This window comes from Ruditapes philippinarum, unplaced genomic scaffold, assembly GCF_026571515.1.
Source record: "Ruditapes philippinarum isolate M1 unplaced genomic scaffold, ASM2657151v2 ctg2657_1_1_1_1, whole genome shotgun sequence".
Classification (NCBI taxonomy): Eukaryota; Metazoa; Mollusca; class Bivalvia; order Venerida; family Veneridae; genus Ruditapes; species Ruditapes philippinarum.
The window spans coordinates 234,747-344,826 of NW_026853342.1; the positions used below are offsets into that span (position 1 = coordinate 234,747).

Genomic DNA, 110,080 nt, shown 5'->3' on the forward strand with positions numbered 1-110,080 from the left:
TTAGTCACGTGGCACAAAGTAATTTCTTCAAATATCTTTCGGAATTCATTTGTAATATTCAATTAATAAAAAAGAGTGGGTCAGTATTTTTATATTTTAGACACAGTTATATATTTTATCCGTTACAATTTCTAATGTTAACATGTCAATATTTAAAAATTTTGAGGATAAAATATATAAATCTTACAAACAACTCTGAAAATTAAATTCAGTGTCAAAACTAGGCGCGAAAAAGGTCCTTTTCACTTTACACAAAGTAGGGTGATACTTTCCCTATAGCATTAGGAAATTAAATTGTATCGATATTCTAAATTGTGAAGCGATATTGTATCGATTTGTTGAATATCGATGATATATCAATGCCGATATAAAGTATTGGGCAACTTTAGATAGCCACCACACCTAATGTTGCTCGACTAAGCTGAACCAACAAGTAATAGAAAGGGAACATTATGTTCCGGAAAGTTTTATTCTGATTTTAGGACAATCACGTGTGTTGAATAACAGAGATATTTCCTGTTATATTTTTTTTTTACGAGAAATTACCATTAGGTTATGAATTCAAAACAATGTTTTTACTGTTGTTTTTTTTTTAACTTTTTACATTTTTTTTTCATCAATTATAGCTTGACACACTTTACTTGCAAGACTAATGAAGATGACTATATGAAATTAAGTAATGCTTTCTTGAGAATTATGCATAGCCAATCATTGAGTTTTGACCAAACTTCACAGTGATTTGATCGGCTACGCAAAGGGAGACCACTGCATCGGAATTTGAATTTTGACCGATACTGATTTGTGTTCCTTTGCAAACATCGAGAATTCTTGTTCAACTCCAATATTCAAAACTGCTGAAGTAAACATGAAAATTATTACGTCTTGTTTTCGTTACGTTTGGAAAAAAAAAACAACAGAAAAGAAAAGTAAGTAGTTTATCATTATTTTATATTAAGAAAACAATGAAAAATGTTCTCTGAGTAAGGAATGTCTAATTATCAACCTTAACAAGAAAAACAAGGCAGGCGTTCATTGAACGCAAACAAATCTGTTTCAGACGTATGAGACATTGTGGCGAGTATATATAGTATCACATACCGAACTCAAAGAAAGTTTTTATTAAGAAAACAATGAAAGTGTTCTCTGAGTAAGGAATGTCTAATTATCAACCTTAACAAGAAAAACAAGGCAGGCGTTCATTGAACGCAAACAAATCTGTTTCAGACGTATTAGACATTGTGGCGAGTATATATAGTATCACATACCGAACTCAAAGAAAGTTTTAAGCAAAAAAGAATCTTTTTTTTATTGACGCCCTAAAGTATGACTACAAAATTAAGCGCGCCTTATGACGCAAATGACGTCGCAACCAAATATATGCATTGCCACGCCATTTTAACGGAGTCGCCCAAAAGCGGCACGAGTATGTGATAAAGCTATAAATTACTCACTGACAGAAGTCAATAGAAAAATGTCCAATTCCATCTGCAGCGTACACAAGTTTTGCTACAGAATTCTGTGACTCGTGCTGGATAGTCCTACAACAGAGAGATTTGGTGGAACAGACATTTTCTCATCGTTTCGAATGACCGTATTTCAGGGGTCAATGGCCGTGACCTTGGGTTTTGCATGAGGAGAAAAATCCTTGATACGCTAACGTCGACTGCATTGTTGAGTATATCTAATATATAGATACGCTTTATATGGTGTTACTTATGTCGTAAATTGTGCGTAAATATTAATGGCATATTAAGCCTCAGTTTCATATGTGATTTGGGAACAGTCAAACTCTTGGCCCCGAGGTGGAGGGGATAGTGTTTTGAACTGTTGCCCAAGCCCCTAGACCGAGGGCAACAGTTCAAAACACTTACCTCGACACCGAGGGACAAGTGTTTGACTGTTCCCAAATCACGTATGAAATAACTGTTTTATTACTTGAACAACAATAGTTTTGCACATATGTTAATAATCAAACTTAATACTTTAACTATGTCACGTCACGTCTGGTTTATGATCAAGATCGATGGACGCTTCAAGTGGAAATCCTCTATGCCGTCAATGACATCAGAGCACGCGAGGGAACCGTCGAAACTATTGACCGGTAGTAGTGAAGGGGGGCACTATGGCACAAAACTTATGGCACAAAAACTTATGGCACAAATGTGGGAACATTATGGCACAAATGTTGGAAACTTATGGCACAAATGTTGGAAACTTATGGCACAAATGTGGGAACATTATGGCACAGTTTTTATAGACCTGGGCAACGTACGGTCTTTAATAAATGGATAGGGTGTACTTAAACCCCCTTGACTACTACATAGATAACAACAATGTTGTGTGTACACATTCTTTATTGAACAAAACATTTTTTTATTGAACAAACATTTTTTTAATAAACAAACATTTTTAACAAGATGAACAACATATTAACACAACATTCTTCAGAAATAACAGTCACAGTGAATCATCATTGGATTATAAATCATACACTAGCATCAAACATTGTAAGCACTTAGGCTATTTAAAATAGCTTCCTTTCGCATCGGCACACAGTAACATGACATGCGATTGCAAATCGAGGTTTAGTAATTTGGTCTAGCTATTCATCGATACTCGCTGCCAATACACTTCGCCTTATATTGAACCAATATCACAGACTCTGTTGCTCAATTAATGATCTGTATAAATATATTCAGGTATTCATATGAAAACAGTCCTAATACGATTACACTAGAACTTCTGTATTGAGATTCCCTTTTCTTAAAGCCAAAAGTAATCTAAAAAGCGAATAGTTACGTTAACCCACTTTTCCGTGACATTTACACCTATTTTCCACTTTTTGATTAAATTTTTGGACTTTGATTTGGTTAAAGTATAAAGGATTCTGGCATTTTTCTTTTTTCCCAGGGAAAATGGTTTAAATATGTTCTTGTTTTCAAAAAAAGGTGGTAATCCGTACGAATCAAAAAGGTGGTTAAATCGCTCTTATTTTTCTTTTAAAAAAGAAAAAGAAGCATCACCAATGGTTCTCCCAGGGGCTTGATTTGGCTGTTTTTATGATTTGTGTTGACCCAATGTAAAGCTTCTTTGATGTGTTTTTTTGTTTGGCTCTGGGAAGGTTGATCCTCTGGGGCATACCACCTCCATGGGGAAAGGGGGCGTTCGTAATCGAAAATTGGATTTATTCGGAGGAATTGTATTTGCTAATTCAATTCAGTTTGTCCAATTTTTTCCCAGCGAGTTTCCCAACTTTTTTTCTTTCCATGGCCAACTGATTCCAAAAAGGGGCTGATTCAGGGTTTCTGTTGCGGATAATTGTTGTTGATTTTGTTTCCTTATATTTTCCCTTCAGTCCACTGTAAGAAATTTAGTATCCGTGAGGATAGGAAACCGGGTTTGGGGGGACAATCTGAACCCGTGTGGATTGAGATTAAAAAAAAAAACAGTCCTATTTCACCTTTTTTCAATTAAATTTCCAGATTGATTTTCCCAGTGGGGCGTTTTCTTATGTAACCAATTTCCAATCCATAAGTTGTCGCCTTGAAGGCCGCGCATATGTTTGTAGAATAAGCTAGCCTCGATGCCTTAGCAGTTTCAGACTAGTGGCACATGATCCACACTGACTACATCCAGTACATTGAACTGCCATCTCGATTACTTATGCTAAAGTCCTGTGTTCTCGTACTAAACTATCTCACATAGATTATACCATACTAGATTATTTTATCTCAGTATTCTAAACGACTATCATCTATCTCCCCGCTAATGTACTCATATGAATAAGAATATGTTCCATGTCTTCAATAATCTGTGATGATTTCTCGGATGGTGTTGATTTCGATTTGATTATCGAATTCTGCATACACAATCACGTTGATGGGTACACCAAGACCTTCTGAGAACTGAAGGTCGATTCTCATGTTTCCTGTTTTTATAGGGTGTAGTTGACCTTCCTCGCTTCCTTGATCGGCGGTGAGATCAAATCCCCATAACGTGTATCCTGCCTTGTACTGTCCCAAACTCATTCCGAAACTTCGATTCATGCCCATGGAGCCTGTGGCCTGGTATAGTGACATGTAGGATCTAGCCACCTCGCCATCGGTGAAATTCGGTGTGAATGCTTTGTTATGCGTGGTTTTGCCATCAATGCTGACTTCTAACTTGGATAGGTTAAAGTGTTTGAAATCAAATGGATTACTGGCAGCATTTCCCTTGATGTCTGAATTTCTCACCATCCCGAGAATGATGCGTTTTGGGAGTTGTCCGAGAAACAAGTGATCATCAATTTTAGATCTTTGTCCGGCAGGGATGGTAAATGTTTTCACGACAGCACGTCTAATTGGAATTTTCATGTTGTACTGTGCAATGGCTTGATTCAAGTTGTTGGCCACCACGGGAAGCAGGTCCACTGTTCTCACATTGAATCCTACCTGCTGTATCACCACTTTACCTTCAGCAGTGCCCACAAGACAAAAGTTGTTGGACGTCCTGTTGAGTTTGAGCCTGAGTTCAATACCATTAGGAAGATATTTTTCTTGCAGGAACAAATCTAAATGTAATCGTCCGATGAGTTCACAAGATGCACTCCCTCGAATGCGCAATCGTCGACGTTTCCAACCGTCATTAGCCCCTCCGGTTGTGTTGTCTTGCATGTGTGTCGCTGTATCTTTGTCCCAGAGTTCAAATGCCTTGAGTTGTGTATCTTGACAGTCTTTACTGTAGGACAGTAGATTTTCAATATAAGCCCGATAGGGGTACAAATCTGAATCGCTGGAAACGAGTTTGTTGTTCAGGTACAAGTCTATGCTGCTGAACATACTGTGGAAAAAGTTATTGACCACAGACACTTCTGCATCATTACCCAAATTTGCACCATCCGCAGCTGCGACTACTTTGAACTTCACGTATAAGTAAGACTGATTGAGATCTGTCCATTTCTCTGTCTGTGGTGGAATGATGAATTCAATTGGTGCTGAATTATTCAATGCTGAGATAGGATAATGTTCTGTCCATTGTGCATCTTGCATGGCTGTCATGGTGGGTGGCACAGAAGTAACATCAAGCTCTGTTTTACTACACTCGCAAGATCCGTGTTGCATCATCGTTGTTCTAGTCAAATATATCGATTGGTCTTGAAGACGTCTTGAGAAGTTTACTTCGTATAATTCCTTGAAGTGGATTGCTCCGACGACGCTTGGTTGTGAAATGAGGTGTTTTCTTGTGCGTCGGTTTATTTATACGTTTTGTTGCTCGACGAGGTCTTCTTCCACCTCTGACACGATTGATGAGTGATCTGCCCAATTGCAATGCTGCTGCTTTTCCAATGCTTTTGATTGCTTGTATGCCACGAGTCTTCAACACCTGTTTCGGACTTTTGCCTTTTAAAAGTACATCGGTGATAGCGCCTGTGCCTTGTCTAACTCCTTCATTTTTTATGGCTCTCATCGTTGAACTGACAAGAGGTGCTAGAAGAGGTGTAGTAGATTTGATGGCCGAGTGAAACAAAGACCCTAGACCATGACCATATTGTCGGGGAACGCCTCTATACACGGGATACATGATCAATGTGTTTTCTTTTCTAAAATGCAACTTGACCATAGACTTGCCTTCTACAAAATGAACGACTTCGCCTGTGTCACCCCTTATATTGATTTCAATTTCATCAAAATTGGATTTGGAGATGGGGATGTAATGCAAATTTAAAAATTCTTCATGAGTATGATTTGAATCTTTTCGAGTCGATTCAAAAGGTACCACTCGAAGTATGGGTGCCTCAATGTTTCCGAGGAACGTAAAATCGGCCAGATCGGAATAAATGAATAAATGATTGGTGCCTACATTTAAATCGACACCATAAGGAAAGGGATTTTTGTCGGTGGGGTAAATATCACCCATCATCATACTCACACCTCCTAATTTCATGAGTAATTTCGGATGAAAGTGTAACCCCATCTCAGTATGAGTGCTGTTAAACTTGACACGTTTCTTGGGTGTGGAATAACCAATATGAAAAGTCATTTCATTGTCATGTAAAAGTTTCCCTACAGCTTTTTGAATGGCTTCATCAATTTCGGTGATGAGGTGTTCTGGGGAAGAATACACCCCTGGTGGAATACAGCACGCATAACTGTATTGATCGTTTATCTTCCGACACTGATGTGAAAATTTATTCATTTTCTTGCCTAAATTTAAATCGGTGGTGACAATTTTGAATTTCGATTCTTCTTCAGACACATTTACAATTTGAGAGGGGATAATAAGTTCTACCAAAGCCATCTCCCATTGACCTTTTTCGATATGGATAGGTTTAGCTAATTTCGTTCTAAATTGACTTTGGGTGTTGTTCTTAAAAATGTTGAGTGAGCTGTCACTTAACACGGTGATGTAAAACGAATTCATGGTTTAGGCTCACCCACTGCTTGTGACAATACACCTGGTTTGATAAATTTCAAAGTAGGTGTGGGTAAAATGTAACCGAGCGTGCTGCTCAAAAGAATTAACCAGATGGGGTCTTTTGATTCTAAACAGAGCTGAACAATAGACACGGCTAACACGAAGTAAATGGCAATGATCTGTGACACGTACGTCAATCTGTTTTTCGGTTCTAGAGATTTCGAAATGATGGAGCTGCTTCTGTTGCTCACCTGTACGCTGACCGAATCTAACTGTGGCATCTTTTGTGTAGTGTCTTCCATTTTATAGGAGATGACTGGCCGGAATCCAACTGTCAAATTTACTCGGATAACCTTCCCAGTGTACTTTAATTTCTCTGATCTTTTTTCCGCCTACGTTTCTTGTGCGTCGTGCAAGAACTGATTGAATTTCATAAATCTCAGTGTCTTTTATAGCCTGGATTTCAGGTAGGTAGAAAGATCCCTCAATCGCTTCACCTCCTAAATCTTCCAGCTTGACCGTAGGTGGAGATGAATGACGAATGGATGTCACTTTAAACAATTCTGTTGTCCAATTGGGGAGATATCCTTTATCAAATGTTTTCTTAGTTTTGTTGATGCGAACTAAATCGCCCACTTGAACAGGGAGTGATTTTACTTTGTTTTTCGATCCATACAAATGGCGTGCCACTTCAGGTTCTGTATCGGGTGTCACTGAAGCCGGTGTTCTTTGAATACTGCGATGAAAGCTGTGATTGTAGGCATGGACCATATCCTGAAGCACATCGATGTAACATCTTGTTTTTTCATGTGTGAAATATTTCCACATGCGACTTTTCAAACTTCTTTGAAATCGTTCAACAATGCTGGCTTTGGTCTCTGGATTTTCCGTAGTGAAAAAATGAATCTTTTTCTTCTTTAAGAATTGTTGAAACTCTTTATTTTTAAATTCAGAGCCTTTATCAGTTTGCAGTGATTTCGGTGATCGTCCACTTTTCAGAATAGTTTGAAACGCTTTGATGAGTGTGTTTCCTGTCTTGTTGAAAATCGGTATCACCCAAGCATATTTGGAGAAAACATCAATGACACAAAGCAAATAACGATATTGATCATTGTCTTTCATCAGTTTTTGTAGGTCTGCTAAATCGGCCTGCCACTGGATATCAATACCTCCCACACGTGTTTGACGTCTTTGAAATTTTCGTCGAATCGGTTTGTGCAAGGTGTAGGTCTTCTGTTTCTGAAGCCATGCTTTGATCTGTTCCAATGATACCTTTGGATAATACTGTTTTGCTGCGACTTGCAATTTACGAATGCCTGCATATCCGGCAGGATGGCTTGGATCATAGTAAATGTCAGCAAGAAGCGTATCCAGGGTATGCTTCCCCTTTGCTTTATGTTGTACAGTCATATCAATAAGGTTCCCAAGAGGTGATGTGAGATCCGGATGCTTTTGGTTCGTGTTTTATAGGTTTGACTGCTCGAGGTGAAGGTGTTGCAGGAAAGCTGTAACTCGCTTCAAAGAATTTATCTCCATCTTCATCTTCTACATAATCATCGTCTGAGAGTTGTCTCTGCATCCAAGACCAACGTTGTTTATTTCCAATGTATTCTTGTGGTACATTCATGTCTCTCAGACCACTTGAGAAGTATTCCCATCCTCGGGGGCTTGAACCTTTTCGATGGCGTAAGACATCATTCACTAAATCAATAATGTTTGAACCGTCAATAGGTTTGCCTTGCACTTCCAACCGTCCCTGCTCATTCCATGACATATCGGGATGTTCCTCTAACATTTGAAGAAGAAGTTTAGCTTTACGTCTCATGGTGGTGGGGACGCTGTCCACTATACGATCAAACAATGGTTTTCTGACCACAGGATCTGTACCAGCACCTGCACCAGGATCTGCACTAGGATCTGCACCAGGATCTGCACCAGCACCCACTTTTGTAGGTTTAGGTCGGAGCGCTTTTTTATGTGCCATTTGAAATTGTTGCAATTTTTGTCCATAGAGTTGTGCTTTTTCACTTTCTGACACATGGTCTTCTTTCAGCACAGCATTCATGTCTTGATGTAAATGTGAAGCCTGGGTCACCTGTGGATTTGGTGGTAATCTTGGACGTTGTTGCTGTTCTGATTTCCATCTGTTCATTTCTTCCAACAGTTGATACGGAACAATGGCCATTTTCTTCATATTTTATCGACGAGTTTTCCTACGGTATCTGCTATCATAGGCGCCAACGTTAATGCCAAGATGGGTAAAAATCCACCTTTTTGATTCAAGATCTTTCTTTTCTTGTGAAGAGGTACTCGTCTGTCTGCCAAGAGGCGTAGATGTTGACGGTTCGGTTGCAACTTGCGCTTTTGAGTGTCTGACAACGGTACGTTTCCTTTTAAAACATTGTGACAGCATTCCGACACACAATGAATGACTTCAGGTGGTGCATGTTTAATCATCGATTTCCGAAACTTGGGAGTAGCTTGACTTATCGCCATGATTGTAGCACCATGTTTATGAATCAGAGGCTTCTTGTTCTTTCTCGTCTTTCTGTTTGCTGCCATGATGTCTTGTTTTCAAATGAAGCTCTCTTCAGTCTGTTGTCTCTTTTTATATGCTCAGTTCAGTGGAGAAAATCTGGACATCAGTTGAATGGGGGTCCTCGGAGAACTGTGTCTAAGAGGTGGTGTGTTCAAGACGGGTGTGCTTAACATGGAGCTGGATGGACGAGATCGATGCGACGAAGGTGTAGTGAATCCCGATATCACACTCAAAGGTGACAGATTAATAGATCGTGGTGGTGAAGTTTGATCCAACACCTGGCTCACATCGTGTAAATGTGTTAAGGGACTCGAACTTTTGCTCCTGCTTGGCTTTCGTCTTTTTGTCACAAATCGATCATCAATGTTTCTGAATACTGTCTTCTTTTTCTTGGGTGTTCTCTTAGGTGTTCTCTTTTTCTTAGGTGTTCTCTTTTTCTTAGGTGTTCTCTTTTTCTTGGGTGTCCTCTTTTTCTTGGGAGCTTGACGTCGACTTGTTGATGGTGCTGCTCTTGCTGTTCTGGCTGTAGTGCTAGTGCGAGGTGAATCAAACTTTCGTTTGATCTTTTCTCCGTCCCAGCGTAGTAGATTTCGAATCATAACGCCTCCCAAAAAGCCGCTTCCACCGGGTTTTAATATGATTTTTCTTTTTGCTTCAGCCGTCAGATTGGAATCAGCTAACTGTTCAATGGCCTGCTTGTTCTTGTCTATGAATTTCATGGACTGTTTGGGCAACTTGATTTTCTTCTGTAGAATCAGCTTTGCAGCCAATGTAAACCATTTGACCATCTCTCTTAATCCTGCAGAAAGCACCAGGTTTCTGTGCTGTATGTTGTTTGTTCTGCTAAATTGTTCTAATGCCCGAATGAGCACCGGAGGTGTCCATAATTCGTGATTGACGCTCATGACTGCACCTTGGCAAATGAATGCAAACTGTATTCACTCTTCCTTTTTATAATCGTGTGTATACAATCGGACCTCGATCTTGCTCTGTCACCCAGTGATGAAAAATATCTGACCGTAATCGATACATATCCTGCGTCTTTGGATGAAAATCAATGAGTAAATAGCCATGAGGTTTCGATGTTGCATCTTGATAGGCCGCTAATAAATGTGGTAACTGTATTTGATTTGCGAGTGTCTTGATCTGTCCTTTATCTCTTGTATTTTGAAATAAAATCATGTAATGAGCATTCAGACTAATTGTTCGACTGTCTTTAGATTGCTGAAACAAGTTTTGAGTGATATAAATCACACTTGCATTACGATGATGTCCTTTTCGTGTGAACCATAATTTGATTTTTTCTTCATCTTTATCGCCTAACATGTCGTCAAAGATGACCAAATGTCGATCGGCTGTGTCTGTTACGATATCATCATCGTCGTCTGGAATGCCATCTATGAATTTGATGAAAGATTCTTGACTCTCTTGAATCATAGCATACACGAGTTGCCATTCTTTATAGCACCAAATGATACGTTGTGGTACAAGTTGAAATAAATTCTCTTTATATTCGATTAATCGTTTGACAAATTGTGTTTTCCTGAACCGCTTGATCCAGAAATGAAAATATTGCAAGGATGTTGAAAAAGTAAACTGGATTCCATACTGATCAATGACTCAATGAAAACAAAACAACACATGCATTCTTCTTTATACTTTTATTTTTTTTCAATCTACCATCCTTTACGTTCTGCATGGCGATTACAAAACAAAGTTAACATGTTAACATCTAACTGTTCATTAACATCAGGCAAAAAATTTAGACAATAACAAACATCATATGGTCTTTTACTATGTTCACACCACTCAATACATAGATCAGAATGATACTTAGTCATATAATTTCTCAACATATACAGAAAAGTGCTTCCAACAGGTATAGACAAGTCCCAATACTTCAACTTTGTCATCACGCCTGGAATAGATTTCCACTTCACCACCCGCATTCCATGTAAGTCTAGAAAGTCTGCTAAGGCGGTTTCAATGTCCATCTTTTGATGTATCACACGCAGAGGTAAATTGTCATACAGCCTGCAGTAAGGATCATCAAACTGATGTACTTGTGAAAAGTCAATGTCTAATCCCATTCTGTTGCGAATGTAATTCATCATAAGATAAGCCCATAAATCATTATCGAAGCCAAGATGTACTTTACTGTAATGAGCTTCGTCTACCGTAACGCTATGAGTTGATGTGCTCATCTTGATGGTTGAGTAAAGAATGATGACGAGTCTCACATCGCTTCCTATTTATAACTTGACTCAAAAATTGTACAACTTCAGGTTGATTCACGACTCGTGTTTGCCAATCGCTATAATGCCAATACGTCCAATGATCGCACATATATCGGGCTGCTATTTGAAATTCATGAAACATGTCTGCTTTTTGCAACTGAGTCTCTATGAAAGCGGGTGTGATGCTTTCAGTGTAAGGCGTGATCATGTGAAAAGCAAGAATTAAAGCTTTTCTACAGATAGGACTGTCCAAAACACGTGTGCTTCCTTCCATGTTTCTGACTTATGAATGTAGATAGCCATATGGAACCGTTTTAAATGTATCTACGACCAATCGTTTGGTGTAAACTGATCGAAATGTTTTCGTTTGTGGACCACTGGTGACTTTTCTGTCTCTATGTCTTTGAATGCGAGATGGATAATGAATCACGCTTGAATAATTATCTCTGTCTTTCACACAGTCTACCATCGTGTCGAAATTGACTTTTTGAGTTGTATCGTAGTCCAATGTGATACCTTTCACTTTACATTTTGTATACCTCTTGCCTTCTACAATATATTCATAGCCGTAATTCTTAGGTCCCAATGCGACGTATTTCACAATTTTACCTTCCGGTACTTCATCTGTCCATTTACCTAGGCGGCTATTGATGATAGGAATGTTATATTGATCAGGGTCGTACACATACATGCAGCTGTCTGTATCAAAGTAAAGCACCCGTTGACCTAGCTGTTCCAACTGTGCATAGAGTTCAAGTCTGGCATAGGCCGTAACAAAGGAGGCCACCACCACATTAGCCGATGAATGAGGTTGTGCTTGATCTGACTGATCTGAATAGTTTATCAAGATAAATTCATCATGGTCAAACATGTCCACATAATTCACGGTGATATGAGGATTCGTGACGATGTCATAAAATCCCGACACTGAGTTGACATATTCCGTTTTCGCTAATACATTGTTTTGTGCATTTTTACCCCATAGACAGTTCAGCATGGTTTTTGCAAATGCTCGTTTCCCCACATTCTTTTCAATATGTTCCAGCTCTATGCCTTCGGCCTCAAAATACTCGTCTTTAAACGTTTGCTGGTCCTCTGCGGTTTTCACCCAGGGTGGATACCCGCTGGCCTCTTGTTTCATTTTCAGGTACTTGTTAATGTAATTAGTGTACACTTGATCACTCCAATGCTCCCAGTGCCAAATATGATAAATGTCCATGATCTGATACCCTCTATCAAGCGCCTTTGCTAATTCGATGGACGTCCATGTTCCGACCAAGGCTCGATCCTCTATATCATGGTGGCAGAACGTACATTCTTTCTCAGCACATGTCCGACATAGTGTGAATACCATTTTCTTGTTACAATGTAAAGGTAGAATTGGCATCCATAAATCTTGCGGGGGTAGCACTTTACATTTAATGAGTCCTTTGTAAGTGTGTATCTGCTCGTTATTTATGTCTTCCTGGCTCAGAATGACAGGATGTCCCAAAGGATAGGCTTTGTATTTACATACATACGGATACAGTGAGCAAATGTCGGCATATTTGATCTCTTGCTGTGTACTTTCATCTACTTCATAATATAGTTGTACTGCATTTGTTCTCCCTCCGAATAGAGCCTCACGAGGTTCAATAGGCTCTAAATGTGGATAAAATTGATCTATGAGACTCTTATACTGCGGATCTTGCTTACAACGTGCATCGAAATCACACTCCCAAATGTACTTGATGGCCATCCCATAGCGTTTTAATGCATCAAAGCGCTGAAATGTCTTTCTGTACAATGAGCCCATACTTTCCATTGAAAACGGGTTGATTAAGTCTCGATTGGGATAGCATTTCAAACATCCATGGTACCAGCATCCGAGCATCTCGTAAATAACGTTGCTTTCTTCACAGAAGCCGTCTACATAGTGCTGTCCTATACGCTTTTCACCACCATTCAAAGCATGCTGTATGTGTATACCGTCTGTAACTGCCTCGCCTTGTATCCATCGCACACCTTTGATTGAATATTTGACTTTATTGGGGTACCCCGCATCTGATATGATGGCTAAACTTTGTTCAGGCATAGAGTTCTTTCTCCAAGCTTTATTGCATGCTTGTGCCAAGGTACATGCTTCTATGAATGGATCAATGTCATCACTGACCAGTAACTGGTATCGAAACTCGCCACACCCTCTTCTTAAGATATCTACGTCCGACTTGCAGTACGTCTCCATCGCTTGTTGAAAATCGAACATGACTTTGTTGTCGACTTTCTCATTATACCAGGCTAGAAACTTGTCTCTCGATTCGGGTTTCATACTTCCAGGTTTATAGTACTCTAGTGGCAAATAAGGACCCTTGTAAGTCTGGAACTCGTGCGTATTGGCCCAAAACGGAAACCATCCTTTTGCCATTTCAGTCAAACCAAATGTTTTTGGAAAGGCGGCTAGCGGCATGGTGATAAAACTCATAGAGTCAATGAGTCGTACTTGATGTGCTTCCAGCATGATGATTTTACTACCGTTCATGATCAGTTTCGGCTTGACTGTACCGTGTGTCACTAAATACCTCAATATAAATTGTGCATCATATCCTTGAGCATTATGAGCAATCGCTGTAGCGCCTTGGTGTATCGGTTTACAAAAGTCTTGTAAGGTTTGATCCCCACGAAAAATGACCTCTCGTTGCCCCGGCACTTGATCACATTGTATTCATGGTTCAGTGACTGCTTCTCTAATGCATTCATGACAAGCCCTCTGTGCCACACAGAAATTAGGAATATGTTCACCACTGTCAAATCGGCATTCAAAATCGTAAAAGATGAAAGGCACCTCTGGTTGCTTCTCTTTTTCTGGAGATTCATACTTTGGAATGTAGCACTCATGATCAGCATTCACCACTTGTTTACAGTAGTAACACTTTTTAGTCCCTGGACACAGATGCGATTTTCTTGTGCCTACGACCATTTGATTGCATTGTTTACACACCCATACCGATTGACATATATTCTTCTTATGTTTACCTTTTACTTGTTTATGTTTCTGAAAGCATTCATCACTAGTGAAAAACCGTAAACAATCCATACACTGTCTGTTTCGTACAAATTTACATTTCGTCGTAGAATAACACTGGCATAAATGTTTACATTGATGCTGTTCTTTACATTTGTAGGCTATATCACAATAATGACAATAATAGCATCGGCCTAAGAATCCCGTGATAGACTTTATCGTATCAAAATGTTCTTGATGAAAATAAATGTAAATGGCTGTACTGTGCTCTGTCATCTGCGGCGGTGTAAATAACATCTCGCAATTTGCGTGCTGTGCTCGTATTTTAATCACGTATTCTGGATACAGTATAGCTTGTATCTGCTGATATTCCTCGATCCCACATGGTTGATCGTATCGTATGCCAGCTTGATCCAATAAAGCTTTAGCTTCTGCCTCTTGTAACGGTCTGTCCGATTGTCGTATGATATGCCATTTTTTCTTCCATTCAGCGGTATCTTTTTTCTGAGCGTGGCATATGCCTACTACAATAGCACGTGCTAAACACATACAGTCTTTTGAATTTTTGATTTGAATGATACTTCTTTTCACTTTAGTCATATTATCAATACTTATATGTGATCCGAAATGCATATTACGTCGTCCGGATCCTTCAGGCATAGAAATATGTGTTATTTCAGCATGCATTTCTCCATCATGAACGTTAAAGCTGTCGTTACTCTGCATAACACGTTCAATTTCGTTGAGCAGCGTTTCCCCTGTCACGTGATTCACATCATCAAACGGAATATGAATCCCGAATTGTAAATCGGGATGTGAAATCGATATCCGTACTTTGTCTCGAGCTTTAGCACGGCACTGTTTTTTCATCTCCTCCACTAAGCTGTTGAATAAATCATGCGTAAATTCAAACGGCCGATCATAGCTGTCAAATGTCACATCATATACTTTACTTTGTGTCTTGAATTTTCTCGATTTTCTTTGCATTCTTTCTTTCATATGATAAAATTGACTGACTGGCCTCTCACCTCCATGTTGATTTTCATGATGTTCATCGCACTGATATTCCTCGCTATTATTTTTCTTTTCTTTTTTCTTTTCTTTTTTTCTTCTCAATAATCTTTTTTTACTTAGTGATAAACGATATTTTTTCATAGCCTGTGCCGTATCATCATCACTGCTCGAGTCACTTGACGAATCGCTTGATGAATCCGAGTAAGGAACAAGTCTTTTAGACATCTTGAGATACTGTGTTATAATAATTTCATACAGAGCGAGCCGCTCAGTTTTATACCTGCGAAATGAGCCGTGCCTCGGACGTCTATAAAAAGAGCGCACTCCGCTCCTCAGTATCAGTATTTGCTCTGACACAGCTCTTGACAGAACAACAACCATGGCTAACACAGAAAAAGATGTATTGTTACAAAATATGAAGACACATATACGTGCATTGAATACACTCATAGGGACATATGATAAACAATCGGGGCAGTGCTACCATTGTCATCAAGACGGACATTTTACGAGAAATTGTCCGCAGAAGAATAAAGATGTGAAAAAAGATGTGAATACAGGGGTGAAAAAAACATGCTATCGTTGCAAACAGCCTGGACATTTTGTGAGTGAGTGTCCGAAACCACGAAAACCGATCGATCCAGAATATTTGAAAACGGTGACCTGCTTCAATTGTCACGAAAAAGGGCATTATTCTCCTGATTGCCCTAATCGTAGCAAGAAAGACGATACTTCACCACCTAGCTTATTTGATGAAAACACAGTCAAGTATTACGGACCCACAGAAAAACAACAACAGTATTTTGGTTATGGCAGCACGATGAACATGGCACCACCACCACCACCGCCATCAACACCAGTAGCACAGTATTCATCGGATGACACCAAGCCAGCTCAGAAGCCAGCCACAGAGTCAGAATTATTAGAATATGAGGAATTCGCTCGTAAACATGGACATGGTGCCTTTGTATATTTTGATAAAATACATAAACGTCCAAAATCACCACTTCCGAAAGGACCAATCACACTTGGGACCTTACCACCCCAGCCATCAACACCGGTAGCACAGTCGGATAACACAGAACCAGCTCAGAAGCCACCCACAAAGCCAGAATTTGTCTATGACGAACCTCGATATGGTGACTTTGCATATATTGAAAATAGAGATAAACATCTCTCACTTCCGAAAACACCACCGCTAAAATGGACTGCTTTGGGGCGTGAATTTACCAAACCGACCTTCGATAACCAAAACGGTATCACACTTGCTACCTCAACCCCCGCAGGTAGTACCGAGCCGTGTACTACAACACCACCACCACCAACCAAGAAGGCGATACTGGAAGAATCAGACTATGAGCCATTACGCAAAAAATTAAGAAAGTCTGTGAAAAAACTGTTTTAAAAAAATGTGAACAATAATAATAAAAGAAGTGAACTAAAGTTTAAAAAAAAGTTGTGTTAAAAAAATATTTGTCAAGTTTTTAATTGTAAAAAAAACAATATTGTCAAGTTTATAAAAAAAGTTTAAAACATTGTTTATAAAAGTTTATAAAAGTTTATAAATAAAAAAAATGTTTATGTTTTTTTCATGTTGAAATAAAATGTTTATATAAATGTTGAAAATAAAAAATGTTAAAATGTTTTTATTACAATAAAAAGAACGATGTTTAAAAAAGTTAAAACGCATTGTTTTTTATTTACCGATATTGAAAGTTTACATTGACCTTTTTTAATACACACAGTTCCTAGAAATTTAAACGCGAGATGTGTAGTGTGTAGACTGATCAGTATATACATGTAGTAAACACAGGTTAAAAAATGGATAATGGAATATCTATTGGAATAATTTTTTGTAAGGTTAGATTTATGTTTGACAATATTTTTAAGGCATTTCTTTTCGAAAATAGTTGGATGGGCCCTGAAAAGGGCCGTTTGTTTTCAACCTAATAAAACTCGGATAAATCCGGGTATAGGTTGATCAGTTTCACCTTCCAAGGTTGAGAAGGCTTCAACTGTGAAGCCGTAACAATATTGTTAGGCTTCAACTGTGAAGCCGTAACAATGTTGTTAGGCTTCACAGCTCTTCTAGGCCAGTCCACCCCACGCCTGGCGAAGAACTCCTTGAGGGCCGTCTCCCTCTGTCTCTTTTCATTTACTCTGTAGACCCACTCAGGAGTCGAATCTCTCTTGAAGAAGAATTTCTTCATGGCACGGAATATCTTTCTCAAACCCATGGTTCTAGAGAAATGAGAAATGCATTTTCTCACTTGCCCCTTTTATAAGCATTTTCGGATTGACCTACATTCACATACATATTCACTTATTCTCACGCGAATTGTGAAATTGATGTCGCTGCACACTCTGAACATATTCGATTCAGAAAAACTTGCTATTTGATAGCTAACGTTCAAAAAGTTATATACTGGTCGGAGAGATAACTCCGACGCATAGATAACCCCAACACTTGAGAAATGAAATTTTTATAACTTTGTTTTTTAACAAAAAAAGCACATGGTCACCTAGTAGTATAGGAGCAGGGCAGAATGTGATGATTTTTTGTAAGTTGGTAAACTTTTTAATATTTTTCAATTAACCGAAACTTTTCGTTGGCAAAAACTGCTTCAAAACGTTCTTTTTACTAAATTACAATGAGGTAGTTAGAAATGTATTGACCACAGGCCACTGACTTGTGAAATATTTTTGAAAACTTGTTTTTACATCAACAAAAAATAGATAAAACATATAAGATGTAAAAATAAATTAATGATGCTGATTTTCCTATCATTTTTTACTTAAAAATTTAAGTGTCGACTTTATCTACTGTTGAGGGGTAAAAAGACCATGTTTTATATACCGCATTCAAGACCTTATAGAAGTACCAATTCTCATTTTCATACATAATTTTGTAGTGTAATGTAAAGTCTTTGAACTGAACTTTATTTAGGTGGTTCAATATTTAAAATATACAGGAAGATAATTAAGATATTACAAAAAGTATGTGATTTAGTGTTGGAGTTATCTCTCCAACCAGTAAGGGAATTTTTTTATCCATAGACTTCATTGATAACACATTCGATACCAAAATTTTATGAGGGAAGCTATTGGAAATGTAATGTTCGAGACTGTCGCCATTTTGGATTATTCGTGTTTGAGCTAGTGTAACCCCAAAAACCTATACAATTTCGGCAAAAAATTAATTTGTGCAGGAGTATGTATGTCTCCTTATCTGTTTTCGAAGCTTGACCCACTTGAAAAGACTGATCTTTGTCATATGTAGAATGTTTTAGAACTGTCGCCAAAATTTACTGACATCGGTTATGTACACGACTTGTAAATTAAGTGCCGCACATAACTGAAAATAACTTAGTAATCTAAGTCGTTTATATGTTTATTTACAATTAAATACTTATGGTACTATAGCCAGACTTATCTTTCTTATGATAAATTCTAAGAATTAACCGAGATTCTATTACTTTGACAGCCTGTGCCAGATGATGACTTAAGCATGTAATGTTCGCTACTTAAAAATTAGTACGTTCTATGCACTATTTCCAAATTAAGGAATTTTTAATAAATGATTTACATTTGGAGGGATATATAAATCTGAAAGAATTGTGCCCACGAATCTTTTAATATATTTATATACACATATGTCTGTAATGTACGCGACTGTAATGTCCAATACAATAAAAATGTAACGTGGCTTTAGTATACTTAATTTTCAATTAACCAGGACTTAAACTAGTCATTTTTGTGTTATACTTAATCATAGTTGCAGCATAAATGTATACATCCTTTGTATTTTTACAGTTATAGTCAAATTTTCTTAATTTTGTATAGGTAAGGCTTTAGAATCTAGTAACTGAATATCATATTCTAGTAACTACAAAAACAAAGATGTAATACGTTTAATATTTATTTTCTTCTAAAGCCAGAATCTTTATGCAAGGTTTTCTTACTGAAATTGTTAAGATATAGATTATAAGTGATATGCCTTTCATAATAGGTATTGTAATGTTCACTACATTTCGTATCGAACATTACTGAAATATTCTGATGGCAATCTATACATTTGTTAATGTTTTCAGCGATTTTGCTTTTGTTTTGAGAAAATATTCCATAATTATATATTGTTTAGATAAAGTAAATAGGTTTTTGTAATTTAAATGCGTAAATACATATGAGGCAATATTGTTGATTATCATCTAAATCTGTTTCAAACCCCAATAACGTTTCACCGCGTTAGTAAAAAAAACTAATATTATAAACATACATATAATAACTGAAAATATTACCAGATACTATTAACATAGTTGCTGACATGTTTAAAATATATCATCTACAATATTATACACATGATAGCGTCTACAACATATAACAATGATGTATCAAACATTACAATATTAGTATCGAACATTACACGCAGATCTTGAAAATTTCCTTCATCACTACAGTCAAGTATGGTGAAATCTGTATTAGAAATAAGTAGCAATTGCACTTATAAGTGTAGAAGAGGAAAAGACAATGTTGGCTCTTTGTAATTGAAATATTTTAAACTACGTAGGAAGCACATAATAATTAACAATTAAAATACATTTTATCTCAATATTGGCTACTAAGATGCCCTTTTTGAAATGTTCTGTTCAAATCTTAAAATTTGATGTAGCCTTAATAATATCAAAGGCATGAATTGTAATATATGTATTGTTATTCTGTACGCTGCATATATGCCCACGATATCAGTAAATATGTTTTATGACATTGATATTAATATAAGGACAGGTATATCACTTCTTTTGTATGCCGGATACATAGTTATACTCGTAATTTAATTCGTTTGTACAATATTATTTACCCATGCTATTAACTCAAGCTTAAATGAACACACTTAATAAAATTAAGTTTAAACTTAAAAAATGATTGTTTAATAAAATGATAATAATGATAACAACTATTACTATTACCCACAACAAATATTTTTACTGGATTACGTAATGTCCGAGACAATTGATGTTCTGTCAAAAAGACTCTACCACAAAATTTTAGTCATGTATTTTGTTTGCAAAGTTTTTTTTCGTCACGTTATCATTATTGAAGTAAGGTTTAAACAAAACATAAGAACAAATAAATGGAATCATACAATTGAAATCAATCATCAAAAATTCCGCATTTTAAATAAACGTACTTTTGTAGAATTGCTTTTTATTGCGTTAACTTTGCAAGCTCAAGAAAAAAATATTTCAAGCGTTTCATAGTGAAATATTTTGTTATTTTATACATGCAATGAATACATGGCAAAAATAAAGTTCTCTGAAGTGGATATGTTTAATATTTCTTATGAAATTCGGAATGTTTTAATTAATAAACTGGTAGTAGCGTACATTACAATAGGATAAATTTTACAACTAGGGTTGCTTCTTTCAGAGAGTAGTACTCGCAAAGTATTTGGTTGATGTTCAAAAAATTTCACAATTGTCTCATTTAAGGGTTCTACTTTTCGAAATTTTCGAAATTAGGCCCTATTAAGAAGATCGATTTTTTCGACTTTTGATCTGTCAATTTCACAATTCTTATGAGAATCAGTGATTACAGTTAATTTTATAAAATATTTAAAAAATGATTTGATTGGATTAAAAAATTTCTACAAAAAATCGGATTGACCTACATTCAAAATGTAGAAAAGTAAATATCACATCTAAAATATAAAAATCGGATTGACCTACATGCAAAATGTAAAAAATTAAATATGCAATCTGATTGGATAAAACTTACAGCAACTATTTTCAATACATCAAATTATTTTTTTGTTATAATTATAAAATTTTTTATACTAAACAAATTTTTAATATGAATCTATACTCAGTATACTATATGAAAAACGGGGGCTCTATATATTGACTCTAGTTTTATAAATTAATACAAGGGGCTTAGACTATAGATCATGACTTTGTGTGACAATATATTGAGGTATTTCTTTTCGACACTATTTGGGTGGCCCTGAAAAGGGCCGTTTTATGGCAAATGCCATTTACTGGCACTCACGCTCAGGGTGAGTGCCCCTGCAGGCAGGGCAGTACTGGAGCTTGGCCCACTTCTTTTTGCTTGGGCCAAGCTCCAGGTGGAATGCCGGTTCATCATCTGATGACCAGTCCTCCCCGTCTATAATGATGACATCGTCATCATCATTGACTGACTGACGGGGAGTCTGGACCTCCCGCTCCGGAGTCACCTCCATCCGTCTCCTCTCCTCTTCATCTCTTCTTCTTTGTCCCTCCTCCATTCTTCTCTCTATCTCCTGCCTCTGGATTCTCTCCACCTCCTGCTGCAGTTCAAGGACTGCCCTGCCCAGCCTACTATAAAGGGTCATGACCCTATCCAGCCTTGCCTCTAATTCATACGACATAGTGTTGGAAGTTTCTTTCACGTTCAGAAAAGTGAATGATGAACATAGACCGAAATCTGGCCTATTTATATGTTTCCTGCCGGATTGACCTACTTACCATAATGCTCACATCTAAATTGACAATATTATAACTCATCAACCAATCAAATTTAAGATTGTATTTTTTCTTTTGAAATTATGTGTCAGTAATATTTTTTCATAAAAAAAATGAATCTATAAAATATCAATAAATAAATATCATATAAAATTATTGTTTTATTAAAACTTATATATTGTTTTATTAAAACCTGTAGATCAAAATAGTGTTTATCACACTTATATATAGTAGACATATTCAAATATTGTTTATTATATAGCATCATATTAAAAAAATATTGTAAACATGTTAATTCATCAATACACTATATAACCCAGTTTAAAAAAGTGTACCGAGGTCACGTCGATACTACATTGTTTATAAACAATACCCCGATCTGTGTATTTTTTACACACAGGTTAAAATTAAATATAGCGAATTTTCGCTTTCTATAAAATGTAAAACATTATTTTATTTTTACATGGTCAATATCTACGATATCTGCATACATCATGTGTAATTTTAATATTCATATATAAAAAAACAAATTAGAATAATCGCAGGGTTAAATGAGAAACACTGTTAAACTCACAGTCTAAGAGGGTTATTTTTAAAGTTTACATTATTATACGGATAGAAAAAATCAATATCTATACATGTATGTGTTGGGCTGAATGGTATAAATAAGAAAATCATAGATTGAACCATATTAGTATTCATTTTCATATCATTATATCAAGTTTTTCATGTTCAAAGAAACACAAATAACGTTCAGTTTTGTGCCACGTTCAGAAAAGTTCAGATTAACGTAACGTTCGCTGATTGGTCAATTATTTACAGGAACGTTGTCGCAGAGGTCAATCCGGTTCACTCGTTCAGTTCACGTAAATACAGACCTTCGTTTTTATTTGACACATTCCTCCTTAGCTTCAGCATGGAAGATTTTACAGATATCTTAACAGAGGCGGCGAATTCGGCGCAAATTGTTCAAGCAGACGTGATATGTGATCCTAATTATATGGGCACACCGATTTAAGGTTCATATCAAACAGCAGACTATCAACAACATCAAGCGCAGACACCGAGAAATCAGTACCAACGCCCACAACAGCAGTACCAGCAGCAGCAGCAGCAGCAGCAGCAACAGCAACAACAACAACAACAGCAGCAGCAGCAGCAGCAACAGCAATTCAACAAAACCAGGGGTGAGATGGTGAAACTATTTCAACAATTGATTCAAGAAATGCGGTCAATGAACACCAATATGACCAATTTAGAAAATGCACTGCGTGAACGGACAGTCCCGCTGAAATTCAAGACAGATACCGTTGTCGTTCCCGTGGAATTCAAATACGGGGAAAACAGTCACCGTTCAGCGACTGATGACTCCAGTAAATCATCGGATAAAAGAAAAACTGATGTTGGTCTTGGTCTTGGATCTCATTCAAAGATGATGAAAAAGAAGTAAGCCGGTGGTGTTTTTCTCCCCTTATAATATTAAAAAACGGCCCTTTTAAGGGCCACCCTATTTTCATCCAGAAAGAAAATATCTTATCAATATTGTCATACAAATATCAAAGTCATTATATATATATAAGTCCCCTTAATTTCATATATAATTATATGTAAGTCCCTTAATTTCATATATAATTATATGTAAGTCCCTTATTTTCATATATAATTATATACAGTAAAAAATGTTCATAATTCACTGACATTAAACATTCACGTTCTATCATAGCTCTCGTTTGATTGGTCCATAACACCATGTCTTCTTTGTCATAATTGGTTATCATAATTTTTGATATCATGGTTAATGTAAAATGAGGTCAATCCGGTCCCGTGCCTATATAAAGAGCGGACTACCATCAATGTTCATCATTTGTCAACATGGCACACACCTTACCACACACCATAGGCAACATGAAGATGGTTGAAGAAAAGATTGCGGAGATTAAAGCTGTTGAATTCAAAAGTCTACAACTGTATGCTGAAGTTCATACACTAGTGGAACAAGAGATGGAAAGATTGATGTACCGTTGTAGAAATACAGAGACCATGCAACAAAATGCTCAGTCCTATAGAGAGAAGTCCGAAAGAGAGCTGAGAGAGGAAAGAAAAAAACAGAATGAAAGACAAAACAAAAGAAGAAGAAGGCAACAGCTACGATTCATGCCCTACTATGGGATTGTTATCCCTTTAGGGCATCATCAGCAACAACGGCAAACTGAACAGACCAGTACTGAACGGGCCAGTACTGAACAGACCAGTGCTGAACCACATAGTGCTGAACCACATAGTACTGAGCCACATAGTACTGAGCCACATAGTACTGAGCAGCAAACCAGTGAGCACACTGAACAACAGTGAATGTTTTATAGCCAGTGAAGTTAAAAAACAATAAAATATAAAAAAAAAAAAAAATAAAATAAAAAAAAAAAAAAAAAAGGTTCTTTTTAGAACCAACACAATTCTTCCCGAAAGAATATATCTTTCATATATTGTCAACCCTTTAAGTTTATATATACTGTATTGAAAGTACAACTCATGTATACACGATTCCTGGAATTTAAATTTGTTTACTTGGAAGTGTAGTACACACGATCAATATATACATGACAGGACAGGTTAAAATAGGGCTATTTTTAGAACACTATACTCGCATTATACGGTAAACCTGTAAGAGAGTTTAAGTACACCCTATCCATTTATTAAAGACCCATACGTGCCGTACGTTGCCCAGGTCTATAAAACTGTGCCATAATGTTCCCACATTTGTGCCATAAGTTTCCAACATTTGTGCCATAATGTTCCCACATTTGTGCCATAAGTTTTTGTGCCATAAGTTTTGTGCCATAGTGCCCCCCTTCACTACTACCGGTCAACAGTTCGCGAACGTGGACGTTTTCATAATTTCAGAAAACAGTAAAACCACCTAATTAAATGTATATAAGGTATCAGGTAATAAAAAAAAATAATAGCCAGTGAATGCGCAAAGGCAAACAAAATGTTAATACATGTATCAGTTTTTATTCATCCTAGCCGATAATTCTCTTGCCCGTTCAACGGCTGCCCTAAATTTATCTTCTGCATTCATATTCTGCCGCTTCAAAAGATTACTGTTATCCTGATTGAGTTCTATTGCAATTTTTGCTCCCAACCTTTGCTGTTGTCTGAATTTTCCCAAAGGCGACGAACCTTTTGTTGCGTTGAATTGATACAGTATCACTATTTCCTCGTTGGTCAGAATTCCAGACGGAGTAACAACTCGCGCAAACTCTTCTATTGGCATGATCGGAAATCGTATCTCAAACAATGCTTCTCCAAGTTGATCACGAATATTTTGTCCAGTTTTAGACTTGCTATTGACCTCACAATTGTGTTCCGCCCATCTCATTGCTGCTTTGAATACATACATTTCATCGCAAGCTAATTCGTCCCTTTTAAGAACATTTAACAAGGTTGATTGTGAAAATTCTAAAACGCCTAGCGAACAAAGAACACTTGTTGCGTTTTTCATAATGAATGCAAGACATTTATCCTGCAAAGTTTTCATCTGATAAATGGTAGCCTGCTCGTTTATTTGACATACATTATTTACGTCTACGTTATTTTCAAGAAAGTCGGAGCATAGCTTTTCAAGACCCGGTAGTTGGTATTTTTTCGCTGCATACAAGCATGGTAAAACATTATTGCCGTCAAGCTGTGGATCGTCCGAGTAGACAAACCTGAAATACAATATACTTATTAAACAATCGGAACGTCCTCGGCTATTACCTATAATAACCTCGGAAACAATACGAATTGAAAGTAGTTCTACCACATGGTTTCAGATGTAAACAAAAACAGAGTTTGCAATGTAAAACGAATGTTTATATTTGACATCCAACGGGAAAATGATGTTTCGGTACAATTAGGATTGAAAATATTTCTTACAACTCTTTTTTAATTTAAAATGCCCAGTGATTACAATATTAATCAAATCTGACCCTTATGTTAACAAGTTCGCATTTTGTATTTTGTACTTGCGGTTTCTACAACCATAGTTATAAATTGATAAATAATGTATTGTATGAATTCACTTATTTTAGGTGGACATTTACTTGATATGTTGGAAATAAACTTGTCAACAACTCCCAGCATTAAATCATTATTTGTTTACATGTTTAGTTTAGTAGGTTAGACCGAAATATCGCATTCATGTTCGAGGTCCTTATCCGAAGACTGACGAAATTGGCCGAAAAGTTGCGATTGCTAATTTAGGTCCCATTATGCCCCAAAAATGACTTTATTTTTATTTCTCAAAAGCTTTTACTTTTGATATACTCGTACCTTTATATTTTTCCAAAAGTTTCTAATTGGCCAATCACCAGAACTTTCATTTTCATCTGTTGTTCTTTGGCATTTAGTATAGTGGTTTAGAATTAAGTATGGAAGTGAAAATACCACTTTGCTTTACATTTTGTTACTTTTACAAATTTTTGACAAATTATTTCACATTAAAATACTACTTTGTTTTGTTTAACGACAAATTACTTCACATGAAGCGCTTCTTTCTTCAAGAAACAAGCATCTAACATGCTCTAAAACATTATTTAAACATTATAAAATTCATGTTTGCTTTTTCTAAAGTAAACATTTATTCATTTTAAAGCATAATGTGTCTTATAGATACCTCTAATGACAAATGGAAAAACTATTCAAAATGAAATAGATTCTTTTTTGTGCCTGAAATAAAGTGATATATATATGTAGCGTTATACCTTAATTGTAATGTTATGTTTAAAACCAATGACTATGATTTTCATTCATGTCAATTTTCATGAAAATTTTAGAACTGTACTTAAACGTTAAATATTGTGAGGTGAACAAATAAAGTAATTTACATATTGCAATCGGCACTTACAATCCACGAAAAATAATAATCAAAGGGCTGCAAGCTCTGTGGTATTTTAAGATTTATGCAATATAAATCGTACTGTATATCTGTATGTATTTTTCTGTATAAGTTTATTTTTATATACTATAATTCATCTTACAGGGCAGATGAGATGCAGCCACTGCGTTTAGATTTTTTACTATAACTGTTTGAATTTGATACATACGGAATGTAGTTGCCCCGACTGGGATTTGAACCGCATACCTTTCACACCCTAAACGAGCGCGTTACCCCTGCACCACGGGGAAGTAATACGAAGAAAGCCTGATTAAATCATATAATTCTAAATTTAGAATTTCCATTTCGGGTTTGTGATCTTTATTAATTTCAAGGTATTTTTTTCATGATAAACATGTTGTTTAACACTGATGTAAATAATTTATCGAAAATCTTCTCGCCAAAATAGTCTGACATGTATATATTCCACTATACTCGACAGTCAGATTTATTTGTGCGCTACGCTCTGAAGTATTCGGTAATCGAAATCGCTAAAAATAGCATTTTCATTGATTAAAATGATATTCATCCGCGTAATTTGTGATTGTGCATTTATTGACAATTCTATAAGCCAACGCTAATTTTAAACTTTGAATGCGTTGTAATTTGTTGGATACTTGTCACAAAATCAAAATATTTCTTTCTTTTACATCGCTAGTTTTAAGCTGTTTTAAGAACTACTTGTTGTATAAGGTTTGTCGTGAAATTTTGTGCCATAGATTTAATGTCAGCACTGTATTTCCTGATCTGCTAAATCAGTCTTAAACCGCACATAACATGGACAATATAACTTGGATCTTGAATAATTTTATCTTTCTTAAACGTTTAGTGCATTTTTCTCAATATAAATTAATAGATTTTTTAAAATAGTTTTGTTCATCTGGAGGCGTGCAGCTTTAAAACATTTTGCAGATCCATGTTATATTATTATAATACAGTCCAAATTCCAAACACCAGATGAGTTCATATTTTGTCGTCTATGATTTCAACAGTTTTTTTTTACCTTAAAACAGTCTTCATTACGTCAGGTTCGACATCTTCAATTAACACCGTTTCACCTCCTTCTGCAAGTGGACCATAAAACATGGCTTCAAAAACTTCACTGCGCATGCTCAGTACAAATTTATGAACCGGAAGTTTCACATCCTTATTGGTGCTGAAGGTAAAACTGATGTCAGAAAGATGTTCTGCGAGGCAAAGGTAGGATAAACTTTGTGCAGCCGACCTTGTGTCCCTCCAGTTACCTTCGGTTGACCTATAAAATGATAGTAATTGATACAATCGAATCTCACAGTCAATGCAAAACCCTTAGATCCAATATAATTATGCCAAATAAAACTTCTGAGTTTTCTGTAGTTGTGCAAATGTAGGTTCGAATATCTTTTTTCTAAGACAGGCTACTTTATACAGAATTTTGCCTCTTTATCCTTGGATAAATAAAGCCAAAAGCATACCATTTTACAAATTGAAAGACGTATATCACAAAATTTAAGGTAAATAAATGAAAATGAAAATGTATTTAAAGGTAAAATATTTTGAAATGAACAAAGAAAGTACTGGACACATTATAATCGGCACTTTAAATCCACATAAATTACCAAAAAGAGGTCAAAATATGCATAAATAGCCCCTAATGCGTTAGTAACGCAGTCGAAATATGGTGATAAATACTACAAAATACAAAATTAATTGCACATAAGATATAAATTATCACTTGAATCTTTAATTTGTTTACTTTTCTCAAAGTTTTATCATGCTTTTTCCAAGTTTAATTTTCTTGAACTATTTTGGGTCATTTTGAGGCATGCAGCTTTAATATCTGCAGATTCCCAAATAGTTAGGAACGACGTAAGTAGTATCAGTGAGTAGTTAACCCCGTCTCTTCAGATCTAGGTCAACCTTATATATTCTATATAAATCCGCCATCTTGGATTGTGGAGTCAATTTTTTAGTTATATAATCTTCAATGTAAGTGATGTCACGGTGTATTTGAAGATTAATCGCGCGGAACACAATCTACAAGATAACAATACGAGAGTTAACTTAAGTGGTATTGTTTTATTATCTGTAGAAATTATGATAAATTGTACAATTATTAATCGTTAGGGCCAGTAGATCTATGTTGAGTTTTCTATTGAGGTCAGTAAGTAAACCATGATCTTAAACTTAGGACAATTCGGTTTACACAGGACATACATTTTTCACTTTCGTAGAAATAATAACTTGTGTCTTGAATGGAGTTTTATTAACGCCTTTTTTCAGTAACAGGAAAAAAAAAACAATATTATTTTTAATATTTATTGAATTCAAATTATATACACATGACATTACATTCAACATTGCTGTCTTCTAAAGTGCAAATACATATTATCATGAATACAAAAGCAATTATAAAACAATGCAATAACTACCACACAGAGTTTGTTGACATAATCAAACATTTGTTGTGTAGTTTTAAAATCCGTACGGATATGATACATAATTTTCTCTGAGGACACGTTTATCAAACACTAACTTGTAATCTTTTCTTTCTGCTACTGTGAGCAGCTGAGCACTGTTTCTGTCCCTCGTAATTTTATGGGCATTAACTACCGATACTGAACCATCAGGACGCTGTGTCACAAAGCGTTCAAGAACGCCAAAGTTCACATTCAACATGTTTTTGTAGTTGAGAGTTATACCTCTTATTTTACAGTGGGTACAATTTCCATCTTTATCTGGGTTTTGTAACTGGTATCCATAATTTTTAGGCCCACCTGTCACAAATTTTTAAATGCGATTATTGACAACTTCGTTTGTCAAATCCCCTAGATAATCCCCTAGTGGTAGTTTTGTATCTTCCGACTTCGAAGTAAAAACTACGGAGTCTGTATCTTCATACAATGCCCTAGGACCCAAGTTTTCCAGATAGGAATAAAGTTTTAAGCGTGCCTGACTTGTGGTGTATGCCGCGATAACTACATTGGTTTTAGTGTTGGTTTCTACAAAGTTTTCCTTGTATTTCCAGCGCATCTCTACAGCATCTTCAGACACAAAATTGACCGAAGTGACCTCTTCACAATCCGACGTCAATTTGTCAAAGTATATAGCAGGATCGTTAACAATGTCCACCTGCTGCATGTTGGAGCGTTGACCAAATTTGCCCCAGAAAGAGTTTAGCATCAATTTGGCTAAAGCCTTTAGGCCAGGATTCTTATTTATTTTATGGTATTCTAGACGGATGCCTTCTTTTTGTTCATAAAGGTCAATATAGTGGTGTCTGTCTTTTTCAGTCTTGTACCAGTCAGGCCATCCACTTGCTTCCTGTTTAATTTTCAGGAAAGTGTTGACATATTCTGTAAACAGACCCCCTTTCCTAGTTATTGGATCATACATGGAAATTTTATTAAAATGCCAAATTTCATACACCTTCAGCACCTGGTACCCCATACTGACAGCCTTTTTAACTTCATCTACGACCCAAGTTCCTACAAAAGTTCTGTCCTCATCCACATGCTGACAAACCTCTTGTTGTTGAGACATAGCACACGTATTACAGAGGTGAAACAACAATTTACCATTCATCTTGCTCGGTAAAACGGGATTAAATAGTTGTCTTGGAGGGAGAACCTTGCATTTGATGAGACCCTCATAGTTTTCCAATGAACTGAAATTTTCTGTTATGATTTCTGGATGACGTAATGGGATTTTACCTGTTTTGTTGACCCATGGATAAAGAGAAGTCACATCGTAGTAATCAATGTCTTCATTGACTGAGGCCTCTTTGTACAAAGTATAGGCTTCTGTTCTTCCTCCATAAAAAGCGTCACGCGGTTCAAGAGGTGTCACCATGTCAAGGTTTTCAATAAAACGTCTCATGTCAGGGTCTTCTTTACAATCTTGGTCAAAGTCTGACTCCCAAATGGATTTGTAAATATAACCGTGATCTTCTATATACTTCTTCTTTTCCAGAGTTTTATCATACAAGTCACCCATGGTCATTTGACTTACAGGATTTAGTGTTGAGCGAGCATACTTTGAGGGATTAACATGCCAAAAATCGCCATGAAATTCTAGCACAACTTTTTGACCAGTGCCTGTTTCGTAATAACCGTCTACTAAATACGGACCAATATCCTTTTCTCCCCTATTTTTTGCATGCTGTATTTTATGACCTTGAAGGTGTGACAGGTACTTTATCCATTGTAAGGCTTTGACGGATTGTCGGTGTTTGGGGTTGTAACCATGATTTGGGATCAGTGCAATTGTTTCTGATTGAAGAAAATTAGTCCTAAATACTAGATTACATGCCGATGCAATGGTGATCGATTTTTCATAGGGGACAATGCCTGTCATGTACATAAAGTCCTCTTGGAACTTTAAGCAACATCGTCTCAAAATATCAACATCAGATCTGCAGTAAGCTAGTAACTCCTGTTGAAAGTCAAACTTATGTTTGTGGTCGTTGTACCATGTCAGGAATTTTTTTCTATCACCCGGTTTCATACCGTCAGGTGTATAGTAACTCATGTCGGGCAGTCCGTCTAAGATAACATTTTGGTTTTCTTTCCTATTATACAAATGTGGGAAGTAACCTTTCTTCAATTCTTCAAACCCAAACAGGGCGGGCAATTTCGCTAAGGCCATTGGTAAAAAGTTAATGGAATCGATCACATCGTAACCTTGAAAGTTATGACAAAGCACAGTGACCTGATAGTTCTCCTCAGAAAACAGCCATTGGCAAAAGTCATCTAAGGTATTCTCGCCCCGAAACACATGCTCTCGTTGCCCACAGCTCATACAAAACTCATCTGTATCCAAACAAGTTGTGCACACTTTCTGGACAACGCATAAATTCGGTTTATGTTCATAGCTACCGCAACTGGACTTTAAACAATGAACACATTTTCCATAAATATCTGGCGAAAAGCCATTGTCACATTGAACCAGATCGTCCTGTCTGCATTCAAAATCAAAGAATAGAAATGTTTTGGCATTCTCTATTTCATTAATTACTTCCTCTTCTATTGACATATCCTCTTGATCTTTGCACTCTCCATGCATCATGTAACACTGATGTCCTTCTGGATAGAAGCCTTGACACGTGTTACAATACATTTGTCCAAATCGGTGATTTTTATCGATCTTTCTGTTGACGGTTTTGTCACACCCATTACATCTGTAAATAGACTTGCACGTGGAGTTTCCTCTCGTCGTGACAACCATATGCAAATCAAAACATTCCTGGCCATGGAAAAATCGACTGCATTTGTCACAATGTAACCAGTTTGCTTTGACTTCATCGTGAATTTTCCTACAAGCGTAGCACACATTGTTACATTTATGATCTTCCTTGTGGTCGTATCCTTTATGACATTTTGTACAATAATAAACTCTTGACAGAAATGCTGGCATGCTGGTAATCACATCAAAATGGTTGCCGTGGTAATAAAAATAAATCTTATTTTCTACCTCCGGGCCCTTGTAGACAATCCCATTGAAGTGTTCCTGTGATATCACATGAATCTGATAATTCTGGAGGACTGTTTGAAATTGCTTCACTTCCTCCAAACCACATTTTCCAATGGGAACACATGCTTTTTCGTGCAGATCGCGAGCCATTGTTTCTTGCAACGAGTTGCCAGTTCGAATACTATTCCATTTCTCGTGTCTATCTAATCGAGCCTTTGCGGTGACGATGGCCCTGGCACAACAAAGATTGTCATCATTTTGAATCCTAAGGACACATTTTTTGTCCTGCAGAAATTTCTCCGTGTTTACAAAGTGACACCTTTTCCGACCACCTCCGTTTGGCATGTCCACTAGTGTGACTACAAAGATCAGAGATTCATCAATGACAAAGTCCTCATGAGATTGTAGGACCCGCTCGATTTCGGCCATGAATCGATCCACTGTGAGTTCATGTATCGTCATGAAGCGAAACACAATCGGTAGTCAAGTGACGGACTTTGGACAGTGAGTCGTACCAGGTCTTTTGATTTTGAACCTTTAGTAAGCTCCATAAGTATGGCTGTAAATAGTCTTTTTAAAGTGGACAACACATTATCTGCTACCTCTATGTCTGTGAATGTCACTTGATAGCTGGTAGACATTGTTCTAAATTTTGCGATACGTTGCTCCCTAAGTTTACTAATGGAATAAAACTGCCCAAGGTCATCTCCTTTTCTCACTCTTTTAGTAGGAACGGTATTGCTGTCTTCCTCCCTTGGCCTTTTCTGACCTGCTCCAACCTGATGTTTGTCAAACATATGTCGCTGAAGTGCGTCACGGCGGCTGAAAGCTCGTCCACAATGCTGGCAATGGACAGAGCATTGATTGTTGTGTTTCTCTACATGCCGATCCAAATTTGTCTTTCGTGTGAATAAAGCTCCACAGATGTGACAACGAAAACTTCTTAAATGGTTCATCGTTCTCTGATGTTGGAGAAGTTCACTTTTCTTCGTGGCAACATAGTCACACTCTGGGCATTTAAAAGCCATGTCTTGTGTTTGGTTGTAGTCCTATAGATGGAATAGAAATATTAACATATCAATACATGAAGTCCCTTCACACATTATTCATTATGAAACTTATTCCAACGTTTATGTTTTTGACTTAATCAGAAATATATAATGATAGAAAGATTTTTAAAAAAATAACCAGGCGAGACTAAGAAAAGTCAGGCGAGACTAAGAAAAGCCAGGCGAGACTAAGGTTACATGAAAAATATGTCAATGAAATCTCACCTTATGTCTTTGTCTATGCTTACAAGTCTATACTGTACGTCCAAACACAAGCAATTTCAATCTAAAAATGAAAGAATTGTGTGAGTGCAGATCCATATATAATCATTATTTCACGCATGCGCATTCAGTTTTGGTTAAATGGATTTGATTTGTTGAGAACATTAGAAGTCTCTTTTTTTCCATGCTTTTTTATAGCACGAGAAAGATCCATATCATCATTTTGAAGTTAGACATCAAAGGAACAACATGTATTCTGTAAGCTGCCCAGAGTGTAAAACAGGTTTTTTCAAGACCAGATGCTATGTTGAGACATAAACGTTACAGACATGATAGTAAGATTGTATATCCTGAAACCATTGATGCGTATCCACCACCACCACCAAAGTGCGATGAAGCGTATCCGCCACCACCACCACCACCAAAGTGCGATGAAGCGTATCCACCACCACCACCACCACCACCACCAAAGAGCGGTGAAGCGTATCCACCACCACCACCACAGGGAGTACCAGCACCACCAAAGTATTCGAGTACGACAGTCTTACAGCATCCATTTACCATGATGATTTCGGGTCCAACAGGTATGTTTTTTTTTTCCTTATTTGATATATAGTGGTATCAGCAGGTATGAAAACATGTAAATTCTATCATGTATATTTCATGAGTATACTTAAACCCTATATCGTTATTGTTATTTACAGGCTGTGGAAAAACAACATTTGTTAAAGATTTGTTACTCAAGCACAACACTAGAATTCAGCCCACAGTTCAAAGAATAGTATGGTTATACAGAAGATGGCAGCCAATGTACAGTGTAATTCAAAGATGTGTATGGCCTACTGTGGAATGTATTCAAGGCATACCAACAGATTTAGATAGCGATGAGTTCTTCAATCCCAGGGTCAAGAACATGGTGGTATTAGATGACTTATTCTCAGCTTCAGGGAAAGATCAGCGCATTACCGACTTGTTTACTGAGGGATCTCATCATAGGTCTCTATCTGTGATTTCTATCAACCAGAACTTATTTGGCAATAAAGATCCAACTCAAAGAAGGAACTGTCATTATTTAGTCCTGTTTAATAACCCTGTGGATCTGCAAGCAATGATGACACTGGCTCGTCAGATGTACCCTGGCAATACCGAAAAATTCCTGAAAGCCTTCTCAAAAGCTACTAGGACCCCCTATGGATATTTGTTGGTAGACTTGAAACCATTTACGTCGGAATATGACAGATTAAGATATGCCATAGATTGGCCAGACACGAAGATTTCAACCAATCAGACTCCAGATTCCTGGGAAGGCTCTATAAAAGACCATAACAATAGAAGCGCTGATCATTTGTCAGTCGGAGTTCAAACCATCAACATCGACGAAATTTTAGAGGAAGAAAAAACTATGGGAGATAAATCGCAAGCTTGTGATGATTGTGGACTGTTATTTGATACAGATCATGACGTTCAAAGACACGTGAAACGTGGGTGGTGTCCAGAAAACAATGAACCTCCATCTAAGAAACAGAAAGTAGAGGACGTGAATGTAATGGACGAAAATGTAGAAGATAACGATGGCTATAGACATATTTGGAATCTTGCTGAAAACTATAGCAATGACAGGTTCAACAAGCTATACGACCAATACATTAACAATGGAGAAAACGAAGATGATGCAACGGAAATGGCAGAGGAACGTACACATCTATACAAAGAGAAAAACTTCTTTGAAAGATACCAATCGTTACTGGAATTGTACTGGTTTCCTTTGATGACCAATGCTACCCATCGTGGCCTAATCGAGCAAATAAATGACTTGCGCAGTAAAGAACACAGTTTGACATCAGCTGTTAAAAGAGTCCTGAAGAAAAACAAAAACGTTTTTGAGGACTTATTTGAGACGGAAGAATCTGATGACGAAAGCGAAGAAGATTCAGATGATGAGGACTCGGAATAAAAACACCTGTTAAAGAAAGAACCAAGCATTTGATATTTGAACATTAAACTGTAAAGACATGGCTCCTTGGGAGAACTATTTAAAGAAAATATATTTAGATCCATCACATCCTGCAAGTTTGGCAGCGCCCCAGAAACTGTATAAAGCGGTGAAGGATGAAGGCAAATATAACATAGGTATGCACAGAATCAGGCAGGTTTCTACACAATCAAGAAGCATACAGTTTACATAAACCAGTGAGAAGACGCTTTCAGAGGAACCACGTTGTCAGTGCGGGAAAAGATGATTTGTGGATGGCAGACTTGATAGACATGGTGAACTTTGCTAAATGGAACAACGGTTTCAAATACATTTTGTTGGTGATAGCTAGACACCTTCTCCAAATATGTATGGCTGAGACCACTCAAACAGAAAACCGGACAAGATGTTACTGAAGCTTTCAAACGCATCATGGTTGAATCTGGCCGGAGACCTCAACGATTAATAACTGATAAAGGTATTCAAGATTTATTTAAATATATGTTCGTGATTGTAAATTAGCCTTTTACTTTTTATCATTTAAACATTTAAAATGACAACAAAAATAACTCTGTAGTGTTTTCTTCGTTCAATTGTATGACTGTATTTTCACATTTTTTTTTCAGGTCAGGAGTTTAGAGCCAAGAAGGTACAAAAACTAATGAACAAATATGACGTAATATATTCCCCCACACAAAATGAAACAAAAGCGAGTACCTCTGAACGGTAAGGCTTATAATTTTTTTTTTTCATAATTTGAAACACTTTTTTATTCTTCCTGTTGACTGTGTTTGAATAACTATGTACATACAATATATTGTCAACAACAGATTTACAATCCTTACTTTTATTTGAAAAGAAAAAAATCTTTGTACAACTTAATCATGTCCGACTGAAAATTAAATATTTATAGTTTCTGTTGTTTATTTTTTTCTGTAGGGCCATTCAAACATTAAAAACGAGGATAATGCGCTACTTGACCTACAAGAAAAGTTACTCGAATTACCTATTCTTGATGACATTGTGGAAAGTTATAACCAAACGTTCCACAGAACAATTGGAATGAAACCCATGGATGTGAAGGAGAACAACCAGGAGGAAGTACGGTTATCTACGTACTTTACACAACACAAAAACGAAGGAAAAGTGCCCATTAAACTGAGACCTTTCAAATTTAAGATTGGTGATTATGTACGGATCAGTCATCTGCGCACCGTATTCACTCGAGCGTATGATGAGACTTACACTGGAGAAGTGTTTATAATTCACCAACGATATCATAGAGGGAGATTGCCAATCTACCGTCTTCAAGATTTGCAAGAAGAAGAGATCAAAGGAACATTTTATGAGAGCGAGCTTCAGAAAATAAACTATGATCCTGATCAAATATTCAGAATAGACAATATTTTAAAGACAAAAGGCAAAGGAAAAAATAAACAATATTATGTAAAATGGAAGTATTATCCAAGAAAGTTTAATTCCTGGATAGATGCCGCTTCTTTAAACTGATTATGAATTTATGTGTATTCTAGAAACTGTCTAATATTCTCATTATATGTATATTCATCATTATGTAAATAAAAAAGCTTGAAAAAGTACATCATCTTTTGTTTTAAATCAGTTCAACACACATGACAAATGTTTGTATAGGAGTAGATACCTATGCTCCTTTTTAAAATACAGTACATATAAAGACCATTTAAAGCTTGCACAACTACTGTTCAAAACATTTATCAAACGTCTTTTGGTTGTCTCCACTTAGAACACAATCGTCACTAAAGTTACGCACCAATTAACTACAGGTATTCATGATAAACTACATATACATTCTTTTAACGGGGAAACCCGTAAGCGTACACTTTTTTTCAGCGTTCAACAAAAAGTTAACATTCAAACTCGATACTGAATATGTAGGATGTAACTGTTGGACTCCATAATAAAATATTTTGACATGATATTTGTGACTTTATGTTTATCTCAGACTTTGATTAAAAGGACAAAAGAAAAACGTAGAAATAACAGAGTAAAGGACTACAGTTTAAAAAGCGCGCGAATGGATTCTATTTCTTAAAGAAGAGTACAGGTGCCTCGCCATGTTGCACATTATATTTTCTAGCTGGAATTCTGTATAAATGTCGAGAATTTCAGTTTTAGAGAAAATCATGTTGGGGCACTTAAATACAACACACTTTTGAATGAAATACTAAACACATGGATAGACACGAAAATATTTATTTCGGGTAAGAATTTTATCGTAGATGCTTTAGACTACTAAATGATGCAAAATATGGCTAGATCTTTCTTTTTTCAGTCATGAATACGGTATTTCAGACTTTTATCCCATGCTGATTTTTCTTTAGAGCAGGTCAAAACTGTCACTGATGCTAGACTTTTTGTATAAATGATCCGTGTTAAAATAAACATTGAACACTATATCAGCATTACATGTAAATTGCTCCTTACTGACGAGTATAAATCACCGATTTAAACCAAGTATATAAGATTCCAACATTAATGGCGATATTAAAACGATAGCAACGGTTCACATATTAATAGAAACATAGATCTATGGGATATTTTCAAAATAATGTAAAGGTCAACCGATTAATAGGTCCTGTTCTATACATACTGTAGATCGTATCTTGTTTTGATAAAATGAAAAATACCTGTCCAAATACTTGAAGGTTAATCGACTGTCAAGAGTAATGGGTTGTGACGCGTGCTGTTTGATGAATGTACGTTTACTGAATAATAACACTTTAACGCAATGTTTAAATAATGCGGAACAATAAAGAATTGAAATGATTGGATGATTACGCAAACATGTAGGAACATATTTACCGATTGCGGTTTAAACTAGATCTTCATTACCGCTGGGATTCCATGGAAATAATCAAACTGTTTATAAAACAGAAAGATATGACTGCCTGACATATAAAAAAACACGTAATAGAATAATAAACATTTGAAAAATCTCAGTTCTTAAATATACAGTGACATTGCAAGCTGAAATATGTCGTCCGCGCCATTTAATACACTGTGACGTCACTGATATAATTAATAAAAAAGATTGACTCCACAATCCAAGATGGCGGATTTATATAGAATATATAAGGTTGACCTAGATCTGAAGAGACGGGGTTAACTTCAGTGTTCCAAACAAGATTCACATTACAATATTTAAACATGAAGATCTATTTAATTAATTATATTGTTAAGAATAGAATGAGAGAGTTTCTGCATAAAGAAACTAATTAAGAAATGCCTAAATATTAACAAAAACTGCAAGTTTAGATTAAGGCATTTTTATATCACTGACCATTACAGAATTTACACAAATTACACAAACGAGCACAAAACACAAAGTAGCGCAAAAGGAAAAGCAAATGAATGGTTAAATACACACGGAAATGAACTTAAAATATAAAACATCGGTAAATTTCAGATTAAAATATCATAAATAGCGTTACTAATACAAAATAAATGAAATTACCTTTTCGAGTCAGCCATAGTGCTCACAAATTGTACATGTTGTTTACATTTTTGTTAAACTTAATATAAAATCATACAGTCTATTTATGGATATCGAACTTTTGTGCCAGCATATTTCAATCAATACCTTTTGTTGACTTATTCAAGTTTTAAAGGAGGTATCGGTTGATTTTATTAACCGATTAACATAACATGTGGGTATACGGTTATCCTCCGTTACCCACGGTATATATTCCGTATATAGAAATGATATGGAAAGGCCTGGGCATAAGGACTCGGCCCGGTGAATTTTCGTACTATTTGTTCTATAGTAAATCAGTCAAATTTGAGGCTTAATTCTGGATTCCACTGTTCCTGATGAATTATATACCGTCTTCAACTTTAAACATTAACACTATCTAAGTCCAATGAGGCCCAAAATATACTAGTAATAGGTTAGACATCTACTTTTTTCAGAAATCTTCATTCTGTTGTAACAATGTTTAAATTCACCACTTTAAAAACTCCTGACAGCTGGTGGGTATAGTACATCTTTAATCCTTCCGCCAACAAATGAGTTCCTGGAGAATACACAAAAAACAACTTTTAAAGTCATCATATAACACACAAAAACTACACACATGCAATAAAAACACTTTAATTATGACCAATCTTACTAGAGATGACTTAATTTCGGCCACTTCAAAATTTTAAAGAACTACTTTCTAGACTACAACGGGTTCACCGGGTTGAGACCATAAACTTCCTGTGACACCGAGAGCGCGTAGCGCCCGAGGTGTTTCATGAAATTTTTCCTAAACGTTAAGATCGATGTACGAGGCCGATATCCAACTTACACGTCAAACCTGGCATGAGCAATGGCTGATCCGAGCATTTGACATAATGCACAAAGATTATTTTTAACGAATACGATCATGATATGCGGTGATGACAGGATATCGTATATCGTAACAAGTAAAACACTTTTATAAACGTTCTGCTTAAGAATAACAAATATTTTTCATTTAACTCTCTTTTCTTTTTTAAAATGATAATTAAAGATGTACTGTGCTCATCCTTGAGTAAAATATTTTAATCACAGAAATTTATTGAAATATTTAACATTCTTACAGAGTATATCTAATTTGAATAAAATAATGAGGAAGCTGCGTTCTCTTGAACAGGTCAGTTAAACTTTTCTTAATGATACTGTGTACTCATAGTGTGACCACCGCGACAGTGTGTTTAGTATCTACTTCGTGTGAAGTCAAAACATGTTTATTTTTAAAACTGCTTAATATGCAATTTAGATAATGGGTCCTGAATGCAAGTTGTGTAAAAGATGATAGTATTTCGTACATTATCATACATTGCATCAGACCACGAAATATGTGTATGTATATTGCTGGATTTCGGTCTAACCTTTACTACAAAGATTTGTTAAATCATACCATCATATCGTGTACACTTTAACTGAAATTCAAAAAATCAAATTTATTTCTAGATTTCTGGAAGTAAAATATACACATACTGTGTATCAAGGGACATAACTATATATTAACTTTTCGCATTTTGTCTTCCCTGATTGTCGGACTTATATTTAAAACTGTCTGCATACAAAAAAATGGAGGTCGGAGGTAAAAAAATCGAGCCACCATTTTATGATTTTGGGGGCATTGAAACAGAAACTATTCCTTTCAATATAGTAAGGGACCATGGAGTTTTGTTATACTTTAGCACCATTTATTGCTATCGAACGTCTGTGGGGAGCCAGAGATTTTAGGTTCATGAATTTTCACGGGTCCTCCTTAGCGAAGTCGGCCAAAGATTGCCTGCGCCAGATGTTAAAAGAATACCGTTCATCTCGACGCAGTTGTCAACTTTCAAACTGCAAGTGATCCAGACTGTGTCGTGTTTAAGATTTATTTAAATGTACAATTACAATTTCATTCATGAATGGATTAAATACAAATCCTTACGACAAAACCAACATAATGAGTTTGCGACCAGCATGGATCCAGACCAGCCTGCGCATCCGCGCAGTCTGATCAGGATCCATGCTGTTCGCTATCAGTTTCTCTACTTGTTATAGGGTTTGTAAGCGAACAGCATGGATCCTGATCAGACTGCGCAGGCTGGTCTGGATCCATGCTGGTCGCAAACTCATTAATTTGGTTTTGTCGTGACGCGGCTCAATTATTATGTCCCAGTATCAAAAGTGAAAATGTTTCTAGCTTCCTACACAGTCGAGCTAGAACAAATTCTGTATTAACCAATGATGTTACATGTACAAAGTGTAAGCAGGATCGGTATCCCATACAACAAAATTGAAACTGTTGCAGGCTCGGGCTTGATTGAGCCTGTTCATGGACGGTAATGGAAAGTGCAAGTAACCATCCATGCCCCCTAGCACCGGCTAAAGCAGAAAATGGTGAAATTCGAATTTGGAAACAATCCGAAGATGTGAACATGTAGCACCTCTGAGCACTTTCATACTCATGTGAGCTAAACAAACAACAGAAGACCATTGTAGTATTAGAAGATTTTTTATTGATATACTGAACATTAAGTTCAATATACGTCATGTCATAAACACTGTATCAAATCTTAGAAAAAAAAATTTAAACCACATAATGATGAGTATATACAATGTACAACATAATAACAAATAGTGTATGAAACCTTCCTATCACTTGGGGCGGCAAAAAGAAGACAATGTCAATAGTAAAAAAAAAACATAATAAATTTACACAATACGAAAATTTGTTGTTTTAAATAAATAGATTTACAAAGTCAATTATTCCACATATAAGAATGTCTTAAATCTGCAATCGATTATTTTGAATCTATGATAGATTATCAAAATTAACGCAGACATTACAATGTACATTAATACCAACGCTCCAACACAATTCATGACTGTGTGACTGTCTTTACATTAAAAATATGTATGGCTAAACAATTTGGGGCCAAAGGTTTAAAGGCCTACTATGCCTCAGAAATGTTTTTATGTTTATTTCACAAAACCTTTTTATTTCCATTGTACCTTTATAATTTCCAAATTGCTAAGCAATGGCCAATTATCTACATTTTTGGCAATAAGTGCATATTTGTATTTTAGTTTTTTGTATGGAAGTCAAACTACCAAGTTATTTACATTTTGCTATTTTTATAACAAATAATTTCACAATTACCGATATTTTTAATCAAGTGATAAGCATTTAACATATTATAAATCCATTATTTAAACCTTATATTACTCATGTTTTCCCTTTTTAAATAAGTAAATATTCATTTGTTTCTAAGGCATAATGTGCCTTTAAAATCACTGGAAGCTTATGGTAAAATGTCACATAGCTAGAGGGAAGAACAAAGCCTGAATTTCCTTGCCTGGTAAACAACCAATCACTTATATTTCAAGTTATGTAATATTCAAACACGATATCAACACTTTACATGCAGTTTTCATACAGATATGGACTAAAAGTTTGCAACAAGTAGATAACTAACTTGAAGCTCAGACTCAATTATTGTTATAAAGATGAAATTTGGTGATTATTTTGTATTACTATCAGATATATATTCATCACCATACATTAAATAGTAGTTCAGCCAATCAAATTACTTATTGTAACTTAAACCAATCAAATTGCATGTTTCTTCAAAAATTTGATTTCGTCAGTAAAAAAACCAATCAAATCATTTGATACATGCATAAAAACTCTAACAATATATATATATAAAGTACATACACTATAGAAAGAAATCTTGATTTAAGCCAACAGCTTGCCATACAACAGCAAACACATCTTTCTAAAAATAGCTTCTTTAATATTTACACTTTAAATATTGCACATATATTGTTCATGATTTTGTTTTTGATGATTTAGACAATCATGCCTCATGATTTAGACAATCTTGCCTCATGATTTAGACAATCTTGCCTCATGATTTAGACAATCATGCCTCATGATTTAGACAATCATGCCTCATGATTTAGACAATCTTGCCTCATGATTTAGACAATCTTGCCTCATGATTTAGACAATCATGCCTCATGATTTAGACAATCATTGCCTCATGATTTAGACAATCATGCAGTTTTACTGAAATATTTACATCAATTTTACATACATGTAAATGTGGCCAAGCAATAAACACCCTTTTCATAATAGTAAAATAATACAACTTGTATAGGCCATTCAACTTAATGCTAAATTGATAAAGTCAATTAAAAATAGTGTACACTGTACTCCTGGAAATGTAAATAAAAGTTTATCATACTCTCATTAATCTATAGTATATATAAGTGTCATTTTCTCCTCTTGTAAATTAATATCAGTTAATAACTATTTCTTCTTTTCAGAGTCTAATTGAAGCCTATTTAGTATTATTGTATTCTCTTATATAACAATCTTTTTTCTTCTTCTTCAATATTGTTAATTAAACTATTCAATTTCCAATAATGTGAAAAAACTCCAAATATCCTTTCATGTCAATTGATCGTAATTAAAGTATTATAAATTTAAATTATAAAACAATTCATTCTTCAATGTCAACTACAAAAATCATTTCTATTCATACCATTAACTTCATAATGAAATTCGTTTCCTAAATAAAATTGGATAAATGTCATTGCTGCTATTACATTTCACTCCATTTGGAGCTAATATTAACATAATAAGTAATATTCCAATAGATCAGGTCGCTGTCACATTTTACTCCCTTGCAGACTAATAATAACATAACAGTATTCCAATTAATCAAATCACTGTAACATTTTACTCCCTTTCATGCTAATATTAACTATCCCAATAAAGCTGTTACATTTTACTCCCTTTCATGCTAATATTAACTATTCCAATTAAGCTGTTACATTTTACTCCCTTTTATGCTAATATTAACATTATAAGTAATATTCTGATGAATCAATCTACTTATCATTATACAATATAGCATGGCTGGTATGATTGACTCCCTAGCACATTTAATTTCTTTTACACATGATTGACTAAAAGTTATGACAGCTGTTACATTTCACTCCCATTTACATTTTGAATAACTAGGATGATAATACTGTAGTGGCTAACATAACAAAAATACATAAAATTATTTTCCTACATTTTTTGTCAGTGCTTAAAACATTTATTATCAATATTAATGTATTTTCAATCCATCCAGGCTCTACCCATATTTCAATTTCTGATGAAAACATGTAAATATTTCTTATTTTCTATATTAAACTATTCATCCTATTTTATGGTAACAACACACGCATTGCCATCTAAAACTACCTTCTCTAAAATTGAAGACATTATTTTGTGACAATAATGCATGAAATTAAGACATGAATGAACTAATAAATGAATTTATATGAAATTATACAAATTGTATTTATCAAGATACATAATTACAGATGGACTTAATTAAAATATTTGTTTCTATTTATAGTGCCATGGTGGCTATTACAAAAGTGATTGAGAACTTATATTTGACTCATGTGGATTTTACAAGATCAGGAGCACACAAAGTATTTTAGCCAGACAATGTTACATAACTAACCATATAACCAGATAAAATTGCAGACAACCTTTTCATAAGTAACCATATAACCATTTAACTAACCTGCCTAACATCTTAATAACTTATTCATCACACAGCAAAATTATTTAGAGGAAAAACGAAATATACATCATATATTGACAGCAGCCATGTTATAAAGGTTTTAATGAATGTAAATATCAGTCATGCTTTATCCAATGAAAAACGACGTTACAAACAATCAGTTTTATGAAATAAAAGAAATTAATGACACTAAATGAAAACTCACCATGACAAAAAATAGGTGGTCAGGAAATCATTCCAAGTTAATCACGATCAAAGAATTCACAACCATTTAACAACACATTGAATCATCAATTCTGCCTTCTTTTTTTTAACTCTATAGTGATGTATCAACTAATGTTATTGCTATACATGTAATAAGAAAAATTCTTATTTACCCTATGAACAATAAAATATTTGGTTTTTTGTTTGTTTTTTTTTTACAAAACTTTTTGTGGAATTCACTTTCTGTAACAAAAAAGTACAACCTACAATAAATTTTGGCTGAGTAAATTTCAACATGACTTCTTAAGTTTCTTGATTTTGCATTTTAAAAATAAGTATACTGAAGTACAACCTAACTTATATTAATTTAAAAAATATTAAAGCAAAAATGTTCCACAAATACTTCTGTTTGGAAGGTAACATAGTGTTCACTATAAATTATGATATAAAAATGATATTTCATACAACTGTACGTACATAATTACAACAATAAAATGTATGTATTGATAATGATGATATTAATGATGATTTTGATGATGACAATGATGATGATAATGATGATTTTGTGTGATACTCACAAAGTGAGAGTGTGCGAGGTTAACTTTGTTACTGTCCATTTGCTGACAATTTATTCTTACACTTATATTTGATTTTTACTTTTTCAAAAAAAAAGTAAAATCCAGAAAATTTTCATGTTTGTCAAATAATTATATTGTCTGCCTGAGACCTCAAAAACAACAACAAACTAAATTTTCTTTCTAAATAAATCAATAATAGTTATAGTATTTCATTTCAAGTTTTCATCAGATCAAGTGACAGTAACTATTAGTCAGCATTTCTATAAGTGCTATCAATATTATTTTGCCTTTAAAAAGTGTCAACTTCCTTACTCAAAAAGAGAAAAAAACTATTGCATAAATGCATAAAAATCTGAGAATATAGAAAAAAAACTTTCAACATTAATGGTGGCAAAAAATGTACAGTTGTTTTACATGATTATTTACAATGAAAGATGGTGAAATATTGTATATACACACATATATATTACAATGATTAAACTGTCGTAATGATGCTTCTCTTCTTTCCCGTTGTTTCTTCGTCAGACTCGCTACGTTCCGATGACGTGTTCAGCTGAGCTTGCCGCCTTGCTAACAGCATCTCCGTCTTAGTTAAATGCTGGGTTGGCGAATATTTGGCAGATGCATTTAACTGCGACTTGTCAGCTGTACTTTCATATCTGTCAATATCATAATTATCTACTGTACAATTATTGGAAGCGTTTACTTTCACATTGTTTGAAAATGGCACATTTGAGTTATGATTCTGAACACTGTTTTGATCGTTTCTTTGATATTTACCTAACTCTGGACTTTTTTGACCAGTCGATTTCACATTTGATAAGCAAACCTTCGGAGCATTTGAACTAAGTACATTATAATCTTCATCATCTGACTTATCAATGTCTATGAGGTATTCAGCACTTCTTTTTAAACTAGAGGTTGACGATCCAAGAACTTGGCTAGAATTATCATCTGATTCTATCTTCTTCTCACATTTAACACTTTTATTCAATTTTGCCTCCTTTTTGCTCATTTTTAATTCACTTTTGTTTAATTTTGATTGAGCTTTCAGTTCAGCCTTTAACTGCTTCTGTTCGGCTTTACTCAATTTTATCTCAGATTTGTTCATCTTGGCCTCTTTTTCTTTCTTGTTTTGTTTACCATTTTCTCCAGATTTTTTACCATCTTTCTCCGTCAAGATCATAGACTTGCTCTGCTTATCAGTGTTGGACTTTTTGGAACCACCAAACATTTTACTCACTGCATTGAGGAAACCTGAAGAACCACGGAAACCTTTCTTCTTCTTGGTTGACATACCAGAGATATCTGATGCTCTCAACTTATCATCCCGTCGTATCCAAACTTCCTGATTCTCGTCATAGTCATAATGCGACACTGTCATGTTTGCTGAGAAATTCAAACTCTCTGATCTTTTCACTAACGGTAACGTACGACTTGAATCTTCTGCATGTGGCAATGTCGCATAGTCATTATGCGACTTCTTTTTTGTCCACGTCCCAGAGTGAATTCTTCCAAACTCAAGCTCAATCTCACTCATGGATCCACTTTTACTGAGTCTCTTAGCCGGTGATCCAGTCAAGTCCATTCTACTGGTGTCAACAGTATCATCATAGTAGCTGTCTATTTTGTTCCGGTTATCTTCTATACTCTTAGACATAACTTCTATTGATTTCTCCACATTTGAAGCCCAAGCATCATCCAGATTATACTCTACACCAATTTCAAAAGCAGAAAAATCTCGGCAAGTCTTGTTTAATTCATTATCATCAAATATGGACTTAATCTGTTTGGTCGGCTTGCCCTCATTACTAGAAACACTTGCACTTTTATTCATGTGCGAGCCAGATTTTTGGGAATTATCGTGCGTTGGAATTTGACTTTTTTCATTAGTTACATCTAACTTATCATATGTTGAACTTCTATTTAAGCCTTCTACGGTAGATTCATCAAGTATATATGTATTTCGGTTGGTATTTGCCTTTGGTGATGTTCCTCTCTTCTTAGATGCTTCATCTTTCTTTTTATTGTCTTTTGATTTTTCTTTCCCCTTTGCAATAGGCAATTTTGATACAGCTTTTTTATCTTTATTTTTACCTTTGTCCTCAGATTTCCAAAGACCAGAGATTTTGCTGGTCACACCCTTCTTACCGTTTTGTTTCTTATCATTTTTCGCTGTTTCACTGGAAGATGATCCTTTCCTACTCATATTCACTGGAGTGGAGGGTCTAGAATTCGTCTTTAAACTATTGTTGGATCCTGTCTTGATGAGCCCACTTGAAACACTTGCAAGTGAAACACCACTACTTGACTTAGTAACTTTATCCCTACTTGAGGAACTTCGAAGACTCTGTCCACTTCCGGATTTGTTTAAGCCTGTTTTACAAGGGCTTGGGATTTTTGAGCCTTTCAACGTGTTCTTCACTTCAGACGTTGCTGTCTTCTTCAGTTTAGAATCCTTTTTCCTTTTTGGTGTCTGTTCAGGTGTGAAACTGTAAGTACTTAATGCCTTGCTCCATGAATCTGGTGGACTGTCACTCGATGTTGTGGAAAAACTGTTACTATTATTAGAAGTGTTACTAAAATTAGATTTTGAAGATCCACTGGAATTACGATTGATGCTGGAGGATTCACTAATTTTCTTCTGTCTCAGCCTTACACCTGCAATATTTTCCTTATTTTTCTCATCAGGGGAAATCACTGGTGCATTTCTATTGGTTGATTCTTTAATAAATGTTCCCTGCTTAGACAGAGATTTTGGTTTGTCAGTCGTCTCATTTGGATCTTTTGTTACCCTTGTATTAGTATTTGATTTGGAAGGAATTTTGGAAGGTGAATTGGAAGACTGACTCTTGTTAGAGTTATTGCTCCTATTTGCTGACCCACTCCTATTTGATGAGCCACTTCTATTTGATGACCCACTTTTGTTTGCAGAATCACTACGATTCACTGAGTCACTCCTGTTTGAAGAAGAGCTACGATTTCCTAGAGTTTGTCTAGCATTGTGTTGTGATCTTTGGTCAAGTGACGAAGACCTTTGTGGCGTTCCTGGTTTACTGACTCGAGACTTCTGTGCTCCTTGGCTGGCCTTTACAGGCGTACTGGAAGCTTGAGGCATCGTCTTCAAAGATTTCTTTCCAGCATTGGACTGGTTCAATGTAGTTGGAGATGATGAACCAGGAACTGTCCTCGGAGAAATTTTACCAATATTGGAACCAGACTGTATCCTACCCTTGTTTGTTTTAGCAATGGAATTTGTAGATGAGGAGGGAGAAGACACCGATTTACTGCTGTACAATGGCTTTCGTTTTCCTCGAACACCTTTAACTTCAGGCTCTGTGGTTTTCTGAGTCTGCATAGGAGTTCCTGGTTTCACAATTCTTGGACCCCTGCTACTATTACTGTTTGCTTTATTTCCTGAACTTTCACTGGGGAAGTCTGAGTCCACTGACCAAGTGTTGGAAGCCTCTGAAGGAGTATCTGACATGTAACCATTTGAAACAAGAGACAGAGTCTCATTTTCTATGAAATTTTCTTCGTCAACAGTTGATGTACCGGATAGCACCATACGATTCATCATTTCCGACATTACAATGTTGGCATTCTCAGCTAAAGCTCTCTCGTCTTCAGATGTTATACTTGCCTCCATTCCTTGCACCTTCATACCTCTGTTACCTAAACATTCATTATCAAAACTATTCATGGCTTTAGTAATATTTCTTTCAGTCAGCGTTGCATCATGACTCATTTGACCTGCTGTTTCATCTCCATCAGCACCAAAGCGGTAACTACCAACCAGGGAGTCATTTAGAATATCCTCATCTGTATCAGGAGCCATACTGCTTGGAAATGACTGTTTGCTTATACTCTCTACACTTATTTCTGTGTTTCCACTGCAAGTCATGAAGAAGTTATAATCTGATGCGGGAGAATCCGTCTTCTCACTTTCATGGTCATCTCCTTTCTCCACACTTCTAGTCATTTTCTGTACTTGATGTACAATATTCTGGGTTTCAGAGATCAACTGTTGTCGCTGTTTTTCCACAGCTTCATTGTTATGTAAATGACTTCCTTGAGTTCCTTGATACATTGCTACTGAATCCCACGAGCCTCTGTGTACATTTGTACCATACTGAGCTAACTGATGATTGGACATATCCTTGTAATGTTTCTCACTATCCTGTGACCTTGACCGCCTGCAAGGACGTCCCTTAGCGTCCATTGTTGGTTTACGAAATATCTCATCACTTGACTTGTGAGGTTGTTGACGCCAGTTAGAGTATCTGGAATCGTGTTCTCCAGATCGTTCCAGTTCATCACCTGAAGATGCATTCCTTTTATATGCCAGATTACCAGTTCTACTATTGCCACTGTGATTTTTATCACCCCTAATAGATTGTGTGTTACGTCTCAATTCTTCTCGCGATGGTCTAGTCCTTGGTGGCAAAGCTGAACTTATACAATCCTCCAACAGCGCCATGTCATCAGGATCATCATCCTCATCAGAGTGAACGCTAAGGGAACTTAGTGAGCTATTCCTAGAGAAACAAATTGGTGTATGCTCCACCTTAAAGCCAGCTTGTTCATCTCTAGACGCATGTTTAGAATGCCCTTCGTTGGCATGTTTTTGTTTAGCTTTGTTTGTGTTTTCAACAGTTTTTTCATTCTCTAAGTCATGGATTGAGCTCAGAGATGAATTTCTAGAGAAGCATAATGGCGTTCCTTCTACACCATACTTTTTTGTTTCATCGGATACAGAATGAATCTTTGAGATTGGTTCTTCTTTAACTGACTGTTCCTCACTTGACTGACCAACCACGTGTCTCTCCAAATGTTTCCCAGACTGCATAGAGTTATTACTTACACTTGAAGAACGAGATTCAGGTCTCTTTTCAACACTGATATTCTCTGTAACTTGGTTCTGTGATGCATTATTTGAGAATTGTTTGGCTGGACTATTATCGCCTTTGACAAGTTGATTGGCAAGAGCTTTAATTTGCTGTGACATATCATTTTTACTATCGTCTGTCATTATACTTAATGAACTCAGAGAATCATTGCAGGAGAATGACTGAGGTGTACCTTCTGTTTTATAAACTTTCATGGAGTCACCCCCTCCATCTGACTGAAGGAAAACAGAGTCATTTGAAGTACCATAAGTGGCAGTATGACTATAGTTTGTGTTTGCACTGGTGCCTACACTAGTGTCCATTGCCACACTGGATGGAAGAGATTTTCTACCTTTAGGTTTATCAGCTGGGTAGTTTGAGTCCGTAGTTAGATCACTGAGGGATGTTGCTTGTGACAGATTGCTTGGAGTACCTTCAATAGCATATGTTTTCACTTGATCTGCACTATCAGAAAAATGTTGATATTGTGGCACATTACAGGCATTCCTTTGATCCTGTGTTAAACTTGATGTCCTCTGTGGCTGGAAATGTTTTGGTATGTTTGAGTCATTAATTTTCTTTTCCATAACTATGTTTTTATCTGGACGATTACTTTCAGCACCTTCAGGTTTCCTATCCATAGATCGACGTAGCTTCCCTGGTTTTGGTGAAGGCATAGCGGACATTATCAATTCAGAAAGAAGATCTTCACTTTCCTCAATTGAAGAACTGTTGTCCGAGTGACAATCATCTACTCTAGCAGGAGGAATAGTGTTTTCATTGTTTGTGGCAGAGGATACCTTATCACTTATCTTGACATGCTCATCAAAATTTGCATTCAGACTACTTAAGTCACTACATGAGCCAGTTCTTGAGTAATTCTGTGGCGTCCCTTCAGTAGCGTAAGTCATGATGGCATCCTCTCCATTATCAAAGTCATTCCTCAAAAAGCCAAAAATCTGTGGATTGAACTGTGGATGGATAGATGGAAGCCCACGATTGGCCAAAGCCTGATTAACAGCTGGATTAGCTAGATGCCTGGAATTCTGTTGTTGACTAGAGACCACGTTTTGAGGTAGAGGCTGTTGCTTGGCATCTGGTAGCTTTTGAGTATATGGAGCAGGCTTACTAAATACATTGTGATTTTGGGTCACTGCCTCTTGTACTGAGTTTTGTACTGAAGCCTTCCTGTTTGATTTTGGTGAACCAACTTTAGGAGAGGCATATGCAGATCCGCTGAATGGTGTATCTTCTGTATTATAACATTTAATGCTGTCAGTTTCAGTATCAAATTCATCTCGAAACTGTTTAGCTCTTGCCATTTTCGGTGATTCTGGTGCAGATCCACTGAATGGCGTATCTTCAGTTGCAAATGATCTTACTGTATCTTGGTTATAACTGTCTGGTATTCTATGGTGATCTTCAAACTTTCTATTCATTTGCGGCGACGTCTGCATTGATCCAGAAAAAGGAGTATCCTCAGTTGCAAATGTTTTGCAGCCTTCTTCTTCAAATTCATAATTTGAAAGATTTCTGGCTTTCTGGAGAATAAAAGGATTGTTGATATTTGTTTGTGCTTCTGACTTTGGTACTGATCGTGTAATGACTGACTGTGCGTTTGAAGTATTAAAAGGTGATTCTTCTAATCCCGTAGAATCAATGCTTGAATCCAACTGAGACATTTGCTGAACTTGCTTGTGTTGAAGAGGTCTTGGTATGTGTGATTTTTGTTTTCCTGGAGAAGATCCCTGTGATCCTTGACTGCTACACTTAGATTTAGAATCTGGTGAAACTTCCTGGCTTTTGTTAGTAAGTTTCAAGCTTTTCTTAGCAGAGCTTTGTCCACTTGAAGATCTACCACTACTTTCAACATTTTGTCCTGACTTGGCAGGAGTTTTGGATGACCTTGAACTTGATCCACTGTCAGGTTTACTAGAACCACTTGATTTTCTTTTAATGACATTGTCCGAAGAGCTTTTCCGAATTTTCTTAGAACTAATTGGCATTGCAGAGCTGATAATATTAGCTAGCAAATCATCTTCTCCTTCAGATACATCTGAGTTGGATGACATATCCTTATCATCTGCTTTGTTTGAATTAGCTTTGTCTTGTTTAGTATTTGCATCAGTTTTGGCACCATCTGCTTTGGCATTGTTATCTACAGGATTTGCATACGAATTACTTTGAGTATCAGCACCATTCTCTACTTCAATCTTTTTCAAAGGCACACCGCCATTGCTTGCAGACTTGCTTTTTAATGTCTCATCGTTCTGGTTGCTATGGGAACTATTTGCATGACTACCTTTACTTTTAGGTGTTTCTACTAATGTCTTATCATTTATGTTATAGTTATCACTTGTAATACAGCTGAGTTCACTAAGGTTATCCTGAAACACTGGAGGTGTACCTTCTTCTGCATAGACTACAGGTGCTTCGGATTTGGAAGAACAAGTTTCATAGTCCAACATTTTATCCATAGAGCTCATGGCAAAAAAATGTCCCAAGGGATTCACTCTCTGCACTGAATCATTGACTTTAGATGTAAACTGTTGAGGTAAAGGAGGCTGATGTCCCCTGGGAAACATGTCATTCCCATTTTGTTTATTTGATGGGAATAATTCCTGATTAACTGGTTTTCTATTTGGGTTTCTCTCTGGTGATTTAGTTCGTCTTGGACTAGGTGGCATGGTTTCACTCGGTGAGTCTGGGAGTTCACTTGGAGAGACCACTTCACTTGCACGTCTGCTATATTCACTAAAGACAGAGCTGTGAACAGACTGTGTATCAAAACTGCTCAATGAACCTAAAGAAGTGCATCTACTGAACATCATTGGTGTTTCCTGAACATGCTCTTTGTCATCAAATGTTACAGTTTTGTGTTCTTTTTCAGCACTATCAGTGTTACCATCTCTAAGCTCATCGTGTTTTTGTCTAAATGTGTTTGGAGTCATGGGAGGGGGTGGCATTTTTACCATACTATTATTGGCACAAGCATGTTCATCAATACTTTCTAAAGGTCCAGCAGGTCGTTTACTTGGATCCTGCCTGTCTGCAGCTTCACTGCTATGTAGGCTACTTAGTGAGCTCACACGTGAGAAAACTGGTGTGCCTTCTTCGCAGTAAGTCTTTGGCTGATCGTAAGGAGCAAGATCGTTATTGTTGTCATGAAAGCTTCTCTCCTGTGGCTCATCACTGTCCCTACTGTTTGACTCTTGTGATCTTCGGTCAAATTTCAAGTGATAATTTGCTATTACAGTTGTTCCAGTCTGAATATCAGTAATATTGCTCCCAGATCGGCTGCTTTTATCCCCTTCATATCTTTGGCCTTGGTCTGACCTTAATCTCAAACTCATCTCATCAGACTTAGAACTTTGATCTGTGGCAGATTTTTCTCCATATTTAGAGCTATAATTCTGAGTTTCATCATCATTCTCCTCTGCAGGACAATGATGTTCAGCTTCCTCCAGAATCTTCACAGCCGTACTTAAGTCAGTTAGAGAAGTTGCAGTGCTAAGGTAAGGAGTATCCTCTGTACAGAATGTTTTAATCTGGTCATCATCAATAGCCTGGTCTAGACTATCGTTATATCTGCGAGCTTCTTCTAGTTTACAATCAGCACAATGGGGATCTGATTCTTCATACTGGGCAGCGTAATTAATTCTTTCATCGTTATACTGTTCAGCGTTATATTCAGCACCATATCGAGCACTATAATCTGTTGGCTGATCAGGATCATCCAGATCAGTTTCAGCGTAAGCACTATTGTAATTATTCAAGTGTTTATTTCCTTCTTGTCCAGCATAGAACATATTTTTACCTGAATTATTGAACTGGTTCTGAACACTACCTGGTGGTAATTGCTGGTTCCCGACATAGTTACCCATCATTGGAGGATGTGGGGGCTGACCTAGCCTTGGATCTCTTTGGTTAGCTAGACCACCTTCATGATACTTCATACTATAATCTAAAGGTTTCTCGTCATCATCATCTCCGTTTCTACCATCCTGATGTTGTTGCTGTTGAAGTCTTTGATTTTGGTATATTGTGTTTGGTACATTAAATTGGCCCGACTGATTCTGAGGTAAGTTGTTCACCAAGTATCTCTGGTAAGCGGATGCATGTTGAGCACTTAGAACATGAGCTGGATATGACGCATGCTGCTGAGACTGAAAATGATGTTGTTGTTGTTGCTGTTGTTGTTGATGTTGCTGTAATGATGCATGATTCTGGGACCTTACAATGGAGACAGGAAGTGGAGTTTTGAAAACTGCAGAGTCATTATCTGGTGGTTGACCATCGATACCAGCATGCAGTGCAACTTCCTGCATGACTTGCAAAATTCTACTGTTCGGAGCACCAAGTGGATTGCGTTCTGTTCTACCCTCGAATAAGACTCTCTGACCAACTTGTAACCCTTCCTTATGTCTGTCTAAGCTACCACCCATGTTTGGATGAGTACGGGCACCAGCTTTCCCTCCAGAGGTATGCCTTGCTCTATCGTGAGAAATGTCAGAGTGTGTGCTTCCCACACTGTCTTGACTTCCAGACCTTGCTACACCTGGTTGAGTTTTTAGTTGATTTTCATATAGAGCATGGTCCCCACTTTGGCTTCTTGGAATAATTGGCCCCCTTAACATTTGTCGCTGCCGTTCACCATCTAATAATGGATAGACTGGATACATAAAATGACCGGATTCTTGTTTCTTTGATTCAACTGGACTGTCCCTCGGACTCTCTACATTTTCACAAGTCTCTGATAAATTTTGGTCGATCTCTGATTCTAGGGCACGCTGTTTTCTGACATGTAATGATGGACGATTTCCATTTGCTTGCTTATTCATTTCAATATTTTTCATGGCTGGTCGAGCAGCTAGAAGATTCTTTAATGCTGCACTACTTCCCATAGATATCATTTTATGTTTTGAGTGCACGAGATTTCGTAACATGCCCACAGCACCCATGTCCACAAAGCCTGCTGATCTTCAGCGCAACGTGCAGATAAATTCCACAAAGTTCCACAAGCGTTACTAACTATAGTTAAACTCGGAGACCTTAAATGTTTCAACAGAATTTGCAAACAGCCATGAACGCGTAGTATTTGGCGATAATCTTCCCTAACAGCTATATGACTAGATACATTCCGTAAAATACCTCCTCCATTCTCGATAATTGAAGTAGTCTTTGAAGGGCTTTTATAAGTCAAAGAGCTTATCAAAAACTCTAAAGCCCTATCCACAGCACATATATCTGCTTTATTCTCGCTACAATGAGCCGATAAATTCCATAATGCACTAAGAATACTCTTCAGTGTCGTTTCTTTCTGAACTCTCATTGATGCTTGCATTAACGTCGTCACTGCACCGACTTCTCTCAACGTCTTTTTACTAGCAAGGTCGGCTTTCCATGATAAGTTTCTTAAAACACTCGCGGCCACCTGGCATAATTCCTCGTTAGTACTAAATAACTGCAAGACTAAAGCTTCCATACTGTCTTTAAGTGAACACAGCAGTGATTTATTTGTTCCGTCCCCGAACGTGAGGTTTGTCAGCGCCATACAGGCGTATCTTCTCATGGTGATATTATACTGGTCATCTGTGTCACGATTTACGTCGTTATCAACTTGGAGGAGCTCCGCAATAGCGTGCAGTCCTCCTGAAAAAAACATACAACAACATATATCAATTTAACGTTCTCCAACGCTTTATATCTATAATTATTAATACAAAATATTTTTAATACATTTGTAACAACAATTTTGATTTATCATTTTCTACATAAAGCAACATGAATCTCTGGCTTTTTATTAGGAATTATTCTAACACAACTGGCATTTTCCCTTATTGAACATAGAAGAACCAAGTGTGTATTATGCAATAAAATTACTGTTTACTTTCTATATTAAGAAATGTGACATAAGCATTATAGATGTGATGTAACCATTAAAAATGTGACACGCTGAAAATAAGTACGGAAACAAATCAGGCGCAATTTAATCTGATATCAGATATTGCAGCATTTATTTGTTGATGTCCTGTTAGAATCGCAATAATATATCGAAATCAGTGATTTTATTGCTTGATAAAGTCACTGTTTGTCTTTCGGATGTGCATCATTATATCACTAGGGCATAATTTCATTGCATCCAAAACGAACTATAAAATCACTGAGTTGGATATATCATTTCTTAATTAACTGACAGCCTCCTTCATTTGCCAAACCATGTTAAATAACAAGAGTCCCTATATCAATAATTACAATAACACACAGCAACTTGAAAATGTTAAAAGATGTGTTGAAAAGTTGTAAACAAAACCTACTTACCAAGTGTACATATAGCATGTCTGTGTTCTTCATCAAATGATAACTTCATCAGTGTAGCTATGGCTGGTCCAGGATGGTGGTCCATGGTTATACCTTGATGTACTGAAATATACAACATTACAAAATGTACATTTACCAAACACAAGTCAGATAATAAAATCTTTCATACTGTACAACCAACAAAGATTTCATTTGTTGTTGAGAGGCTTTGGTCTTGAAAGGATTAAATTATTGTGAAGTCTTACTTAAAGTGGCTCCCCTGTGATTTGAAAAGCCTAAAAACTTCACACAAATGTCAGTAAGAGCACTAAACAAGAGGGCCATGATGGCCCTGAGGTCGCTCACCTGTATATAGGCCCCCCACCCCCCCCCCCCCCCCCCAACGTTGCAGAGCCAATTTAACCCAAGAGCTTTTATTTGCACAAACTTGGTAGACACCCATAAGAAGATGTTTCATGCTAAACATTTAAGCTCTAGCTCATTGGGCTTTTTAAAAGAAGATTTTTTTTAAAGTTTTTACTATACACATATAGTTAAAAACAATGACACCCTGGGGCAGGGCCAGTTTTGACCCCAGGGCTTTTATTTGAACAAACTTTGTAGACACTTACTAGAAGATGTTTCATGCTTAATATCTAAACTCTAGCTATTTGGGTTTTTTCAAAGAAGATTTAAAGTTTTTGCTAAACACATATAAAGAAAATCAATGACCCCCGGGGCGGGGCCAATTTTGACCCCTGGGCTTGTATTTGAACAAACTTGGTAGACACCTATTAGAACATGTTTGATGCTCAATATCTTAGCCATAGCTCTTTGAGTTCTTTAAAAGAAGATTTTTTAAGTTTTTACTATATGCATATAGGGAAAATCAATGACCCCCCGGGGCAGGGCCAATTTTCACCCCAGGGCTTTTATTTGAACAAACTTGGTAGACACCCATTAGAACATCTTTCATGCTAAATATCTTAGCTCTAGCTCTTTGGGTTCTTTAAAAGAAGATTTTTTTAAGTTTTTACTATATGCATATAGGGAAAATCAATGACCCCCCGGGGCGGGGCCAATTTTGACCCCAGGGCTTTTATTTGAACAAACTTGGTAGACACTCACTAGAAGATGTTTCATGCCAAATATCTAAGCTCTAGCTCTTTGAGTTCTTTAAAAGAAGATTTTTTAAGTTTTTACTATATGCATATAGGGAAAATCAATGACCCCCGGGGCGGGCCAATTTTCACCCCAGGGCTTTTATTTGAACAAACTTGGTAGACACCCATTAGAAACATGTTTCATGCTAAATATCTTAGCTCTAGCTCTTTGGGTTCTTTAAAAGAAGATTTTTTTAAGTTTTTACTATATGCATATAGGGAAAATCAATGACCCCCCGGGGCGGGGCCAATTTTGACCCCAGGGCTTTTATTTGAACAAACTTGGTAGACACTCACTAGAAGATGTTTCATGCTAAATATCTAAGCTCTAGCTCTTATGGTTTTTTAAAAGAAGATATTTAAAGTTTTTTCTTTCGGTTGCCATGGCAACCAGAGTTTTGCATGGAATTAAATTCTTTGAACAATTTATAAAGGTGACCACCAAAGGAACATTCCTGTGAAGTTTGGATGAAATTGGCTTAGTGGTTTATGAGGAGATGTCATTTAAAGTAAAAGTTTACGGACGGACGGACGGACGGACGACGGACGGACGACGGACGGACGACGGACGGACGGACGCCGGACGAAAAGCGATCACAAAAGCTCACCCTGTCACTTTGTGACAGGTGAGCTAAAAACAGTAAAATATGCAAACCATAATAAAGAAACATGCTAAAATTTGAATTGAAAATTTATTAATCCGGAAAAAGATAAAGATCAAATGATCTGAAATTTTACACACAAGCACAGCTGAACCTATATTGCAGCTGAACCTACATCAGGTCTGAATCTATATCAGAGGTCTGAGCCTAAAGTAGAGATCTGAACTTCAAGTCTGTTTGAACCTACATCAGAGGTCTGAACATACAGTCTGTTTGAAACTACATCAGAGGTCTGAACATACAGCCTGTTTGAACCTACAGCTAATCTGAACCTAAGGGGTTATGAATTCTTAATCAGTTCTAAATCTTTTAAAAGGCTTTACTCAACATCAGTTTTTTTTTCAAATAAAGTATGCTGCTTTAAATGATTAAATATTTACCATGATTAACGCCTTCATCTTCCTCATCAGAGGTGTTTTCTCTCAGCTGGTCACAGTGAGCCCGAATCTGTTCAAGCAATCTCAATACCCGGGCCTCGCGCCTGCCTCTCTTGTCATCCGGATGAGAGTGCACAATGTTGTGCAAGGCAGCTGACGCCCTGGCGCGAGCAGCTTTACTACCACGTGTGTTACCAAGCAACGCAGATTCTTTATCTGAACCATGTAGTAATTGTATCAGCAGTGGCAGACAACCTGTTGTAATGAAATATATATTATATAAAACTTAAGTTTATTTCATGAATGACAGTTATAAAAATTTCCATTGGATACATGGATTATCTTTTAGCTTTTAATTGTAAAATATACAACAGCTGTCACAGGAGACAGAAAAGCTCGCCTAATAAAAAACTGGACGCAGTAAAGAAGACAATACTATGAAAAATTATGTATAATTATGTATTAAGTTATAGTAAAAAAATAACATTTGTTAATATAAATTCCAAGTTCAAAGGGGAATAATTCTGGAAATAGTCATGCTAGAGTTATGAACCTTGTCAAACAACATGTGTGTAATGATAAGAAATATATATCTGAAGTAAAAAGTAGATACCTTAAAAAGTAAAGAATTTATAATATTTCTAAAAGAAAATCCTAAATTCAAAGAGAGATAAACCTGAAAATATTGCTTCAAGAGTTATGACCCTTGTCACATGAGATGTAATTGATGATAAGGAATAAGTATTTGAAGTTTGAGGTAGATACCTTTAAAGCTGCACGCCTCCAGATGAGCCAAAATATTTCAAGAAATTCAATCTTTAGAAAAATGTACTAAGATCTTAAGAAATGTAAAAAGATTCAATATTTAATTAATAATTCACATGTTATGTGCAATTTATGACAGATTTTGCAGTATCAATCACTATAATTCTACTGGGTTACTAACGCAGTAAGAGGTATTTATGTATATTTTGACCTCTTTTTGGTTATTTATGTGGATTTAAGTTCTGTTTGCAATGTGTAAATTATTTTCTTTGGTCTTTTTACAGTATTTTTCTTTCAAATACATTTTCAAAATGTTCGTGAACATTAGCATAAAACTGGAGGCATGCTGCTTTAAAACTAAAGAAGTTATAGTAAAAACTACATTTTTCAAGTAAATGTGATTGATGATAAGGTACATATATTTGAAGTATAAAGTTGATCCCTTAAAGAATACATGGGATTTGTGCAGCCTTGAGTTCAAAATCTGTCTGGAGCTAGCCAATGTTTCCTTGAGCAAGAAACTTTACATTCATATATTAGAACTGGCTGGTTCCTGGAATGGATTCAAGTGTTTCAATAAGCTTATAGCTTTTAACACAATCAAACTAAGATATTGCATGGGTGCACGTTAAACTGTCAAAAAACCTAAAACGTAAAAATTTAGCATTACGTTAAATTGGTTTTATATAGAAAAAAATGAGTGTTTCCAGAAGTGTAATAGACCTGAACATCTGGCAAATGCCTGGAAACTTGTACCCATGAAATAAATTTGTATAAACAAACTAATTAAAACATACCTGACTGTCTCATGGCAATACAACTGTCCTGTGAACTAGACATTGCCAGTAATGTACGAGACATATCATCTTTGTCATGGGTACCTAACATAGACAACAATCCATACACCATCTCCACCTGAAATATATAATTATAACAAAATGGAAAAAGATGCTTTTATAGTTTATGAGAAATGGCCCTGACAAAAATAAAGAATGAAAATTAACAAAGGTCAATAACTCAAAAAAATAAAAAGTGCAGAGTATCGGATTTTATGCATTGCACTTCTTCTTCATGAGATCCATCATCCTATGAAGTAGAAATTCAACAAAGGGCAATAACTCAAAAATTAAGAAGTGCAGAGTACCGGTCCTTGTGCACAGCACTTCAAGTTATTGAAACAAGCATGCAAAATAAGTTTGGCGTCAATCCCACTTATAGTGACTGAGTTATGCTCTGGACAAGCGTTAGGGGACGCCTCCAATGCCGATAAAAGTAACCCCTATATGTCGCCTTTTCAAAGCGACACAAAAATAGCAGATTCAGTTTGATTGAGTCCGTACATGAGGGATAAAGAAAAAGTTCCACATCCCTCACACCCCCTAGCACCGGCTTGAGCTTACATTTTCCTCTAGTATGCACGTGTGCTTGAATTCAAACTAGCATTATATAGGTCAAGTTTTACTTAAATTCAATAGTTCAAATTCTATGAACAATAAAAGACAAGTTCTACTTATATTTACAGAGTTCAAGTTCTTCCTAAAAATAAAACCAGACTTAAGTTTCTTTTATATATTACATGTATTATAAAAGCTTAGTTCTACATAAATTTGTTGTAAAAAATTCTGACAGGTTATATGGCCGTATATGAAAGGTTGTTTGCAGTGTAACCAAGGTTATATTTCCAAACAACTGATTATAAAGGGCCATATAACCTGTTAAATATATAGATAACTTATAATATAGACCAATTTTTTTTAAAAATTCTTTAACATTTTTATAGGCCAAGATTTTCTTAATTCTATAACATATTCTAAAGGGGTCTCATACCTTAGTACCCAGTTGCTGAGGGGGTATCTGAGGGGTGAGGGGGATTGGCTGTGAGTGTAGCTGTTGCTGCTGCTGTTGTTGCTGACCTTGTGATGACCTTGGCTGACCATGACCTCCGGCTGCCGAGTGTCCTTGACCTTTCAACCCAGAACCAGATCCATGAGAACTACTGGTATTGGTTGAATTAAAACTCATCACACTGGACAGGTCACCATGGTGACTAATGGAAGCTTGAATATTGTCATCTGTTTATACATAAACATATATATTAATGGAAGCTTGAATATTGTCATCTGTTAATACATAAACATATATATTAATGGAAGCTTGAATATTGTCATCTGTTAATACATAAACATATATACTAATGGAAGCATGAATATTGTCAACTGTTAATACATAAACATATTTATTACCCATCCAGATTTTATCCCCCTTTTTGATTGGATATTGATCCGCCAGAGGAAATTGATATTACCGGGACAGATAAGATATATACACATAAAATTTCCCCTTTGGCTACCCCACGTTGTAAACAACATGCGTTGTGACATTACGTGTATGGTTCAATGTTGCGCTATGTTGACATCATTTTGCAGTAAAGGGGTACCCTAAAGGGAATCTTATTTCGATGTTTCATTTGAAACAGCAACAATTTATTTTAAAATGGTCTTACTCGGCAGGGGAAGGGTTATAAAATTATTATTTTGGTTTTGGAGTGATATATACACCGATATATTACCTGCCATTCTAAATATCAGATAAGATCTTGGCAGGTAATATATCCAAATATATTACTCCAAAACCAAAATATCATATACATGCCTGTAGTTCACTTTACTGGATACTAGAAAATGTTCTTTTACTTTTAGTTCAACATGCAAATTATTTCATACACTTTTATCCACTGAATGATACATTCTAATCTAATGTATTTAAGTAGATATTTAACCCACACACACTCTGGGCCAGACCCTGTCAGAACCCTCCTTGCTTACCATTTGTAAATTTACAGTAACTTTAAATATTTTCATACAAGTGTGACACCTGTCTAAGATATAAAACTAGGTTTGATTTTATTTTCATATGAATTAAATCTAGTCCTATTAACCATCATGTCTTTTAAATATTCTTATCTTCTGTGCATCATTTGCTTTTCCAGTGTCCCACTCATTATAATCAGTCACCTCTTACGAGTCAGGCGTTTAATAATTCATGTACTATTATTTAGATCATTCTACTTTTACTTTCTTTCAATTCAAATTGAAATAATTGCATAAGTAAATCTTCATTCAGACACTGTGGTATGAAATAATATTAAAATTAACATATTGATTGTATATCTTATTTAAGTCTTATTCCGTGTCGATAAAGTATACATTGTTATTTCATTGTATTTTGTTTTTATACCTAATGTATTTGTAAGATGTATAATTATTTTATTATCTTTTTAGACCATGGATTCATTTAAATACATAGAGCCTATGCCCAGAGGTTGTTTCTGTGATTTCCTAGTCCAGAAAATATTTAACCCTGTGACAAAAGTAAAGATTGTAGATTCAAAAAAGTTATGCATGTATCTTTGGTATCTATTTTACTATAGCCAATTGTAATCTTTCCCAATTCTAATCAATAATGACATACCTTTTCCTATAGGCCAGGTGCCATGGTATATGGACCCTGGAATACCATGTCCAAACCCCACCTTGTCCTGCTGTGGTTCACCGGGACTGTCGTCCGTCTGTGTTGCCATGGTAACTTGGTCAGTGTCAAGGTCAACAGGTGAACCAGAGTGGGCGGAGTCAGAAGATGACTCATGTCTCAAACGACCTTGACCATCACCACCCTGTAACATCTGGCAATATTAAAAAAAGAAACAAAAACGGCTAAACAATAAAACAATTTTTTCAGCAGTATTTTTTCTACAAAACAAATATTTCATTTTGTTATATAAGGCTTTAACAGATGATAAAACCCACATTTCTTCTTCAGAATTTCTAACTAAACTAAAATTTGTCCCCAATAATCAGAAAGGGAATATTTCACAGTTGGTTGGACCGTCCAGTGGTTATACCTGACTTTAAGTCCTTGAGTAAATCCCCCCATTTCTCCTGGCAGCTAAAAAGACAGCAAGATTTAAAATGACCTTTACAAGATAAACCTTTTAGCATTTTTCCCTGAGAAATGATTATGAATAGTCTCCCTTGGCTTGGCCGATTCTGGATACATTCAACAGACAAAATTGCCTGAAACTTGTAGCGCAAGCTCCAGACAATATTTCCCACTATATCTCGCCTGTAAGTTAATGGAATATCAAGTGCCCTGTCACTGTCTATATGCAGAAATATTGTCTGAAAAATCGTTTCCCAGTAATCTATCAGAAACTGTGAAGAATAGCAATGCAGAAATGGACTTAAAATGTCATGACAGACCAACAAGAACATTTTGGAGAACTTTATACAATCTGTTATTTATTCCTCTTCAAATAAGTCGGTCAGGAAATGACTCTTTCTCTACATTAAAATTTTTAACATATTTATTTGAAATTATTTATTTCAGCTCCATTATAATGAAAGCTTGAACATTATTTCAAGTCATCTTCCTGGAACTAACTGTGATAATTTATATAATATTATGATAAAGCACTACATACTTTGATAGTCTAAATTTAGGTAACACCAAAATTGTAAAGGTCATATCGCTTTCGCGGCTGAGGAAGACCAAAAGGAACCCTTTATGCATTATTTCAGGCACAAACCAGCATCTGACTAGAACAGCCGAATTTCCATAAGCTAGCTGGATAGCTTTTTTCACATGAATGAATCCAAAGTTCCCAACGTGATTTGAACCAAGAGTGATAAGTCTGAGATAATAAACACTCGGTCACAGAGGAAAACAATTATTCAACTCCAGTAATCAGGACTCTATTAGGACTTGTATCCTGCAGGTTTTATACGCTTGACTCAGGACTGATTGGCAGACATCTTTATCACTAGTCCAACTCTACCCTCAACTGAAAGGGACTCCACTGAGGTTTTCGACGTAAGGGGACCGAAAATATTCTTTCAAAATATTTGTATGACCAGATGTATGTCTAGACGAATAACTCATGTACAAAATTTTAGATCAATCCCAACTGAAGTTATATATATAAAAAAATTGAATGAAAAATTCTAAAATCTTTGAAAATAAGGGCTTCTTCACTGTTCTTAAATGTTTGAAGATGCCATCCTAGACAGTGACTGTTGACATTCAAAATTTCAGTCAAGCATTTTCCCCCAATTTTTAACAAAACAACGCTGAAATTCCCAATTCCATTGGTTTGGGTCCCAAAATATATGTTCCCAAAATCCTGGGAAAAAAACTGGTTCGACACCTACCTGTTGCCTTTGTTGTTGTAATGAGATCATCTCCGCCTCAATCTGACGTATACGATGTACACGACTGTCACGACGATGTACTATCTGCTCATTTGTACCGAAGCTTTCATGCATCGTTTCCCGTAATCGAGCTATCTCAAGTTCTAAATGTTTGCGTGTAAACCCTGGTTGCCGACCTGGATGCTGGAAATACAGAAATAATGGTACTATTAAAGGGACTCCACTGAGGTCTAAAAGCCTAAAATTTGAATTTCTTATATAAAATGAGCTGGGGCACTTAAAACAGAAAAATATGCAAAGATAGTTCAAGTTAAGAAATATAAATTGAAAATCATATTTTTGTGCTTTCCTCAGCCTGATTTGGGTGAAAAGCTTTGCCAACGCTTTTCAATTTTGGGTATTTTTAACAACTATTTTTCTGGAAAAAAAGAGTGAGTGATTGATCTGTAAGTTTGCACAAAAGTTATTAGTCTAGAAATTAGAATGATTTATCTCAAAAAAGTATTTCCAAGCCCATCATGTCAAAAAACGTCAGTTTTTTTTACATAACCCTTTGATGTAATTCAGTGAAAAATAGGAATAAATCAGAAATCATATTTTATATCCTTCAAGTTCATACTTCTCTGGAATAAAGTTATGTATATGATATTAGAAGACGTCTCATATATGGAAACACATTTTCATGTTGAATCAATTTGCATATTATGCACTATAAATGAACAATCCAATATATTTTCATGCCTTGTCAACATCATACTTAGACTCTCATATAGAATGTTAATTTTTAATATGCTGATTATTTAGCAGTTGTGACTTTGATAATTTATATAATGATTTATGTATAATATGATTGGTTTATATGTATAAGACGAGAAACTATGTACTTAATTTAACTCAATAAAGCGTTCTTCTTCTATAATCGGTTAATTACATATAATAACAGTAGCATTTTACATATTACATTATAATACTGCATGTTTGTAACATCACTTTTCATTGGATAATCCTGACGGCTGTTGTCAATTTTCTAAGAAATCTCAATTTTTTCTTAAAAAAACAAAATGAAGTTGGAGGTATTATAAATTTGTTATAAATATTCCTGACAGGTTATATTACCTTATATAAACGGTCGCTTGCAATATAACCCTCGCCTTGGGGCTCAGGTTATATTTCCAAATAGCTGTTTCTATAGGGCCATATAACATGTCAAAAATATTTATAACTAATAATGTAAACGATTGTTTGCAACATTATACCCTCGCCTTGGGGCTCAGGTTATATTTCCAAACAGCCATTTATATAGGGCCATAATTTTATAGCATGTCAAAAATCTTTTACACAAGTATAGTAGCAAACACTACATCACTGGACCAGGATGGGGGGGAGGGGGTTAATCAGAAACACTAGTGAGAGAAAATTCTTGTTGTTCATTAGTACAGCAGTACTGTTGTTATGTATATATAATACACACTAATTATCCTGTAAATTACACTGAAACTGACAGTATGTCTGTAATTAGCAACATTGAATCTTTACTTTTATAATAATAGGCCAATTTATAACAGTAGAATTAAGACTATCATTACCATTATAAGTGATACTTTTACAGTGATCTTTACTTCTATAGAAGTGGGAATCAGATAGAAGACAGGACTTTTTTTCCTTCAATTATAAGCAGAGGCTGTTATAGGGCTGCTTCCCAAATGAAGAAGAAAAAAAATTCTTTGAAATCATGCAATTTTCCCCAAAAATTGAATTTGACATCAAGTTTTTTCTTTCCCTTTTGCAAATATACCATGCAATTTTCCCCCAAAATTAAGGGCAGGGCTGCTTCCCCAACCTGTGAAAAAAAAGCCCTGGAAGAATAATAGTTCAATCATTATCAAAGTAAAAATAACATTATTCCACATTAAGTAATCAAATTACTTTAAACTGTTACAATAAATGGCGACAACGGGAGGTAATGCATGTTATGTGAAATGAATTTGAAAGTTATTGTGGAACCCAAAATAGAGATTCAAGGGAAAAAAGTGCAAAATAAAAACAAACAACCAAGGAATATAACATTCTGCAGAAGTAGTTAAAAGTATTACATCAATACAGTCTATATTGGAAAGAAGTAAATTATGCCAATATATATATTTTGGCACTCAGCTTGGGGAGAAAATTTCAGCTCAATAGGCTCCGTGCCAGAATATCGCTTGTTTTTTATGCATTACAGGGTTTCACACAATCATTGCTCTAAACATCTAAGAATGACATCATAGGATATACAAGTAACGTCAAAACAGAATTTTTCAAGAATATTTTTGCTTCTTCAAAACTGTTGCTTAGAAATATCTTACATGGACATGAAATTTCAAGATAAGTACTGAATGAATATTAGAATATTAGAAATATTAGAATTTGTCCAATATCTATAATGGTGACAAGTAAGTCAGCCAAGTTGAGCCAACAGTATGGGGCCTGGTCAGACGACCTTGATGTGCAGACTGCCCTAGTTGGTGACTAATGTCATTCTTCAGTTAGTAAAGGAGGATTCATACTTTTCTGTTCTCTAATAAAAAAGTATACTGTATATTTTTATTCATTTCACCTCTTTGGTTCATTAATTTGAGTAAATGATTAAGTCCTCCTTAATTTAATTGGAGTTAACCAGTTATTGTACTAAGGTGACGTCCTTCTTAATTTAATTGGAGTTGACCAGTTATTGCACTAAGGTGACAAGTCCTTAATTTAATTGGAGTTAACCAGTTATTGCACTAAGGTGACAAGTCCTTCTTAATTTAATTGGAGTTAACCAGTTATTGCACTAAGGTGACAAGTCCTTAATTTAATTGGAGTTAACCAGTTATTGCACTAAGGTGACAAATTTTTGTGTCCTATAATATAAAACACCTGACATTTTTCTCTATAAAACACATACCATCAAGTTAAGTGCAATAACTGGTTAACTCAAATTAAATTTAGAAGGACTTAACCTGTTACTGCACTAAGGCGATGATATATACAGTTTTAGCTTAAAACTCTGAGTCAAACATTTAACACGGAACATCCAAACATGGGTAACTCTGTAATATGAACTGTATAACTGTTATATAATCAGGCAATTTTATGATGCAGCAGGGAGGTAACTCTAAGAAAATAAACTCCCATATGAAAACAAACATGATCCACGAAAAACAGTATGTGCAAGAAAAAAAAAATATACCTTTACAATGTAAGGCCAAATATAAACTTATTATTTGGTTATTATACTCAAGACAGGAAGTTAAATGTGATAAATTAAAATTTACTTTAATCATAATTCCAATTGAAAATAGTAACTTCACTTTCAAATAGCTCATTACTGACAAAAATTTCCCCATTGAAACAATGGTGTCATATGTGTTTTTATTGTTATATCAATAATGAAAAAAAACAACAACACAATAAATATTCTTATTGTATAAAATACCCAAACTGAAAAGCGTTGCAATGCTTTTTAGCCCCAAATCAGGCTAAAAAAAGGTACAAGAATGAGGTTTGCAACTTGTTTCTCAGTATATTATCTTTAGAATATCGTTCTGTTTAAGTGCAATAGGTAATCTACATAAGAAATTAAAATTTTATGTTTTAAGAACCTCAGCCAGGAGCTCCTTTAAAGATCAAGATCCTAATTATTCAATACAGTGAAAATTCAGCTCTTGTTATAAGGAGTGACAGAAACCCAACATTTTGTTTTTACTGCCTTAACTAAGCTGGGATAACATAAATGTGTTGAGAGTTCTACAGATGTGCAAAATTTTACATTTTCATTTTTTCATCAATACAGAAAACTTGGCAACATCTCAGAGAAAACAAACAATGATTATGGAGAGAAAACTTGTTTTTTTGCTTTGTGGTATTATCTTGAAATAGAAAGTTAGTTCTTTATACTTTATGATTAGTTTTATTTTATGTTGATATTTTTGTTATAATCATAATAATGTTATTCTATGTTATTTATTAATGTGGTTGGGTTTGTGGTACTGACAACAATAAATGACTTACAGATACCAAGTGCTTGGTATGAGTGTTTTACAGATACCATTAAGTGCTTGGTATGAGCAAAATGACTTACACATACCAAGAGCTTGGTATGGTAATATTGAGTTTTTTTTACAGATACCAAAACTTTGTATGAGCATAATCACATACAGATACAAAGTGCTTGGTATGAGCACAATGACTTCCAGATACCAAGTGCTTGGTATGGTAATATTGAGTTCTTTTTACAGATACCAAAACTTTGTATGAGCATAATGACATACAGATACCAAGTACTTGGTATGAGAATTATGACTTACAGATACCAAGTAATTGGTATGAGCATAATGGCTTACAGAAACAACATGTTTGATATGAGCATAATGACTTACAGATACCAAGTACTTGGTATGAGAATTATGACTTACAGATACCAAGTACTTGGTATGAGCATAATGACTTACAGAAACCAAGTGCTTGGTATGAAAGACCTATAGATACTAAGTGAAAATATTGAACACTCTTTATTTTACATGATTTATTACTATTATTGCACCCAGGACTTTAACCACAGACATAACATCACCAATCTTGCAGAATTACATCATTATACATTATCCAGGATAGGAGAAAAAAAGGCAATTCCGATACTCTGGCATCTATCTTCAGAGACAGAAAAAAAGTAATTTCAGTTATTTCTGGTCTGCTATCTAGATAATGCAAGCTACAGTAATATCTCTATGTATGATATCACAGTCATCTCTACATCTGTCTCATGCGCAATTACCTGCATACAAACTATCCTCCAAAAATAACCATTTTCTTTTGTAATTGTTGTAGTTTTCAACATATATATATATCTCATTACCTTCCCTTATTTTGATTAGGAAACATTTTTGTTCATATCTAAGTTAATGCCAATAGTTTCTTCAGATGTACATACTTAAAGGAAGTATACAGGAGGAAGGCAGCAAATGGAAGGAAGGAATCAAATGAAGGCAGAAAACAAATGGATGGAAGGAAGAAAATGGAAGGAAGGAATCAAATGAAAGGAAGGAAGGAAATGGAAGGAAGAAAACAAATGGATGGAAGGAAGCAAATGGAAGGAAGGAATCAAATGGAAGGAAGGAAACAAATGAAAGGAAGGAAGCAAATGGAAGGAAGGAAGCAATGGAAGGAAAACAAATGGAAGGAAGAATACAGAAGGAAGGAAGCAAATGGAAGGAAGGAAGCAAATTGAAGGAAAACAAATGGAAGGAAGATAACAGAAGAAAGGAAGCAAATGGAAGGAAGAATACAGAAGGAAGGCAGAAAGCAGATAAAATGAAGAAAACAGATTAAAAGTAGGCAGGAAATAAACTTAAGGAAACACTTAATAAATGTTTTGGAAAAGTACATACCCCATCAGTGACAGGAAGTGAGCGTATTTTTCGTGAAATCATCTCAATCTGGTCATAATACCACTTCCTGTTCTTCTCCTCTGATTCTATATACTGTACTTGACTTGTCCTGAAATTGTAAAAATGTCCAGTTAGGACTTGAGCTAAACTTCTCCTTAAATAGCAACAATAGCTGTCCTAATATTGTAACAATGGCTGTTGAAACTGAACTTAAACTTTTCCTAAAATTGTAGCAATGGCTGCTGAAACTGAGGTTAAACTTGTCTTAAAAAAACAACAACTGCTGCTGAAACTCAAGTTAAACTAACTTGTCCTTAAATTGCAACAATGGTTTCTGAAACATACATTAAACATATCCTAAAATTAAAAATATTGCTGCTGAAACTTAAGTTGAACTTATCCTAAAATTGCAACAATGGCTGCTGAAACATATCTTAAACTTGTCCTAAAATTGCAACATTTTAGTTGCTGAAACTTAAGTTGAACTTGTCCTAAAATTGCAAGAATGACTGCTGAAATTGAAGTTAAACCTGTCCTAAAATTACAACAATGGCCGCTCAAACGTAAGTTAAACTTGTCCTTAAATTATAACAATAAACAATGTGTTTACATGAGTCCATAGTCAAAAAATTATCCAGATTTGGTCATGTGTGCTTAAATCTTTTTCAAACTGCAAAAAATAAAAATTAATTTTTTTATTGTTGTTGTTTTAATAAAGGCTGTTACTTCTTACTGCTACTTCTTACCGTTCATGATCAAGCTGTTGAAGTCGCTGTAGAATTTCCTGATCGCTGTTTCTATCATACTTGGATTCTGTGCTCTGTGAGTTTTCAACTTGACCTTGCTGACCTTTTTGACCTTGACCTAATTCCTCGTCATTGCTTACAGTGTCTAATTGTGTTGTCTGGCAATCTGCCAAGTCTGTCCCATCATCTGAAACAACAACAAATATTCACATAAAAATAAAACATTTTAAAGCTATAACATTAATTTTTTTTTTTTACTTCTGGATGACAAACCTCTGAAGTTCAAGGACAAGGATTCTAAAAATAGCACAGAGTCTGATGTTTTTTCTATAATATCTGTGTAAATAAAGTATGGATTTTCATCAGATGAAGTCAATGAAGTGTGAAAGCACAGTCATAGGAAACACTATCAACCGCTGTTACAGACTTAGGATCAAATTAATTGTCTTCCCACTGATTTGACCATCTCAGATCCTGTCTTTAAAGCCATGTTTAAAAGACATATACATATATGTGGGCAGAATACCTTAGTGTATGTAAAGAACTTTTTTTCCATTTTTTTGTCAATCATTTCTTATAAAAGCTTTTCTTCCAGTCAGAATACAGAATAATTTGTCTTTACTATGATGATTCAATCTCTGGAAATCTTCTTCCTTTGATATGTTAACATCACACAATAATTATATTCATGTGAAACATAACAGCTGTGGTGTATCCTCAGCCAGTATTCATCCATTTTATGTTTTACATGCTTGTAACTATATTGATGACTTTTCTTAGAGCAGTTAAAGAAGATAATTAATGTGTGTGGGTGTGTATGAGGGAAAAGGAATCTGTATATGGATTTGACAATTTTGTGATCTTATTAACACTGGGCAGTAAAATGTTATAAATAATTGATTATATCATAATATTATACAATGATATATCTAAATTACAACTCATGAAAATCTTTTAAATCTAAACATTCCATTTGATGGGAACGATTTTTTTTATTTTGAAAATATAGAAACCTTAAAAAACATTAAATGGACTTCTGGGAAAAGCAATCACAAAAATTCAACAGGCTATGGGTTAGTTAATATTAATTTATTTTAGTTTGACTGTGTTTGGAAGCTATAAGCTTATTGAAACACTCTTGAACCCGTTGTTCCTGGAACCAACTAGTACTTAACATTATGACTGTTAAGTTTTTTCGCTCACAGAAACAATGGCTTGCCTCTGACGGGGTTTGAACCTACCAAGCCAGGGGCATTAACCACTAGGCCCAATGCCACAACTCAGTTTAAGGTTTAAACAAGACATGCATGTTAACAAATTTGATTTTCACAGTTTGTCGGCACATATATTATGATAATTACCTTCGCTAGTACCACTTGTTTCTGATGAGGTGTCACCAATAACGATATCACCATCATCATCGTCATCATCTAATTCTATAAACTCATTATCAGACATTTCCAATATTATCTCCACTATGTACAAAACGGTGTTTCACTTGAAAATCTTAATAATTCCAACTTCTAGTAAAACATTTGAGCACATCATTCACATTTGAACTTCATCTATATACATGTATGTGTTTCAATCACCTTAACGTCTGAATATCATCTATCTAGAATGCTTCCTCAAAGTAAAATCATTACACACAGTCGATTCTGAATATATATCATTAACGGTGATATCCAATTTCCGAGATTCCGTCTTTGTTCCAATATTACAGTATAACTTGAGAAGTCACATGTATACATACAAACACATCTATGTACAATTTCACTTATAATAATCACAGTTACACCACACCTGGACTATTATACCTGAATCATACATTTGCCATTGCTCATTATAATAACCCCGATTCAAATTTAAACAATTAGTATACTTTCGGGAACCAATATCCTTGTGTATCCAGATATAAAAATATAAGTTTTCAGTTTCACATAAAAATCCAACAAAGCATAGATTAACCACCTTAACACAGTTTCTTTCAAATTGTAATCACTTAAATTTTCTATTATCATTATTCTTCAGATCATCATAATATCAATTTTCAATGTTAAATTATCTTAAGAAATTGTGCATTTCTTAAATGTTATCTCATTTCCATTGTGTTTCATACATTTAGCTGCAGACAGATTTTTGCACTATAATTACATGTAATTACAAAACATTAAAAGCAGAAACCAATCCCTTACAAAATATCATCATGCCTGATTAAAGGTATTATATAAGTAACATTTACAAAATCTTCCAACTAAAATTTTAATGAAATTGTTTTCATTAAAATGACAAATACATCAATTGCCTTTTCATGGTTTTTGAGTCAAGAAAAGACGAAATTGTGCTTGTTACTTTATAACAAATTGTGTCTAATGTATCTATAAATATAGACAAATCTACTGTCAACTCATAGACAAATCTACTGTCAACTCCTATAATAGCCAAATCTACTGTAAACTTACTCTTATAACAGTCAAATCTACTGTAAACTTACTCTTATAATAGTCAAATCTACTGTAAGTTTTTGTAATAGTCAAATCTACTGTAAACTTACTCTTATAATTTAGTTAAATCTACTGTAAACTTACTCTTATAATAGTCAAATCTACTGTAAGTACTTGTAATAGTCAAATCTACTGTAAACTTACTCTTAGACAAATCTACTGTTAACTCTTATATATTAAAGACAATTTTAATCTACTGTAAACATATACTCTTATAATAGCCAAATCTACTGTACAAACTTTTTTAACAAACAATTCTACGAAAGTGTATTTTTCTTTAATCAAATCCTCATATTCAAAATCAAAATTCAAAACTTGTTCTACAGTATTTAAATCCCCCACAAAATTATTAGATCTTACAGTATTTCAGAATATTAAACAAGGAAATAAGCAATAAAAGTCATGAAATGTAATCTAAACAAAGAGTGATCATTCTTGATCAAATTTATTCAACCATAAAAATTGCATGAATTAAATCGAATAAACACTGCAACATATTGCGTTAATAATCCTTTTTTTTTAACTAGGATATTTCAAATAATTTGATAAATGATAAATAAATTTCAACTCTATGTGTATTTTAATGGGGAAAAAAAACAACACACTCAAATTCCAGATTTCATAATGATATGTACAGTCATGACAGTTCTCCACTAAAGCCAAGAAAACTAATTCCAAATATATCCTGTTGTATTAAAAAAGTAGCACGATTAAAAAAACACAATGAATGAATTCATGCAGATCCGACAATATTTTTCCAAAAATAACATGATCATCTCGAGGAAATTTCTACCAACTCAAGTCTTTAAATATCACAGAATCTCTCACAACAACAAAAACACCACCAACAAGATGAATGCATATAAATTCAAGGAAAATGCAGAAACCTGAATGGAGAAAAATTCAATATAGGCAGTCAATACCCAGAGGCAGACGAAAAATGTTGTTTTTTTATTGAATATTGCAGTCGATGTGAGAATACACTTGCTGCATGCATATAACTTTAGTGATCTACTCTTGTAAATCATGGGTAACACTCCCTCTTACCACTCTCTTAATCTGTATAAAAGAGTTACCACTGGACACTAGAGAGTTACCACTGGACACTACAGAGTTACCACTGGAAACTACAGAGTTACCACTGGATACTACAGAGTTACCACTGGACACAAGAGAGTTACCACTGGACACTAGAGAGTTACCACTGGAAACTACAGAGTTACCACTGGACACTACAGAGTTATCACTGGACACTTCATTTCCACTAGACCCTACACTATTTCCACTGAACCCAAAAAGTTACCACTGGATACAAAAGAGTCACCACTGGACACAAAAGAGTCACCACTGGACACAAAAGAGTTACCACTGGACACAAAAGTTACCACTGGACACAAAAGTTACCACTGGACACAAAAGAATTACCACTGGACACAAAAGAATTACCACTGGACACAAAAGTTACCACTGGACACAAAAGTTACCACTGGATACAAAAGAGTCACCACTGGACACAAAAGAGTTACCACTGGACACAAAAGAATTATCACTGGACACAAAAGACTGGACACAAGAGTTATCACTCGACACTTCATTACCACTGGACACAAAAGACTGGACACAAGTGTTACCACTAGGCACTTCATTACTACTAGAAACTACAAAATTTCCACTTAACCCAAGTTATCACTGAACACAATGGAGTTACAACTGAACACGCAGAGTTACCACTGGGCACAACAGAGTTACCACTGGACACAACAATGTTACCACTGGACACAAAAGTGTTACCACTATATGTCACTTTCATGGTCCTTTTTTTCACATATTCAGCATGTTTTATTCTCTGACACAGTAGTCTAACAGGTCAATGAAGCATCAAGTTATTAATATGATGATAGAATAGTGTCTATTTTGACTATCATAGCGATAATGATGATTTAATTGTGTGTATTGGCAAAGTTTGTATGGTAAATACAGCATAAAGGCCTGAGCACTTATGTAAATTGTCTATCCCTGCAGGCGTCTTTATGATAGCATCTCAATCAATCAGACGCTTGCATAATTCATTCATCATAATTATCATAAAGTCAATGACTTATATACAATGATAGATTATTATAAACTTCAATATTTAACACTACAATGATTCTTGTTAAAGGTATCTTATCTTTAATTACCTTTCAAACCTTCATTATATTCAAATCTATTTCATATCTTTTTTTTCTTTTCTCTTCTAATTATTATACAATCATGTATATGGAAGTGAAGAATAAACTAATATATTATTTACACCTAATGAAACCATTATGGTGAAATGTCATATATATAATAATAGTAATAATTTTACTTATACACTTATCCATTTAAATAGACTTGTCCCCTACCCTATCCCCACCTTTCCTGCCCCCACTCACCACTATTTATTTACAATTTAATTTATTTTTAGTAAAATGTATACCTTAATCATGATTACTTCATTAAATTTTTTTATAGCTTTCATTTTGTGCTGCACAAAATGCAGTACAAATCACAGAAATTACATTATTACTTCTTCATTCTTCTAGTTTGAGGACCTTCTTCTTGTCTAGATTAATTAACTGTCAATTATATATATATTTTAAGGATATCAGCCGACAGAATAGCAGTCTATAAGTCGGACATTCCCTATAAACAGCTGTTTAATTTAATTTCGATGTTTGTTTTTATAAAAAAAAAACAAAAAAAACTTTAAATATAAGTTTTTGAACATTCGTCACCTTTAAGTGACTTAAACCTCAGTTACTGCACTAAGGTGACATAACAGTAATGTTACAGTATAACAGTATTAATGTCAATTTTTTTTTTTTTAATCCAATACATTACTAAAAAATTCAATATGTTTCAAATCTTACCTTACAAATGCTGATTTCTTTTCTATAAATATCCTTTGCATTCCATTTTTTTTTAACTTGAAACTTAAAACAAAAATCTTAAAATTTATATATGAACAGGTGTAACTCAATTTTAACAATTTACAGCCACATTTTAAACAATTTCAAGTTCAACAATATATACTACATTTCAAACATTTTAAACTTTCATTAGGGGCACCTGCAATCTAAATCAGCTGTCAATGTTCAAATTGTCCAATTGAGTGGTGTTTAAACTGTCAAACTTTCAAATCACTATTTCTCTCTCTCTTTCTCTTAATGAAAGCAGCAGCTGTATAGGTGTACAGAATATAAATTTATTGGTGACTGTCATCTGAATGTAAAATAAATTAGCATTTATTATACTCATGTTTGAACAGTTTGATCCATGTTTTTATACATGTTGACAATGCATGTTACATGGTATATGGTATGTAAAACGGTTATTTACGGTAGTCTTATTTTAAAGCAGCATTTACATGTATATAACCAAGTGTTATGGTGTGTTTTAATTTTTGTTTTCTTAGGAAAGAAAGCATAAAAAAGTCTTAGTAAGAAAGATGAAGGTAATCTTAACAGCTTTTTTTTTACATTATAAAACAAAAACCTATATAATTATAAGCTTCTTCTCAATTGAAAATTTTTCTTTAAAAAAAAAACTTGCAGATTTCCCAAAAAGCGTAACTACCCCAAGTTTCTTCTTTCCAAAATTAACGATTTTCTGATAATTTTTCCACAATAATAAAGAGGCTTCCCAAAAAAGTGAGTGGGAGAGAGAAAAAAACCTAATTAAGGGGTAAAATCAAAGGGTAACAAACAGAAGGTGTCACATTATCTATTTTTCAGCATCACAATTACTACCAGAGTATCTTATAGTTCACCATAATCCTAAAATATCTTTATCCCCTAAATAATAGGTAGCCATTCACCACAATTAGCTGACAAAACACTGCAAGAAACCTACCACTGTGACAGCTTGGAGTATAATATAAAAACTAAGGTCAAGAAGACCCTATCTGTTACAGTATCGGAACATCTTGTGTAATAATGGGTATATTATACTTTACCTTCACTATTATTGTATAAACTTTGTTATCCTTGTTTAAAATCGGTCCAGAATCTGAATTATAGCAAATTAAAAGCTGAGGCGACGTAACACAACAACATTTGAGAATAAAATAAAACCAATGTCAAAATTTAAAGTTATAGTAGCCAGCCAGTTTAACAAATCAAAGATAATCATTCCCTTCCCTTCCAAGTGCAGCTTTGATCTGTTAATATACATTGTGTATTATAATAAAACAACAAATCTTTGTTGTGGGCTATGCAGACAAAAGGAAAAATACAATACTAGTGGAAATTTTAAGTCTTTACTATTAAATGTTGCCAAGATAAAAGGGTGACCAAAATGTTCATGGCTGAGTGCATCAATGAAGTATGGTGAGTGCATCAATAAGGTATCTATCAACACATCTCCTATGAAGATACATTACTTTATCATACCAGAATACCACAGAAGATCAAAGAAAAACATGAGGTGGCTCAGTTTTCTCTCTCTCTCCTTTGAAGTCACTTCTTAATGTTGTCAAATTTACAGTTACTATACTGAGTTAAAAGATTTTAAACTGATGATTTATACATGTGTTTTCAGATACAAATATGATATATTAATTAAGTGTTGATGATATATTATTATTATTTTAAGGTCCATTTTCCTTATAATTTTCATCTCTCAAGAACTTTTTACTTACAGTTTCCTCACACCACTATTATTGGCCAAATAGCTTACTGCTTTAAATTAACAGTATGGTATTTTATGTAGAATTTGTTATACCTGACAAAATGTTTACATTTTGCTCTATTTATATATGAAAAATTGTTTCATGTTCAGCTAACTTACTTCCAGTGAAAGGTATATTTAACAATGCTTTAAATCAGTCAAAAGAAATATATGTGTCCCCCTTCTTAAGATTGATAAAACAATTTACAAGTCATGTTTCTGAAGCATAATGAGCCTTTAAACTTCTATATAATATGTGTTATCCTGTAACAAAAATGAATATGTCATTATAAAGTAATTTGAGTCTTTAAACAGGATGAAGTCAATCCCAGCATGAACTGTAAATGTTAACTCATTTAATGCACTGTGTGTAATTTCTGTTTCAGCTATCTTTTTCTCATCATTTATAACAACTAAACTTGAAATTAAAGAGTAAATTCACTAGGGAAAGGCATGTCATGATTCTGAAGATCAGCCTTTGTTTCATGATTTCAAATATTTTAGATTTAAAGCATCATGTAAGTTAAACCATCACTCACAAACATGAGACACTATTTAAAAGTTTACAGGGTTTAAAATTCTCTAAGAATTTCAAAAAGAGACTCATTGAAGAACTATGTTTTTGAGAGTCAGTGAGCAAAAGTCAATGTAAAGAAAGTTTACTGACTTAAACATAGCTAATGAGTAAAGTTTCTTGTAACATTACTAAAAATAAACTAAAATAAACAGTTTTTGAGAAGTAAAAATGATAGCGTTTCAACAGCGGACTTAATGGACCTTTAATACAAGTTTGACTATTTGTTTAAATTCACACAATAGCGTGGGTGTATGAATCAATCAATTCAAATATTATCTTAACAGCTGCTGCTTCAATCTGTGTACTTTAAACTGAGGCAACAACGAAAATAATCAGAAAGAAAGATTACCAATTATTGGATCTTTATCAAGTGTAAAATCTATGTACAAACACAGAATACACCTTATGTTCTTGATTGTACAAATACTGTATCTTATGTACACATATATAATCTCTCATATTTACAAGAGATGAAAGAAAAAACCGGAAAATCATCAAAAAAGAAAAAAGAGAGAAAAAGAGGGAAAAGAGAGAGATAGAGAGAAAGATATTCTATGCATTGATAAACATATTTCCTACGATTTGTATGTACATATTACAAGCTGATTGCACCATCTGGCTGCAAACTTTCCATGCTGTCTTTCGATCATGTTTTTTTTTGTAGCTTGATGTATATGTTGTACCTGCATGAACATGTAAAATTACAGGTGTAGTGATGTAAACACATATCAAACATACAATACTATGATATGTTAGCTATTATAGCTCCCAGCAGCCTGTCTGTCGAGCCTGCTGCATGACCTTACATGTACAGACTGTATGTTATCCCACCTAAACATGTTATACCAAGTTACAACACCCCCCCCCCCACCCCTCACCCCCAAAACATCAAAATTTTTCTATGATCATTTTACTCAAAATGTAGCATTGCTGTTTATCACATGGCTGTGACGCTTTTGTGACTCCAAAAAAATGGTTTCAGACGACTGTGCATATATTTTGACTTGACATCAATTGCCTTATACAAACATAGTATAAAGACGCGCAACATGTTAGCATTACACTAAGGCCTGTCAATGAAAAATGATTCTTTTTTTTGCTTTAAACAGTCTTTAATTTGGGTATGTGATAAATACAATATTAAATTAGTATTAATTCATTACTGAATTGATTGAACTCATTGAATAAAACAATATCATGCTTGCCACAGGCAATTAAGATACATTTTAAGTGATTACTATTAAACTTTTTTCTATTTTTTTAATATTTTAATTAATTTAAATATTTTAGTTCACATTTTAATTGAATTAAAGTTAAGTTTATATTTTAATTGATTAATACTTTAGTTTACATTTTAAGTGATTAATATTTTTGTTCACATTTTAATTGGATAATATACCTTAGTTTACATTTTAAATGATTTATATTCTAGTTTACATTTTAATTGATAAATACTTTCGCTTAAATTTTAATATTAGTGATTTATATTTTAGTTTACATTAAATTTTAATTGTCTTCTATTATTAAAGTGATTATATTTTCTTAGCTAAAAACTTCCACAAATATCTTAATCTAGCTGAAAGTTTAGGGTGACTTTTATAAGATTTAGGAAAGAGAGAGAGAACTAATTATAAACAATTAAAGTTAACTGTCGACAGCAGCTGTAATAGCCACAAAAATTTCCCACCTGTCAATCAAGCTGTCATTACTTACAGGGCAATTATCTCCATCCCCCCCACCCCAAGAAGGAATCAAAGACAGATTCCACCATTAATCTAAAATAAGGGTAAAACTAGTAGTTTATTACTGTTTAAACATATATTCTTACAATATTTTTCAAAACTTGAATTCCTATCTTTTATATCTAAATGGACTAAGAATGTCACTATTTAACTTTAATTAAAGGAACTCCACTGAGGTTCATTTAAAGCCTAAAATCATAAAATTGAAGATCAGCCGGGGCACCTAAAGTAGAAAGATATGCACATAAGATAATATTAAGATGTTTTCTCAGAAATAAATGATGGGGAGGACAGCACTGTCTTGTAAAACTTAAAGGTAAGTCTTAAAGCAACTGATGAGAGATAAAACCATGTTCATAAATAACGTATATAGTTGTACATATCATACTTTGTACATATCATACTTGGCACAGCCAAAAACTCATCCGTCCATAATTTAACACATGTTTGATCAACGATTAACTCATATCCTGTCATTAGATGACTTATTCCCAACTCCCAGTCTTTGACATAATTAATTGCTAATATTTATGGTGGTTCAGATTTGTGCCATTCATGTTTTCGCCCCGCGACCCCGCCAAGCACAAAGTCTAGAATTAACATGTTTAAATGTCAGGGGAGCAAGGCGAAAACATGCTAACTAGTGGAGGGTTGGGGCAATGTTTTATTTATAAAATTTTGCTTGCATCCGTGTTTTCGCTCCGCGCCACTGCCATTTTATATATTTCGCTCCGCCACCTTGTTAATTCTCAACTTTTTGCTTGGCGGACAAAAAAAAAATGAATTGCACAAATCAGCCAACATGAGTATTAGATATTTTTGATTTATATTTTAAAGTACCTTGTCACCATATTTATAAAGATCTTGCTCGTTACATGAAACAACAAATCGAAGTTAGACAAACAGGGTTTTCATTATAAATAGATGGGCGACACATATCACCAGTTGATATACTGTTAAAGTCAGCTGTATTTCCATAAATATCACCATTGACCCTTGACCAAATTGGTTGTTTTCATTGGCACATCATTCTGCTGCCTCCAAAAAGGTTTCGATAAAAATGAAAACCCTGAGTCAACAAAATTTCCAATTTCCAATTTCCTAAAACTGAAATATAAGACACAAGCAACCAAAATCTAATAATATATCAATAAAAACACCTCTTCCAATCTTTATAGTTCTTGAAACAATATATAAACCATTATGCTCCTTATCACAACTCCAGAAAGTTCCCTACACTAACTAACCTAAAAACTAATTCAGTACCTAAAACTATTATTTACTTGGTACATTTGAAAGTCCCCTATGCTTTTCTTTTACTCAGATCCCTATTACTATCAAACATACCATAAATTAACATACTTTTTTTTTACCCCATACAATTAAAACAATCATCTCCACACATTTCTCACTTTAAAATCCACCTTTGTCTTATGAATAAAATTTCCCCTTGTATAATAACTAGAATCAATCCACATTATCCATATTTTCCATTTATAAAATTTTGATATTAACTAACTTGGCATATGTTTCTAAAGAAATTTAGCTCAATGAGAAAATATATTCATGAGCCATACATTATAATGTATACTCCCACAACACAACAGTACACATAATGATTTTCCTGGAGAGAGTCATGTTCACTGTGTAGCAGCAGTACATTCATATGGGTATAACATATTTCCTATATTTTAGCTAGAACTTTGATGACTCATGATAAGAGCTATAAAGAGACAGCCTGCTCTTCTCTCTCTTGTCAAGGTTTTTCCAATACCCAACTCTCTCTGCTCTACTGTTACCATATCAATTCTGTTAAATGCCCCTTTTCAATAAACCGAATGTTACCGTACTCATTCTAAAAATCCCCCCCCCCCCTCCATACCAGGATTTAGATGTCCAGCTTCCAGAGATTATTTTTGGCTTATTATATAACCAAATGTCGTCATATTCCCGACTGAAAATAGAATATCATTTTCCCAATCCACAGTTAAAAATTCCCAAATGAAATTAGTTACAAAATAGAAATATTGAACGAAAACTTATAAAATCTTTGAAAATAAGAGCTTCTTAACTGTCACATAGTGCTAAAAAGTTTTAAGATGCCATCCTTAGTAAGACAGTGATTGTTTGCATGCATGCATTTAATCACAGCAAAAGTTCAGTCATGTATTTTTTCCCAATTTTTAACAAAACACTGCTGAAATTCCCCAAATCCATGGGTATGCCCGCTGGGCCATGTTCCCACTAATAATACCATACTCTTTCTGAAAAAGCCCCCACCATTAACTTATTCAGGTTTCTTGACTGTTACCATATCAATACTTATAGACAACTCTCTCTTTCTCTTCTGCTACCATATCAATTATAATAGATTCCCCTTCCATGTCATTGATATTTTACACAGAACTTTCTCTTAAATGCTACCCTATTTATTCTGTAACATGCCCCTTCAATACTTTCCCTATACCAAACTCACTCCCCATTTCTGATCTTAAAAAGTGATATATTAATTCAACTATTTTATTTTATGCTTTTCAGTGGATTACTGATTTATCCGTGAAAATTATATTTGATAATTTCACAGTGAAAATTATCAAAATATAATTTCACTTTTTTCAATGACGAAACTACTTTTTTAAGATTTTCCCCATGTGGTACCTAAATTTTATTTTTACTGACAATTCTGACAATGTCAGGCTGTTAAAAGAAATAGCAAAGCTGAAATAGATAAATAACTTAAATGTCAAAAGTAATAAAGAGAGAAAACTTACTTCTATTCATTCAAATTCCAATCACCAAATTTCGTCTCTAAATTTTTTTGTTTCGTTTTTACAGTCTGAAAAATACATTCCTTCCCAATGCAAAACTGCTCTTGATGACATTTGGGCATATTAAAGTATCCTACGAGCAATAACTGCCGTATGCTTTATGAAAAATTGAAAAGCATTGACAGCCATCACTCATAGAATAAGTAAAACAACCCAGCGTTCCTTAGCAAGCTTCCAAGTTTTCCATTTTCCTAGCTCCTTTTCTGAATGTTTTCACTTCTGTCAACACTTATTTTTTGTCTGTTACAATCCTCAAATAAGTTTTCTTTCTTTTAAAAAGGTGCATGACTAACAAATCCAAATTATATCCCTCTGAATCTTACACAATTATTTTCCTCCCATGAAATACACAACTTTAAAAAATGGCTGCCGCTTACATTTTACAAAGCCAGGTCTAATATAAATTCGCAGTAAGTAACAGAAATATGGATGGATGGTTGGACTTTTTCTCCTACAAGAAGTATTTGTTTTTATTATTAAAACAAGCGATCATTCATATTTTTTTAATAAAATGAATAAATATCCCCGTCATTTAACCTTGATTGGCGGACTTGTTTTTCAGCTCAAGACTTCTTGTTTTTAATGTGAAATTCCGTCTAAATGGGGCTCTCAATGGGGGAAACAAATTTTAATATTAACGTTAAAATTATGGAAATTTCGTTTTAACTTGTTTTTAAGCATAAAATAAAAAGAAAATTTGTCTGTTTGTTGTGTAAGATGTAATTTTATTTCATCTCGTGAACTTTAAAAACAGTATTCTCACTCGTGGCTACGCCACTCGTGAGAATACTGTTTTTAAAGCCCACTCGATGAAATAAAATTTCATCTTACACACAAACAAACAAATATCCTCTATATAATTATTATTAAAAACTTTTCTTTTTCGTTTTCATAACTTTCCAGCTTTAATGCTGGAATAAGACTTTAGATGCCCATCTATAACTCCTGCAGGCTCAATCAAGTATCCAAGGGAGCCAATGAGTATGTCGACATTCCATAAGATATCTTAACAGCTTCTGTCCTCAAGTGAAAGAAGACACTAAAGAACCTAATGCAATATAGTGATTATTGATCAATATTTTCACCAACACTTTACAAATTATATTTGATAAACTTTTTACTATAATTTTTACTATGGCACAGCTCAAAACTGTTCCCTAATTAGAGAAGAAGATGTGTAAGCGGCCAGATAGCTCAATCGGTAGAACCACGGGACGTTATTCTTAGGGTCCCATTCGAGTCCCGGTAAGGCTGCATATTTTTCTCACCCTGTGGGCAAGTTTAATCATGCCCATGTATATGTTTCAAGTATGCACACATTATGTTACAAAATAAATATGGTCTTAATTGATTTTCCAATTAAAACAGCATGTTTGCACTGCTTCGCGTAGAATAAACAGCTCTAGAAATCATTAAAATGCAAAATAACAAAAATCAATAAGAAACTTATTCACTTCTGTAAGATAAAATATTACATATTCCTGCAATAAAATAACTTCCAATAAGAAGTGGCAATTGAAACCATACATCAAACACTTTTTATTCAGATTCCATATTCAGTGCCTTTCATTGTGAAATGATTTAACAACCTTTCATTGTGAAATGATTTAACAACATTTTTCACAAATAAAGTTGTGCATTACAAAAACAATGGTTTTGAATATGTTTTTTGGGTTCTTTTATATAATGGTGGAGTTTGAAGCCATAAAGGATTACAAACCCTTATTATATTGGTTAACATTGTCTAACTTCCGGTCATAATCATAATTTAAACAAGGGCAACATTGTCGCCCGTCACAAAAGTTTTTGTCAGAGATGTGGGCATTATAGATATGCATATTGGCAATATTCGGACATCTGGATATTTTATCATCTCAAGTGACCTTGACCTTGCAAATACATAAATTACATGTGTCACATTGTAGTAATGATAGTTAGCATACGTGTTACAATCCATCAATAAATGATGACTAAATATGTTCCCCATACAAAAACTTTGACCTCTCTATGTGACCTTGAAGCAGGGACCTCAGGATTATGTGCGAAATACTTAGCTTCACAATGGTAGTCATGATAATGACCATTTGTGTTTCAATCCCTCAATAAATGATGACAAAATGGTCCGAATACACATTTTCATATTTTTATCTGAACTTTGACCCCTATATGTGACCTTGACCTTGGCCACAAGCACTGGAATTTTGCACACTCAGCCTAACAATGGTGAACATTTGTGCCATGTTATACTGAAATCCCTCTATACAAGTAGAGGTTTTGCTACGGACAAGCTTTTCCTTTACTTCAATGACCTCTTATGTATGATCTTGACCTTTGACCTAGAGACCTGGCGCATGACACTGCTTTTCATAGTGGTGGACATTTCTCTGAAGTTTCATTAGAATCCCTCCATAGAGATATGCTCTGGATAAAATCTCTATATTGTATCACCTTTAGTGACCTTGACCTTGCATATATTAACCTAAATTACATGTTTCACACCCGTAGTCATGATAATGACCATTTGTGTTTCCATCCCTCAATAAATGATGACTAAATAGTCCAAATACACATTTTTATCTGCATTTTGACCCCTATGTGTGACCTTGAACTTGGCTGCAGGGACCTGGATTTTGCACGCAACACTCTGCCTCACAATGGTGAATATTTGTGCCAAGTCATATTGAATTTTTTCTATGCTTGTAGAGGTTTTGCATTGGACAAGTGTTTTGCAATGACCTGTAAGTGTGACCTTGACCTGGTTCATGTGTGACTGAGTTTCTCATGGTGGTGAACATTCCTATGAAGTTTCATTAAAATTCCTCAAGCCAATTTTTCTCTCTTCAATTTTATTATCCATTATAATAATAAAATTGTTATGTTTGTTGTGTTCTGTATGTTATGTTATGTTAACACTTTTATTTTAACATCAATCTAATGAGAATTTGTAAACAACACCAGTAATAACTTAGTTCCAGGTACAGCAGAAACACAATCACTATCAGTCAATCAATGACAAACAATTAGTCACTCAATTAATGATTAATCAATCAATCAATTAATCAATTAAAATCAATCCAATCAATACATGTGTACATAAATTATAAATAAATGTTAGCTTCACAAGAAATATCACACAAAACAAGAGGGCCATGATGGCCCTGAGGTCGCTCACCTGTATATAGGCCCCCCAACCCCCACCCCCCAACGTTGCAGGGCCAATTTAACCTAACGGCTTTTATTTGCACAAACTCGGTAGACACCCATAAGAAGATGTTTCATGCTAAACATCTAAGCTCTAGCTCATTGGGCTTTTTGAAAGAAGATTTTTTTAAAGTTTTTACTATACACATATAGTTAAAAACAATGACACCCCTGGGGCCGGGCCAGTTTTGACCCCAGGGCTTTTATTTGAACAAACTTTGTAGACGTTTACTAGAAGATGTTTCATGCTTAATATCTAAACTCTAGCTATTTGGGTTTTTTCAAAGAAGATTTTTAAGTTTTTGCTATACACATATAAAGAAAATCAATGACCCCCGGGGCGGGGCCAATTTTGACCCCAGGTCTTTTATTTGAACTAACTTTGTAGACACTCACTAAAAGATGTTTCATGCTTAATATCTTAACTCTAGCTATTTGGGTTTTTTCAAAGAAGATTTTTTTAAGTTTTTGCTATACACATATAAGGAAAATCAATGACCCCCGGGGCGGTGCCAATTTTGACCCCAGGGCTTTTATTTGAACAAACTTGGTAGACACCTATCAGAACATGTTTCATGCTAAATATCTTAGCTTTAACTCTTTTGGTTCTTTAAAAGAAGATTTTTTAAGTTTTTACTATATGCATATAGGGAAAATCAATGACCCCCTGGGGTGGGGCCAATTTTGACCCCAGGGCTTTTATTTGAACAAACTTGGTAGACACCTATTAGAACATGTTTGATGCTCAATATCTTAGCCATAGCTCTTTGAGTTCTTTAAAAGAAGATTTTTTAAGTTTTTACTATATGCATATAGGGAAAATCAATGACCCCCCAGGTCGGGGCCAATTTGACCCCAGGGCTTTTATTTGAACAAACTTGGTAGAAACCCATTAGAACATGTTTCATGCTAAATATCTTAGCTCTAGCTCTTTTGGTTCTTTAAATGAAGATTTTTTAAGTTTTTACTATATGCATATAGAGAAAATCAATGACCCCCAGGGGCGGGGCCAATTTTGACCCCAGGGCTTTTATTTGAACAAACTTGGTAGACACTTATTAGAACATGTTTCATGCTAAAAATCTTAGCTCTAGCTCTTTTGGTTCTTTAAAAGAAGATTTTTTAAGTTTTTACTATATGCATATAGGGAAAATCAATGACCCCCCTGGGGCGGGGCCAATTTTGACCCCAGGGCTTTTATTTGAACAAACTTGGTAGACACCTATTAGAACATGTTTGATGCTAAATATCTTAGCCATAGCTCTTTGAGTTCTTTAAAAGAAGATTTTTTGTAAGTTTTTACTATATGCATATAGGGAAAATCAATGACCCCCCGGGGCGGGGCCAATTTTGACCCCAGGGCTTTCATTTGAACAAACTTGGTAGACACCCATTAGAACATGTTTCATGCTAAATATCTTAGCCATAGCTCTTTGAGTTCTTTAAAATAAGATTTTTTAAGTTTTTACTATGTATGCATATAGGGAAAATCAATGACCCCCCCGGGCGGGGCCAATTTTGACCCCAGGGCTTTTATTTGAACAAACTTGATAGACACCCATTAGAACATGTTTCATGCTAAATATCTTAGCTGTAGCTCTTTTGGTTCTTTAAAAGAAGATTTTTTAAGTTTTTACTATATGTATATAGGGAAAATCAATGACCCCCCGGGGCGGGGCCAATTTTGACCCCAGGGCTTTTATTTGAACAAACTTGGTAGACACTCACTAGAAGATGTTTCATGCCAAATATCTAAGCTCTAGCTCTTATGGTTTTTTAAAAGAAGATATTTAAAGTTTTTTCTTTCGGTTGCCATGGCAACCAGAGTTCTGCATGGAATTAAATTCTTTGAACAATTTTTAAAGGTGACCACCAAAGGAACATTCCTGTGAAGTTTGGATGAAATTGGCTTAGTGGTTTATGAGGAGATGTCATTTAAAGTAAAAGTTTACGGACGGACGGACGCCGGACGGACGCCGGACGAAAAGCGATCACAAAAGCTCACCCTGTCACTTTGTGACAGGTGAGCTAAAAATCCCAAGAAATTTCTCAATCAGAAAGTAGAGTTTAACCGAACCACGTACATTGAACACTATAATAAACTGTTTATTTTTTATAAATTGAGTCACTGGGACCTGTATCAGTACAATTTATTCAGTAAAACATACTACAGTTTGTAATTAAACCACCCTAAAGCAGTAATTGTGAATATATTAGAATGGTGGTATATGAAACTACCTAACTTTACCACTCCTCTGTTTTTACAATCATTGATACAGTTAGTAATCTTGAGTAATTATGTATTGTAACATCATTATATTTCACCTGCAAAATGCCCCCCTCTTCCCTCCCTGGTCTATTTTCTTTCGAAACCATACATGGCTTGTTTTTCTACCTTCCATTTTCTCATTTGTTATCACTATATGTATCATATTTTCTGCTAATATAATTGTCTACAAATTTGTGCCATGTTGACAAGTTCTATTGTATCATTGTAATAATTTATATGTGTTGTGTAACAAGAAAAGTCATGCTAACATTACCAAATAAAATATTTAGAATCTTGAATCTTATCATTTGTAGCCTCAAGGAATTTTTTTACTTCTTTTATAGCCGATATTTGGTTATATTCCCAATTGAAAAATAGTATACTATTTTCCCAATCCACAGGAAAAAATTCCCAATTGAAAGTTACAAAATACAGTAATAGAGTACAGTAATGTTCTGGAAATGTGGACTAAGAGAGTAGATATAATTTTATGCTCCCTAGAGAAACTCCCTCATAGCATTCTAACTCAATTTGACTTGACATCTTCATCCTACAGTTAAAATTTGTTTGGACATGCTGTCCGCATGAAATCATTAATCATTTTGTAAGTGGAGGATGCAGGTAATTAACAACTCTCTCTCTCAGATATCTATACCAATCATATTGTACCTTGTAGTGACCTTGACACTTTTCTTACCTTTAATGACCTCTTCAAACTAGCTTAATACAGAGTTTATCTCAGCAGGGATGGCAAAATCTGATTTTGACTAACTTGTCTGTATTTCTCTGAAGCATTTCTTAACATGTTTGTATATTAACATCTATATAGTAAAATTCTTGAAAATTTCCACTTGTCTGTACAGGCTAGGGGACAACTTGGGCTATACGGACAATTGATTTTGCCTCCCCTGTCATCTACTTTCCAACTTTACATTTCTTCAGTACAAATTATAATAAACTATCAAGATCCTGCTTTTATCTTGTAAGCCACCTATCAAATTTTCTCTGCAATCTACTTATGGTATTTTTTCCTCTATTATATTCTGGTAAGGTTTCAAGTCACACAGACAGTGTTGCAGGTCAAGTGGCGGCTTTCGCAATACAATAATGTTCATAATTCAATGTCCCAACGGATATTTCTACTCTCAGACTACCAGATATCGGATATCAGAGTTTCTGGATACAAAAAAAGACACAATAACTTTATGTAATACAATCACAGAATCAGATAAAACTTGTAAGACAATGCCTATCACCAAGATATATCTATCACACATGCCCAGTGGACATAAAATCTGCAGACAAAATTGTACAACATTGTACCTTATCTATTGAACAGATCAGGCTTTCCTCTGTTATAATTGCTAGGATAAATTGATTACTGCGTGGCTCTTTTTTTTTTTTTGGTGGGAAAAATAACTCGCTGAAACAGCTAAACCGACAAAATGGGCATTGATTCTGCATGAAATATAAGACCATGAATTGATTCTTTTAATTTCTAAAGCACTTTCAACGGGATATTCGTATACAATGGCTCGTTGCATTAGAAAATCATGTTTGTTTATTTGTTTTTTTGATTGGCTCTGTGTTTGTAAATGTATGGCAATGATGAATGAAAATCTCACGTAGTCTTATAGAAAACATATAATATTCTTCCCGATATATTTTGGACAACGATAAAAACAAAGTGGTGGCATGGCGGAGTGGTCAACGCTTCAGACTAGTAATCTACTGATCACTACCTGCATGGGTTCAAGGTTTTAGTTCCATCAAGACTGTGAAGGTCATATGGTGACCTTCAAGCTCTACTGGAAGAGGAAGATCTCAGGTGACCTTTTGTGCATTTTTTCAGGCACCTGAGCAGAAACACCAACATCAGAAGTAAAGATCAGCACTCACCTAGTGTAGCCATGTGCTCCCCTTCCATGAGGTCTTCATTGAAACTAAAATCTTCACCCTGGCTTGACTCCATACTCTGTGTATCATTTACCTGTCTACCAGAACTGTCAAATAAAATCAAAATAATAATGATACCGAGTCTTGCCATTTTTACTTTTTACCTTTTTCCATTAAAAATTTAATATCAATTTGTCTTTATATCATTACATGTATTTACAATTTTTTTTTGCAAATCTTTGCAACCTGCAGAAATTTTTTGTTTGTTTTTTTACTAACATTTTAAACATTTACAATACCAATTTCAGTACTCAAGTATTTGGTCATTCTTCCAATTGAGTACAGAAACAGTTACTCAGAAAATTTCTAAGGACTTTTAAATTAAATGTATAAACATTTTTTCATCTATCTTGGAAATACAAAATTTCTATTTCACTTAGTTTTATCATTTACAACAAAAATTAAAGAAAAGATACATCTCTCTACTGAGTAGTCAGTACTGTAGTATAAATTTTGTTAACAGGTATTCGAATGTTCGATCCAGTAATTGACAAACCAGTTACTTGTTGCCAGAGGAAAGTCATTGCTAGCATGCATGTTTAACAGGATGCTTTATTAATACACTGGCAGTAATGTTGTGGTGTGGACTATAAGAAGAAAGAAGACACAATTACTACAAGGATACTTATCAACATGTTGGAAGATTTACCTAGATTTTGAAGGGGTCGTATCTTGAAGTCGTGATAAATGATTGACAGCATTATCCTGGGCTCTTGCAGGGAAGGTGTGGTTATCTGACTGCCTATTAGCACTGTGGGCGGAGTTCTGTTGTGGACGTGGCAAAGGTGGACTCCCTACCTGCCTGTCTGACTGGGGTAAACCTTGCTGAGCTCTGGAAACTGGAGGGGAGTGGATGTTTGTCGGTCTACTAGCCGAGGCAGCATTCGTCTGAGATCTCACAACCTGAGGGGCGGGGCCAGTTGTGTATTGAGCTAGATGGGCGGAATTTTCCTGCAGCCTTGACAACTGTGCATTGTTGTCCTGGATCTCACGTTGCAGACTTGAGTTGACCTGACGCAGTGATTCTACCTGTCTGAGTAGATCATCATATGAGGACATGTCTTACAGTTACCATGGAAACCACTGTAATCGCATCCTAGAAAATAAAATTATATATCATTAATATAATGCTAAAAAATACAAAACAATACATCTGACCCTAATCTGAGATAGGATACAGTGCCAAGAAACAAATATAAATATTTTATTTGACGTTTGACCTCTTGTGACCTTGACCTTCATTTTGCATTCTTATCCTAATTCTGTACATCATCAACTTCATCTAGATATCATATTGCAGCATGTTACACTTAACGAAAATGATAAACTGGAAATTTGGACTGTGGGTGGACAGAAAAGTGAAAATCTATAAACCACCACCTTTTTTGTGAGGACTATAAAATTTTCATTGCAGAAATATTCGTGATTCACTGGAAAAAATAGAATTTGAACTGTGATACAATGAATATACTCCATAATGCGGTACACATTTGTTTAAAGTTTACCTAAATTGCATTAAAAATTAGATGTATCATTCCTTACGTAATGCACTAAGATAAAAAAAAAGTTCCATTCAACTAACGAAATTTTAAATTGCATTTTGTCACCTTAGTGCAGTTACGAGTTAAGTCCTTCTAAAATCAATAGAAGTTAAACCAGTTATTGCACTAAGGTGAACAAACTTCACCAGAATAATAATAGAAAATAAACCTTTAAGCAAATTGGAGAACAATCAAATAAAATTAAACATCAAATTTACACAAGAACTGAGCATAACTTTTTACCTGTTCACTAATAAAAGGCATACATATTTATAAGTTATAACTGCACCAATCTTTGCTACAAATTTTAAAATCCAAAAACCAATTAAATTCCAATAAACACTATATTACCAAGTACAATCGTTCACAAATGTATTGTAATGAAAATGTAAAAGCACACAGAGGCTGGTAAAAATGGAACAAACAATTGAACAAAAGCGAACTATTCTGTGATCAATGGCAGAGTTACAGATCAATCAAAGTTATTTGGACGTGTTTAACTTTAATAATTCATGATTCTGTGGACACTCACAAAGAAATATGAACAATAGAACTGTATCAATTAATAATAAGTATAACAAGTGAGTGAATAATAGATTTTAACAATGTGTTAAAATGTAGACAATAAATTGTTAACCGTTTAGCATGCTTTCAATCTTAGGGACGTGTCAGGCTTTGAATTTGTCAATAAGTAAATATAGTTGTTAATAGTTTAAATGTGGCCTATTTTAGTATTAAAGTAAATAACCATTAACTAAATATTAAACAAGCTAAACCTTGGAAAAGATTGTTAGCCTGCTTGCAACTTGCCCAATTATCTATATTACCAAACTATCTGTCCACTTATAAATGGGCCAGTTATTTTTCACATGAACACTTTTAAAAACAACACTGCATCCAAAAATGTGGAAATTTGTGCTGTGTTATAACGAGCTGTCAGTAGTCAAAATTTATATTTCTATCTCTAGTAAAACCTTTTATTGGAAATTAAAGCGAGATGAGTCACCCTTATATAGATCTCCTTCACACTGTTCCAGGAATGATCCAATATCTAACAGTATCTCCAACACAGTGACATTTTATTACATAGTTATTCCATTCACTTCAACACTGGGAGCATGATAAAAATGCCACAGTAAAAGTTATATGGTCCTCAAAATATGAGCCGGGTCACGACAAAACCAACATAATGGGTTTGCGAAAAGCATGGATCCAGACCAGCCTGCGCATCAGTGCAGTCTGATCAGGATCCATGTCATTCGCTTACCAACTCTATAACAAGTAGAGCAACTGATAGAGGACAGTATGGATCCTGATCAGACTGTGCGGATGCGCAGGCTGGTCTGGTTCCATGCCGGTCGCAAACCCACTATGTTGGTTTTGTCGTGTCGCGACTCATATGTCAACTATGATGTCAGAGCTTATATTTCCCTAAATTTCTATGATAGCTAAGCCTTACTCCATTCAAGTCTGAAGGGAGCTGCTTTTTTGTTGTTGTTGTTTTAACATATGGGACTGTCCAGGTTTAATGACGAAGGAATATCTGAGGTATACTGGGTGACACAAGTAATGGTGTCGGACTGTCCATGCAAGGACAAGTATAGCCTGAATAATCGTGTCTAGGCACAATTAATATTAAGCATTACGCTGGAACTACAAGTAAATAGACACTGAAAATGGTGTCCAGCCAGGAAATATTGTGTGTTAAATTAACCCTTTATTTGCTACAGCTTTTATTATTTCATTACTGGTACATGTACATGTATAAATGTTGGAACTTGGATGCTTATAATTTTTTACTTTATGTATACAGAAACACTTAATATAACAATGTACAGAAGTAATTTTTTTACTTTTTTCAACTTCAATGCAAAATATTTAAGATGAAACAGTAAATAGAAAGTCAATTAATTAATCATACAGTCATCACATCTCAAAGATGGGTACTACCAGTCCTGTAGGTAAATACACAGCATCTGACTAATATGCATGGGCCGGCACAAAACTTGCTCATTGTGAAATTATTACAAACCACTTGATATAAAATAAATAATAAAAGACCAGTAACTGATAAATATACAATTTAACACACAAATTCTATGCATTACAGTTGGCTAATATCAAAAAATAATTATAGATGACCAGTTAATATTTATAATTACAAGTCAATACAGTAATAATAATTAATACAATTTAACACACAAATACATTACAGTTGGCTAATGGGGTAAATCCTAATTGTTTTTTCTTCTACCTTTTTTAGTATTTTTTACCTCAAGATTACATTTCTGATTTCAAATTTGATTTTCCCTTATCTTTCAAGCAATTTGACAAGCAATACATATGTATGACATATACTGAACATTGTAAAAGTTTCTTCTCTATAAAAAACACACGCATACACACATGTACATATAGAGACAGTGGGAGACAAACATATAATTATTGGAAACCACTTGATGACAGTGCCCTGTAATGACAGAGTAAAAACATTGGAGCTAACACTCCAAGAAGCATTAAGGTAATGTCAACAGTGACTCACTGTACCTTCTTATTGATCTAAATTGCCACGGACTCAAAACTCTAATTACTATTAAACAGAAAAATCAATTCTCTAACTTAACATTCTCTCTCTCTTCTCTCAGCAATGATTTTTTCAGTTTTCAAGCTAAGCATTGGTTATTTTACCAATATATCCAAGTTCAAGGGAAGCAACTTTTCTTTGCTTATGATAACAATCAATGATTTCCCCCCTATATTTTACAGCCAAATAATTTAAGGCTGCTTCCCTTAGCACAAGAAAGCTATACATTATCCCCAAAAAATACTATATTTTCCCCTGAAACGCCCTGTGCACATTCTTGATTCTTCACCAGAACACTGATTTAACAGCACCAGCTAGAAGACAGAAAGCTGTCGATAAAGATAGCCTCTGTTATGGACCATGCATGTTTAATTGAAATGAAATTGAAAATTTTATAAAAAGGATGTCGTTGAAGTCCATTCTCAGTTGTTGGGATTTGATTTCAGGTTTTAAAAGTCAGCTGAGCTTCAGAAAACAAAAGAAAGACTGAATTTGAGACGGATCAATTACAATACAATGCTTACAGGTAAAGGATTATTTACATGACTTCTGGTGTGGCTTTAATTACACATGTGCTACTTTGCTAAGTGATGTAGACGATGTCTTACACTGTGGAGGCATCCTCACTGCAGTGATTCAGCTTAATAGGCTCATCATCATTATGTAACCAAAGTTGTCCCTACATTCTTAAATAGTTAATACTGACTAACAAGGGTGCCATAGTCACAAAATACAGGGCTGCCAACAGCAAATTGCAAAATCAGCGGAAAATACGCCGGGGGTCAAGGGGGCTGCGCAAGCCCCCTTTGCGGGTCCAGGACAGAGCCCTGGTGGGGGACCAGAAGGCGAAACCCCCTTGAATCTCCTGGATTCTGATGATTTGGTATGCCATTAAATCAATTTCCTGGACTCTAAATTTGACAAATATCCGACATTTTGACAACAGACAAGAGCGACAATGTAAACTGTAATTTGATTAGTTACTCTAAAATAGAATGCCGGAAAAGACTCGATATGACCAATGAGAAAAGCGCTTACAGACGTACCATAGGCGGCTAGCGTAACGATAAAAGCCGAAGCGTGCCGGTTTTTGGGTACTGTATAAAATATGATGAATGAATTTATTGTCTTTGTCGAATTTACATCGATCTCGAAAATGACCTAGGAGCTCACAAAATCCGCGGAATTCCGCGGATCCGCGGAAAATCGGCAGCCCTGAAAATACGCCCGTTTACGAAAGCTTTAGATGGAGATGGGGGCATTATGGATAAGTGTTATCTAGCAAGCAAGTTTTTATTCTTGGCACTGTGTTGTTAAATGAACCTTAAAACAAATCAGTAGGGAAGATATGCACAGGATGTGTGACCTTGACCTTGGTCGCAGGGACCTGAATTTTATGCACGGCACTCAGCCTCACAATGATGAACATTTGTGCCAAATTATATTGAAATCCCTCTATGCATGTAGAAGTTTTGCTCCAGACAAGCGTTTTTCTATGAGCTCTAACTGTGACCTTCACCTTTGACCTAGAGACTTGGTTCATGTGCTGCAGGGCACTACGTCTCAGTGCTGGGTGAACAATTCTATAAAAGTAACATTAAATTCCTCCATGCATGTAGAAAATATGCTCCGGACAACATCTGGATATTTAATCATCTCCAGTGACCTTGACCTTGCAAATATTAACCTAAATTAAATGTGTCACACCTGTAGTCATGATAGTTACCATTTGTGCTACAATCCATCAATAAATGATGACTAAATGGTCCCTATACACATCTTCAAATTTTTATCTGAACTTTGACCTCTATGTGTAACATTGACTTTTGGTCGCAGGGATCTGAATTTTGCGTGCGACACTCAGCCTCACAATGGTGAACATTTGTGCCAAGTTATATTGAAATCCCCCTATGAATGTAGAAGTTTTGCTCCGGACAAGCGTTTTTTCAATGAGCTCTAAGTGTGACCTTGACCTTTGACCTGGAGACCTGGATCATGCATGGAGCAATACATATCATGGTGGTGAACATTTCCATAAAGTATTATAAAAATTCTTCCATACAAGTAGGAGATATTGCTCGAGACAAAATCTGGATATTTCACCATCTTTAGTGACCTTGACCTTGCATATATTGACCTAAAGTACATGTGTCACAGCCGTAGTCATGATAATGACCATTTGTGTTACAATCCCTCAATAAATGATGATTAAATCGTCCCTATACACATCTTCATATTTTTATCTAAACTTTGACCTCTATGTGTGACCTTGACCTTGGCCGCAAGGACCTGAATCTTGCGCGCGACACTCCGCCTCACAATGTGAACATTTGTGCCAAGTAATATTGAAATCCCTCTATACATGTGGAAGTTTTGCTCCGGACAAGCATTTTTCAATGAGCTCCAAGTGTGACCTTGACTTTTGACCTAGAGACCTGGTTCATGTGCGCGACACTGCTCCTCATAGTGGTGAACATTTCTATGAAGTTTCATGAAAATCCCTCCATACATGTAGGAGGGCTGAACTGATATTTACTTGAAATTAAAATATAATTAAATTTCTATGAGAAAGTATTTACATTTGATAAGGTAATTACTGTATGATCTTTATGAACAAATACCAAGTCTACAGAACACCATAGTTATCACAGTTAAGAATCTTGACCAATGAATGAAACATGTGTAAATAAATGTTACATTCTTTAGAACATACTCAAGTCCAAGAAAGAGGATTATTTTATGCCCTTTGATTAAATTCTATTTTTAGAATTGAAAGTGAAAGTAGATCAAGGGGAGTAATTGTGTAAGTCATTTATGAACAAAGTAATAACTTTGTTGTCGCCCTTTGATTAAAGTCTATTTACAAAATCTGGATATTTCATTATCTTTAGTGACCTTGACCTTGTATATATTGACCTAAATTATATGTATCACAGCCATAGTCTTGATAATGACCATTTGTGTTACAATCCCTCAATAAATGATGACTAAATGGTCCATATACACATCTTCATATTTTTATCTGAACTTTGACCTCTATGTGTGACCTTGACCGCAAGGACCTGAATCTTGCACGCGACACTCCGCCTCACAATGGTGAACATTTGTGCCAAGTAATATTGAAATCCCTCTATACATGTGGAAGTTTTGCTCCGGACAAGCATTTTTCAATGAGCTCCAAGTGTGACCTTGACTTTTGACCTAGAGACCTGGTTCATGTGCGCGACACTGCTCCTCATAGTGGTGAACATTTCTATGAAGTTTCATTAAAATCCCTCCATACATGTAGGAGATATGCTCCGGACAAAATTGGACGCCGCCCGCCCGCCCGCCAGGGGCGTTCCCATAATACGTCCCGTTTTTCAAACGGGCGTATAAAAATTGGCAATCTTATTTTCTGTATTAATCTGATTGTTTTAGTCTTAACTGTTTTTCAATAAAACAGAATTTAATTCTGGAAAGTGAAAATTCTAAAATAACTTGTCAGAACACTAGTTCAGGTACTTTTCCCCCAAATTTCGAGGAAAAGACTCATGTTATTGTTATGCATTGATTTGTGGTTCTTGGACCATCTTATACTATTGTAATTAATTACATTCAATGTAAGATCAGAGCAACAGATAAGCTTTAAAAGTGAATTGGGTATTACTCCATCATTTCCTTTGGAATTGGGTATTGACTCCATTTAATTGGGTATTCCAAAACTCGATACCCTATGATTTCAAGATCAATTGGGTATTTAATTATGAAGATATGAATTTTATGGTTTCAATATCAATAAAATTTAAACTGTTTTAAAAAGAAAATAGGATTAACAATTCACTAGAACTTTTCACAATTGCTTTATTTTTTATATAAAATGCTCTAGATGTTATATTTCATAATATTTTTAACAAGTTCCTTTTCTAACTAATTTTTGATTTACGACTGTTTTGTTTCAAATCATTTTCCCTTTTGTACGACGCCATAATTGCTTTCAAAGCGTCTATTGATACAGCTGGGACCTACTTATTGACGGTCTCCGCAAAATTAATGGTCTCTGCCAGTCTGTAAAGACCTGAGTAGACAAATCGATGGTCTCATGCTTTATTGATATGGCTTATCGGTCTTTTGAGGCCGGGGACCGTCGAAGACCGGAGACCGTTGATTAGTTAGCATTGATTCGGGAATATTCGGATAGCATGCATATCAATATAATTTGTCCAAAACTACAAGCGTACGACAGATTTTGCGGTGATGAAAATGACAATACGCACGGGTTTTAAAGAAAATTGCGTATTTAATTTTTTTTAATTGGGTTTTGATACGCATTATTAAAAAATCAATTGGGTATTTGATCAAATTAATTGCGCAAATACGCACCTTATCTGTTGCTCTGTTAATATATGCATTTTCAACTTTTCATATAATTTCGAAAAGTGCCATACAGTTAGACAATACAGTGTGCCCTGGCTGGCCGTACTTGACTCACATAAGGCTAGAGCTTGTGGCTAGCCGTACAGCAAGCCACATCCTAATAATAATCGTTGAGGTGTCCTGAGTAAAAACTGTGGTACATAAAATACGAATGACACTTTAAAACCAGTAAAAAAATGAATGATTCTTTAACATACTTCGGAAAAGAAATTGTTCCGTTTTAAAGATGTCATACAGTATTTCATGCATCACTTCCGGATCAGTTTTCACTCGGAATACTCGACCATTATAATCAATCCCAAAAGTTGCGATAGTTTGTTTTCTGAATATCCCGCCTATTATCATTGAGTTACATTGAAAATGGCAGTGCCCGACTACAACTGACACTGAAAATTGATAACAGATTGGTATAGAATTCTTTATATTCTTTAACATATACATGTGTAGTTTGTAGCTGGTCAAGCCAAAGCCAGGGCTTCACGGTCCCAACCTTTTACTTCCCAATTTAAGAGTCACTCACCCCTAGAAAAATTCTTCAAGGCCTGAATAGCAAGACTAGCCACTTCCTAATTAATGAATGATTAGATATCATAAAATATTCTGATAACTCGTGTTATATCGTACTATGGTGTATTATCAAAATAGGATAGGGCATTTATTTGCCCAGAAGTAAACCTATCACAAAGTTTACGAATTCACAATTTCTGTACCCCACCCGGTTTAGCGTACAAAGGCTACCGACTTTACCTTTAATTTCGGACTTAAAATCATATGTTGAACATTTACATTTCTCTCAAATTATGATAGAATATCAACCTTTTATTCTGTAAGAATATAACTGTTTCCAAGTCTTTGATTTTCAAATGCTTACATATTATTTCCGTCACATCAGTAAACTTTTGTTTGTGATGTCCGCCATTTGCATAAGGTGACGTAATTGCAAATTCTCGATTCCCATTGGTTAGAATTTATGTGCATTATAAAAAACGAAAAGCAGTTTCATACATATATGCGAAAGGAATAGTATAAAACGGAAAATCATTTGCTTTAAGTATGTCTTATAAAATTACCAAAGTAGAAAATATTATTGACTAATGTAACCATTCTTGATATCTGCAAACAGGGTCTTTCAAATAGAAAGACCCTGCTGCAAAAATAATAACTATGCTCCCTTCGCAGCTCACTGAATACTCTCACGTTAATTCAGACAGTGAGCGATCATAGTGGAACATTCGACCGATGCGCAGGAGAGTAGTTTTCGGTCCGCGCCCCCTTCATTTTAACGTATTAATTGTCGACTTTTCGCTTGGCGGGGTCGCGGGGCGAAACAACGAATGGCACAAATCATTTAAAACTTAGTTACTAATATAAAATATGAGCTTGACATAATAGTAGTTTAAACCTGAAATTAATGATCATCGTAAATCAGTGTGAAGTAAACTAAACGATCGTGTATCATGTATCGTATGCCCATGTTATTTTACTATATAATCACTCCCCATAAATTGTAAGATGTTCTTGACAGATATTTTTAGATTTTGATTTAAACATATTTTATTGCCAAAAATAAAACATATACATACATGTAGACAGTTAATTTATTACAATACAATGACATGACATATTTGGCAAAAGGGTTGACCCACAAGTTCTCTCAACATTAGCATAAAAAAATCAAAATCAAAAGTTATATCCTGGTTGTACAATCTACTGCGGGAGTGTAAATCTTATATATAAGACCCACCATCATATAATACAAGAAAAAATCTAGGATGAAATAGTTATTTTCTGTAGAAGGTACCGTTTTTTGATGAAAATAACAATTATCCAAAAGAAATTTTAACCATACATCAAAAAGATAGTTCTGTAAATAACCTCATATGAGTAGCAGCCATCTTTGTTTCTAAGTACTTCAATATCAGGAATGAATTTCAAGCAATGAATAAAAAGTTAAAAACATATGTAAATGGTCCATTACTGCTTATGATACTAAAGTCCTATTCAATATTTATCAGTTATCACACAGTAAAAGGGTAACAATTTGATAAACATTTGCACACACATTCAAAATATCATGCTGGGTGCAAATTGTTAGTCATACTACTGGATTTATATGTAAAAAATTCTGGAAACAAAGTGATCCCTCGTAAGCATTGATCACAACAAAATTACATAAGAATTGCAGACTCGGTTTGATTGAGTCTGTACATGAGAGATAATGAATAATTGCAACATCCCTCACGCCCCCCTAGCACCGGCTTGAGCGGTACTCAATTCTCAACACTTAATAGTGTTGGCATCAATGATCCCGAAGGACCAGAAAATATAACAACACTGAAACACATTTATGTGAATAGGATTATTAAAACTTCGAATTTTCTTATTTTGTATGAAATTAATGTGAAAAACACTTGCATACAATAGAATTTTTTTTATGTAAGAATAATTTGTAATATCTGGACATTCCTGGTACAAAGTACCTCCCGGTATGAAGTACCTTGAGGATATTTGTCTGAGAACACTTCTAAGTCTTCTCGAATAATGCCATTATGATAGGAAGTGTGTATATCTTGGTCAGATGGAATCTGCATAATATGATGAACAATATTTCAAATCTTGTTTTCATGAATATTGCTGTGAGCACTCTTAAATTACAAAATAAATACAATTGACTCAAAGAAATATGTCATGCCTTAAATGATTAATCCTAACGTAATAGAATTAGACTTATGTTTCAAACATTTTCTAGATACATTGTTCTTCATTTGTAGATAAACAGTTCCTTTCGATTCGACAAAATATTGAATTTGAACTAATTTACCTGATAATTTCATTCAATATACGGATTTTTTATGAAAAAATTGTTCACGATACGGACGATGGTGTAGTATGGTTGCATGTATTATTTAACATTATCATCTTTCTTGATGTGCCTAATTGATCTATCTTTTGAGCTAACAAAACAATATCTTGTACACTATCATTCTGCGAGAATGTTTTTGTTGTTGTTGTTTTTTAATTTCTCTTGTGTCAAAATAAACCGTTGTCCTAATTTCTCTTACTTCTGTTTTAAGTCAAACAAGCCATTGTTCTTCTGTCTATCAATTAACAACTAAAAACAATTTGAACATTAAATGATTATTTATTTTTATTCTTGTACATGTACAATCTTATTAACTTATGAACTGGATTCCTTGTAGAATGTCGTTACATGTCCGCCACATGCATGTGCTGCCTTAGGATCCAGTTGATCTTTGGTTGTAGAAGTCACAGCAGAAGTACTTAAAGCACCCAGTAAGCGCAACTGCAATAAATTAGAAAAAAAAGCAGAATAAGCTCAAAACGCAACACTTTTGGTTATGGGTGAAATTTGTTCAAAAGTATACTACAACGAAAGGAATAAAATAATCATTTTGTTATCGGCTATTTAGCATACTTTTGCTCTAAATTATATTTTAATTGTTATTATTATCATAGTACATGTAGTATTAGCATTAGTAGTAGTAGCAGTAGCAGGAGTAGTAGTAGTATTGTAGTATGCGCAGGCTGGTCTGGATCCATGCTGGTCGCAAACGCTTTATGTTGGTTTTGTCGTGACGCGGCTCAAATAAAGCTTACCTCTACTGCACGTATACCAGCGTCTGTGTGGACAGCCGACTTTTCACTGTCACTTAATGCAAATACGTAACATTCCTTTGCGCTAACTACAACCATCATTTGCTGAAAATATATTTTAAGTTTACTTATTTTTATATATCATTGAACTATATGATAATTTATATGATTTAAAATGAATTCTAGGGATGGGATTAATCATGTATTAGTGTCCATGCAATCTATATGTGTCGCCAAAAAGCATATTTGATTAAGATATAAAAATGTATAGCTATCATTTCATTAACTTTATCATGTAGTAACATAGTAACGTTATTTGTTGAGTAGAAAAACCATCACTTACAGAGTGAGGTTCGTAGATAAACTTGAAAGATTCCCTCGCTGGGGAGGCTCCCTCGTCGTGTTGGTGTGATGACGTGTGTGATTGTGGTTATTTTGACATGGTGAGGACTTGTGTGTTGTTGTGCATACACTGAAACAAACCATGTTTTATTGTACATATTAAACAGAATTATTGGTACAATTTTTTTTTTTCATCTGTTGCTTTTTTTTGCAAATCAGTACAGTTTATAAAGATTTTATTCATTTTAGTATTTTGTATGGAACCCAAAATACTACTTTGTTTACATTTTGGCTTTATCCATGATAAATCATCTTACATTTAAGTGCTACTTTTTGTTCAGGTAACAAGCATCTAACATGCTCTAAAAACCATTATTTAAACGTTATGAAACTCATATTTGCCCTTTCTGAACAAGTAAATATTATTTGTTTCTGAGGCATAATGTGCCTTTACTTTGTGTAAGAAATAAAGCATATTATGATTTCAGATTACCTAAATAAATACTATATTAATTTTATAAATGATAAAGCGGAAAACATAAATACTTACCATAACATATGAAACACAGACAAAACAGGCTAGTAGAACCCCTGAGCATGATGTTAGCTTCTCTTTGGTCGCCGGCTGAGTAAAGCAATGATACTCGTCTCAAAGAGTGCTTCGTATTTATAGTTGTCACATTTTATATTTAGTAACATATCATCACAATTTCAGTACAGTTCTAAATACAGATATAAGTAGACATGTCACATTTTTAATGGATCCATATGTTCACATCGCAGACGTAATACAAACGATCTTAATTAACCTATTGTACACCAAATTAAACTTCTAATCTTAACCTTATTGTTGCACTTTTTCCTATTTAAAAAATTCACTTATAAAGGAAGAAAACTTTTACTGAGCAGAAATATTTAGACGGAAAACCAACATTTCACTATTAATTTTATTATCTCGTTGCGTACGTTTTAATTAAATACATTATGCCTTAGAAACGAATATTTTACCTTCTTTAGAAAGAGGGATATCAAATTTTATCATCTTTATTTTCACCTGCACTGAGTATGAAAATAATTTGAAAATGTAAACACAGTAGCATTTTGACTTCCATACCAAATACTTAATCAAAATCTTTACTGATTGGTTAATAAAGACAGAAGCAAAAAAAAAAAAAAATGGTTCTGGGCAATGAGAAGCATTTTAGACACCAAAAAACTATAAAGGTGAGAAATAGCATTAATTCCTTTATGAGGCTTAATGGGTTTTAAGATTTTAACAACAAAGCTAGACATAAATATAGTATATAAAGCTGCATGCCTCCAACCACAATATTTGAGGAAAATCTTGAGTAATGTTTGTGCTATTTGCGCCAAAAAATCTCCGTTGCGCTATTTAGTCATACCGGCTCAAATGTTTAAGGAGCAGCACGATTTCGGTACACGGTTTATTCGGTCATATAATAGTACATGGTGATATTGTACCTGTAATGTTTACTATTACTATTTATCGGAACAAGATAATAGTTATAGTAAAACGCTTATTTCAGAAAAAACAATACGGTAAACGATTTATACAATATAAAAGATTTAAAACGGAATGAAACACCGCGTAACGCTAAGTAACGTAAAATGATTATTTTCCGATTTTTTTCACTTCGATGTTAATTTTTCGTTTAATTTCAGTCGTATTTTGAAACGGAGCATGCGCAAAACAATTTTTGTAGACTGCTCCTAATGATTTTACGCTTTAAATGACAATCGTTCACTACAATCAGATACGCAAAAATGGATGCCGCCAGCAACCAGTCTGAACACTGTGGAGAGGTCTGATGACCTCTCCAATAATTAACAGCATGCGATTTCTAACCTTTTCGTCTTGAATTTGCCAATGTATCACTATCATGTCACAAAAAAATTTTTAGCAAAATGCTTTTTAAAAACCAACTTTAAATCCACAATAGTACTTTTCCCAAAAAATTCCCCCGGGCCATTCGAACTGGGGTTTATTTTTAGTGTGGGGCTCCTTAAAATGTGAAATATATGACTTGTTAAACCAAATATCTTACAAAGCACAAAAAAATGTTTAGTAACTGGTTAATAGGTTAAAATGAAGACACCCACCCCAACAACAGCACATAATAAAACATATATGTAAATTGGAATTTTTAAATTTCAAATTTTTTCTTAAAAAATGCTATATTTGATATTTTAATGTAAAAATCACTTGCATAAAAACTAATTTTATGAAAAAAATTTGTAATATCGGCATCGGGTAAAAGTGCCCCCGGTAAAAGTATTTGGGAATTTTTTTGTCGAAACACTTCTAAGTCTTCTAATAATCCATCATTAAAAAGTATGATTTTGGGTCTGACAATTTTCTTTTTTCCCTCACATAGAGAGCAATAAATTTAATAAATTTTGCTTAATTACAAATCACAAAATAAATGAAATTAAACTCAAAAAAATATTTTGAAAAAAATTGCTTAAATGATAATCCTAAAAAATAAAATTGGGACTTATATTTCAAAACATTTTTGATACTTGTACTTTTTTGTAGAAATAACATTTTTTCGATCGACAAAATTTTAAATTTTGAAAAATTTTACCGAAATTTTTTCAAATACGTTTTTTATAAAAAATTTTGTTCAGATACGGCGATGTAAGTAGGGTTTGAGATTTTAAATTATATTTTTTTTTTAATCGCCTAATGATCTATCTTTTTAGCAACAAAAAAATTCTGTACACTAATTCTGTGATTAATTTTGTTGATTGTTGTTTTTAATTCTCTTGTGTCAAAAAACCGTTGTCCTAATTTCATCTTTACTCTGTTTAAAGTCAAAAAGCATTGATTTTTGTCTATTCAATTAAAAACTAAAAACAATTTGAACATTAAATATTATTTATTTTTTTCTTGTACATGTACAATCTTATTAATTTATGAACTGGGATTCCTTGTTAGAATGTCGTTAGAGTCCGCCCACACGCATGTGCTTGCCTTAGGATTCCAGTTGATCTTTGGTTGTAGAAGTCACGCAGAAGTACTTTAAAGCACCATAAGCGCAGCTGCAATAATTTAGAAAAAAGAATAAGCTCAAAAACACTTTTGGTATTGGGAGAAATTTGAAAGTATATTTACCAACGAAATTTATAAAAAAAAATCATCAAAATTTATTGTATGTAAAAAGCATTTTTTTTTACATTTTGTTATGAGGCTATTTAGCATACTTTTGCGTAAATTATATTTTAATTGTTATTGTTATCACTAGTAACATGTCAGTAGTAGTAGTGAGTAGTAGTAGGTAGCATATCAATGCAAATAATATGAGAAATATTATTATAAATAAATAAAAAAACAATGGAAAAAAAAATCAATTTGTACAAAAATATACGACATAATAAGAGGCAATAACAGAAATTATATGTCGGTTTCAAGAATACAAAGTTTGAGCCCGTTCCATTTGACAAAACCAACAAAATGGTTTGCACCAGCATGGATTCGACCAGCCTGCGCTATCGTGCGCCCATCCGCGCAGTCTGATCAGGATCCAGGCTGTTCGCCTTAACAACCTCTATTACAAGTTAGAGAAACTGACAGCGAGACAGCATGGATCCTGATCAGATTGCGCGGATGCGTCGCAAACGCACTATGTTGGTTTTTTCGTGACGCGGGGCTTAATAAAGTTTCCCTTACCACTTTACCGCGCTGTGTACAGCTATTTTTCACGTACTTAATCAAAACAAGCATTCCCTTTGCGCTAACTACAACCATCTTTTGTAAAAATATTTTTAATTTTTACTTTTTATTATCATTGAACTATACGTTAATTTTTTATTTATAATGTTTTCTAGGGAGGGGATTAAATCATGTTTTAAATTAGTGCCCAGCAATTATGTTCCCCAAAAAAGCATTTAATTAAATTTTAAAAATGTTTTTGCTTTTTCAGAAATTTTTATATGTAGAACATAGAAACGTTTTTGTAGAGTAAAAAAAACCTCACTTAAGAGGGGTCGTAGATAAACTTAAAAGTTTCCTCGTGGGGGCCCCCTCGTCGTTTGGGGTTTGATGATGTGGGTTTGTGTTATAAAACAGGTGAGGATTTTGTTGTTGTATACACTGAAAAAAACCATTTTATTTACATTCACAGAATTTTTGGGTACCTTTTTTTTTTCCATCTTTTGCTTTTTTTGAAATCTACGTTTTAAAGATTTTATATTTTAAATTTTTTATGGGGCCCCAAATATCTTTTTACTTTTTTTTATCCATGATAAAACCTTTCATTTAGTGCTTCTTTTTTAGGTAAAAGCATTAACGTAGGGAACAAGATCTAAAAATCTCTAAACCCTTATTAAAAAATTATAAAACCCAAATTTCCCTTTGAACAATAAAAAATTTTTGTTTCTGAGGGATGATGTGCTTTCTTTTTTTAAAAATAAAGATAATGATTTAAATTACCTAAAAACAATTTAAATTTTTTAAATGATAACGGAAACATAAATACCCACAAACATATGAAACACAGACAAAAAGGGAAATAGAACCTGCATGATTTGCTTCTCTTTTGGGCGCCGCAGTAAGGGAAAGATACCTCACAAAGAGCTTTTATTTATGTTGTCAATTTTATATTAGAACATTTATACAATTTCAGTACAGTTCTAAATCAATATAAGAGAATGCAATTTTTAAAAGATCCAAGTTCAATCCAGACGTAATACAAAAATCTTAATTTAAACCCATTTGTACCAAATTAAAAATTCTAAATTTTAACCTTATTGTTTGCCTTTTCCCATTTAAAATTTTAAAAAGGGAAAAATTTTTTAGCAGAAATATTTAGACGGAAAACCAACATTCATATTAATTTTTATCTCGTTTCGTACGTTTTAATTTAAAAACTTAGCCCCAAAAACGAAATTTTACCTTCTTTTGAAAAGAGAAAATAAAATTTTATTTACCTTTTTTTTTCACTGCACTGAGTATAAAATAATTTGAAAATGAAAAAACATAAATTTTTATTCCCTACCCCAATACAATCAAATCTTTACTATTTTAATAAAAACAGAAGCAAAAAAAAAATGGGTTTTGGCAATGGAAGCATTTTAGACACCAAAAAACTATAAAGGTGAAAAACATTAATTTATGAGGTTAAAGGGAAGATTTTAACAACAAAGCAAATAAATAGGGAATAAAGCTGCATGCCTCAACCAATATTTTTGGAAATCTTAGAATGTTTGTCTATTTGGCCAAAAAAATTCCGTTTCGCTTTTAGTCATACCGCCAAAAGTTAAGGGGCAGCACGATTCGGTACACGGTTATTTGGCATAAAATACATGTGTATTTACCCTTAAATTTACTATTACATTTACGAACAAAAAAGTAAAAACCCATTTAGAAAAACAAACGGTAAACGATTTTTAACAATATAAAAAAATTAAAAGGAATGAAACCCGCGTAAGCTAAGAACGTAAATATATTTTCCGATTTTTTTTACTTCGATGTTTAATTTTCGTTTAAATTTTAGTGTTTTTTAAAAAGGACATCGAAAACATTTTGAGACTGCTCCCAATGATTTTTCCCTTTAAAAACATCGTTCCTAAATCGATACGCAAAAATGGGTGCCGCCCGCAAAACCAGTTGAACACTGAGAGGTTGTACTCTCCATAATTAAAAGCATGATTTTCCATGTTTCGAATTTTCAATTCTTTACTGTCACAAAAACAATTTCATGCTGAAAAGCTTTTTAAAAACAAACCAAAATTTTTAAACCACAATATCACTATTCAGAAATCCCTCCCCGCCATTTTGAACTGGCTTTTGTTTTGTTGGGTTGCTGCCAAAATGTGAGAACTATATTGACTTGTTAACCTAAATATCTGTCGAACACATTTAATAAAGATTTTTAGTAAACTGTAATAGGTTAAAATGAAGAATCCCCCCCAAACACACGCAATTTTAAAGTAAAAAAACATATTGTGAATTGGGAATATTTAAAAATTCAATTTCTTTTATAAAAAATGCATATTTTGGGATAATTAATGGAAAAAAAATTTCATACAATTTAAATTTTTTTAAAGAATAATTTGTAAACGACATCCTGGTACAAAAATTCCGTATAAATACCTTTTAAATTTTTTTAGAAACTTCAATTTTTCCCTAATTGCCATCATATAAAAATATGTTTTTTGGGAGATAGATTTTTTTATCCCAAAAGGGAAACTTTTTCATGAATATTGCTTGACATTATAAATACAAAAAAATCAATTTAAATCAAAGAAATTTTATGCACAAAATGTGCTTAATATTTAAACCTAACGTAATAGAATTTGATTAAATTTTAAAAAATTTTTAATTACATTTATTTCTTTGGAAAAATTTTTAAGACAAAATTTAAATTTAAAAATTTCCCGTATTTCATTCAAGATACATTTTATGAAAAATTTTGGTTCACGATAGGCGATGGTTATAGGTTTTATTATTATTTAACTTTATCTTTTCTTTAAAGGCCTAAATGACATCTTTTTACAACCAAAAAATATTTGTACACTAAATTTTTGTGAAATTTGTTTTGTTGTTTTTAATTTTTTTTTTGTAAAAAACCGTTGTCCTAATTTTTTATTCTGTTTAAAATCAAACAAGCCATTTTTTTTCTGTCTATCATTACAATAAAAAAAAATTTAACATTTAAAAAATTATTTATTTTTTTTTTACGTACAATCTTTTTAACTTTTGAACTGGGTTCTTGTAGAAGTCGTTTCATGTCCGCCACACCCTTGTTGGGGTTAGGATCCATTATCTTTGGGTTTTTAAGTCAGCAGAAATACTTAAAGCACCCAGAAGCCACTCAAAATTAAAAAAAAGAATAAGCCCAAAACACTTTTGGTTATGGGTGAAATTTGTTCAAAAGTATACTACAACGAAAGGAATAAAAAAATCATCAAAATTTTATTGGATGTAAAAAGGCATTTTTTACACTTGTTGTTATCGGGAATTTGCATACTTTTTGTAAATTATATTTTTAAAATTTTTTTTTATATAGACATTTTAGAGAGTAGTAGTGTAGTAGTAGAATAAGCAAATAATATGAAAAATATTTTTGTATAAATAAATAAAAAAAAAAGGGAAAA

General features: G+C 34.6%; 5 protein-coding genes across 5 annotated transcripts; 1 reads left to right on the forward strand and 4 right to left on the reverse strand.

Annotated features, from left to right (window-relative positions):
* Nucleotides 1-3,803: 3,803 nt before the first annotated feature.
* LOC132736547 (uncharacterized protein F54H12.2-like) lies at nt 3,804-5,105 on the reverse strand. Its single transcript, XM_060723690.1, has one exon. It carries the CDS (start codon nt 5,103-5,105, stop codon nt 3,804-3,806), a length of 1,302 nt encoding a protein of 433 aa, XP_060579673.1.
* Nucleotides 5,106-11,455: 6,350 nt separating this feature from the next.
* On the reverse strand, nt 11,456-13,690 carry LOC132736548 (uncharacterized). Its single transcript, XM_060723691.1, has one exon. It carries the CDS (start codon nt 13,688-13,690, stop codon nt 11,456-11,458), a length of 2,235 nt encoding a protein of 744 aa, XP_060579674.1.
* Nucleotides 13,691-15,331: 1,641 nt separating this feature from the next.
* Nucleotides 15,332-16,713, forward strand: LOC132736566 (uncharacterized). Its single transcript, XM_060723717.1, has one exon. It carries the CDS (start codon nt 15,567-15,569, stop codon nt 16,590-16,592), a length of 1,026 nt encoding a protein of 341 aa, XP_060579700.1. The 5' UTR covers nt 15,332-15,566; the 3' UTR covers nt 16,593-16,713.
* Nucleotides 16,714-24,153: 7,440 nt separating this feature from the next.
* On the reverse strand, nt 24,154-38,997 carry LOC132736567 (BTB/POZ domain-containing protein 6-B-like). The gene is made up of 3 exons (XM_060723718.1): nt 38,793-38,997; nt 27,609-27,860; nt 24,154-25,397 (listed from the first exon to the last, which is right to left on the reverse strand). The coding sequence occupies exons 1-3, from the start codon at nt 38,807-38,809 to the stop codon at nt 24,692-24,694; spliced, it is 975 nt and encodes a 324-aa protein (XP_060579701.1). The 5' UTR covers nt 38,810-38,997; the 3' UTR covers nt 24,154-24,691.
* Nucleotides 38,998-41,297: 2,300 nt separating this feature from the next.
* Nucleotides 41,298-99,929, reverse strand: LOC132736568 (adenomatous polyposis coli protein-like). Its single transcript, XM_060723719.1, is given in 13 exon segments — nt 41,298-55,032; nt 55,035-55,718; nt 56,388-56,489; nt 58,572-58,823; nt 60,131-60,248; nt 61,161-61,405; nt 62,805-63,015; nt 64,541-64,723; nt 69,949-70,057; nt 70,695-70,881; nt 90,407-90,510; nt 91,113-91,559; nt 99,821-99,929. Coding segments are annotated over 12 exon segments (11,985 nt in total). The 5' UTR covers nt 91,523-91,559; nt 99,821-99,929; the 3' UTR covers nt 41,298-45,652.
* Nucleotides 99,930-110,080: the final 10,151 nt, after the last annotated feature.

Coding starts and splice junctions, on each gene's coding strand:
- LOC132736547 (XM_060723690.1), bottom strand. CDS start 5,105: ATGATGCAACACGGATCTTGCGAGTGTAGTAAAACAGAGCTTGATGTT.
- LOC132736548 (XM_060723691.1), bottom strand. CDS start 13,690: ATGAACGGTAGTAAAATCATCATGCTGGAAGCACATCAAGTACGACTC.
- LOC132736566 (XM_060723717.1), top strand. CDS start 15,567: ATGGCTAACACAGAAAAAGATGTATTGTTACAAAATATGAAGACACAT.
- LOC132736567 (XM_060723718.1), bottom strand. Junction 25,398..27,608: donor GTAATGAAGACTGTTTTAAG/GTAAAAAAAAAC, acceptor ATTGTATTTCAG/GTTTGTCTACTCGGACGATC.